At 35.0% G+C, this 144,179-nt stretch overlaps 2 protein-coding genes, 2 long non-coding RNA genes, 2 other non-coding genes and 1 pseudogene across 13 annotated transcripts; 4 read left to right on the top strand and 3 right to left on the bottom strand.

Moving 5' to 3' along the window:
* Positions 1-10,648: 10,648 nt before the first annotated feature.
* Positions 10,649-19,950, bottom strand: LOC119628673 (uncharacterized). The gene is made up of 4 exons (XR_005244830.2): positions 19,698-19,950; positions 16,297-16,411; positions 11,936-12,232; positions 10,649-11,284 (listed from the first exon to the last, which is right to left on the bottom strand). It is a non-coding gene; the product is annotated as an uncharacterized LOC119628673 (long non-coding RNA).
* On the bottom strand, positions 10,962-11,049 carry Miriab-4 (microRNA mir-iab-4). Its single transcript, NR_107276.1, has one exon. It is a non-coding gene; the product is annotated as a microRNA mir-iab-4 (primary transcript).
* Positions 10,962-11,049, top strand: Miriab-8 (microRNA mir-iab-8). Its single transcript, NR_107477.1, has one exon. It is a non-coding gene; the product is annotated as a microRNA mir-iab-8 (primary transcript).
* A 2,664-nt stretch (positions 19,951-22,614) lies between the features above and the next one.
* LOC119628672 (uncharacterized) lies at positions 22,615-25,110 on the top strand. 4 transcript variants are annotated; one of them, XR_009973370.1, is made up of 5 exons: positions 22,615-22,820; positions 23,262-23,451; positions 23,525-23,627; positions 24,571-24,648; positions 24,925-25,110. XR_009973370.1 is itself a non-coding variant. In XM_062668998.1 (5 exons), the coding sequence occupies exons 2-5, from the start codon at positions 23,374-23,376 to the stop codon at positions 24,931-24,933; spliced, it is 258 nt and encodes an 85-aa protein (XP_062524982.1). In that variant the 5' UTR covers positions 22,615-22,820; positions 23,262-23,373; the 3' UTR covers positions 24,934-25,110. The 4 variants fall into 4 exon arrangements, 2 of the variants coding, with proteins under 2 accessions (XP_062524982.1, XP_037867779.1); XM_062668998.1 differs by having other exon boundaries at positions 23,525-23,623; positions 24,931-25,110; XM_038011851.2 differs by having other exon boundaries at positions 23,525-23,623.
* Positions 25,111-27,672: 2,562 nt separating this feature from the next.
* Positions 27,673-30,807, bottom strand: LOC134198999 (uncharacterized; annotated as a pseudogene).
* Positions 30,808-33,722: 2,915 nt separating this feature from the next.
* LOC134198700 (uncharacterized) lies at positions 33,723-39,443 on the top strand. Of its 2 annotated transcripts, XR_009973374.1 has the most exons (3): positions 33,723-33,884; positions 34,703-34,828; positions 39,366-39,443. It is a non-coding gene; the product is annotated as an uncharacterized LOC134198700 (long non-coding RNA). The 2 variants fall into 2 exon arrangements; XR_005244827.2 differs by lacking the exon at positions 39,366-39,443 and having other exon boundaries at positions 34,703-34,906.
* A 36,899-nt stretch (positions 39,444-76,342) lies between these two features.
* abd-A (abdominal A) lies at positions 76,343-127,369 on the top strand. Of its 4 annotated transcripts, none has more exons than XM_012694100.4 (3): positions 76,343-77,135; positions 83,914-83,961; positions 123,682-127,369. In XM_012694100.4, exons 1-3 carry the CDS (start codon positions 76,535-76,537, stop codon positions 124,077-124,079), a joined length of 1,047 nt encoding a protein of 348 aa, XP_012549554.1. In that variant the 5' UTR covers positions 76,343-76,534; the 3' UTR covers positions 124,080-127,369.
* Positions 127,370-144,179: the final 16,810 nt, after the last annotated feature.

The raw sequence follows: 144,179 nt of genomic DNA, 5'->3' as shown, positions 1-144,179 counted from the left end.
ATATAAAAAATATACTTTTTGTATTAGTAGCACTCGAATTTCGAATTAATTTATAATTTGAAAACGGATTATGCGCAAAAGGAATACTATTATCGAGGGGGACGCAGATAAATCTAAGATTTAGTACAATAGCATGTCAAAATTTATTTAGTTAAAATATTTAAAAGTGTTACGTTATTAGCCTTAAACGAGTTTATATTTTTATTTAAATAAATTAAAAGCAAGAATTCAAATTTAATAATACTACTAATATTTATTTGTTAAATTCTCTAACTTAATTTAATTTTAAGCCAACGCGATGAGATCATTTTAATGAAATTGATCTCAAAGTCAGTTTTTCTTTGTTAAAATTCCAACTGAATTCATAGAGAGGTTTAGATTTTATCATTCGTATCTTACTTTTCTTGCGTATTTGTTTATTGCTATTTAGGTTGTTAACCACACGACGCCTGATATTGACTGTTCAGTCGATCATGGGCAAAAGCAATATTAGAGGTACAACTCCGCTGCCTAGCTTTTGTATGCAAAAGTATACTTAGAATTGGGTTAAGTATATATAAGTTAAGTATATAATAAAAATTAGCAGTACAATATTTTGTTATCTATAATCTATAATTAATATTATAAATAGGAAAGATTTGTTTGTTTGTTTTTATTAAATAGGCTCCGAAGCTACTGAATCGATTTGAAAAATTCTTTCACTGTTTGGAAGCTACACTATTCCCGAGTGACATGCGTTATAATCTTTTTTGAAAAAAATTAGGGATCCTTATTAAAACTCCAATAATGTAATCCAAGGTGTAAAAAAATTACCTAAAATATTCTTTAAATCGCATGCCCTGCGAAAACTATTGATGATAGAATAAAATAATGTACTACGACTTTATAGAACACATTATTGGTTACAAAAAGTGTCGCAACAGCATATGTCCAACTATTGTAGATATCCCGCAATAAATGCATTTTTTTTCACAAATAAAGCCATGTCAAATATCGTTGAAATTTTGTTAAAGACCCGAACGGAGCCGGAGCGGGCCGCTAGTTATTTTAATATAGAGATGAGTTATACTTTTACACTTCGGTACCAAGCCTTAACAAACTCTTCGACGCACAACTATATAGTTCCGAAATTCAATTACGCATCAAGGCGTTTTTTCCGTCGAAGCTCACGACATTAGGGCGTTTTTTGTTTCTGTTTCAACTACGACCTTTTGCTAGGGGCTTTGACCGAATGTATCGAACCGCAAACCCTGTCTAGACATTACAATGCCATACGGTAAATGCAGTCTGGTTGCTCAAAAAAGTATCATGGTAAGTATATTTTAATTTAAAGTCAAATATTTTAACGCGTTTACTGTTTAGTGTAGTAATAGTGATTTAAACGAAAATGAATCTAGCCATGAGATGATTTTGAAGTCGTCGTGGCCTAAAGGATAAGACGTCTGGGGTGCATTCGTATCTAGCGATGCAACGGTGTTCGAATCCCGCAGGCGGGTACCATTTTTCTAATTAAATATGTACTTGACAAATGTTCACGATTTACTTCCACCGTGAAGAAATAGCATCGTTTTACACTGTCGGTAGGACCTCTTGTGAGTCCGCACGGGTAGGTACCACCGCCCTGTCTATTTCTGCCGTGAAGCAGTAATGCGTTTCGGTTTGAAGGGTGAGGCAGCCATTGTAACTATACTGAGACCTTAGAACTTATATCTCAAGGTGGGTGGCGCATTTACGTTGTTGATGTCTATGGGCTCCAGTAACCACTTAACACCAGGTCGGCTGTGAGCTCGTCCACCCATCTAAGCAATAAAAAAAAGAAAAAAAAGTAATAAAAATCAAACCCGCAAAGTTATAATTTGCATAATTACTGGTGGTAGGACCTCTTGTGAGTCCGCACGGGTAGGTACCACCGCTTTGCCTATTTCTGCTGTGAAGCAGTAATGCCTTTCGGTTTGAAGGGTGGGTTATAACTATACTGAGACCTTAGAACATATATCTCAATATGGGCGGCGCATTTACGTTGTAGTTGTCTATGGGCTCCAGTAACAACTTAACACCAGGTGAGCTGTGAACTCTTCCACCCATTTAAGCAATAAAAAAAATGAATACGTCACCTTTGAAAATTGAGATTTGATTAGAAAAACATGCCATGCAATTTTGTAGTAAAATGTAAACAAGAAATCATGCGTATAGTGCCATTAATCAAAGTAATAAATGCGTAGGTATATTGCCGTAGTATGAATGGCATTATGAATAAATTATATATTTTCGAACCTAAGCAGAAATTGAAAAAAACAAAAATTAACTTTTAAGTTGATATTTTGTTTGACGGAAGTTATTCGGTACCGTCTGAGCCTCCACACTAATTTCCCGTCTATGTGTCGCCAGCCTTATCTAACCCTTCAATACGCGCCTGCGTCTCCCCACCACTTGATTCATTTAACGACCGAAAACATGTATAAAGATAGCCCTCGATGTGTAATACTGTCGTTATATTCAAAATATTGTCCATTTAGTCGGTGTTATATTCCCACGAAATCATTTGATACATACCTTACATGGCTTATCTATAAAGACATGTATTTTGATCAGATAATCCGTTAAACAATAAAGATTCGTAAACATTATCTATGCAAAATACTTTTTATAGGAATATTATTGACTAGCGACCCGCCCTCGCTTCGCTTCGGAAACATTAAAACACACATGAAACCAAAAAAATAAATATAAAAAAAATTTAAAAAAGTAGCCTATGTTCATCAGGGACAATGTCGGCTTCTAATGGAAAAAGAATTTTTCAAATCGGTCCAGTAGTTTCGGAGCCTATTCGAAACAAACAAACAAACAAATATTTCCTCTTTATAATATTAGTATAGAAAACAGCAAATCAAAGATATCATTAATTAGAACGAATAAGGATTATACAGGTTTTTGTACACGCGCGTAAACCAATCGATTTTTGTCCGTATAACGATTAAATATATTTTATAATTACTCGAAATTCTGAGATGGAAAAAAATGTTTGTCGAAAATACGGCGAGGCAGGTAGTGTAGTATCGCTTAATCGAGACGAGAGGCGCTGTCGGAGGATCGACATTAATCGGAGGTTTTACGAGGGGAATCTGAGCCGCAGACGAGCCTCTCTCATCTCGTTGAACAAGTATAAGCAAAAAATTCACATAAAACTTTGGTAGTTACGTACGATTCTCATGTACTTGAATAATTTTTTTTTTTTACAAAAATAATCTAGTATTTTTCTCTTATTGTAAGCTTAGCGTGCGTTGTGATTTGTAGTCATCATTAAATAATTTTGATATTACTAAATAAAAAATTACATTAAACTCGTCTTTAGGATTCCGTATATACCAAAAAAGCAATTTTTATTTATTTATTACGATTATCATTTACATTATTTTTAATAGAACACTGACAAAATTAGTGTTTTGTTCTGGGACATTTAATTTCTCCAAATCTACTTGATGGTAAAGAGAATAGGTATACCTAGGAACATAATAAAAGACCAATTTTCAGTTTTGCAAGGACATTTTTTTGTAAATATGTTCATTAAGAATATCATGTTATTGTGTGCATTATTTCTAATGAAATACTTATGATTATATTATGTAAAAAAAGGTCATCCCTGATAGGTAACTGATAGTAAAAATCTAAAGTATTAATTTTAGCATTTAATTTCAGCAAAAATTTTTGTAATAGCGTTTTTAAAATAAATACCCATACTTAGAAATATAACAAATTTCTGAATAATACCTGAAATTATGGAGATTTAATTTATTAAATACCATTACTCTGACTATATACCTATATCTTGCGTGCTATTTGTATCACTACAATAAAATTTACTTAGCCCTGGAAAATGAAAAAATAAAGGAACTAAAATTTTATTTCATACCCAAAAGTGATTTATCTCATCCCTCGCATAGCCTACACATTATCCTACATAGAAAGAAAAGTAGTACGGAATCGAAGGAGTTCGTCCAAACTGGAATATAATTTTAAAGATGGCTGCCGGTCTCGACCTTCCCTCACCCCCGCTCCCGTACCCGCACCCCGACGCAGCCTAAAATATTATGCACCGAAAATCCATTGTCTGTTACCATGACAACGGACCGCTCGATACCGACCGCTCACAGCCGCACAATCAATGTTACATTCATCTCGCTTACTCTTTAAGTAGCCAGATGCTGGATCCGCTTTCGGGTGATTGTTGTATTCGCGCAACGATGGCTGAATGCCAGTTTGTAGGGTTAGCATAAAACGTTACGTACAGCCGAGTATTGAGCCAGGTTCTTGTTGGAAGGTTATATTCGAACAAGAAAATATTAGTATACATACATAGATATAGCTAGCAAGTATATGGGAAGGCTCTGTAGTAGTACACAGGAAAATGGTGGCCTATTTACTTTTCACATAGAACAATGCCGAGGGTGCCATTTGCGACAAAGAAAAGATAGTGAGTAATTAAAAATGAAAATAATATTCTGCGGAGTTGAAACTCAAAAAATTACATAATGTATTGGCTACATACCAATGAAATTTAATGAATATATCCACAAAATAATACAATCCAAAAGCAATTTAAATTTAAAATAATTTGATACACCAACCTCACTTTATAATAAAAAATAACGAATGAAAAACTTAAAACTCACTTCCACTGATGCATTTCACTGAATTCTCTATAGTAAATGAAGCAATTAGTAAAATAAAAGAGAAATATACATTTCTCAATATTCATGTCACAAGAGTCACCGTGCAAATGGTAAGGACATGATCACAAATCCTAAGTAAATTTAGAAAGTAGTGCATTCCCTGCTACCATTGGCCGTTTGGATGATTTGTTTTTGGTACCTTTACGGCACTTTCTCTTTTTTTGTTACAGTTACCGTTCTTCCTGGTGTGTTCAGAATGCGGAAGGGTTTCGTAGCTTTCGCCCCTTAGACAATGGCTTTATGACATTTCTCTTTTACAGCCATGAGGTGATTGAATTGTTTTTTGTGAAGCAACGAAACATGGTTGAAGTCGGTGGAGGGTTGAAGAGAAAATGTCACTCGTAATGCTACTATGACTATGTGTTACTTATAAGGGTTTTTTAGCGATTCTTTTCCCTTTGCACATTTTATTTGATTTAGGATCTCCTTGTAAAACATATTTTCTTTCGAGAGATTGCTCTTAATTATATAATTACTAGTAGACTATTACGTTGCTGCTGATATCATTTTTGTCCATATTTTGGCTACCATGTAATGGACAGCTTACCTTTGTATCGCTTGGGATTGTGAAGAAATCGATTAATCCGATGGCTTCGCCTCTCCTCAAGATGACCATACCATCGTCGCAGACGCTCTGTCACGTTATTGAATATGGAAACAACTTAAATGGTCCTCATTTATGGTCATTTTAAACTTTACAAAACGATGGTACCTGTTTCTGTCCTTGACTTTTACATAAGCGTATTAAAATATAAAATAAATTCAGGCGCAATAAAAAAAATATTGATAAATCGAATTTTATAAATTGAAGAAATTAAATGAAACATTTATCCTACAAAAAACTTTAATTTTATTTACGAGTCATGCCGAGTAGACAAAATAATAACTACTTTTTACTCTGGGTAAAAGATTCATAATTATTTTTTTTAAACCCACTGGATTTCTCACCGGATCTTCTCAGTGGGTCGCGTTTCTGATCAGCCAGTAGATTCTGTGAAGCACTGCTATTGCTAGGGCCAATATTAGCACATTCTTTCAGGTAATAATGCCCTGTGAGCCCACCTTCCAATCACAGCGTGGCTGAAATAGCCTCTTAGGCTACTAGCGAATAGGCAAAAATAAATATTTTTTTAATTCCATTAATACAAAAATTCACAATTTTAAGATTAAGTGCATGATCACTTCTCCCACGTAGTTCCGTAATCTACCAGTAGATGGCGCTGTAATATATTTTAATAATAAAGCCATATTTGAAGAAAATCACATTTAAACGTCGAGATTAGTAAATCAAAACGTAGATACTAGGCGTTTGGTAAAAAAATTGACTTGAGGATTTTTCAGTCTTATGGCTTAAGAGTAAGTAGTTCATCTATATATAAATATACACACAGTAAAATGCACTTTTACGGTCTAATCTTGTTTTAAATACATAATTTCAATTCCAAGCGTAAAACTGTTATCTAGATGAACAAAGTTACTACGAAAATATAGTTCGTTTCCAGGATCTTACACAAAGAATAGACCAAGTATCCTTTTTTTTTTCCTGCCTAAGCTAATAGCCTTGAGAGGCTATATCAGCGTAATCTTAACTATTAGGTAAGCTCACGACGCTCAAGCCTGACGACGCTGCTAACACAAACCCTAGCAAGAGCCGTGCTTCGCAGAATCTACCACCGGATCGGAAACGCGACCCACTGAGAAGATCCGGCGAGAAACTCAGTGGGCTGTGTCTATGGGTTAATTTACTCGTCGAGCCCTTCGTCGCAAGCGCCGCGTTCGACGAGAATGATGACCGGTGCTTGAGGTACCTAAAAGCACCGTTAGTGGATCGGGAGGATCCGAAATGACGTGTTTTGGGCGACGTCGACTGCTTTCCATTCTGTCCGCAGCATCAGGAATGACCAAGTATCCAGTATACTAAAATAACTTTCCTACGAGAGTATGTATATAACCATTCGGCCTAGTACTTCCGTAAAATGGACACTCGTTTCTGTTTGATAAAAAAGACATTTTACAATACAATTGATATTTCGATTGCATGACTTAGAGTTTTTTTATTAATTGTTTTGCCCATGTAGGTAGACGAGCATACTGCCCCCCTGATGGTGAATGGTTACCGTCACTCATGGACATCAGCAATGCCAGGGGCAGAGCCAAGCTTCTGCCTACCGTATAAGAGTGTCAGTATTCATTTATTTTAAATAATTCTGGTAATCATTGCGTACTAAGCGTGGGTTTGTTATCTCAGCTAACTTGAACTAAGTGCCAACCTCATATTCCTATCTCATTTTTTGTCTTATTATAACGTTATAAACGTAAGATCGATCGCCGGCTACTTACATTATTAATATGTAGCTACATATAACACGCTGTTTAGTAAGGTCATAAAATACAGGCTGGATCTAAGCCGTTTCCATCTTGGCTCAGTTCCTCTAGTTTCTTCGCTAAACGCACTGGGTCACGAAATCTGAACTTCAAATATGAGCTTAATAAAACAATTGCGCCGCCGTAGTTTAAAGCATAGAATATACATACTCATATAGGTGCAATAGTGATTTGTTTCATTTCCCACAGGTACCTACAAACATTTTTTTTTCTTTTCATGGGAATACCTATAGGGTAAAACCTGGATAGATGCCGCAGCGGGATAGATGCCTCATGTTCTAAAAACCTAACTTCCCGCACTCATAACAAAAAAATTATTGAAGAAGTAGGAACCACAGTCACCATATACCTTATATACCATTTGAGAATCGCGTGGTGACGAAGTGTTTTCCTCGTGCATGTAATTTTCTCCGCGCGGAATTTCACGAACACGTCAAAGATTTAAAGGTTAATATTTAGCGTGGTATAACTTTATAATTAGTGTAAAATTCCATTATATTTTTTACTACGTGAATATATTGGTTCATTGAGTCTGCATCTAGGTGTAAATAAATGCTATTATGTTTATAATTTATTTACAAAAAATTTGGGTATCTATCCTTATCAAAAAGGATAGTTGCCCTGATTTTTTGGGGTATAGGTGCCTTTAGGGGCATCTATCCCTCTATACTCTGCCATTTCAGAATATAGCTGAAATATGGCACGAAAACATAAAACACAAATAAAATAATAATAATAAATGATTTACAGTTCAAGCAGCGAATATGAAGACAATCCACTTAACTATAAAATGAAAGGAAATAAAACAATAGATTTGCCCCTAAAGAAATCTAAGGGATAAACCTAAAACGCATGTAAATATATCTGCATTGAATGTTTTGAAAACTATAAAAATACGAAGTCGCAATCCGAAAATTGAAAGCACTATCCAGTTAAACTTCAATTTGACAAAATAATAAAGATATCTTTATTGTGTTAATTTAATTAAAAAAATATGATTTTGCAATGTACACATTGACACTTAATGTGAATATTTTATAAACAATTAAGAAGTTATATTTTTGTTAAATAAATATTTGTAAAATTTAATTTAATAAAAAAATAGGATAATGCATGTTGAAACTAAAAAAATTGTAGTTTAGCTTACGCTTACTTAACGCTTTAAAAATTTAATTATGATCATTTGTGTGATATGAGAATTATCTTTTAATTATAAACATTGAAAGACTTAAAAAATACAAAATATTTTTTATTATTATGACCCATGTTTCTTGGAGACAATTGCTCTGTTAGGAATAGAACTTCTTAATATTTGGATTGGTTTTTTCGTTTACACGGTATAAAGGGCATCTATCCTGCACTGCAGGCATCTATCCTACTCAGTATTTTCTTGATGGGGCAACTATCCATACAGGTAGGCATCTATCCTCCAAAAAAAGGTTCTACGAAAAACGAGTTTCTGCAAAATCTGTATTTGATAGGTTTAAAAAAATTAATACTAATTAAACATAAAGGATTGAGCTAACTATATTAATGGAAATTATTCGTATAAAATTAATATTTTCAAAATTACATGACTATTTCAAAAAGTGGGGCATCTATCTCGGCTTTACCCTATACCTATCTATATTTTGTTCACGAGCGACTTTCAATATTAAAATAACATCGTGTAATAAAAATCCAACTTCTAAAAATAATGTGTCATGTTATTCTTTTTGTTGCTTTTGTATACGGCCCACTTGATGGTGAGTGCTTATCGTCGCCCATGGACGTCAGCAATGCTAGGGACAGAGCTAAATCGCTACCCACCAAATGTATTCTAAAGTGCAATCAATTACTGGTGTACCTATTATTTCTCCCACGAAGCATATGACCGTTCCCGTTTGAAAGGAACAACATTGACACAATACAAGGGCCTACGATCCCACAAGGTGCGTGATGGTATGTAATTGCTAACTGTTTAAAGCCATTTGGACTATGAGCTTATCCAGTCCTCTAAAGCAAGGAAAAAATGCGTTTTTTTGCTTTCTTGGGTATACGAGCTCACAGCCCACGTGGTTGTTAAGTGGTTACTGGAGCCCATAGAGATCTACAACGTACATGCGCCACTCACCTTGAGATATAAGTTCTACGATTTCAGTATAGTTACAGAGGCTGCCTTGCCCTTCAAACCGAAACGCATTACTGCTTCACGGCAGAAATAGGAAGGGTGGTGGTACCTACCCGTGCGGACTCACAAGAGGTCCTACCATCAGTTGCGATACTTCACATCCTACGCAGTTCGGTATCATAACTACGATTTTTGCGCGAAAAAGGCACCTAACGCGAGCTGTCCACGATAGCTTGATTAAAATTAAGAACAAAATCTTTTCATTTTTTACGTTACGTTATTTTAGTTGACGGAGTATACCTATTCCTGCACTAATACCTGTGAAACCTTTCTCGTAAATTACCTATTTATAGCGGAAGCGAACGTCTCTTGCTTTTTAAATAACCCTACTTTATTTTGGTAAGATACGATATCATCACGCTGTTTCGGGGATAAACAGCGTCATTAAAGTGAAAGCTCTGGTAACACAAGTACACATTGTTGTACTATCATAGGTTTTGCCAGTGACAAGTATTAAATAATTAACATTCGTTTTAACCATGGGATATGTACCTATAGGTATATTACAACTATTTTTTTATAGAATTTGAGCATAACATTGTTCATCTTTTGTATCTTTTTTATTATTATAAATGTGCAAGTAGAAGTATCCAAGTCAGTAGCTGAAGTTTAACAGTAACGATGGTCACTTACCATCAGATGGGCCGTGTGCTCTTTTGCCCACATTGGCAATAAAGGGAAACATAAAGGCTGTTATATTTCGAAAATAAGAACTTATGAGACTAGTCATTCGTAGCCAATTTGATATTTTAAAATTTCGTTTGATTTCTGGATAGGTGTTATGAAAAAACTCTAAATTATTAATATCTCCTTGATAAATCCTGAGGTGGCTTAGGAATGTTGAAAAAAAAAATTGTCTACCTTCAAGTTGTATGATTATATAGATGCATCACACAAAACGTATGTAGGTACACACGTAGGTACCTACTTGGATAAAACTATATGGTAACCACAAAACTAAGTAACATTTGGGTGACCTCTGTACATTTAGTAGGTATTTGAGTCCTAGATTTTGTTCTGTATTATACTGTTCAAGACATAAAAGAAGTTTTAATTAAACTAAGTCCAGAGACGACTGTTGGGATGTAATAAACGCCTTTGTTCAACTAAAGAGGTTAAGTGAACAGAGTAACACGAGAATAGTTTTACTATTACGTGGAACATTTTTAGGTGTTTGATAGATTAGGTAATTGGACCAGTTTGTAGAAGCTACATTTCGTTCTTTGGATGATTTATTTATAAGTATTTAAAAATACATTTTCCATACCTAATTTCTGATTTTAGGAATTCTTAATTTTTTGAGGATATATTTTTTTCTATTTTTTTATTATTACATTTCACATGGTTATAAAGTACAAATAAATAACAAATCACCACACAATATTTATTGTTAAAAACATTATAAAATATGTATTTAATGATCATAGACGTATATTTTATAATATATTATTATATTATAGGGTAAAGTGTAACAACACATTCTTTTAAAGATGTCCTAACTTATGCCTTCTTACAATGAAAGACTGTGCTAGAACATAAATTAGATTTAAACAACATTACTGAATGTAAGGAAGAAAAACACGAAAAATATGTCGAAATCACGAAGAAAATCGCCGAAAGAATATGTGAGTTTTCTTTTCAGGAGCTCAAGAAAATTCCCGCATCATCGTAGGCAAGTGTCATCTTCTGTTACGTATACTGAAGGTATACCGGACAAGAATCGCGCACTCAGGATACATTCAGTATACGTACAGAAGGCGACGCGTTTTCATCTCTTCTATCTTCAACTTGTTACCTGAAACTCAGAAAACAGGGTAAGTTTCAATTTTGTTTCATCTTTGATATTAATAGTAATGAATTAGGAAGTCCACGTGCAAGTTGACGATTAGAATGTCAATATCTAACACCATATCGGGACCCTTGTAATATCTTAAAAGGATACCGACCGCGTATAATAATGTCCGTCCCGATAACCCCACTGCTCCACCGGGAACACCATCTATAAAATAAAGCAACCGATTTACAACACGCCAGGGTTTTCAACGTCGAAAGGGTAACACTGATAGCACATAAGATCCGGCGTACTGACTCCCCTACTAAAACATGAAAATTTATGTTTCTCTGCGAATAGGGAAAATTGTTTTGAACTAGCGAACATTTAAAATAACAACCCATTGTCTATCAAAGCCAATGGTGAAGCGTAAATATTTGCAAAACATCGGATTGGCTTGCAAAAATTATTTTCGCAAACCAACGAACCGGTAGCGAGAGAATTTTACGTATTTTTACTGCCCATCTTTCGAGACACACGACAATCGCCCGCCGTGCCTTTTGTTCATCGGCTATTGTCGCACATAAAGGATAAATTACAAAAGAGAAGTTTCGACCACCACTCGTAAAGATAACTAAAGAATTCTCTTGCTGTGTGTCACCCGGGGGAATGAATAGAGAAATGAAAGGGCGTAAGGGTGTATTATATTCATAATTTACGAGGCGAGCGAACATCACACCGGGTCTGCATTATTGATTCTAATGCACAAATGAAAATATCTCTGTATTATTTTCTGAACCAATATAAAATATAGACAGGAACACGGAACGCACAAAAACGCGTAGAAACAGTCGGAGCTGCAGAAAGCACGTGACTTACCGGCCGGTCGGTCAGCTGTTCGCGGCGAGTCCAATAAGTAAACATTGAAGGATGACGGATGGGTGGAGCGGCGGTCTGAGGAGCGTGTGATCAGGGTCGGCGTCTCCGGGCGTCTGCCGGTCTAGGCGTCGGGGCGCGCGTCCCGGCCCGCCATCGATTGCCGCCCTCGCGGTAACTCGGCGCGCGCCGCACCACACCACGCCAAATGCCGATGCAAGATTTTCATTACATACGCCATGATCGTTGTTATTTGCACCCCGTAATGTTTTTTGATAGTTTGCTCAGGTCCCACGTTAACTGTGCAAACATTTGTTTAAATATTTATAGACAGTCCTTTGACGCATGTTTTTTTTAAGGTATGTTGAGTTGTTGATAAAGTCGATAATAAGCTAGCTCCCGCACCACCTGTTCTTGTGCCGTCGCTGATAACCGTTCCGCCCTGTAGTTTTCCTCCTACACTTTATTACAAGTCTAAATTTTTTATACCTATCAACTTACTTAAGTAAAGGGTCGAAATTAGTTATGTTATCATACCTAAGTATAGGTAATATCTACGAATATTATTATCCTCAGACACTATTTAATGATTCATAGTTAATAATAGATGATTTAAATAAATATCTTTACATTTACAAAGGTTTTTTTTGCATTTTTAATTATTTAGATGCTCATTGCGGGTACCTAGACAATATTTTTTGGCTCGACCTCGCTCGTTAGGGGCGATTCTCTTTTAATTAATACCATACCTTATCTCACAGACTCCATATTTTAAAAGAAAATGCTATGCAACAACAAATATTTTGAAAGACCCCGAATTTTAATCTTACCTCACCCTAAAGTTACTTAAGTTACTTATATCACCTTAAGTTACTTAAATTTGATTGATTTATTTTTTTATTTCGCGAATTTTCTAATAATATATTTTTAATGAAAAAATTTCATCTCAGTCGTTCCAAAATTATGTACTTAAATCAAGATTTAATATTGAATTCCAACAATATCCAAGAGTCAAAATTTAAAGATGCTTTTGATTTGCGATCGTTTTACTATTATTTCACTTAACAATGTTATCTGTTTACAATTTCCTTGTTTTAACCTATGTACTTTAGATGAAGTATTAAGTTTCAAATTAGTTCTTTTTCGTGTGACTGGCATTGCATTGTAATCAGCGACAGCTAAACGCCATCGTTCAGTTAAATGAGTAACTAGCCCCTTTATTCATTACGATTCCAGATACGAAGGTACTGTAACCCTTAAATGTATTTAATTAATATATATTTATTTTTAATAAAAAATTTTTCTGGAATACTAACATCACGGTCTCGACTTAGACATTGGAAGATATAACATATAGTTTATCAGTTTTTTTCCTAACCTGATTTTGAGTAGGTATATATCTACTCTAAATACTTCCATGTAAATTTCCGTTAAACATTACTTCTCTCAATGAATTTTTCATTGCCTATCTGATGCGAAATACCTGGTGGGCGGTGAAGATAATCTCGGAAAGAGTGCAGACTGAATGAAATCAAACAAAATGATGAAGCACTTCGGATATCAGAAGATTTCCTTAAAAACTTGTTTATAAAATATTTTAAGGCATACGAACTACCAATGCGATGCTTCTCCAAGCTAATTCATTACAATAAATTAAGCATATCCAATCAGGTCCGTTATCAGGTGATTAGCCACGCCCACTAACGTGACCGAAAAATAGACAATTTTTTATTATACCTGTTTACTTGCAAGATAAATTTTAACTCATAAAACATTCACAGTAGACAGACACTTGACAGATTAATATAATTCAGCCATAAAAGATCTTAGATGCTAGATAAGCATCTACCATCTTCTGTGTAGAAATTTTGTTGTTATTAACGTCGATGGAAAGAAAGCAAGTGACATGCTTATATTAATAGTTTTTTAATTCGAAAAAAAAAAACCAGAAGCTTAATAATGTTTTAATAAGAATACCTAAGAGTAATTTTCTCCAACTTGTAATTCACTAACAGTCAAATTCATTTATTTGTCTAATCCGTATTTTGTTTTCTCGGCACGTCCAGAGAGAAGATTACTACTAAAACTTACTAATGAATTTTATTTAGTGAGAAACTCATTCTGTTAAGCAATTTACTTGATCCAATATAATTTAGTAAATTAGTAGTGATATAAGAGTTTTTTTAGTCTGCTACCTACGTGAGTTAAGACATAAACCAGATCTATGTTCATATAATATTTAAAAATGATCGCTTCGAAAATACTCTGTAATTATTATTTTTGTTTTAATAGAGTACTTACGATTCTAAGTAACTGTATTCCATTTCTTACTGTTAACAATTATAACGAAAATTATTCGAAAGGGCCCCAAATTATAAGCGCAAAATTGAACTGTCAAAGTAGTTTTCATTATATCTGCAACTCGCGAAAACCTAAGAAAGCAATTGAATTAATTCAAGCGTATACAAGATAAATGGTAAAAAATATCCCTAAAAACGCACTATGGATTCTTCCACATTGGTTTCAAGGAATGAGCTCTACTCTGGATAGCGCACGGGACATTTAGTAAATAATAGAAACATTATTTTTTGTTATTTGATTACATTTTAACATGAGAAGACCAAGATTTAGGTTTTCTTATTAATTACGAAAAATAATAATATTTGAATAAACGACTAGTCAACTGCATTGAGTTGCTTCACTGTTGACATTGAGCAAAAACAGAGGCAGTTCCATGTGAGCTGAAAGCGTATTCATGTTTAAAAATACTTCTTACACTTTGCGGAGCTATCGATGAAACTTTGTAATTAAATCAAGGTCCATTGTCATTATCAGGCCCACGATCCCATGACGTCACTATCTCTGAGAAATCAGTTGGTCACGGAAACGTTTGGGCAATTTTCCAATTAAAAATATTAAGTTGCACCGTATAGTCATGTCGAATTGTTTTTAAATTGGTTACGAATGTCTGTTCTCGCTCACTTGTCATTAGCCACTTCTGTTTCAAAATTGGTCTAGTTAGAGAATAATGCAGAATGTACCAAATGTAACATTTTTTTATCTGATTTGCCATAGCTATGAATGATCTTTTAACTTATTTTAGCATTTAGTTTGTTTACATGAGGATATAATGCAACGGCCTACCTGCTTTTAAGTACCTAGTCAGACAGCTTGAATGTTCACCTTGAGACAATTGTCATATCATTTAAGCTCTCATGATTATAACTGGATAGCCGCTTAATTAGTATTGTGGTAATTGTGGACATCCTACAGACAGTAACATTCACATTAATTGTTGACTTTGTAGCTTAGTGCTAATCAGAGCTCCACGGTGCTAACAGTGACCAAAACGTGGTAGCTAGTCTTCATGGCATCGGAATAAGAGTCATTTTACCATTAAACTTCCAACAAAAAGAAGTTATTGATGCTATAGTCATTTTTAACATAAACGTTTTTACTTATAATAGTTTGATTCGTTTAAATCACCTTATACCAATATACACTACCACATTTAAGAAAATACATATTAATCCTGTACACTATACATATGTTAACCTATCACTATTACTCTAAAAACCGTTTGGGTTATTACATGAATATTTAAAGTAAATTGATTGCATAGTAACAATGCGACTACATAGTTAAATCATTATTTAATCCTGTAGTCGCTTTGTTGATGGTATGCTAGACAGACAATGTTTTTTTTTAATTTACAAGCCTTTGCCTGGCAACTACTATATCGTTCAATCATCATGAGTGATAGTATGTAGTATCTTTATCTGTTTTGCATGGTAGTTATCTCGCTAACACATTTGACAATTAAATTCCTGTGATTCCAAAGGAGAGTGGACTTCAGACTGATCGTAAAAGTTTAAGCCAAACATCAAACTACAATATAATGTGCCGTCCCCTTAATGGGATTTGAACAACAACTATAAGAAGAGAATTACCAAGACTGTACTACACTCATCGACCGACATATATGTACCTACCATGGCTGTATGAACGGATGAGTCGTTCCGGTGCAAGTGAGTTTACCAAAAAACTACGACACATACTTCGTCTAACAACCATACATAAGGTTAATTATAACTATATTAATTCAGCTAGCTACTATATAATCAGTTATGCTTCACTTGTGAGTGACAGTGAATCAAATGGATCCCAAATCAAATTCTTCATTCTCATCATAATAGAAGGAGCGCATTGTTATAATTTTAGTATTGCTAAAATTAGACAAGACAGTAAAATTAATCGGATAAATTGTAATTACGTCATAAAATAAAACAACACACCTAAATATAAACAGCGTGAAATTAAACCTATTTTTTTTCATTCACCAAATTAATCACATCATTATTTACCTTTAACATGTCCATACGCTTCAACGGTCGACAGTTAAGTGTGCGATGTAAAACCAAAATGATTTTGAACGATGGGTGGGGATTGAAAAAATGGGGTGGCACCAATTCACAGCCCCTGTAACAAAAAAATAAGATTCATTTGTGCTATCCGGGTTTTGTAGTACTAATAATAGGTGTTTGATTGTGTGCGTGAAGAATTCTGGAATACTTGGATTCATTTTTTTATAACATACCCAACTGAAGCGAAACTTTCATAGCCACCTAGTTGAGAGGTCATCTAAGATCCGGGCACCGTGAATGCCACAAACTTTGAGACAAGAGGTCTAAGTTTCAATTGCATTCGAATTAATTTTATTAATTGTATATATACATATGTAGCGCAGTTTTGATACTGGACACAACCAAGTACTTATATACATGAAGTTTGTTCAATGTACACAAGTGTTCATTCTTCTTAGTTAAAAAAAAAACTAAAAAAAAAACTTGTTGGCAGCATACCTTTAACAAAATTGTATGTTGTTATCCGTGTATCATATAGATATATAAGGCTTAACAGCCTCTGACTCAAAGGTTTTTTATAGAATTTCGAGTACCATTATCATAACTATTAAATTATATATAGCTCGGAAAGATTTCGCATTAATTCTAACGACAACCTGAAGTCGTTAGAATTAATGGTAAAATAAATTGTGTTATGTTAAAATAAAACGTTAATCTGGATTTCAAATAGCTCCTTAACGCTGAATAATGTCGATGGTTCAAAATTGAATATGCAAAAAAGTCGCGATGATCATAATGACATTAGTCCAGCCGTCCTCCTTGAAAGACTTCCCACCTACTAAATATTTCTCTTTCATACATTCAAAGTAACTATTTTTTATTTCAATACAATGGTTGACGGATTCATATCGCTCTGGTTTTTAGCGGTTATCGGATCTGATAGACGTCAAAACGTGATTGCCATTTGAAATATTGTGGTGTCAATTTTATTGCATTATAAAAGCTCCATCTATATTTAGACGGATGGAGCTTTATATATATATGGAATATAAATATAAATATAAATGGAGCTCGCCTAAACCACCTAAGATTTGCCGATGATTTGGTGCTTCTTGAAGAGAATCCTGCGGCAATAGAACTAATGATGCAGAGCCTAGCCAATATAAGTAAGGAAGCTGGTCTGGAAATCAATGCCAGTAAAACAAAATTGATGACAAACTCAAGGGAAATAGACATTATGGTAGATGGCATCAAGATCGAATATGTCAAAGAATATAATTACTTAGGCCAGATTATATCCCCTTCAGATGTAATGACCAAGGAAATAACCAGGCGAATAGCCCAAGGTTGGAGAAAATACTGGTCACTGAAGGAAATAGTGAAAAGTAAGGATCTAGGCAATCACATCAAAAAGAAAACATTCGAGACCTGTATTCTACCAGTTCTTACTTATGGCTGCGAAACTTGGTCATTGACCCTTAACCACAGGGAAAAGCTAATAAAATGCCAACGTGCCATGCAAAAAAAGCATGCTAGGGTTAAAAATCAAAGATAGAGTCAGGAACGTAGACATAAGAACAAGAACGAAACTCACAGACATTCTCACCCGGATAGACGTCCAAAAATGGAGATGGGCTGGGCATATGCTACGCCACCCCACTAACAAATGGAGCAAGCAAGTCACCCTCTGGCAACCAAGAGACGGCAAACGAAGTAGGGGTCGTCAAATCAGGAGATGGGAAGATGACTTGAAGCAGACAGCGGGACCATTCTGGTTGAGAGTAGCAAGGGATAGGACCCATTGGAAGGAATTGGAGGAGGCCTATGCCAAAAGGCACACCGAACTTAGGGACCTCTTGTAACCCTATGTTTAGGAATAAAAAGGCTATTATTATTATTATTATTATTATAAAAGCTCCATCCTTAGAGCGCAAGGTTGCTTCACGATTGAGTAAGGCATGATTGTGATACCTTTTTCTTCTAACTTTCCTTCTTTTAGCTAGGCCGAACCTCCTATGGAGTTCACGCGCCTAGATTGCACGCGGTATATGTGGTACTCGGTGGCCGAAGATGTTAAAGGCTGCAGCCGAAAATAATTATGATACTTATGTGAGCGTAAAATACCGCTAATAAGTGTCGATTAGCAATCACAGTACGACGGCATAATACTCAGAGTATTTTTGCTAATTCACCAGCGTCTTAGTCGTATTTTACGACACCCATGAAAAAGAGGGGATGATGCTATTCTAGGTGGATACCACAAGTGTTCGGTTGCTTCTTTACGTAGTTTAGCATAGCGTAGCGTAGCATATCTGTCCTTAGGTACAGGTATATTTCCGCAGCGAAGCATACGTTCATGCTTATAGCAAAAGATAAGCTTTCTATGACAATTTATACTTTGAATTTTACATTGAGATCGGCAGCGGCATTCACAGTGTAAATTGTTTGACTTGTCGTCATCTCGTGAGCTGTGTACGTACTAATAGTTCATAATTTACAGGAACTAGCCATCTACCAATTTGACGTTTGGCTAGTACTTTTTTGATGTGAGCGTAATGGAAATACGCAAATAATTTCAGAGAAATCTGATGTAAAAAAATCCTTCGTAAGTTTACGAATGCGTTACGGTTCGCACACAAAGTCTTTGATGCCAAGTTTGATGTTGCTTGAGAGACGTTAAAACGATAAATTTGACCAATGTTATTGCCCTGCATACTTGCTATTTGTGTCATGTTTGACATAAAAATATGCTTCAATTTATTATGAAAGGTATTTCGAAATGATTTAATTACGAGCAAACAGATTCCTTGTGTCACGACTTTTAAAACAAACTGTGAAGTTGAATAATAAATATTTTATAATAGCGCTACTTAAATATAATGTTTCAAACATTATTCAAGATAATTTTGTTTTGGATTTCGTAAATATTATCGATCAATTGGATGGAAATTTAGGTTAATGGTGTAATAACAGGAGTACTTGTTAAGCGCGATATTCTACTATATCAAAACCAAATATTCTAATAGTAATTATTTGTTGTTAACATTGCACAATTAAACAAAATGTAAATGAATATATCTAGTACCGAAACCAATTGATGTATTCTAGCAAACAAGTATGAGTTAAACAAAGTTGATTTGTTTTGTTTTAAAATTATTTTAAATACATACTATATCACGTATACTTCTAAAATGTGTTTAAATATATTGTTATTAGAATAATGCATATGTTTGTTAGTATACATCGAATTACAAACGAAAAAATACAATTAAAAAGGCATCTAGGTTAGAAAAGAAGGTAATATATGAATATTATTTTCCACTTAACAAAATGTATTCGTTAAAGTATACAAATGTAAAGTATTTTGAAAATTTAGCATAAGTGTTATTTTAGGTACTTACCAATTAAAAGAAAAAAAACACTGGTTTACACAGTTTCCTAACAAAATCTAACAAAACTTATAACAGAAATATTAGAAATGATCTAAGTGCAATTTTGTTTATTCATAAAAACACAGTTTAATTCAGTTTTTTGTTTTTTTTTACAATACTTTTTGAAGTGTAGGCCTAAACAACAAAAGCGACGGAGGCCGGCCGACGGCGGCCATCTTGTGGCGCTGCCGTCGCGTCGCTCTACGCGCCTATTGGTCGAGTGACGTCAAACGCGCCATGACAGTCCACCATTGCTGAGGAGGCACAAACTTGGACTTAGTATTTTTAATGAAAAAATAGTTCTTATTTCGTAGACGTAGTGTTTACAACGACAGCATAATTTAGTTTGTGTCAGACAACTCGCCTATGCTCGTCGGTCCGCATTCTTGCATTGTGAATTATCGCTTTAGAAGCTTTTAGGATGCACCCTAATCTGGCGAGGGGAGCGTTTTAGGATACAAGCAAGTTAACAGTGACAGGTTGAGGGATTTTAATTGGCTGTCGACGTTTGATCCTATATTTAAACGAGTTGATAAGTCACTTCTTGATAAAGAAACTAAGTTACTAGAGATAGTAATAACCAAAAAGTACCTATAGTACCTATTTGATTGTACCCCACTGAACTGATATTATATCGTTATCAAAATCAAAATGAAGTTCTCGTGAGAGTTGTGCGGCGCTATCTTCTTTGATTAACTTAAAATGTAGAGCGCAATAAGGATACCTATATTAAAATTACATAGTACAGAATCCAGCTTCTTTCTTAGCTTCATTCTCACTTCAACTGCAAAGAAAACAATCCAAACAATATTGTTTTTGCAAATGCATATAAATGCTGTATAAAATATATTACGAGCAGATAATAATGTTAAGTTTTTCAAGGCTTCAACGCAAACGTATGCATAGATAATGAGCCGGCAACATTGTAAGTGGGTCTTAGGTACTTTCGGAATAAGTACGCCCTTTATAACGGGGTTTTCAGTGAATAGAATTTACGCGAGTGCCCCGCTGAAACGGCTCTACCTCCGCTCTGTATGTTGGCATTTACGTATGAACGCCGGTTTAACGTGTAAATTATGAGACCTTCTTTATTCGAAGCGATATCACGTCTAGTGAACAATGCAATGTTGTTTACTTTTATGTTAAGGGAACAATCGAAAATTAACTTTTACGTTAACATATAACTATTTTTAGTGCTCTCGAGTGATTACCGTGGAGATTTTAAAGGGACGTTAAATTTATCTTTCTTATTTCAAAATATAAATAAAACTGCGCACGACGCACGACGTGACGACACCATTGTATTTGTTTTTGTAGTAAAGAAAGAAGTTAGTATTCAAATAGTGATCTTGGAAATATTAAATAGGATGACGCACCATAGTTTTATGCTACGTATGTCCATATCTACGTATCTGTATAGTATAAATAGGTTTTTTTTTTTTTACAAAGAGCCCTAAGGTGTAGGCATATTTCGTTATCTCAATCAATATAAAAGCGTTGTTGGATATTATTTATTACAAATGAAACTACCTTCGCTGTACTAATGAAGTACTATCATATATTCATCTTAAATAATTAAGGACCACCTGACTGACTCGAATTAACAACTATATCATGCCTTTGTAACGCCGACGATTCTTTCTTTTTTTTTAATTTCTACAATTTATTGTTGTAAAACGAAATTGGAAGGGCGCGCTGGACTGTGGAACGCACCATCTGTTGTTCCCTTTATTTATGTGATTACTTCGAATTGGCCCGTGGTATAATTTTTATTTCAAATCGCCAATTTATGATTATAATCGCGTTCCGCTACAGTCGTTGAAAGTTCTCGAAAGATTTATCGCGGTGCTTTCATATAAATCCACGTAGCATGCAGATCTAAAATTTAAGTTTAAAAACACATTTAGTTTCGTCGCTGGCGGCTGAGCATAAAATGCCTTTTAATGAATTAACATCTAATGATTTTTATTGGTTTCTAATTTAAATTTCAAACGGTATTAGTCTTTTAAGCTCGAAGCTGACATGGAATAACGCTGCTGTATCGCTAAAAGATAATGCTGCGGATAGGATAAATTTTGTTAAGCTGTTACGTTTAAATCGAAAGGTCAGACGTGAAACAAACACATTCGATGTTACAGATTAAAGAGTAGGCACATACATACCATGTGTGAGAGATAAGGGTCGCCAATCGCATGGGCTGTCGTTCAGCCTCGAGTGGATGAACCGGGGTGTAATATAGTTGGTAAAATATAGGTGTTACGAGGGTTTGAATAAAGAATTTAGTGTTCGTGTAATGAAATTGATAGCTCTCAGAAAAGGGAGCGAGAGTGGAAACGTTGATTGGAGTACCTATTTCTATCGTTTATATTAAACACGTTTGTTAGATAATTTTTTGCTGACTTTTAGGTAAAAATAATAATTATGTACCTTCTAGCGTTTTTTGTTTGTAGATTTAAATCATTATACAGTTAAATCTAATGAAACGAAAATGCCGTTTTTAATAAATAACTTCTAGGTTTATTTTAGTTCAATATCTCATACCAAATTTATTCGAACTAGCGGTCCAGCAGTAGTCGAAATTCGACTATAATTAATTAGAATTGTAAGTTTGTACACTATTATTATTGTATTTTATACTTCTATAATCACAAATTTCGCCAAGACTACACTATAAATATTAACAAAGACAAACAATATTTAATCTATTCTCAATTTGACAACAGACGTGAAGAACAAAAGTTTGACAATAAATAGTATGCATGCGTGTGTGCGTCAAATACATGGTATGTAGTGTGTGCAATGTTTTCTTTATTGATTTAATGTATCTTTTATGCATTATTTAAAAAAAATATTAACATAGTATACTTCTTCTCTATGTTCTCTATAAGTGTGGAAAATTTCATACTCCTCCGTCCACGCAATTTTCGTAAAAAGGGATACAATGTTTTTGCTTCACGTATTAATATATAGAAATGTCAATAAAATTTCAGTGATTTCCGTGAAAAAATCTTAAAACACACTTTCGTAAATTTAATGTGTATTCATTCGGCCAGGTAACAAGCTAAATTTCCTTGACGGAATACTCGTACTAAAGTAAGTTTATCTGACCAATGAATCATGAACACATTTTAAACGCTAACACCACTACTGTAAAAACCGTGAATTTCAAAACATTTGCCTCTCTGCAAATGAATTAGCACAGTATAAATCGAAGCTTAGTTTATTTTATTAAAACTACATTCAAACACACGTAAAGACAGAGCGGCACAATTCGTACGAATTTATTTTGCTACAATAATTCAAAACAAAAATAAAAATAGAATTCTAACGTAGATCTTGTCTTTGCCGAGGCCAAAAAACCAAGGCCAAAAAAATATAGGAGAGCGAGGTAATTGAATTTACGCCTAATTCGGCAAACATTCGTCAGAACACACGAACGAAAAAAATACCAATGAAAGTAACATCTTGAAAGCAACCAGTACCCAGAAAGAAGGTCGTTGCACCGTCTATTTTTACGCTGCCTTATTCCGACAGGATAAGGTTCGCGTTCCAAAGGAATGCACGATATCAATGTAGACGATCACAGATGCAGATATCCGTGTGACGTGTGACTGAGTTGACGAGTCGAGGTGACCTTGACCTCCGAATGACGGATTCCGGCCTTGCGGGGTCGGCGCACTCTAACTCGCTTTGCTATCTAGCCAACATCTATGCAGCAAGTAAGGTTAGGTATGAAGCGTGGTCGCGTACTAAAATTACGTGAGAACATGTGCATTACATAATTCTTACTCGAACAGGTTTTTGGTGATACAAAACGAAAGATAACATACATAGTTTTGTCGCTTTCATTGCGAGCGGAAGATTCGAAAGATCGAAAAGAAAAATTGTTTGGATGTGTAGGTATATGTATTTTAATAGTAACGTCATGAATATGTGAGATGGTATTGTAAATCGTCGGAAAGTGAGTGTTGAGGAGCTTATAAAGTTAATCTGATCCATATCGATATCACCTCATTACATTAATGCATCTAATCGTACATAAATGTATTATTTACCTCTTGTGATTGTTTTAAAGTATTTGTTTTGAAAAGCCTTCTATCATAGTAGCAATGAGTGTACTTCGTCGCGATCGTGGGAGGTTTCCTCGCATACGAAAATTATGCTAAAACGCACTCGTCCCTAATTGAATGTGCCTTTTTACATTGAATTTTAAATGTAATACACTCTTTGTTTTCTTTAGTCATCCATATAAAGGTATTTCAAATTATTCTTTTGTAATGATACAAATGTTATTGGTATTTTTGTTTAAAATTTAACACATTATTGTGTACACGTACGGATACGACTGGAAGCATCTGAATTCAACGTTTTACAATAGCCGGGTCTTTTTACGGAACGTTAATTGTGTTCTCGTCATAATATAGCATCATGAATCATGTGAAACTCATTGAGTTCAGCGTAAGTATATATCAGTAGCCGCTGTTTAAAATCGTATTGTCATTTCATTCTAAATTATTTAACAGACTCGACAAAAGAATCATTTTCGGTCAACAAAACGCTCTTAAATACATTGTCTTTGATTTAAATACAGGTATTTGACCGAGTTGCCACTTGAACAGAATAATGAACGTATTTACGACAATAGGCAGAGCAGACTGCGTTTCATTGACATGATTAGTGAGGCTCCACAATTGATCGAGCAAATTTTAAGTGCCTAACAAACGAGATGTAGCTTTGAAGCCATTGTTATTGTTATTGTGTGCAATATCTTTTATTAATTTGACTACTTTATAGACCTACTGCGTTGTCGACAGTTGTAATAAAACACTGCTTTTTTTTCCAGAATTTATCAGAGGCACTCAAAATACTTCGATGCTGTTATTTTTGGATCGAGAGCTCCGGCACTGATTCCTTGCATAATGTACGTCGCTAATTGCATTATAAATTAGTCGCGCAGTCAGCTACCAGTTGACGCCGCGATGCATCTGTGCCTCAGCGTTCTCAGCGTCTGACGGTGCTTCAGTCAGTACTTGTCCCCCTGCCAAATGTCACAGCTGCGGACAGAAACGGCGCGTTCTGAATACTGATCGGATCTGCGTTATTGTTTTCGCTTTTTTTATTTTCTTTCTGAAAACGCTGAAAATATCGCATGTTTTTATTCCCCGTGGCTTTGTTCTTAATTGAAACTTCGCCTTAGTTGCAGTGATAACTGGTGGAAATATTTATGTATGAAGTCAACCCATAATAAAAAGGAAGTTTCGTCAATTATGCCAACTCGGTGGCGGCATTAGCATACATTTCGCATCCAATCCAACGATCCTTTATGGACGTTTGAATCGCTTTTATTCGGTAAATAAAAATAAATGAGCCTATATTCAGTGAATCATTGACTTTATTTGGGGAAGCTATGGCGAAAATAAAATTTTATTTTAGCTGCCTAGAAGTATTATAATCTCTACCTGTATTTGAAGACAATATGTTAAACTTTTGATTTCACTTACGCTTTACTTCAGGGATTGTTAAATCATAAAATGTTCTGACATGCTGGATGTTTTATGGTCTTGTCAAATAAACGTGTGCTCAATATGAAAATATATAGATAAGGAGTCACGTTAAGCCAATACAATGGAATCGGCAAAAGGCACTAAATACGTCAATTAATAGAAAATTTCAAGCGTTGTGACTGTTGTCGTATCGCCTTTAAAATACGTGTCAGCGCAACCTGTAGGTAGACTTCACGGAATGTGTCCGTCTCTTTCTCTCTAATACAAAACCTGTGAATGTTGAAAAGAATGAGAATGTTTGAGTATTCAAGAGCATTTTAGTAGTAAATTGAACTATTTTATGTAGTTTGATTGCACTTTTTTTTATTGAATTAACAATACCTTTGTGAGAAAACAAAATTATTCTGAAATAATTTTAGAATCATTTAACTTGACTAATTTTCGTACTTTCACATTTAGGCTAAAGGTGACACGTTTTTTATTATGTTATTGAAATTGTCTGGATTGTCTTCAAGAGTGGGATTTAAGATAATGTAAACATTTACAGTTAAAAAGAAAATTCTTGTTATTCTTTTTTTTTATTGCTTTAATGGATGGACGAGCTTACAGCCCACCTGGTGTTAAGTGGTTACTGGAGCCCATAAGCATCTACAACGTAAATGCGCCACCCACCTCGAGATATAAGTTCTAAGATCTCAGTATAGTTACAACGGCTACCCCACCCTTCGAACCGAAACGCATTACTGCTTCACGGCGGAAATAGGCGGGTTGGTGGTACCTACCCGTGCGGACTCCCAAGAGGTCCTAGTGAGTATTCTGGAAAATGCTTAACAAAAGCGTTTACCCATTTTATATTTATAGGTTTCGCCAACTTTTTTTATTAATAATAAAAGATGTTCTGCAATTCAAGCTTTCAGTAAAATTGTCAGGCTTTTAAATCACATTTTAGGGAAAGAATTACCCGTATTTACTGATATACGTATGCTACAGGAATGTAAGTTCAGTTGTTGAATGGTTTAAAACGTCTTTTATTGAGGTTGAATTATGTTCGAAAATATGTCGTATATCTTTCAGTTTGTGATTTCTTTTCGTTCACCACATATAACACAGTTAAGCCAGTTTTCCAGGTGAAGGCAACTGATGTAGGACGTGCAAATAAACACAGTATTTTTATCGCCGCAAACCTTTATATAGTTGCGGTCGATTTCTCCTCTTTATCTCGGAGCGGCGTTTGCTTTATCTTGAATAAAAGGAAAGAACATGTCGCTTGTCAGAAGGTTTTAAAGAAATGGACAGGAATACACCGATTGTGGGTCATGCTGAAATTACTGCCGCTCGTCACGTGCATTAGAACATAACTAAAAATATTTTCTCTCTGTCTAATTTTATTGATTCCTTGTAACAGACATGTATCTTTACTAGTGGTCGAAATTCGACTATAATTAGGTAATTGAAATTATAAGTTTAAACATTATTATGGTTTTATTGTCAAACACTATTATAATTCGATAATATAATCACAGTATTCGCCAAAACTGCACAATAACTGATCAATAATATTAAAGACAAAAAATATTAATCTATTTTCAATTCGACCATAGACTTTAATCAATAACAAAAGAAGAGTATATTTTTATGTATGTGTTGTGTCACGGTCGTGTGTGTAATGTTTTCTTTATAGATTTAAAGTATCTTTTATGCATTAATTAAAAAAAATATTAGCATCGTGCACTCCTTCTCTATATTCTCTATAAGTGTCAGAAATTTCATACTCCTCCGTCCGCGCAATTTTCGTAAAAAGGGGTACAAAGTTTTTGCTTCACGTATTAATATATAGATTTACACGTAATTGTTAACGTAATAACAATGGATACGTCCGAAAAATGAAGAGAACGTAGATCATATCGTAATGGGGTTGTAATTCAAATTGGGTCCTTACACGAGCTCCGCGTTTGTTTGTTCTGCGGAAAGTTTTCGATTCGATAAGAGATCGTAAAACACCGCCCTCCGAATCATAAAATCGGTTCGGGCTTGTCATGCGAATATAGCTTTAAAATCCAGGTGCTATGTAAGTTAAGATAATTTTTTTCGCATGACCCGGTGCTGCATTATTTTACTGCCGCTGAAGGGTTACCGGGTTACGTAACCTTACAATAAACTGTTCGAGGACAATAAATTTTAATAGAGCAGAAGTTTATGGTCAATTTGTGGGGACATTTACAGCTGATGAACAAAAAACATTTTTCTCTTTCCTCCTTGTTTGCCAAAGCATAAATCATTTATCGAACTTTATTGCGTGTTCTTTTTGTTTTTATATCGTAGCATCGGTCGTAAAATTAATTGTGACAAAGCTCTGAGAAGAATATCAGAGGAGGAGGTTGGATGTGTATACAAGATTAGAACTTTGAAATGTATTATCGCTTGCTATTTTTATAGTCATCATCATCATCATCATTTCAGCCTATCGCCGTCCACTGCTGAACATAGGCCTCTCCAATAGATTTCCAGTGCGACCGGTCCATTGCCACCTGCATCCAACGAGACCCAGCACTTTTTACTAGGTCGTCGGTCCATCTAGTAGGTGGCCGTCCCACACTGCGCTTGCCAGTACGTGGTCGCCACTCCAGGATCTTTCTGCCCCATCGACCGTCCTCTCTTCGTGCTATGTGGCCGGCCCATTGCCACTTCAGTTCACTAATTCTACGGGCTATGTCAGCAACCTTCGTTCTTCTACGGATCTCCTCATTTCGGATTCGATCACGTAGAGAAATGCCGAGCATAGCCCTCTCCATAGCTCGCTGCGCGACTTTGAGCCTTCTAAAAAGATCCCTAGTGAAGCACCACGTCTCCGAGCCGTAAGTCATCACTGGTAACACACATTGGTTGTACACCTTTGTCTTAAGGCACTGAGGTATTTTGGACGAGAAGACGTTGTGCAGTTTACCGAACGCTGCCCAGCCGAGTTGGATCCGTCTACTGACCTCTCTCTCAAAGTTGGACCTACCTAATCGGACTGCCTGTCCTAGGTATATATATTCGTCAACAACTTCAAGAGTAGAGCTCCCAACAGTAACTATGGTGGGTGCAACATAGACATTGTACATGATTTTTGTTTTGTCCATGTTCATTTTAAGACCCACTTGTTGAGAAACCCTACTGAGGTCACCGAGCATACGCCCTAAATCTTCCAGCGACTCTGCCATGACCACGATGTCATCGGCAAACCGAAGATGAGTGATGTATTCGCCGTTAATATTGATGCCAAGTCCTTGCCATTCCAGAAGTTTGAAGGAATCCTCCAGAGCAGTGATAAACAGTTTCGGAGATATCACATCTCCCTGTCTCACTCCTCTCTTTACAGGGATTTCCTTCGTGCAATGCTCCTGTACTCGGACTGACATGGTGGCGTTATTATACAAACACTTCAATACTTCGATGTACCGGTGGTCAATACGGCACCGCTGGAGAGATCTAAGGACCGCCCATGTTTCGACGGAATCAAAGGCTTTCTCATAGTCCACAAACGCTAAGCATAATGGCCGATTGTACTCTTCGGTCTTCTGTACAATCTGCCGCAGCGTATGTATGTGGTCTATGGTACTGTAGCCTTTTCGGAAACCGGCTTGTTCGGTAGGCTGGAAGTCATCAAACCTGCGTTCGAGACGCTTCGTGATGACTCTCGAGAACAGCTTGTAGACATGGCTCAGCAGTGCTATGGGCCTATAGTTCTTCAATAAGGTTTTGTCACCTTTTTTGAAGAACAGGATCACAACACCCCTGTTCCATGCCTGTGGCGGTTTTCCATCGAGCAAAGAGGAATTGAAGAGCTTCTGAAGGACTTTCAGTACCGGCGTCCCGCCCGCTTTCAGAAGCTCCGTAGTAATTCCATCCTCGCCCGGTGCCTTGTTATTCTTAAGCTGTTTGAGAGCCATCCTAATCTCGTACAGGCTGATGTCCGGGATGTCTTCGGTGTAGTGTCGGGTTAGCTTGGCTCTAGGGTCTGCAGCTAAACCTTGCGGTTCAGCTGAGACCGAGGTAAACAGCTGCCCGTAGAACCTCTCTATCTCCCGCAGGACCTCTGACTTATTCGACGTTACACGTCCATCTTCGGTCTTCAGCTTCGTCAGCTGGCTTTGCCCAATAGAAGCGTCTCTTGCGAACACTTTAGAGCCTTGGTTTCGCTCAATCGTCTCTTTGATACGCTGAGTATTAAAGGAGCGTAGGTCGTGTCGCAAGGACTTCATGATATGTCTATTGAGTTGCCTATATGACTCAGCGTCCTCCGAAGTTTGGAGCGTCATCAAACGTCGACTAGCCATGAGGTTTCGGGTGCGGTCGGATAGTTTCTGAGGTCTATTCTTACGGTGGGTTTTGAAAAATTTGGACCCTACCGTACGGACAGTCTCTACCAGCCTGCTGTTTACATCGTCCACTGATGCGCAGCTGTTTAGCCATTCGAAGCGATTAGCCAATTCGAGTTGAAAGCTCTCCGGGTTTTGGATTTGTGCATTCGACGGTCGAAGCGTTGACTTCATCAGACGCGATCTTTCCAGTCTGACATTGATATTCAACATGCCTCTGACGATTCGGTGATCACTTCCTGTTTTAACACTGTTGATCACAGAGACATCGTTGAATATCTGTCTGTTGGTGCTCATGATGAAGTCAATTTCATTTCTTGTTACACCGTCGGGACTCAACCAGGTCCATTTCCGTTGTGGCGGCTTCTTGAAGAAAGAATTCATCATAAAGAGTCCTTCCTTCTCCATAAAGTCCGCCAGCATCTGTCCTCTGGGATTCCGCTGCCCAAATCCAAATGGCCCCACTTTCAACTCATCATCGCCTCTACGGCCCAGTTTTGCATTGAAATCTCCCATAACAATGTTAAAATGTGATTGGGAGTTACGTATGGCCCTACTAATGTCCTCATACGTAGCTTCCACTTCATCGTCTGGATGTGACGTCGATGGGGCGTATACCTGTACAATCTTCAGCGAATACCGCTTTGAGATTTTGAGGACAAGGTATACTACCCTACTCGACACACTTTCGATGGCCACAATGTTGTTTATGAGAGATTTGTGGACGATAAACCCAACACCACCTTGGGACTTCTGTTCTCCCTCCCGGTAGTAGAACAAGTGGCCGGACTGTAAGGTTTTCGTATCCTCCCCCTCTCTTCGGATCTCCGATAAACCAATAACGTCCCAGCGCAACTTGTTCATTTCTTCTTCCAGCTCTATTAGCTTCTCGTCCAACCTCAAAGTGCGCACGTTGTATGTCACCAGGGCCAGTTGTCGTTGTGAAGGGGGGTGGTAGCCGGATCTCTGCCGGGGATTCTTAGCACCCCTTGCCCCGCCGTTACCATGGCCGCTACCGTAACCAGGAATAGCGGGGCCGCCGGGGACTAGGGGCCTGGTTCTGCGGTGTGCAATCATTTTGGAGGTTTATTAGCCTACTGGTACCACGCTGGCTAGACGGGTTGGTACAGGGTTTAATTTCGAGTTTTCCTTCTCTCACACTAGTAAATATTGTGTGTTATGCTTTCCCTTTTGTCGCCTCTTACGACTCCCCTGGGATGGTACTGGGGGTGGTGACAAAAGTATTCTAATGCCGTCACCACACGGCAGCATTTTTATAGTAAGATTTCTTTAATAATGCAGTGGAAAATTATCATATAGTTGAGTTGGTTGAGACGCAAAAAAGATATAAAAAATAAACACGTATTCGCCTTAAGGCGATTTTAGTAAAAACTGGATAGATTGATTTTATCATTACAAGAGGTCCGGTCCGTATAAATTTGCTTTTCAGAAGTTTCCGATGTTCAATAATTACTAAAATTACTTACATAATTATGTATGGGTATATTAACATATGAGTGCATAAACATTATAATGCTTCTCTAATCTTTGATTCTACACTAAGTAACATTTTGATTTCATACAATCTGCTTATTAAAAATTATATGTCTAATAAATCTTACACAGACTTTTCCTTCTCGTAGTCTTTATTAGCAAATGTACGAAAATTCCCATTATACCTACTTGAACCAATTTCATTGAAGTAATCATTGATATTTTAATATTGTTAAGGATATTTTGATGATATTTGAATTAATTTTGAGAAAAATTAAAGGAAACTGTCAATTTAAGTGCATAATATGAATCCCGTGTATATGATCATATCTAATAAACGATGACACGGTTTTACAACTAAATTGTAAGGTGCAGCTCTAGTTATGCTAAGTAACATTCTAAGTATAATTTAGACACAATATTCAATGTAATCCACTTATAAGCCAGTTATGAAATAATTATTAATTAACTAATTATTTACTAGTATATTATGAGATGATATTCTTTTTTTATTGCTTAGATTGTTGGACGAGCTCACAGCCCACCTGTTGTTAAGTGGTTACTGGAGCCCATAGACATCTACGACGTAAATGCGCCACCCACCTTGAGATATAAGTTCTAAGGTCTCAAGTATAGCTACAACGGCTGCCTCGCCCTTCAAACCGAAACGTATTACTGCTTCACAGCAGAAATAGGCGGGGTGGTGGTACCTACATGCGCGGACTCACAAGAGGTCCTACCACCAGTACTAAATGAAATCCTTTTATTTGTAGTACACAGAAACGACATTTCAGCATAGAAGCAATTTAAATGATATGTTTTTTGTAAGTAATAACTCTTGTATTTGTTCTACCAAACCAAAATCACAATCAACTAGGTTATAGAATGCGAAAAAGTAAAAAGAAAAATTCTCGGGAATGTAAATTCTTCAAACTAGATTCTCAAGACATCTCTTGTAATTCAAGCGTTTTGACATATTTTGAATTCATCTTACTACATATTTGATCATATCTACGCCACAACAGTTCATATTATTATATAAATAAATTTGATAAACTCTTTCGAGGTATTTATTTCAACCTAATTATTGTGTACTCATAGCGACATGTTAAAGCGTTATTAGTTTTTAATTTAAAATTTGACGGATCAAAATTGTACAAAAATGCCGCTACCTCAATGCTACTTAGGCAATATGCTGAATTTTTCGATAGAGACGCGGCAACTTCTTTCATTAGGGATGGAAAATAAAAACAATACGAATGAAAAGGGTTGCCAGTGTCGTGCGCATATTCGAAAAGGGAAAAAATCCTATTATATGATCCCTTCGTAACGCTACAACTACGCGCTGAGACAAGATTGCCGTACAATCAGATTCCGGAGTTAATGAAAAAAATCTTTAAGCATTTGTTGAAATTTTATCTTGTTTCTTCTTTCAAAATGGTGCATTTGAAAATGTAGAAGAATTTTTATATGAATTGATTTCAAAATGTTAGTTTAATTATCATGATAATTAAAACAAAATTTAAGTTCAACATTAAGTTCTCTTAGAATAGATTCAGACGATCATTTGGTCCACCTGATAGGAAGCAGTTACTGTCGCTAATGAACGTCTGCAATGCTAGGAGCTCAGCTAAGCCACTACCTACTACCGCTAAAAACTTTCCGCGTACCTCTTGAGCAAAACCTTCTCCATTAAACTGTTTCCAAAGTTCAAAGTTAAAACGTGAATATTGCGGTCTAGCTGAGTACAAACTGAGTCAGCTCAAACAATACCCAACACCAATATTAAATAATAAGTGGGTACTGTAGGTAGAGAACGTTTTTTTGAATTTTTTTTATTGCCTTTGTAGGCAGACGAGCATACGGCCCATCTGATGGTAAGTAGTCACCGTCGCTCATAGACGTCAGCAATGCCAGGGGCAGAACCAAGCTGCTGCCTACCATTAAGTACTCTCCGCAAGCCTCGTTTGAAGAAAGACATGTCATAGCGCTCGGAAAACACCGTGGCGGGGAGTTCATTCCAAGCCCGGTTGGTACGTGACAAAAAAGATCTTTGGAAACGCACTGTCGATGAACGCAGCGGTTCCAGATAATATGGATGTACTCTGCTCCGATGGCGGGAGGGGCAATAGATAGGAGAAAAGGGTAAATGCAAAATTTGTCATTAACTCGTAGGCACTATCTAATTAATAGCTTGACAGATCATCACGTGAGCTTCTATGACATCATTGTCAAAGGTTCAGAAAATCATAAAAGTTAAAGGAGGGCACATTATTTAAAAAATACATAATAGGTAAAATTATATTTCAATGCTTAATAGATATAAAAGTTAAATTTGAGCATGAAAATACTGGACCTGAGTATTAAAACGTATTCAACAGTCGTAATGAATAAAAGCTTGAAGCTTTGCTTGCATTATGTTTTCATTTAAAAGTAAGTAAGTAAACTGCATTAATTCTTAAAATTGTGTTGATTGTAAACAAAAATTTATGTATATTATTCATCGTCCCTTATCGATGAAATATCTGGTAACAGTAGACTGCTTTTAAAGAACGATATGTAAATTTGAATTAAGATAAAAATATCGATTTTTTTGACAATAGACAAAGTAGACCTTTTTTTAAAAAGCAACTCACATTTATAAATAAATATCAGTCACCAACACGAATTTTCAAGTTGTTAATTCTTAAAAATCAACATTAAGATGATGCTTTCAAAATCTTTTTTTTTTATAAGATCAGTTCAAAACATCTCAGTTTTATAAATGTCAACGAGTTCAATGCGTCCTCTCTTTATAAGTAAGTGTGTATAAATGAATACCTATTATGCAATTAATTTGAATACCAAACCATCGTGTTTTCTTTGAATGTTAATCAAAATTCTCCAGACGTATTTTAAGAGTAATCTACATTTCTTACAATTTAGAAATCGCTATAAATCGAATTATGCGGGGCTATGCTACGGATAATTTAATAGCTAGTGAATATTAATTAAAATCTGTAATGGACTGAAGTTATTCAACTATGAACACGAACTATATTTTAATTAATATTAAATCTATTTATTTTTAACTGCCGCGCATTGGCCCTTTTTATTGTCTTCAAAGGAAGACGAGCATGTGTGATGATGAATTGTCACCCTCGTTCAAAAAATTAGTAACGGGAAAAGTATATTCCCTGTCTACCTATCAGAATTCCTTTCAAATTCCGTTTGAGAAAGGACAATTTCAATATTCCCAAAATGAGTAGTTACAGCCATTCTGGCGCGGATTAGTTATGTTTTCTAATTGTCTAATGTCTAATTGAGACTTTGATCTCATGTCTCAATGTTGGTAGCTGTATTCACGTTTTGATGTCTATGGGCTTCGGTTAACGATGTACTCCAGTCGAGCTGTAATCCCGTCACGCAACTGTGCAATATTAAAACAATCTGCATATTGTGTCGAAGATATCTCGTAGAGTAAGAAAGAGAAATATTTACAAGAGGAATAAACGTTCAAAACATTTCCGCGTTAGAGCAAGACAATGTTGTATAAAAGTTAAGGTGCGCGTTTTCCTTACATCCACAGTATCATTCGTGGCCAGAAATTTCAATAAAAATGCAAATTTTTTTCCAGAGCAATTTCCTTCTCACTACCTACCGCTCGGTTATTGGGTTTCACCGCATTACGTCGGGGCTGCTTCACTTACAAACGTGCTCTATAACGGGATTACATGTATTATAATATTATGCTAATACAATGGTATGTTATGATGGTTATTTGTTGCTTCAATAAATCTACCATATTTACTTAATAGTTATACGTTACGATGAATAAAAATATCGTGTTTCATTCGAATGTCAAAGGACAACCATTGACCTTGTTCGCTTCATTGCTTTAATGAAGCGTTAGATAGATGTCTGTGTTCGTGTTTACTATTTTGTATGTTAACCAACGGCACACGGTTGAATCGCTGTTGCTACGGAACCCATGGATGTCATAAGGAGAATATCTCAACCCATCTTGGTACAAGTTGCCAGTCTCAATTGTATTGTATAGACGCTGTCCCATCCTTAATACCGGAATGCAGGACTGCATCGCTTTAGGAACAAGCAGTGTAGTGGCACCTACCGTTGCAAGCTTATAATACGCCTCACCTTTAATTATTAATATTTCGGGTTTATTTTTTACTACACGATGTTATTCCTCAGTCCTGTGTGCTAAGTGCAAGTTTTTTAACGTTCTCTATAGCATAAAGTTGACTCAAATTGGTATGGAGCTGGAACGTTTGCCTACGTTTGCCGTTGTTCTAACTGCATACAAATTTGAGTTAACTTTTACGCTATCGAGAACGTTAACAAACTTGCACTTAGCATACAGAAGTCATTTATAAATATGTCTTACTAGCGACCCGCCCTCGCTTCGCTTCGGAAACATTAAAACAGACATGAAACAAAAAAAAAAAAAAAAATTAAAAAAAGTAGCCTATGTTCATCAGGGACAATGTCGGCTTCTAATGGAAAAATAATTTTTCTAATCGGTTCAGTAGTTTCGGAGCCTATTCGAAACAAACAAACAAACAAATCTTTCCTCTTTATAATATTAGTATTGATATTAAGTACGTATTTCATCTGAAAAAATAAACATGCCTGCGGGGCTTTCGATGCGAGTACACCATTGTCTGAATCTTTAAGCCACGACTGCTTAAAAGTTCTATTCGATTATGGTCTTCTCAAATAAAGACCCCGAAAACACGGGAGAATCTCTTCATAGGGACTATTGAATATAGACCGTAAGTACAAGAATAAACTTTAAAAAAATTTAACGTCTTTAACGTTTGTTCGAATAAAACTCATTAACGAGTTCAGTTACCCTTTTTGTTTATATTATTTTATATCAAATGTACAACAACAATAAATATATTTGCAGACGGTTCGCGCGGTATGGACACGTGATGCGTAGAGAGAAGATGCATGTATCTAGGAGATGTATGGAAATGGTAGTGCAAGGTAGAGGGGGAAGAGGTCGACCGAACAAGATATAGATGTAGTATGTGAATGACGATATGAGAGAAAGGAGTTAGTGTTCAGATGACGGCTGATAGAAGAGAATGGAATAGAAAAATTCGCTGTCCCGCCCCCCACCTAATGGGATAAGGTGGAGAAAAAGAAGAGAACAGATACATAGGTATATAGCTAATCACTCATTTGTGTATTCAAGGAAAACATGAATTAGTTTTCCTCGTGAAGGTATGACTAGGATATTGATATTCAGAAATAGACGAGAACAATGCAATCGTTAATCTGTATGTTGTAGATACAAATTGTTTAGTTGAAGTTGTTATCTTCTGTTTAGTTTGGACTGTATTTAAAATGTGAAAATCCATTTAAGTACATTCCGAAAGTTAAACAACTATCAACGATTTAAAAGAAAACCACATTTTTTGCACTCTCAATTCATACTCAATGTATAATTTAGATATTGAAATTGACCTAGTGAAATTTAGAACAACACATACTCTTTTTAATATATTATTATGTATATATATATATATATATATTTTTTTTTATTGCCTTTGTAGGCAGACGGGCATACGGCCCACCTGATGGTGAGTGGTTATATATGTATGATGAGATCGGGGTGAAGACTGCGGACATAACCTGGACTGAAGTCAAGGAGCAAGCGCAAGACAGGGTCAAGTGGAGACAACTTGTGAGGGCCCTATGTACCAGCGGGGTACCCTAGGACTACAACAACAGCAACAACAACCAGTGTACCTAGAGCTCGAATATTGATTAAATGAGCTGGAACAAAATTGTAATTTTACGTTGTGAGAGATCGTAATCACATTGTCTTCTTAATTCGCGTAGCAAATTGCATAAAATCTGCATAAATACAGCGTTTTAATACTTTCCGCTTAGTTGGCGCGCCACCACGGGGTGGTGTAAGGGTGGGGACAAACGGCCAGATTAAGGACGGCGGGAGCGAGGAAAGAATACACAATTAGCTCCCAGCTACCTGCTAGAGATAACGTATCCAGTTATTAAAGACCCGTCATCCTGTTCGTCTGCCTTTATGCCGGGTTCTAATTTTATTTTGGGCAGCCCGATGGGTGGGTCCCAAACGCTGGCCGGTTTAAGTTGGGGATTTTTAAAACGCTCGCGGAGTTTTAGCTTCGACCGGAACTGAGGGACGGATCGATGAGCGGAACTTAGATGCTCGTTGGCTTTGTTCAAAAATCAAAATTAGGTACTTAGTATTCACGTGAGGCGAAACATAGCCTGTTCGCGAGTTAGGGGAATTTTCGAGAATCAGTAATGGCTGTTTATGTGGGTGTCTTCTGTTAAAACTAGATGACTCTCCCCTTGCATTTTCGGCTTCACGATTACATTTAAAGTTCTTTATAAAATAGGTTATCGATTATATAGGTTATCTGATTATGCGCTCTAAAATAGTTTTTGAAGCGTTTTCACATTATTCTAGACCTACCTATACCTTTATAAATATAATAATGCACTAAACCAATATTTGAAGAACGAAACTACCTTTATACCCGTCTATTATGATTGTGGTTCTTTAATAACAATAAAATCACAAAATGCATTGAAAGATGAAATGGAAGATCGACAAACAAACTCATTCGAGCATCACAAACGCAGACCGAAAAATTCTATCATGATATGTTGGTATAGGCATCTGTAAATAGTGGGTCGGGGAGTTATCTAATATTTTACCAGTAAAAAATCATTTGGCTCGAGAAAAAAAGCCTGCGAAATATGATAGACGCTAAACAAAACGCCGCAACTGGCATTTCCTCATAAAACTGCGAGCTCGTACACAACATTACACACTGCGGGACCCTATGTTTGCCTGTAATACTTTACAACAATCCTCTACCAATGCCAAGATAAGTAAAAGCGAACCGTTCCTCTTCTGTCTCTGGAATAAAGTTGAAAATAGCGTAAATAAAAAGACCCAAGAATGCAAATAGAATGTAAATATATCGTGTTTATTTTCAGCGTTGAAGCAACGAGATAAAATTCGCGGCCGTAAAATAATACTAAGGGAAGAAAGAGTTTATTGTTTGAACTATCATAATGTAGTTATGTGCGTTTCGCACGATAGTTAGTCGGTGGTAAACTCTGTTGCTTTGTATTGAAAATCATTAAAATTGATTAGACAAGAATCGTGAATGCGCTACTCAAAGGCTACACAATCGAAAATTACTAAGTTCATATTATAAATAGATATTAGGTACGAAGATAAAATGAACGTTAATAAAATATAGGCCGATGTAAACATTTCATTCGGTTTTTGTTTAGACTGGCCATCTACGTAGAACATGTTGTACAGACACCATTTTAGAAATAAAAAGTGTGGATAACAAGATGGTTTTTAACTTGTTTATCGATTAATATATTAAACAGCACATACATATGCATGTGTGTGTCCAAAAATAAAATGATCTTGATAAATTGAAGAATCCACGCTATTATACATTATATGTAGACACATTGGTTTTTTTTAAAGAAATAATCATAAATTCTGTTCTTCTGTTCTTAAATTGTAATATCAAACTTGATTTTTCGCTGTCGATTTAAAGTATACGATTTATATAATTTTTTGTAGATTTACATTAATTAAAAACATGTTCATATATATTTTTTTAATATAAATATTTCAAGGCAAACAGAAGTAGGTATTCCACAATATAGTACAATGAGAGATTTCCGTCACAGGCGATTCAACCTTGCGTTACAGTGGTTTCCGCGTTTGAAGTTGAAGAATTTATTGCTGTTTTTAATATAGCTTCACGATTTCAACTCTGCGTAATAAATCACTGTGAGGGCCTACAAAAATCATTATTAAAATCTGTTTAGATAAATTTACGAACAAACTATTGTGAATCATCACACATTTGAGTCTGAATTACAAATCATATTACAAACACTAATAGTTACGCACACACACATATTAAAATATCTTATGGATGAATTCTGCTAAATTGCAAGCATATATTCATTGAGAAGATAATAATATATAAGAGCTACCTTTTGTAATCAGCCGGTGCAGATCCGTAGGGGGAGTCTGCAAGAGATTTAAAGCGATTGTCAGTTAATGACCCTCCGTCGTTCACAAGTTTAGCCCTTCATCGCTTCCGACCGGCCTAATGGTGATTTTAAATCAAGTAGCATCTTAAAATCACAAGACAAACGCTACCTATACTAAAGCCGAAAGTACAAAATGAAGTTACCTTTTAGCTTAATAATGTTATTATAAAAACTAACTCCCTTTTAAGGTAATTTACGGGTTCGCTTTTTACTGACCACAGCCGATCCGATAACGAGCATTGCGTTTGTCTCATATTTTCAAACTGGTAAGTATTTAATTATTGAATTCTGCTATGCACGAAATAAACTTTCATTTTACTTAGAGATGTAGCTGTAAATTAAAGCTGTAAATAATACAAAAATGAAAGACATTCGATTTCATTTAAAATTGCTTTAAGAGGGAAATAAAAATAAATGCTATCTCTACAGAGCATCGTGTTGTATTAAATTACTTATGTACGGGTAAGAGCAAAATATAAAATTACTATGATAATCCACGAGTTGACTGCAAATTAAACTACAAAAGTAATTACCCATTCAACATAGAATATTCAGAGTTTTATTCGTTTAAATAGTGGTCGATGTATGGCATCTACATAACTGGTTCTCTTTTCTACGCTTTCCGTAGGGTTTATGCGTTGGTTAAACGAGATCAAATCGGCGGTCGGCCCGTGTCTTCCATACAATTTATCCGTGTTCGTTCGACTGAAGCGTTTTATTCGGCAATCTTCCCACACCTTTACCTGTATCCAATATCTGTGTCATAACAAAAAGTAAACATCGACTTAAATATTTCGGCCCGCGGCACAGGGATAAAGTAATACAATCAAAACGTTCTTTATGAACATTGATGGCCCTTACCATATATATTAATAATGTCATAATTGCAGTCGTATCGTATAAAATAAATCGATATGACGTGCTTATATAATACCTCCCGCAGCTTGTCTATTGACCGATCAGGGACCATTTAAATTTGGCCCCCAATCCCAGAGAACAGCGTAAGTATGCCACACAGCGGTTATTGTCAGCATGTGAGAAAAACAAATTTATTTGTTAGACGAGAAACACTATAATTATCGTCGATGTTAAATTAAAGTGAACTTTGTTGTATACACGAAATATCTATTTAAAGTACTCATCCTTGGTATCGAAGTTTTTATGGCAAATACATATATCGGTCGACTTTATATGCCAGACTATCAATTGAATACGAGCATAAGAAAGAGTTCAATTTAAATATACATTATAAATACATTAGCGGAAGTTTAAGCTTCTAGAGAGTATTTCAATTCAGTTTCTGTCTGTGTAGTTATTTCCGTCTGGTAAGACTTGGCTATTGAGTTGGGATCTTTTAAATCTTTTATATCCTTCAGTTTTACCACGAGAGCGGTGGTTCTTCGTAGTTTGGTCGGGTGCACGGATACAGCGAATAGACAAAGGTAGGTTTGTTTCGTATTTTGTGAAATTGCGAAGAAGCTGCGAACAATTTCTGTCTTAGCCCAAGGGAGGTTGTCTGGACTAAGCACCTTGTTGTATACGTTTCCTTACATATATAGTAATTGCAATTTAACTATACGGACTAGTAAAATGTTCAAGTTAATTAACTTATTAAAATAAATTTTACCTAATATTTTTAGATAGAGAGATATGTTTAGTCTTAATTGCTTAGGTACTACATGGATTGTGTTGTGTTAGCTTAAGTTAACGTTTATTGCTCATTAATATTTGTCGTACCTAAATGTTAAATTACATAGATATACATTAAAAGTGTAGAAGGTTTTACATTATTGTAATTACCAGGACACCTGGTACTAAAACTAGTTATTAAATAGTAACGAGATTTTGTTGTATTGGAAAGTTCGCATTAGATACGGACATTTAGTTCACAATTTACAACGACACTGTGTATAATAAGGGCTCATATGAAATGTTCTATACAAAATGGGAAAAGCCAGTTTTAATTCATTATATACATACCTGCTTGGATTTTTGTGAATTATTGACGATGTGACTACTACTTTACATTTTCGTGTCACTGACTTTATTTACATTTAAAGTGTTTTGCCAATGCCTTTTTAAAAACTAGTTAGTTAACGTTGTTTTGTTTAATTTATTGAAAATTACTATATTTTGTATTTCGACGTAACTTAGCAGAATAATGATCATATCAATAATGATATCTTCGAAAATTTGACGAAAAAATATAAAGAAAAAAAAATCACGATAAAAATCTAGAGATAGATCTTCTTTGACAACGCATGATTTTCTTAATGGCTAAAGTGGGCGTAGGTAGTCGCTGGCGTTCAACATGCTTTGTGATTAGTACACAGCACAGGAACTAGGGGGCGACTTAGGTACGAACATAATTTAGGAAGAAGCGAGAAAATAAACTATGGACCGATAATGAGCTGTGGCGGTCTCTTTTTTTATTCAATAGACGGGAATCGACCTTAGGCCCCCCTGGTGTTAATTGGTTACCGTGGTCCGTAGGAATTACAATATGAATGTCGTTCGCTTTGATACATGATGCCGAAGTCTTAATCACGAAAGCTGTCTCACTCCTTAAGCCGGAACGCATGATTGCTTCGTAGCAGAAATGGTAAATAAATAGTGGCTATTTCCTTAAATAAATTAGTATGTGTCTGCAGAGTTTCAACACTGGCATAGGCGGATCGGATACGACGACTTCGAAAAGTTTTCATAATATATTTATGTCTTCCTTTAGGTTTCACAAAAAACCTTCCCAAAATATTTTATAAATAGCCGAATTTCATTAAACATTAGAAAAAAGGGGATTTAAGCCATGTATAATATGCTTGTTCTTGGGTCAAATTCAATGACGTCTTTCATAACCCCTCAAAAAAAAATGTCTGCGCATCAAGAGCCAACCGAAACCATAAACGAAATCGTAAGATATTATCCGAGTGCCATCACGACTCGCCTCAACGCCGCGCATTACCCTTAATTATTGTCCACACAATTGCAACGCCATTTCTCTACTCCATACCACCGCATTAGTAACTCTCATAACACTATATCTACTATGAAATATGCCTTAATTCTCCTGCAAACGATTAAGTCGTTTATCAACGATTGAATTGAGGCGAGAATCGCATGCGTCCTAGGTTTATTAAAGGACAGTGTGGGGTCGAATTTATTTTAAAGGGAGGGTTCTAATGTCTGGTCATTGGTCGACTCTGGCTTGACCGAAGGGATAATTTGAAGGCAGACAGCGGACGCATTTGCATCACAATGAGAATCGGATCTCAGAAGTCGGAGGGGGCTTCCGTCAGATGGATAAGCTAACGTTTTGTATGTACAAATGTGTGTATCTTCGTCTGGTGGCTTGCTGAATATTTGAATATTAATTGTTCCTGGTAATTTTTCTTGTAGTAGCTATATTCAGTTGAATATAATTTGATTATAGATTCATTAATATTCATGTGCTAGCAGACAGTTGGGTTCGTGTTTTCTGAACAATCGAATACGTGGATATTGTAGTCGTGTTAAATTTATTAAATTGTCTCGACAAGCCTCAATGGGTTTGGTCGAATCAATTTTTTTTATTATGTGTGTTAGGAGTCGATTCTGAGTACTTGTTCATTTCATTAGGCGAGTTTGTTCAAAAACCTTTGTTTCATTGTGGTTTCATATTACTGTTCTCAAAAGTCTAAACAATTGGCGACCTACAAGAGAACAAGACAACGCTTATACTTGTAAGTAATTTACGGCTCCAGTTTTTATAACTAAAGTATCATAAACAGTCAGTAGCTTAGTTTTAGATAAATGAGGTTACGGAAAATATTTATTTTTACATGAAACGATATCCAAGCACATATGTAGGTATAGTTTAGATCGGTTCCAAGTGTTAATCAAGAATTTTAGTTTAGTTAGTTAGTTTTTAATTTTTATTCATGACGGCGCACATGATACCTCTTATTGCCAACATTTTACTGTATGAGAACTCGAGACGACTTATCAATAAAATATAACTAGTAGGAATGATTACGTCAAAATTGACGATTCTCAAAGGCGCCAGCTCGTAGAATGCGATAGAAATAACAATTTAGTGCATGCAAAATGCAGGCATCTACGTGGGGTGCATTCGTTAGTCAATTTATGTATGTACATCAATGAGACATCAATCAGGGTTATTACATATAACATAAAAGTAACGATGTTGAAGTGAAATGATTATTTGACGACTATCTGATTACGCATCTTGTTTTAAGATTATGAAGAATTACATTTCAATATTACGTAGATTTACCTATAGATTCGAAATAAAGAACTTATAACGTTTATATTACTATCAATTTTATATCGAACAGACAGCGGTGGGAGTGCGAAACCCACGTTAATTTGCAAGAGACGCATCAATTTGCATCCACGCTAGCATAAATTGCATCCGCATTGTGCATTGCATACTACGTTAATGCCATACATCAGTCCATTATAGTTGATTGTCGACGCAGCGAGCATTGATTGAGGAAGGTCGTACAGTACACGTACATTGTTGAATGAATTTCTTCTTTAATATAGTAATTTATGTGGACTGAAGTTGATGTTTTACTGAGAGCATTTTGTAAGCCGATACCTGTACCCTTATTTTCATTCAACCTCTGCGTGAGGAGTGTTTTGAGGAATTGTTTGAGATAATTCCATCATCTCGTTTTTACCATCGCACCGTCCGCCGCCGGAGTAGAGTTCATCCATACTACCTAGAACCACTGCGTTCATCCACAGTGCACTTCCAGAGATCTGTTTTGCCACGTACCATCCGCTTTGGAATGAACTTCCCTCTACCGTGTTTCCCGAGCGCTATGACATGTCCTTCTTCAAACGAGGCTTGTAGAGAGTATTAGCGATAGGCAGCGGCTTGGCTCTGCCCCTGGCATTGCTGACGTTCATGAGCGACGGTAACCAATGACCATCGGGTGAACGGTATGCTCATCTACCTACAAGGGCAATAAAAAAAACTCGAAGCATTCGCAGTTTTCCGAAATAAAAAAAACAATGACTGTGACTTCCTCTTAATGTATTCGAAGAATTCATTTTATTATGAGTATGGGCACATTTAATTCTACGACAAAGCGGTAGAGTATTAGAAAATATGTAAACTATGAATGAATGTACGAGGATCAGCTAGACGTATTTTACGAGCACAGAATAAAACAACGATGTAAGCATTAACAATCTTCTTTACACGTACGCAATAATAGCATCCTACTTCAAAATATTATAAAAACAAATACAAATACAAAATTGTATTGAACAACAATGGGCCGTGTGACATTAACAGACAAACATTAACATGAACTACAAAAAAATATATAAAAAAAAGAACCAAAACAATCGTACAATAAAACATTTAACCCTTTCGTCAAAAAATGTCTCGTATTGACACTTCCTTATTGGCTCGTAAATTTGACGACATTCAAATGTTTTGAGACAATAACTTCGTTTTTTACTAGAAATATGTATTCAAAGACTCTTTGTACGGTGTACGTGTCCGTAATAATTTTTAGAGTCATGCTGCATTTTACTTTATACTTGTGATGTGTACGTTCTCCTAGCAGGAAGTAACGCAGTGGACGTCGAATGTTATTTAGTCCTCAATAACCGCATTTTTATTAAAAGTAAGTGCATCAATTTTATCGTTTTTGAAGTAAAACAAAATATATTTAAATTTGTATTATTGGTTTTCGTGTAGTTGTTATTTTGAATGTTACATTTAAATCGTTTGAATCTCACAAAATGCTTGAAGTCTGTTCCATAGTTATAATATATGGAGTTTCATTATAAAGCCACACTACGAGGACGGTTCAATTGACAATTGAAATTAACGCCTACAGCATACGAGGACTATGATTCACATTATTTTATATGAGGGCAGAAAATTCTTGTAAAATTGTGTAAGATAATTTTATAGCGAAAATAAATTGTTTAAAGTGTCCATAATTTATGTGAATTTGAAATACAACACTAATTTATTTTATGAGAAATCGAGAAAAAGAGTTGTTTATTCGCATAAAACACAAAATACCATTAAATCCAAGTACGAACACAACCGAAGCGACCCCGTTTCGAAGCTCTGTTTATTTTTTAAATATTAATATTCAGTCCGGCTGTCTTGAAAAATTTATATCTCCTACAAAGTAGCATGAAGTGTAATAACAAAAGCTGCTCTTGGCGTATCGTGGGCATATTTTAAACTGTCAGAACAACATGACGCCGGGCGTAATCCCGACTCGTACAGTTCCAAACTTGGTAGAGAACTTAAATTAGGGGTGACTCCGCCGATGTAAGCGTATTGCCTCAAAACTATTATGTGCTATAATTAAAAATGTTTTATAACGTTACAAGGTAGGATTAAAACGGTTATTTTCATACATGGCATTTTTGAAGTCGATTTATATTCAAGGATTGTTCTCGAATATATTTTTGACGGTATCCACGAATAGACCTTCATAAATAAATTCTAATTTAAAAAAAACTTTTTTTACGTAGAAACTACTTTTTCGTAGTCAATTTACATAATGTGTGTCATCTAAAATCTGTTGACCTTATAATTTGTGTAAAAATCTAAGATGGAGATGATAAGAAATTCTATTATAATCTTTCCTCTATAAAACAGCGTATGTTATGTCTATCAAGATACTTATTGTGAATTACTTTAATACCTTTAAGTAACTGGAGAGTGTTGAGCGCATAGTAAAAATGAAATTTCATTATCTTCATACTTTTCGTACTAAAGTGACCATATTACAACTGAATTTACAAACCGACTGTAAATCGTTAATCTTCACGTACAATTATTAAAAATATAGTGGCTATATTTGATAATATATACATTAATTAAGTTATAAATATTAAACAAAAATAACGTGTTCTATTATTATTGGTCGATACTTATGTTTAAAAAATGATTTCCAAAGCGAAGAGTTTTGTTTATTCACCTTCGTATTAAATATTCACGGAGTGATGATAATTCATTCTATGCTAATTAAACTAATTTATACAGAAAACGTCTTGTTTCAAAAAATCTTTTTCGAATGCCTTGAAACGGAACATACATAAGTGTGAAAGGAAATCAAGTTGAGAAAATTCATGTTGTTCACAATAACATAGAATTAAGTATACGATAGTTTTAAAGCAGTACCTACACTTAAGAATATGGTAGTTTTTCTAAAAAAAACTTTATTCAAACGAGAACACATTTGGAATAAGTGGTCATGGATAAAGCTGTACGGCATCCGAGAATTTGGAAATAGCATTTTTTTTTATTGCTTAGACGGATGGACGAGCTCACAGCCCACCTGGTGAAAGTGGTTACTGGAGCCCATAGACATCTACAACGTAAATGCGCCACCCACCTTGAAATATAAGTTCTATGGTCTCAGTATAGTTACAACGGCTGCTCCACCCTTCAAATCGAAACGCATTACTGCTTCACGGCAGAAATATGCAAGGTGGTGGTACCTGCCCGCGAGGACTCACAAGAGGTCCTACCACCAGTAATTACGCAAAGTATAATTTTGCGGGTTTGATTTTTATTACACGATGCTATTCCTTCACCGTGGAAGTCAATCCTGAACGTTTGTTGAGTACGTATTTCATTAGGTAAAAATTGGTACACGCCTGCGGGATTCGAATACCGCTGCATCGCTCAACACGAATGCACCGGACGTCTTATCCTTTAGGCCACGACACTTTCAATAATTGCCTTATAATTACAATAAAAAACGCAAGAACAAGCCGTACAAGTATTAATTATGTCTATGACGCACGAAAAGCGACGAAAACATTACATTTGTAGACTTTCTTTATTATCCTTAATAATAATATAAATAATATAATAAATCTTTTGGTAGGCAATGGCTTGGCTCTGCTCCTGGCATTTGCGACGGTAACCTCTTACCATCAGGTGGGCCGTATACTCATCTGTCTACAAGAGTAATAAAAAAATCCTTTAATAACCTGACCTTTATTTGAGAAAGTATAACATATCAAAATAATTAAATCGTCTGAAGTAATCTACTTCGAGAACAAAATCATACTGTTTATCAAATAAATGTATTATGTAATAAAAATCGTAAACTTTTCTGTTTCTATGTGCGTTTGTGTACATCATTAGAACCATATTTTCTATGGTTTTCAGTAACTTATTGATTTCAGCTTCAGTTATCTTTTATTAACTTGCATATAAACATGCTTACACGTGTAAAGAATGCTTTAAAATGTTAATTACATAGTACGACGGGTGCGACATCTTTTCCTCAAAACTGATTTTTTTAGGTTGAAATTATTACTTGTTTAGGGAAATTTAGACTTGTTAAACCAATCGACTTGCTATTTTAGTTTTTATTATTAAGCTTTCGTTTGGTTTGTTCTGGTTTTCTATGTGTAGCTTAGAGACTTGGAATATGGAAAAGATAGGCACACACATATCTATATATTAATACATGAAGCAAAAACTTTGTACCCCTTTTTACGAAAATTGCGCGGACGGAGAAGTATGAAATTTCCCACACTTATAGAGAATATAGAGAAGGAGTGCACAATGCTAATATTTTTTTTAAATAATGCATAAACAATAAAGAAGACATTACATACACTGCCATGTATTTGACACACACACATATGTATATATACTCTCGGTTTATTGTCAAACTTTAGTTTGTCAAAAACTGTGGTCAAATTGAAAATAGGTTAATATTGTTTATCTTTCATATTATTTGTCTATAGTGTAGTCTTGGCGAAATCTGTGATTGTAGAAGTATAATAGACTTTGACAATATAACCATAATAATGTTCAAGCTTATAATTTCAATTAATTATAGTCGAATTTCGACTACTGCGGGACCACTAGTATTGTTAAATATACTCTAAGTTCTTATTGCTTAAAAATATCAATATACCTAGTCGAATATCAGTTTATTTTTTATAATAATAACAAGTTATCCAAAAAAAACCTCTACTTGAATGTAAAAGCCATTATAAATTAATCCAAATAGGGAAATTAAAGTTTTAATGGGGAAACATTAAAGCGGTTCGAATTACATTAAGACACCTACAAACTACTAAGCTCATCTCCAAAAACTAGGACCGTTTATCACAAAATCGCAAATAAAAACTTTTTACGACATATTTACGATCGTGTTCATAGCGATTCATAGCATTAGCATCCGTTATATAATAAACTTACGGCCTTACACAATAAACAATCAATAAACGTAATAAATTTACCAATAAATGACATAAAACTGTCGTCAACTCGCTCGAGTAACGACCATTAACAATGATAACCTGCGACATTCTATAATCAATTGTTGATTACCGTTTGACAAAAGCAGAGCCATTTATTAAACAATCTATAGATAATTATCAGTACGTTTTTTTGTTTTGAAATACGCTTAATAATTGTGTATGTAATTGTTCTCATTTTGCATTATGCAGCTAGAGATACCGTGTTTTTCCGTAGACAAACAGTTCCTAAAGTCGGCGCCTTGTATTGATTCTTTCAATACAAATATTGCAACCAACTAATAACAAAGTCCAATAATATTTCAGTAAGGAAATTAACGTAGAACTTTCACGCGACAAGACACCCGCCTTCCATAATACAAGGCGTTAATTATAAAACTTTTCAAGCCAATATTATACAACACCGCTTTCAAAGTTGTATTATTTCATTGGCGATGCTCGACCCGATTCCTATTTCCAGAGGAATGACATCGAGAAAGTTGGCGTACTCGTTAATTTGGGGTCGAAACCGTTTCTAATTGTTGTTTGGAAGTGCACGATCCGCGCTCTAAACCTTCTGATTAACATTGCCGAGCGACGTCCACGCTTACGTGACGATTGCGTCCTGTCAATTTTAAACTTTTCTAATTTCTTTTAATCACCCCCGTGCTCCAACAGTTGAAGCACTGAATACTCAATGTGAAGTATCGTGCAGTTGCCTGCAAACCTATCCCGTTTTCAAATAAATAATATTGTATCGAAAAATGTTTTGTAATTGTAAAATACAACAAAGATTGGTTATAACTCATACGCGTTTATATAACAAAGGGCAAATAATAAATGATCGCGAAATGTACCTCGCCTTTAGCATCATGGCGGAGGATCGTAAAACCCCAAGTTGTAAAATAAGTAAAAATAAAGAACTCGCCGCCGGCACTACGGGTAAGTTCAAAGAGAACTTTTGCTTTTTAACCAGTCGGTCGCCAAGTTTAAATTGGTTTCCATAGCTAACCCTCCGCGGGCAGAATGAGAAAACTAGTAATGAGGAATCCGGCCCATTCTGTAGTCGCTATGTAGAGTACGTAATATATAGAATAGACATTCGACGTTTCTTTGGATATTGATTGCCTTGGTTTTCTTCGAATGATGCTTGGTACGTATGGAACAACTATTAAATGCAACGGGAGGTTTATAAAGTATTTCATGGAAAACTGAGACTTATTATTAAAATTTATTTTCACTTCTATTTAAAATATAATGAAACTAGATTTTTGTCACAAAACCGTCAATACAAAATGAAAACTAGTGCCCGTATTTTACACAGATGATACCATAGCCCATAGCAATGAAATACAAACGTATTAGATTACAGTTAAATTTATGGCGCGTATTGTACATAGCTCAGCAAATAAATACTTAATTTTATCGACAAACTATATTATTATTGCTTTATTAGCTAAGCGTGTATTTAAGATGAGAAATAACCCTTTTATACAAAAAAGTTCTTGGGCATAATTTTATTTCCGATTATTTTATGAACCCAGCATTTACTGAAATGTCAAGTGGCTCTTATCGTACTGCTGGGTACAATACAAGCTGATAATATATTATCTCAGAGAGGCGCCATTTCAAAAATACACAAATCACTCATTCATTACTAAATTTATTAGAGCCCCCAGATAACAACATTGTAAGAGTGTGCGCCTTGATTTGAAATTCAGAGGAAACTTAAATCAATCCTAACGTAATATGATTCATCGTCTCAATAAAATTCGCTTGAGACAATTTCAAGGTCGTTAAATGTCATAAAATTATTTATTTAGACAAACCCTTGCCGCGTTTGTTTATAACGCATATTTATCGTGATTTATTGATGTACATATCTGTTTAATGTGTGTACATATGGGTCATAAACGTTTTATGGGACGTTTTAGTGCTGCGCAACCTCGGAAAGTGCTTTTATTGGTATCTAAGCACCATACAGAATTGATATTATTGTAGGTGAGAGAATCAGTGATGCGGTATAGTGTAGAAACGTTTAGATGGCAATAACGCTGATTATTTGAGCCTTTTTGAAGCCGGAACGAATAGATAACAGGATAAAAATGTTTCTGTGGCGCCATGAAATAAGGATATCTCATTTTGAGAATAGAAATAGAGTTTCATTAGGACACGTTATTTTTTAATTAAGGATGTTTTCAATTATTGTTTGGCCTCCTATATGATGTTGATCATGTTCCTATATGATGTTAAGCAGTGAACGAAAATGGACAAGTCGCTTGAAGTACTAATGAAGTACATATTTTATTTATCATTTTTATAATCAGACGCATATACGGTCGAACTGATGGTAAGTGGTCACTGTAGTTCATGGACATCAGCAATGCTATGGGCAGAGTCAAGCCGCTCTCTACTGCTAGTTGTGAATTTTAGTACAAAACAGAGCTTTGAATTAAATTAGAAATGCTTAAAGTTAAAAAGTATTTCAATAACGTTTTTTAAGTATTTTATCGCACTAACCGTTAATAGAAAATATAAGAACACTCACCAATTCTAGGTAAATAATTGAAGATAAAAAAAATACTATAATTATTATCTTGTAGCACTGTTCAAATGAAAATCACACATTCTAAACTAAAAGACCAGGCAACTTAACGACTCGACAAATACTGACCAAAATCCGCGTTTCAAACCTTGATACCTGTAATTATTGCCTTTAACTAAACTTCTTTGTTAACTAATTACTTTCACAGTTATGTTACCCGTACCGTATGAAATTATAAACATACAAATTTCAAACTTAGCTCGTCGCTATAAAGTCGACATCTCATTTTGTCATAGAGCAATGACGGAATTAATTTATTACACCTGAAAGGGTTGGGTAATAGTTTGATGGTTTTATGGTTTTCCGTTGTGCAATTTTCATCTATTGTATCCCAGAGAGAAGTATAGTGTGACAGCGAAATCATGTAGTTTTGATACTTTAGTAAAATTAGAGACACGGCGCTTAAGTATTATGTAAAAAATAGATAGGAGGTCATTCAGGGTCAAAACTGAAACAAAAGGATATCGTGAAGTCAACCACGAGACCGATTTTAATAATTCAACCATAGATGATTACAGTGTTCCTAGTAAGGATCTAATTTTAAAATTTATAAATCTGCACTAATATATTATTATGTATTTCAAATTACTTTAAATTTAGGTATGTAATTATAGAAACATAAATCATAGTATTTGTAAAATTCGGAACAATTTGTTAATTACAATTCATGTTACGTATGTTTTTTATGTTACCCGAAACAAGTAAATCAATAATTCGAAGCTTTTTTCCAAAATTCTCTCAGTACGTCCCCGAAAATTTCACCTAAATTGGTTCAGTCATTGTATAGATTGAAGTGCGCGATTCATGAAAATGAAAAAAATCTATTTACGATTTTAAATGCATACCCAAACTAGTTTATAGAAACTACTAGAACTAGACAAAAGTTAGGTATAGTAAATTTCTAGGGTCGTTCTAGGTTCTAGCAAGACTTAGGTAAGCGATTGAATTTAGTGCTAACACCGAAATGCTCATTATAGTTAACGTCATTGTTCAATACTTATATGTCATTAAAGAAATGTGTGTGGTGTTAATTTATAAATTTATATAAAGAGATAAAGATAAATAGATGAGTACCATTTTTTCTTTTGTTTTTCAATTCATTTCTTTTCATGGTAGGTATTGACGAAAAAATTTAAATGTGTATAAAAAAGCGTAGAGTTTTATCGATGAATAAAATTTAGTATGTTGAAATACTTAATACATGTTCACTATCCGCAGTGAAGGAATAACATCGCATTTTTATAATGTCCACAAAAATTATAAATTTGCATAGATACGCAGTGCGTATTGCTAGTGTACATAGCTACCATCACCCTGCGTTCTACTGCAACAGAATTGTGCTTCCTGGCTAGCAAGGCGCCACAGATATAGGTACAATATAAAATACGCACCAAACCTACAAGATTTTGTCCTCATGTATCAAGGTTGCTGTTTTGTCCTCATGTTTGCGCGTTCACTGCGAAGAAGGACCCCTTTGTCATGGCGCCGCAATTCCAAGGAGTATCCCTGCAACCTTCCGAGAGTATTGGGATACTTGGGGTCGACATTTCGAGCGATGTCCAGTTTCGGAGTCATTTGGAAGGCAAAGCCAAGTTGGCGTCCAAAATGCTGGGAGTCCTCAACAGAGCGAAGCGGTACTTCACGCCTGGACAAAGGCTTTTGCTTTATAAGGCACAAGTCCGGCCTCGCGTGGAGTACTGCTCCCATCTCTGGGCCGGGGCTCCCAAATACCAGCTTCTTCCATTTGACTCCATACAGAGGAGGGCCGTTCGGATTGTCGATAATCCCGGTCTCACGGATCGTTTGGAACCTCTGGGTCTGCGGAGGGACTTCGGTTCCCTCTGTATTTTGTACCGTATGTTCCATGAGGAGTGCTCTGAGGAATTGTTCGAGATGATACCGGCATCTCGTTTTTACCATCACACCGCCCGCCACCGGAGTAGAGTTCATCCATACTACCTGGAGCCACTGCGGTCATCCACAGTGCGTTTCCAGAGGTCTTTTTTGCCACGTGCCATCCGGCTATGGAATGAGCTCCCCTCCACGGTGTTTCCCGAGCGCTATGACATGTCCTTCTTCAAACGAGGCTTGTGGAGAGTATTAAGCGGTAGGCAGCGGCTTGGCTCTGCCCCTGGCACTGCTGAAGTCCATGGGCGACGGTAACCACTCACCATCAGGTAGTCCGTATGCTCGTCTGCCTACAAGGGCAATAAAAAAAATAAAAAAAAATGTATCAAGGTGAGTGGCATCAATGACGTTTAATGATTACTATTCGTTAAATCTGAAGTTTGATGAAATTATTTCCAATGTGCGTGTCAGGATTCTTTCGAGTTATTTCAATGGAATTAAGAAATAGACGAGGTTACAATTGACAACAATAACTAACAGATTGTCGACTCTTTTAATTTTACATTCGTAATCTATTTATATACAATGATAAACTACCTACGGATTATTAAAATTTTAATAATTATTTTGAAACTGATTACATTGTTTCAATGTAACGACGACAATGTAAAGTATTGATTTACGGAGTTCGTTACTGAGATGTTAATTAAAGGCTTGCCTTTTATGCGCTTAACACTCATTCGTCGGATGTTGCTGCAATAATATGCAGTATTATAAATTATAATGAATTGATAGTTACCGTTTTACTGTTATAACTATTATTAACTCTGCCGTTAAAATGAGCGTTCGTCTATTAAATGTGACCATAAAGTTATGAATAAACAGTAATGATATGTAATGATGTTTAATGAACAATACGGACTTATATTATTTTAATAATTAATTTTAAGGTATATAGTGTAATTTAATCATATGTTATTATGTTGTATTAATATTATGTAATTAAAGTATCAAACCTGTTAGGCAGCCGCTAAATGGTCAAACAAACCCGCGAAGACACGTACCTAAAACAAATGGCTTTGTAGCATTGAACAACCCTTTCTGTATGACAATTTTGGGAAAATGTCACACTAAAAGATAAGCGATAAATAGTAAAAAAAGTCTACTATATTTAACGTGCATACTATAAAACAAAATCACAAATCACGTTTATCTGTCCGATATTTTTTTTCTTATAAACTGCTCAACGGATTTTTGTTCATTTATTACAATAAAGAAGTGAATAAAAGTGCCGGGAAATCCCTAAATCGTTAAAGTAATTGTGAAGCGGACACAGGTCGCTTGTTTTATTTAGAAAATTCTTCAAGTTTTGACCAAGACCGTTTGAAGTTATCAAGAAGGGTAACATTTTTTCAACAAAAATAGAATTCCTCAAAAACAAATGTAAAAAAATTGTATCGTTTCGAAGCTAATTCTCGGCAGATGATAATCAATTTTCGACCTTACCTTCAACAAGATACAGAAGACTTTATCTATTTAATCTTTTTTTATTTAAAAAAAAAAGTATTACTTCGCGCCTTTATCTATACATACTTTCTCATGGATAATATTTGATTGAACAGATGATTAGCTATTGCTTTCGCGAGCCCTAAATCGCAAATCATAGCTATTGCTTTTACTTTAACACCAACTTTAAACACCAATACTTCACGCCTCTTCAGTTTTACCGACGAATCGGTTATTTTAACAAAAGTGACCATAGCACCAGTACCTGTACTAATGATTGAAAATAAATTCAATAGAAAAATTTGACAGCACATAAAACTGTTTTAAACGTTGTTGTAAACAATTGCATGCCGTTTTATAAACGCGACTTGGACATTACGACATTCCCGATCCTGCGGACAGAATGGAAAGCAGTCGACGTCGCCCAAAACACGTCATCTCGGATCCTCCTGATCCACTAACGGTGCTTTTAGGTACTTCAAGCACCGGTCACCGTTCTCGTCGAACCCGTCGCTTGCAACGAAGGGCTCGACGAGTAAATTAACTCTCAGACACAGCCCACTGAGTTTCTCGCCGGATCTTCTCAGTGGGTCGCGTTTCCGATCCGGTGGTAGATTCTGCGAAGCACGGCTCTTGCTAGTAGCTTGCACGGTTCGTGTTAGCAACGTCTTCAGGTTTTCAGGTTTGAGCCCCGTGAGCTCACCTACTAGCCACGGTTACGCAAAAATTGGCCTCTAAGGCTATTAGCTTAGGTAGGAAAAAAAAAAAGAAGGACATTACGTAGTTGAATTTTCTAGCGACATTTAAATGAAGTTAAAATTGACTTTAGCGTGGATTACTAACTTGAAACTTAATAAATTAATAAAAAAAGGCGCCGCACTAAATAATTAGTAACTAAATTAAATTTACACTCATTTTAACGTGAAATGATCCTGCGAACTAATAATAAATACGTTCAGTGAAATTTTCTCGACAGTAACAATGTGATGTATATCGATGTGATGATATAAAACTTATAATGATAACCAACATATTTCAACACCATCTATCTATCAAAACACAAACTAAGTTGTAGACTGCAAAATACAGTAGCACCATCTTTGGGGAGAGTATGTTTTTGCAATACAATGCGCCACCCCTGTCTGCAACCCCTAGTCTGCAACGAGCGGGGTGACAAATATAAAGCGAGACAGCGATCAATTACGTGACACAATCTATAGTAATCCAATTGCTATTGATATAAATATTAAACTTTCTTGACGACTTCTTGTAATCGTATAAGTTATTCATTTAATGATATTAAAAATAAACAAAAGAAGAAATCATTAAGTTACCACGTTAATGGTTGTATTAGATAAAATTTGCTCCGCCTTTCTTTCAGCTAGTCAGAAGATGTGAAGATGTGACTTAGATCTCCTTATGCTATTGTATTATTATCTCATTGTTTGTCTGTAATAGAAAAACAGTATTATCTAAATAGCACCTGATTACAGATCGTTACAGATCGTAAACCTGCATAATTTGCCGCCACTGTTCTGTCAAGATCTTCTTTTTTGTGTTGCCGAGATGGTTGGACATGCCCACGATCTGTACAACGTAAATGCCACCTCTCATTTTGAGACATAAGTTCTATACGTCACAGTTCGATATTAGATCGTTGCCCAACCCTTCAAACCGGAGTGTATTTCCGCGTCACGGCAGAAATAAGCAGAGTGGTAGTGCCTATCAATGGAGACATGCAACGCGATATCTGTAGCAAACGCTCGTAAAACATTTGTTTTCAATTGTCAGGTATTCGATATGTCAAATAATATTAACTTCAACGAAGTTGTGACCAATTTTATTAATACCAGATTCAACCATTAATAATAATATGATATTTTACAATAACGTACTTGCTTTAACTGAAATATATACTTATATATTCTGACACAATTTTTTTCTCCCTGAAATAAATAAATTACAACTCAATGTGGTAGTAATCACATGGTGTCTATCGACTATGCTTAAGACTTAGTAAATTTTTAGTTCGCGTGACCATCTAGAAAACCCGATTTTGAAAAAATATTTCTCGAAGTAAAAGAGTGGAAAAGAGAAAAGTGATATAGTAAAATGAACTGCAAAGTGAGTAGCAGTGTTTTTGAATCCAAAACAAGTCCGTCTTCAGAGATATTTAAAAAAAAGTCCTCAGCAATATAGAGGATAAATTTTTTTCACACTGTGTCATCATCATCATTAAGAGCCAATAGTTGTCCACTGTTGGACATCGGTCTCTCCCAGTTTACTCTACCCAGCCCGTTCTTCGGCTCTTTTCAACCATTTCTTGCCGGCCACCATTCGAGAGTTATCACACCGCTTGGTGGGCGACCCGTATTATACAGGAGGTCTCACTATGTACCTAATAAAAATCAGTGTATTTTTTTTCACAGCTTAACTTCTAATGGTGAGTCTGATGTCAATATGAATCTAATAATTGTAAGCTTTAGTGTCATATCACAATATTGTAAAAAGTTGTAAAATATTCACACTTATTTAACTTATTACGTACAAATATTTGTTTTTATAATAATTTTGCAAAGCACCAACACTTTAAAAATATGCTAATCCGTAGTGTAGTGTATTTTACGACAATTTGAGTACGGAATTCTACATAAAATACAGCGTTTATGATCATAAGATTGCAACTGTGTTGCTGTATTTGCGCAAAACAGTGGTGCCTTTAAGAATGTTAATCTGATAAAAAGCAGTTTATGAAAAATTTTCCGAAAAATTCGACCTGGGACGAAACGTAAAAGTAATTAACTCAGAACTACATTATGATAGGAGAAAGATTTAATCGGTATTGAAACAATCTCAAAATTACGTAAAAATTACATAAACAATTATTTATATAAACTATTCACAAGCGTTAATATAAATGTGGTGGTTTTATTAGTGAACTCTTCTGGCTTCGTATTCATATCTGAACACTCATAACGAATTATAAATATAAATTGCGATTTTCCATTCTATAATGACATTAAGTAAATTCTGTACAACTTAAAAAAGAATCAAACGTGTTTCAAAAAAAGCTCTTATTTCGAATTCATCACGACGTATCGTAAGATTTATTGTTGCAATGACCTCAATGCTGTATAAATTATTCACGAATTTCTGTGATTTTAATAGCAATAGAAATCGCTATAGCGACACATGTTAAGACCATAGATCTGTATTATAACGTGCCGTACTTATGAATACAGGTATATCTTATGTCAACTAATGTCCGGGTATTGGGTTGATTGATCTTAATAACTTTAAAATAGGTCTTCTCTTTAATTTTCAACAGAAACGTGTTTGGGCTATGTAACAGAAAAAAGTAGGCTCCTATTATTATTTTTATTCCTTAGGTGGATGGATGATCTCACAGCCCACCTGGTGTTAAGTAGTTACTGGAGCCCATAGACATCTACTACGTAAATGCGCCACCCACCTTGAAATATGTTCTAAGGTCTCAAGTATAGTTACAACGGCTGCCCCACCCTTCAAACCGAAACGCATTACTGCTTCACGACAGAAATAGGCAGGGCGGTGGTACCTACCCGCGTGGACTCACAAGAGGTCCTACCACCGAATCACAAGATGTCCTATCACCATACTAATAAAATGTTTGTTATTTTTTATTATTTCAATTTATTTTAAAACGGGTCTGAAGTATTTCAGAACAGAGCAGCGTGCGTAATTACGATAAAGTTAGTTAAATTATCGAGCTGTTTATGTAACTCTTATTACTGAATGTTATCTAAACGATAGGATCATTGCTTTAAAGTTTTACTGAATATGAAATTATCCTTCAAATAAATCGAGCAAATTCGAATGAAAAGACAAAAAGATTGAACGTAACTTATATAAATGCTGTTATTATTTAAAATGTGTTATTACTTATATAATTGACTTAAAGTACTATTTCAGATGAAATTACTTTTACTCTTTTTGTCTAAATCTCCATCGGAGTTTATAATGTGATTATTTACTCGTAATCACAGGCTAGTTTGAAATATTTTACATACCTAATTCAGTGCTCGTTAAAATACTAAAGATATCGTGTGTACTTTGAGAATTTAATCAGTATTTTCTTAATAAAACGGTTGCTGCAACATTCTAGGGGTCCGTTAATTGATTTTTAGTGTTAAAAGTTGATACCTAGGGAACTTTAATATCACATTTAATTGTTTCGGTCTGAAATATTATCACCAGTTTACGATGCTGTATACTGTTAATCATTTAACTTACTTGTTTCACAAATTAAATCCCGGACTATTAATTAAATAGCAACGGCTATATTGTTTATAATGGTTTTGAAATTTAGGTTAATTACTGATAATTGCTAATATAATATTAATGGTAGAAAATGTTTGAAAATCATTATGCTGCGTCGGTGCGGCCTATAGCTTTATCCCATCTCTGAAGATAAAATCATCGATAAATGATATATCATCGATAAATATATAACTTGGTGCGGCTGGTATATTTGCCAAGATTTCATACAAGATACTAATAATAATAATACAATTACAGTTAATAAGTTTTCTTGGTCGTCATGTAATTTAGTTAAGGATCGGTTTTCTTAATAATAAACTCTAGAATCTGAGTTATTACCAAATTTTATATCTTATCTATATTCTCTAAAACAGAAAAGGCAAAATAATTTTCATATTTTTCTGATTTATTGCGTAGAAGTTCGAACGACCTCATGGTCCATCTGGTGTATGGTGCCCCTCTCTGGAAGTCTAAGGTTGAAGTCTCAATTATATTATGTAACGCCTGTCTCACCCTTCAAAGAGGACCACAATATGACTGCTTCATATCAAAACTAAGCAGGACAGTGTAACCTACTCGTGAAGGCTTACAATTATACCCTTCCATCACTAAATGCGAGTTGACAGCCACACTACGATAATATAATCCAGGAATAGCTACCCACTCTCTGGTGATTTTTTTAGTTTCTTTTAACGCTCCTAGAGGAATATAATTGGTGATACTTTTTAATCCAACAACATATACCCAAAACTTCCTATCTTTTAGTACACTAATGGCTAGCACAATAACGTCATATCCATAGCTTTGGCTTTGGAGAGTCAGGTTTAAATTAATGGGATATTCAGGTTAATAAAGAAACATACCTAGCTTAAAAATAATAAAAGCTCGCTTGGATTGCAAGCTGAACTAACTTAAGTCAAAGTGATCATTATTGATAGGCATACAAAGTTTATAGTTTATCATCGTAAAGCTAAGTAAAAATAAGGTTGGATTATTACATGGACAGCTAAATACAGCTTACAGCTAAGAAAAGCGTATTATAAATAAAATATAAATTTTATACAGGTAGACATGTCTGACTCCTTTTTAATTTTTATAATTAAACCTTCAAAATGGAATCTAATTTCAGTTAAGTCTATCAATCTTTTTAGTGTACAGGTACGTAAAAACCGACTGTTCGGTACCACCCTTAAACAACCATTAGTGCCCTTATTGTATACGCCGACCTGCACGCCCACATTAAAAATAAATCAAGGCTATCAAACTACCAACTTGTAACGTGCCGCCGCCCAATAAATTCGGTTTAATTGAGTCACTATCGGTTTTCCGACGCGTCCCTACAAAACAAAAGACCAAACTATGAAAATTCAGAATTCAACGAAACGAAATTGCGTGACAGAAATAAATGCTTCTCTCTCTACATATATATTACTAAATATATTCAAACACGTGTTCGTGAGGAAACCGGCTCTGCGTACGGAATGACAATACGGATTTCCCTTTCAAGCGGAAAATTTACGTGATAAAAATTCGGAATCGTTGCGTGTGAAAAAAATTGTATAAAGGTCCAAAAAATAAAGTGACTGTGGTAGGTGTGATTATGTAGTCTTATGGCGGTTTTCGGTGGCGCAGTAAATCAGGGGAGAACGTGAGAATGGATTCATTATTTTGACGGTGTATATACGCGTTTACGTGTTACTTACGTGGCATCTAACGTATGAGATGATCCACGTACGATTTTGTTGAAAACGCTTTCATAAAATATGAAACGCTTTCATATTTTTTAAGCTATTTGTTATTTTACTTTTCTAATTTGAAAAGAAATTTTATAATTTCTTCAATTCTACTAGGTAACTACATTAATAAAGTAATAAAAAGTAATTAAGCAATTAAATCAATTAATTTTATTAGTTCAGTGTTCTTAAATACGTACGTACCAATAAAACTGATAAAATTAATTTTAGTATTGAATTAGTGAAGAATCAGTCAACTATCGTGTCTACTGATGCTAGTATCTGAGTTTTCGTGTCAAGTCTAATATTTATATTGTATTGAAATGACATGTTTAATGTATAGGTCTTTTAATCTAAAATAATATGTTCACCGTGATAAAAGCTCGTATTGACCTATGCGGACCATTTAGGAAGTGCGTTAAGAAAACTGGCATTATTTCACCCGGTCCGTCCAAATTGCTTTCTGAATCTTAAAACTAAACATAAATCTAAAAACGTATTTAATTGCACCTAAGAGTGCTCGCCTTCTATGTGTAGCTGTGGTTAATTTAATCATATGACACATTAAAATAAAGTTGCTCTTTTATTGAATTCTAAAGTATTTGAAGTTGATGTGGTCTAATGGATGCACTGTGTAATACAATCAAGCGAATATGACACTGAAGCCCATACGTAGCTACGTATTTTTCTGAAAAAAATTGTACGTAGCATATTCACAATCGACTTTCACGAAAAAGAAGTAAAATCTTCAAATGAAAATTTATCAATTGGTGCTATTACTAATAATATTAAAAGGTGTATTGTGTGTCTGTACGTACGTACCAGTACTCCAACTATTTTAACTGCAAAGCAGTACTGGGTTCTAATTTAAATCAGATGAGAGCCGGTACAGTCCACCGTTTCGCCTGAGACTGAACCTAGATTTTAAGGGAGTTACCGATTAAGTGACGTCGATGGGTCCCATTAATCATATTAGTCATATGGTATCCCGTGACCTCGTTTGACTGTCTACTGCACGAAGAGAAAAAACGAGACACAGTTCATCACTGGAGCTATGTAGTTATCGTTGTGGATGCCTAGACATTCGTCCCAAAAGATTCGCCACGTACCCGTGTAGGTATAAGAAAGACCACACTGGGTGAAAACACTGCGATTAAGTACCCAAATTTAACCGAGCTAGACCATTACTTTAGGTGACTGTGATATTAATTTCCCATAAATAAATACTAATCGTAATTAGCCAAAGAAAAAAATTACCATATGACCATTCCCTTTGCGGTTTCGAAACTGCTACCCGACTTTACGTTTACCGTCAACAGAGGGTGCAAAATGCATTTCAGTATTGCACTCTCAACCCTTTAGGGTTTGCAGTACCTCCACCCTATAATAGATGGCGCTGTCAGTAGATTTAAAACCAGTCAACGCCAACGAATAAGAACCATTTATAGCCACAAAAAATATATATTTTTAAAATACAATCATAATTTTTATATTTCATATATATTTTATATCGTATAATACAATAATTTATGTTGTTCCAATCCAGTTAGTTCAAGATGTGAAACAGAGATGTCGGTGTTACGAGTTCAAACTCCTTTGGTTATTTTACGTGGATTTTACATCTTATTTCGCTAATAAGCAAAATGTTTGTTAGTAAATAACCAAATAAACGTCAAACGTTTTGTATTTATTCAAAATATTATCTGTAACGGTCTGCAATATGTAATACCTATGTAAGCACAGCTTAATAGCAAGAGCTGAGATAGGCGGAATTATGTCCAATCAAATTTTACGATAGCGTTCGTTGATGCTGTGGAAATACACATACTTGTGTTATATAGCATTATATTCGTGTGTAGTCTAAGTTGAGTACATAGGAATATACCATTTATGGGAAACTCAGTCCTTTGGCTACTGCAGATAGAAACTGTTTCCAAATGACAAGTATTCGATTGTAACGATTTATTATTGAAACATCGTTGACTTTTGAACAGATTCACTAAATATTTTACCTAGGTGTTATTATCTACTAATACATCCAAACCCTAACTAAAACATATAATACTTATTTGTTTTTTGAGGACTATAAATAAGCATTAAGCTAGGTAACTAACATAAGTTGTTGATATTATAAATGAAAGTTTTTATGCTTCACTCTTTTCAATTATATTAACAGATATCTTTTGTTTTGTGAGTTTTACATAACTAATATTTACTATGAAGTTTTTAATGAGCCCTAGAAGCTTTACTGGAGCAATCCAACCCTTCGAAACATTACGACAGAAGATTCCGCTGTAAATTAACCTCAGAAAGCTATAACAATTTTAAATGAGAAACGAAAACGCTTAGAACCGCTGCATACCATCCCTGAGTAAGAAATACCTCTGCCGTTGTATCTGCCATCTATGAGAATACACAACGTTCAAGGCGTCTATCAAAAACTATAATTCTCGCCTTCATGGCACGTACGAAAAAATACCGTACATGCTTCTTAACCGCCTAAATGTCGCGTAAAAGTGTTGAGAGCGAAAAGTCGCTAAATTTGAGGCGTTCTAGGAGGCTTTTTGAGGAAAGCTCGACGTTGGTGTTATGGGCAATGAGAGGGGCTGGGAGCAAAGGCTCTATAGGCACTTTACACGCTCTACCGCAGCTAACCTCCGCCCAAATGTAATAAACGCCGCCTGCTCTCTGTTTCAATTTGGGAACAAATTGAAATTGTTTTTATTTGAATAATATTGCAGTGAAGAGTCCGTGTAGTGGAGAGCTCGGACGGTCGGCTCGGAGATTATTGTTTTCGAAATTATTATTTATATTAGGTGAATATAGCTTTATTACATGTTCTTGTAATAAAACATAAGTCGAACGAGTACAATTTCCCTACGGAAAAACTAATTCTGAAAAGTCCTGGTATGCAATTTGCGTATCTCGCTATCAAAGAAAAGTACTTCCATCTTTGGGACTTGTATACATGTGAAGGATTTATTGAATTCCAGCTACTTTTATGAGTACACTGTAAAATATTATAATTAATTTCATTAAAGTATTTGTATATGCTTTCATTTATAGCTATGTATTTCTTCGCTCCACTGTATATCTAAAAAGTCGAACTTACTAGAGATTGAAAGATCAAAAAGTAGAAAGAGATTTTTTATATCAATAAAAGGGAATTGTATTTTTATTATTTTGGCTTTAGTTTGTTTTGATAATCTAGGTAAGCATTTTTGATCGCTTTTCAAGCTTCAAGCAAACTTTTTTGTAAAACAGGATTAATATTTAGGTACCTAATATTTATCGGCCAAATTAGATTCGCAAAATATATTACCTAGTAAGATTAAATGCAGTTATCGTAAATATTGGGAAATCAAATGCTCTGGTATTTTAGTAAATAAAGGCAAACTTATTTAGTTAAAAAAAATTAAGTAATATTGTCTAACAAAACATAAAGTTTGGTATTTTTTAGTAAAATTATTATAAATGGCTCGAATTGTTACGCAATTTCAGCGTGTTTCGGCGAGGGTAGAATTTCGCGAGCTGCATCCTTTATCACTGGCTGAGGGGGTGGTACGACCCGCCGGGGGGTGAGGGGTAACTGGAAAAATTGCACATAAATATTGAAGCTGCCACTTACACGTGCGCCCACCGCTTGCCGATAGTCATATGTGGACATTCCTAAATGAAACATTAATTATTTATATTTATTTAAATTGAGTATACCTTCCTGGTATATACTTCACTGGTGGTAGGACCTCTTGTGAGTCCGCGCGGGTAGGTACCACCACCCTGCCTATTTCTGCCGTGAAGCAGTAATGCGTTTCGGTTTGAAGGGTGGGGCAGCCGTTGTAACTATACTGAGACCTTAGGAACTTATATCTCAAGGTTGGTGGTGAATTTACGTTGTAGATGTCCATGCGCTCCAGTAACTACTTAACACCTTCAGATTAACTACCAATCATACTGATTCTATATTGCAGCTTAACTATTAAGCACTTGATTAAATTTAATAGTAAACCTCATGCTCAACCTAAGTATTCTAAGCCTGTATACAGTCTAGCCGTTAGAATATGGAAAGTCATATTATTAAGATATAAAGTTGAAAAATTAATTATTGAAATTACTCTAAGAATTATGTATTTTCCTATTGAAACTGAAGTCGCAGTAAGCATAGGCTGTAAGGTTTTACTGATCCCTATGGGCTCACAAGAGGCTCTATTATTGAGGCTGTTATTGAGGAAGCTCGAATAAATACAGAATCATAGAAATATTTTGTTTTACCAATGTTTTTTCCTACAAATCGTTGAAAATGTGATGAGCGAACTCGAGGTAAAAAGTGTGCCTCTTAAAACTTCTAAATAGTCTTCTCTTCTATTAGAAGAAATGGGCTTGTAATCCGGCCACTTTAAGGTAGCTAATATGAATACTACTAAGTATGTTTCTTCATAATCTGTGTGTAGTGGTAGCATTGTGACATCGTTTTTTTAGCCAACACTCTCTTGTATTGAAATCTTGTGGTAGGTTATATAACAATATTGCATAGGTGTCACCGTTCTGCCAAGAGTGGCGGCAAAGCAACCATGAATTCCGATTTCAGATCGTTCTAATTTATTTATTATTATTTATAATTTACTATTTATAATTTTATTTTAATTATTTATACATATTTATAATTTATTTATAATCGATCTTATTTTTAGAACAAATATATATGTGGATATCAAAATATTAATATTGTAGTAATTTTAATAAAACCATATCCATGTAATCCTGACGATGTAGCGAAGCGAGCCCTCGTTCTTTTTCTTGTAGCAAATTTCGCAACAATCTCACTTATTATGCCACACAAATTTCCGCTCCCCGCCAGCCCTCTAGACGTGAAATTAAAATTTCCTACTTACCCCCGTTTTTATACAGTACCGTTGGAATAGCTAAATAAATATTGCTACTTAAGAACCTTTACTAAATAAATACATTATTTCGTATCTTTATTTTTAAATTTCGATTTTTATTTTATTTTACTTTGTGAGATTTATTCAAATAAACTAGTTCTGTGAAACGAGATATGCCATTATCGATAGCAATCATTGCAAATCTGGATATAAAAATTAAGATTTCGTTTTTTATTTGGTATGTGGTGAAGTGAGCACACGACATACCTTCCGCAGTCCTAAAGCCCACATTGAAATTGAAGTTGTAATTAAATTATTATAATTCTAACTTTATTAATAAAGTTAAAGCATCTATGAGCATCTAATCTTGCAGCGATTTACCCATTGGCCCATTGGCTATACTCGTATCGAGTGATGCGAGTTGGTTCTAATTAGTACGAGCATTTTTATGTTTGTTTTTTTAATCTCATAGGCGTGAGAACGATTTTTGGTCACTTAATGTTATGTGGTGATCGAAGACTAGCACATCGACCATAAACATTAAACCATGAATAATTACTGATGGTAGGACCTCTTGTGAATCCGCGCGGATGGGTACCACCACCCTGCCTATTTCTGCCGTGAAACAGTAATGCGTTTCGGTTTGAAGGGCGGGGCAGCCGTTGTAACTATACTGAGACCTTAGGAACTTATATCTCAAGGTGGGTGGTGCATTTACGTTGTAGATGTCCATGGGCTCCAGTAACTACTTAACACCAGGTGGGCTGTGAGCTCGTCCACCTATCTAAGCAACAAAATAAAATTTTACCAGCCACCTTGAGACAAGAGCTTCAAAAGCTGTCTCGCTCGTCAAACTGAAAGGTATAACTGGTTCGTAGCAGCAATAGGCAAGATAATGCTTATAGGTAGGTATATAGGCTTATAGATGCGCTGGCTTATATGTAGTTTATATACACATAAGTTAAAATACTAATTTATAAATTTTGCGGATATGATCTTATATGTTCATCACGGAATTCGTTCGTGAACACAAATCGAGAAAGCGTATCATTAACAAATGGTAAAGCACTCGCCAGTAGCATTATATAAAATTCGTATTTCTATGTACAAGTAAACTCATTTTACTACATATGTACAGTATGTTTATTCAGCAAATACCTCCCATCATTAATTTACCCCAAAGTAATTAATAATTTGCGTAATAACGCATTATATTGTAAGACAGCAAGGGTTAGGTACAATTACGCAGTCAATAGGTTCTATTTCATTCTATTCTTTTTATAGCAAAGCAGTCATGCAACACAACTGAAACTTTCACCTTATAAGCTCCGATAATCATTTAAGCACTAATAGGACTATGAGTTCATTTTTCCATTTGTAGTAACATAAGTTTTTTCACACACTGTTTACGTTTGCTACTAAGCCTAAACATACTTAGGAGAACGTTTTTCATGATACGGCTCCGACTTAACCGAATTGCCGTCAATTGTTAAGGTCTCATCTGCTTTTAGATGACCATGGGTCCACCTATGGTTAGTAGTTCTAATATTGTTTTGAAGAAAGCCCTATTAGAAAATTTACTTGGAAATATCTATTTACGTTTCTAATAAGTTTGATGTTATTCGTCTTATGAGAGAGTTGAAATTTCATTCAATAATCTGAAGATAAGCGTAATGACAACTATGCAATTACATACAGATTTATATTAGATCTAGAAAACATCATATGTAGTTTAATATTATACCAATAACGTGTTCATACACAAGTGCACGTATTTACTTTACGAGACTAATTGAAGCTTGTTTTGTTTCAGATGGTAAAAGAGAAATTCAAGACGGTAAGTTACAAGAACACATAAAAATGGCGATATTTCTTTGCTTCGAGCTTTCTAATCTATCTTAAATTTCAGGGTGGTGGACTTAACGCTCATCTAAAGATCAAATATAATAAGAATCATTAGGTATATCTTTTTCATCATATTCACTTACACCATTTATTACTTTTACATAGTATTGTACATTATATCATTGAACGTAATTGTATTGTTTTGTTGTTGAATTTAAGGAATATTTGTAACATCAACACTTGTGATGTAATTGAAACAAAATTATAAATCGATCTAGTCTATAATCTTGGTGGGTGGCGCATTTACGTTGTAGATATCTATGGGCTCCAGTAACCACTTAACACCAGGTGGGCTGTGAGATCGTCCACCCATCTAGGCAATAAAAAAAAAAAAAAAATCTAAAATACTTTTACAAATATTAAGCAAATAATTTAGTAGAGTAAATTTAGTCCTATTAATTTAAAAAACTTAACCGCTACTTGTAATGAATTCGGTCGGTAGGTTTGTAGTTGAACAGGTGCAAAACTAATCAATCGAATCTCTGGCACGTTTTCTAACGCAGAAACCAGTCGGATAACGCAATAAATCGTCGCAATTACGCAATAATTCCGCCTAACTGCTGCAAATGTCACAATGATGGTCGTTTCATTGAGACAAAGCATGTTTACATCGAATTTAAAAGCGTCGGATCTATAAACTGATCGTTAAATCTCGCAGGCGATAGTTGTAAATTTTCCGAAGAGTGTGGTTTTTTACGATAGACGTCCACTCCGCCCACCGAAGACTTGCGGCCTCGTGATATTCGCTGTATAAGTCGAGTCCTCGTAAAAGGGGCGATATGCCGCTCTGTTCCGATATGCGCCGGCGTCTTTGTGTGAGAATTTTCGAAAGCTTTGCTTTAAGCTTTTTTTTTGTTAACGATTAAATTAATTAATTGACGTTTTTAGGTTACTTATACGATTTACGATCTAAAACCAGGAACGAATAGAAATACTTTACATACCTATATTTCAGCAGATATCTGTTAAATATTGAGTAATTTGCGTGTTTGGAGATACATAACGGTACGAGTTGGCGTTACTCTCACTGATGAATTTGACGTTGCGATTAGACTCAGGCACGCTTTGTCATCAATGCTGTACAATTTGGCACTTGAACACGTCATACGGAGTGAACACATTTAATGGCGGAGTGTGGCTCAATGGACAGCATAAGGTGATAGGGTGGGTATACCGATGACCTTTCTCTACTAAGAGAAAGAAAGCAGCACTTTATAGACGCATTCAACTGCCTCCAACAAGAAGCCTCTCGGATTAACCTTCGTGTGAGCCACGAGAAGACAGGATATCCTTACGTGCGTCGATAAAAAAACATAAGACAGAAGCGAGAAGACCTAGTTGTGAGAAATACGAGGTATAAAGGAGTGGCCAAATTCCGGTACCTTGGCTGCACTGTAACAGACACCAATGACAGGGAAGAAAAGATCGAAATACGTGTACAAAATACCCTACGATGCAGTGCAGCCCTACATCCGGTTCTCTCTTTGAAGTTAATAAGCAGGCGCACCAAGATTCGGATATAAAAGACTATAGTCAGACCGATCTTACTGTATAGATGCGAAGTATGGATGCTTAAACAGAAAGAAGAGACAAAACTTCTCGTAACTGAGCGAAAGGTACTGAGAAAGATATTACGACCAGTTCAGAAAGATGACAGTTCTTGGCATGTCCGGAATAACAAGGATGTGGAGAGGGATTTTGGTGAGCCAAATTTTCTGGGGGAGATGAAAGCGTAGAGGCTCGGATGGCTCGGGTATGTAGTGGGTTTGGAGCAGGATCGGACTGTGAAACGGGTATACGTGAGTGTATCAAAGGGACGCCACCCCATAGGGAGGCCCAAGTACCGCTGGTCTGACGCTGCAGAAGAAAATTTACGCGAGCTCCAAGTATCGGACTGACAAGGTGTTGCATAGCGCCGGTATAAATGGCGACGCTTTTTGTCGGATGCCAAGACTCAATTTGGAGTCATAGCGCCAACGCAGTAGTAGTAATAGTTGGTCATACCTATATTATGCCTTGGACAGCCCACATTACCAATGCGTAACTTCAAGATAAAGAAGATTTAAAATAATTTAAAATTTTAAAAAATTACGTAAACCCTCAACTATTTGACGGAGAAACAGTTCCTCAATCTTTAGAACTTCGATTATCGGACTCAAATGGAAAATAGCATTGTTTAAACGGAAAGTAATTATGAAATAAGAAATGGCTAACAATGAATGAATGCGTGCTCGTGACGAGCAATTATTAATTTTATTTTATTTATTTATACTTTATTTCAGTTTTTTTTAGAAAAAAAAAACATTACATTTTGTCAATAAGAATTACTTAAAAATGTATGTTAGTAACTTAAAAATCTAACACATCAGACATACATTATATATCATTCCATTTTTTCTTAATGTATTGTAATATAATAAATAATGTAATTGTTTTCTAATACTAAGTAATTTCTCACACCTGTATTTACGTGTATTTATTATGAATTTGAAGATCTGGGATATTTGAGTGTACACTGCTTAATTTTATTTCTATGATTAGGCCAACTAGTGCGAACGTTTCATTTTGCTTAGTTATTGGATTATTTTCTTGATGTTTTGGTGTTCATAATTTTTTTTAAAACAACGTTCAAGTAAAGAATTCCAATACGAAATGATCGTCTCTAATTTAAGAGACTACTTTTCTGTGATATATTTTTTATTTATAATTTAAATTCTGACTCCCTATCGGTATGCTGATAGCAGTGGTTTACAAATTAAATAAAATCAAAATGAAAGAAAATAAAAATGGGTATTAATTTATATTGTTGTTTCTTAAACATTCTGATTTCAAATGTTGCGTATGCATCCAAAACTTGTAGCTAAAGAAATCATTTTTTTTAGTATTGCCAATGTCCAGTTATTATAAATTAATTTAATCAAATATTAACAATGAATGATATACTAAAAATCATTTTGACGTTTATACGCGCTAGAGTTTCACGTAGACTGTGTTAATTAAATTCTAAGTAATAAAATGAAACAAGTTTTCACTGGAAATTTACGATGTCCTCGGATGTGTTATTGTAAATCATTTTGTTTGTTCAAGGAAATACATGTAACTAATACGTCCATCTCCAAATAAATGGAAATTGGCCAACATTGGATCGAAGTTTTGGATAGAATTGGCGAACGTAACAAATAATATTGGTGAAATACTTTGATTTTGTTTGTAATAAAACTTGTACACTTTTTAAATGTGAAAGTTATCAAAATAATTATGTCTATAAAATAATGTACGCAATTTTATTATGTTACGCTTTAGTGTCCTTGTAAACTTTTATTTATATCATAGTACTTAATATTAAGCATAATAGTGAAAATAAGATTTAATATAAAATAATTGATTTTCGTAAATTAATTTTTTAAGTGTCATTGCTAATGAATAAAGTCGCTTAAATAAATTTACTGAATCTGAGTACAAAGGAATTTGAACATCACTTTTTTTTATGTTTAAATTTATAAATAAACATGCACCCAATTGAATTTGTTGGGTTTTACTGATATACAATGAAGTTTCAATTGGATATCTACCTACTTTATGAAAACAAAATAATGTTGATTACTATGAACTTTTTTTTTATTTGAACTAATATTAATTTAAAAAATCACCGGTTAATTTTACGTTAATTTTTAAGTTTAAGTTTAAAATAAATTTTTTCTTACCTTGTTGCTCGGGATATTAGAGCGAAGTTCAAAAATATTTTTTCTATTCTTTTTTTTTATTGATTAGATGGGTGGACCAGCTGACAGCCCACCTGGTGTTCAGTGGTTATTAGAGTCCATAGACATCGACAGACATAGGCAGGGTGGTGCTACCTAGCCGTGCGGACTCAGAAGATGTCCTACCACCTGTAAAAGTCAGTCCTTGATGCGCATGGAAATTTTCGAGTTAATCAAACGTCCTCCGGTCCGTGAATTTTATCCAAAGATTTCGTTAAATACAAACAAATACATACTTAGCAAGTTAATAAAAGCTTATTAAATAGTAGCTTATGACACTCATCCCTAAATAAATATGGTGGAAACAAATGTGTAAATTACACTTTCCACTAAGAACTTATTCCACTTCAGAAGTTTATCTTATAAGTGAGCTATTGGGTTGTTTTCAATGGAAAACGTCTTAAGCGCCATTGTAAGATGAAATTCAATGAAACGAAAGCAGCAACACCAAAAAGGGATAAACATACACATCTGCAGGACTTAGCTCGCGAAAGAATGAGACAGAATAGTAAGTACCAAGGGTTTCAGTACTAACGCGTACTCAAATTTTTTTTGTACATGTTTACGTAAATATTAGCAATCTCGTTGCATCATGGATATTCTAATTTGATTATTTTGTGATTGTCAATTTTGAAGTTTCGTGAATTTTCGTGGTAACGGTTTCGTATACCTAATAATCTATATATTAATACGTGAAGCAAAAACTTTGTATCTCTTTTTAAGAAAATTGCGCGGACGGAGGAGGATCAAATTTTTCACACTTATCTATACTAATATTATAAAGAGGAAAGATTTGTTTGTTTGTTTGTTTCGAATAGGCTCCGAAACTACTGGACCGATTTGAAAAATTCTTTTTCCATTAGAAGCCGACATTGTCCCTGATGAACATAGGCTATTTTTTTTTTTTTTTTTTTTTTGTTTCATGTGTGTTTTAATGTTTCCGAAGCGAAGCGAGGGCGGGTCGCTAGTAGAGAATATAGAGAAGAAGTGCACAATGCTAATATTTTTTTTAAATAATGCATAAAAGATACATTAAATTAATAAAGAAAACATTACACACACTACATACCATGTATTTGACGCACACGCATGCATACTATTTATTGTCAAACTTTTGTTCTTGACGTGTGTTGTCAAATTGAGAATAGAATATGGTTTGTCTTTGTTAATATTTTTTATAGTGTAGTCTTGGCGAAATTTGTGATTATAGAAGTATAAAATACAATCATAATACTGTACAAACTTACAATTCCAATTAATTATAGTCGAATTTCGACTACTGCGGGACCTCTAGTATACCTAAGTACCTATCGTTCGATTTATAAAATTTTAAAACAGCTTTACACTACAAACAAGTTTTTAACAGTTTCGATTTAATTATAGTGTAAGAACTTATGTATTTCCCTTTAACGTATTTTCCTTCAAAGGATCCATACAGAGCACTTTGACCGACAATTGACAAAGAGGAGTGCATAGTTCTGTTAACAATTGATTTTCTTGAAAAATATTAGATTAAGAACTACGTAGGTACAAAACAAAACAAACATTAATTTAAGCTTAGTCGAACTTAATTATCTTTTATATTATCTACTAGTGAAGAATGGTCATTTTATTCGATGCTTTAAACAAAACAAAAAAAAACGGAAATTTAAAAAATCTGAAGGAAAAATTTACCAGTCTAATACAGAATACTGTTTTAAATAACAGGTAACGTACACACCTATTATTATGTTCATTCAGTGTCGATAATGACCTCAATAAGCATTTTATCGCCATTTAAATAATTAATTAAGTATCTCATGGTATTCGGTTCGCAAATTAATTCTAAAATATTTTCAACACCAAAATACATTTATCGTCTAATAACCTAATAGTTTTATTACGAAAACAAGAATGCTGTGCTCTACAATATTCTTTATTGAATTAAGCACATATGACTGACCGTATCACGTATTCCATACGTTTACTACAAAAACATCACAATAACAACATAAAATCTATACTTATGCAATACTCTACTGCCACACCGTCATACCACCGACCTGATAAAGCTGAAAAGGCAACTTAAGCCTATAAAAACCATGCACTAAACATGCGTAACAATCTAAAGTGTTATAAATAAATAAACTTCTCAGGCAATAAACTGTTTTATTGTAATGGTTGTAAAGATTGTTATTGCACATGTGTTCGGTGCGGTTACGACTCGTGATGCTGAATGAAAAGTGAGACAGAGAAAGCAGTAGTGGATCGAGTGAGACAGAAAGTATCCGCTTACCACGTGGCCGGTGTAATGCAATCATGAGCAATTCTTTTTTTTACTTTCATAATTTGGAATTTATATTTTTTTTTCTCGGTACGCGAACGGTTTGGGGCCTGCCATTTATCATCCACGCCGGTGCAGTAGGTGTCCATCGCGCGCCTAAAGCACGTGGCACATTCATTTATGACTTCTAAATTTAGAGAAACAAACATCTGCTTTAGACACCGTTGCACAAGAGAAATTTGCAGGTCGGCATGTATAGGAAACAGCGGGCTAAAACAATAATTACTTAAATCTACCATGTCCATTTCAAGGCGATGCTAACGAGTTGACTAATGCCATTAATCTGTACAGTTGAGGGTTCAAACTCAGTCCTCAAGGTGGGTGCCAGCATTAACGTTGTGATCTCTTTGAGCTCCGGTAATTACTGAACACTACCGCCCTGCTCTTTAGATATAAACGGGATATTGATTGCTCTACGGCGGAGACAATCGGCATGATAGAAAACCCTTATGTGCATACAGCACCCTCTTAAAAGCATTTCTGAAAAATTCAACATTCTTCTTGGAAGCAACACTTCTGTGTAGCCACCGCCACGTGACACCCATTCAAGATCATAGACCGTACCAGTAAGTATTGTAATGTGTGTGTTGAGATTAGTTTGCAAGTCCCAATGCTGCTCGAAGTCTAGAGTGAGTCGAGACTATGCTATGCTGCACATAATGTAGATCTACTAAGTCGGGAATGATAATTATTTAAGCCCTGACGCCGCTTGTTTGACATGGCAGTGTGCAATGAAGCAAGGCAGGGTGGTAGTGAGCTGCAGCGATACCATAAGGTAGTGAAGGCGTGTTGTTGGATCCGAAATCATGATTAGTCGGCTGTAATAAACTTGTTATGACTGCGATGGTTCCTGGCTGCAAGATGGCTGCTGTTACTGGCTTTTTAGTGCTCTGCAAATGCAAGAGTTGCGGAAATAGATGTTATATAGCTTAGATAGTGGAGTATAAAATCAGCAACTAGTGGGTCGCTTGTCGTTAGCTTATAAAAAAAGACAAAGGTAAGAATTCTGCATAACGAGTGTTTTCGGTTTACCTATAGCTGAAATTACAGATGTTGTTGTTTCGAAACTGATGTGTTTATGAATAATTACAATATTAACTCTGTACAGTACCATTATAATTCCTGTCCTATGAAAACTAATAATTTTCTCAAAATAATAGTCAAATTGTTTTTTTTAAATATCCTGTCTAATTACATAAATTTCATTTCAAAATTTGCTAGACTTTATACATCTTATGTGATTGTTAGAGTAAAATTGTATCATTGTGAAATTACTATATAAATGAAATAATCTTGACAAAAATGTTAAAATATCAAAGAGGGTGTCTAAAATTCAATAACATTAGATGAAAAGGAGGTGATGAGTGCATATTTCTACATAGTAAATTAATGGTTTGGGTGGCGGCATTTATTTGATCTACTTAGGTACACATGTATGTACCACCGCTGCCTACAGAAAACTAAATTTCTTTGGCGTTGCTTGTAAAAAAATAGTACTGCACAGATGAACTACCTCGACCCACCTGGCGCTAAAAAGCTACTGGATGGGAATATACATCATAGCGTGAATGCAGCTACGTATCTTGAGATACGATGTTGGATTTTTAATTACAGCAGCTATTTTTCCATTTCAAGCGAAACTGGCAGATTAGTGCTACCCAACATTGTGAACTAACAACGATATACCCGTTTACCACCGTTTACAATATACGATTACCACCCGTAAGCACAAAACATATCATAACGTTCTGAAAATATCACAAACCAATCTATTCCAGAGCCCTAGTATTCCAGCCACAATTGGTAGAAAATATTAGATACATCAATTTTTTTTACAAACCACAAAAGTTTGTGAATTTACTAATTGATTGGTTGGGCCTGCTTACGAAATTAGAACTCCAGCACAGTCACATCTCTTGATACGTATGCACCAGGCGTCCTAACTTTTAAGCAACGAGGAGTTAGTACATATGCAAATGACATTTGCTTGGGTAGCCTGTGACCTACCACCTACCTACTCTACGTTATTGGAAATGGGAAAACAATATATTTATATATATATTTATACATATATACCTACAGATAGTACAAAATACAGGTTGTATTAATATTAATACTGCCTGAATTTTGTGCCGTTAATTCCACAGGCATTGTGAGTAATTAATTAAATGATAATATTCAGTGATTTTCCATATAATTGCATTGTTTGCATTATATGCTGCGTGTTGCATTGTTTAATTGCGAGAACAAAAACTTAATCAATTGAATTTGTACATAATGTATGTAACATTTTTTTTAAAGTTACATAATTTAAAAATAATATTTCCTTTTGGGCCATGTATGTACTGTTCTCCTTATTTTGTAAAGTCGTTTGACTGACGGTGATTAATTACCATTAAGTGGGCAGCAAGTTCATTTATTTTTGGCAAAATTAAAAGTACATACTAACGAATAATTAGTAAATGAGCAGTACCTACATTTTAAATAGACAACAACGCCAAACTAATATTATTATATTATCTTGTATTTTCTTTTGAGAATCGCAACCTTTCCTTATCAACAACCTTATTTCTTTATGAAAAACTAAAAATATTTTTAATGACTTCAAATAAAAAATATTTAGTTTTAAATTTGTCTATGATTCGAAACTAAATAAGATACCGTGTTTTTTAATATATTTGTGTTAATATAAAACCGGTATAGGCGGAATAAAAAAAAAGATAAAAATTAAATCAATTACCTTTATATAAATTAAAGTGATTCGGCAATAATGCATAAAGCCGTTCAGTTTGACAACTGGAAGTGCCGGAATGGTTTGTGATTGGCGGTGAATGTTCTGCACCGGATCACTATTGGCGTAGACTACGTCAGCGCGGGGGAGCGCGGGGTCAGGCGCCATTACGAACAATGGCCGTCGAAATAGTCGTTAGCGAATAGCTTTTATCTCTTTCTAATATAAGCCACGCAGGTAGGAATTAATGAGACGGAGAGGGTTTCGGCGGGTACACCGCCTTCATCATTGCATCTCGCTCACACGCACGTGACCGGTTTTGCCGTCTCGAGTGGCGCGCTCGGCAGCGGTAAACGCTCGCTACGACGGGAATTCAGAGTCGTAGAGCCTCATACGCGGGTCATAAACGATCCGCGGCCATAGTAGAGGTGCACGCGCGAGAATCGATCCGAATCGCCGGCGATAAACGCATCTCCCGCGAGGCGATCGTCGCGCGCCGCGTCGCCGCCGAGCGATGAGTTCCAAGTTCATCATCGATAGCATGCTCCCAAAATACCACCAGCAATTCCACCACCAGAATTTATTTGCCGGTGCCGGAGCGTCGCCTATAGAGGCGTCGCTGTCGTCTTCGCTGTCATCGTCGCTGTCTACCTCGCTGTCTAGTTCGCTGTCTGGCGGACTGGGTGCGGCAGCGCTGGGAGCAGGCTCACCGGGTGCCGGGAGCCCGCAGAGGTCTTCATCTTCATCGTCGGCGTCGCCGGGGGCGCCGGCGAGAATGTATCCGTACGTGTCGCATCACCAGCAGTTCGGAGGCTCAGTGCCGTTCTCGGCGGGCGGGGGACTGTCAGCAGCAGATGACAAGAGTTGTCGATACCCGACCGCCGTGGGTCCTGATCCGATGGTGAATTACGCTCTGGGTCAGCACAATGGGGGCGCAGCCGTGTCTGCTGCGTCGGCGAGCATGGCAGCAGCGGCTCAGTTTTACCACCAGGCAGCAGCTTCGGCGGCCTCCGCAGCTAACGCAGCTACCGCGGACGCCATGGGGGTGGCCTGCGCTCAGCCCTCAGCACAGACGCTCCCTGAAATCCCCAGATACCCGTGGATGTCCATCACTGGTAAATGCTTTACTTCTTGACTGCATGTTCAGTTGCGGTGTTATCCTATTTATTTACCTGGAAATTTATTTCACGTATTATTTAATTAATTATTTACTTTTAACAAAAAACTCGCTAAAGCACTGTTTGTTTCATTTTTAGCATTTGTTATCAATTTATTTATGAGTATCGCTTGTTTAAGATTCAAAAACGTTCAAATGTTACTATTTAGTATTTCGCTTTTTACGACAGTTTTTCTAAGCAAATTAAACGTGTGAATTAATTACAATTAACATTAATGTGCCATAACCAATGTACCTACTTCAACTGTGAGAACGAAAAAACTTGGTTTAAATGTACCCATGATGATATTTTATATTATTTATTTATTCATTTCGTATTTTTATCTTTCTAATAAGAATAAAAAAGTAATTGAACATTCAACAATTTTTATAATAAGATATAATAATATATAAAAACGATAAAAAATTTTAGGTACTATCAAAAAAATTCGCACCTGCTAACGTATTTCAGGCCTGACGTTTACGGAAATTTAATTTAGAACAGATGACAAATGAACAATTATAATACAATTATAAAAAATCGTTTTATGGTTTTATGAAAAGGGCATTATTTCTTTTAAAATATATGCTATTTCAGCTAAAATAACGTTGATTTAAACTAGACGGCGACGGCCGACGGAGAGTAGAATTCTCTTTTAGAGATGATAAAAATCAATTAGGATTTCAAACGACAATGAATTAGTTATAAACATATTAATTAACAATAAAATAACAGCAATGTATTGAATTACATTAAAAAATATTAATAACAATAAGAATTAAATTCAATTGTTGCATAAACTTAATTTTCATTGCAATATAAAAACTGCAAAAGGAGGCCTTTGAATTAATAGCTAATAAAGTTTTGCGGCTCATTAATACTATTGATGATTGAGTGATAAAATTTTAATTAAAAAACAATAAATAAATATTATCGGTAATCATAAAATAACTAATCGTTTTTTTTTTCTTTCAAATGATTAAGCAGTTATTGAAATGAAGGAATAATATTTACCATTAATTTCATTATAATTATTCTCGTTATAGTTAAATTATATCTGGTTTGTAACTAAAATTCAGTAAGTCGGTCTCGATTTTCTCCGGCATGGTATTCAAATATAATACATAATATGTACATGCCCAATGCCACTGAACCCATTATATGGAAATTATACGATATTAAGAGTAACATAGAAAAAACGTGTTTTTATTTATCAAAATCGCAAACCGTTAACTTCTATCTAAATTGATCAGAGAATATTCAGAATGGTTATAATAACGACAGAGATGCTTTTTTATTACACTTTGTTAATGCCTACGTATTTGCGGGCCTTCTGTGAGGTCCACTTAGTACTCCAAATGGCGACCCATTACATTCTCGAATTGCCTGTGCGTTTTGCATACAATGGTACAATTATTTTTATTTGCACTTTTATTATCTAGCAATCATTCTTCCGTAGATAAAAACGCACAATCAGTCGCGCTGTTAATACTAGAATACCGTTGCGTGTACTCTAAATATAATTTAAGAAACTTAATAATTATATAATTTAACTATAAAATAAACGTAAGATCCTCATTTATGTCCTTCTTTTCGGTTTTTGCTTCGATTATAGCTCTTTGTTTTATAGTTCGAGATTCACACGAGAATGATTTTGTATTCAATCGAAAATGGCGTATCGAATGAAATTAGCAGGAGATGATAGATTTAAACATTTTGCAACTCAATTTTCGTAATATATGTTCTGGTAAATAAAATAAAAACGTTTTCATTATAATTCAACAGGTGCTTAATATAATAAAACAGCAAAGTGTGTATATGAATAATGTTGTCCGTATCACGAATTAACATTAGCAGAAGGACGGAAAATATCATAGGTAGATAAATAGGTTGCTTGATGAATATTTTCGCCGTGAAATTAAATTCGATACTCTATGGTTTTGATAAAATTAGATTGCAGTAGCTAGAAATGGAACTTTGATGGAAAGACTGAATTGATATTAAGAAACAATTTGCTTAAGCATAAATTGGAAAATAACTTTGCAAGACCATCTAATTTACTTTAATGCGGGCAAATAAACACATTAACCTTTATAGACAAAGAAGTATCTGATTATCATCTACTTTTAAAAAAATAAATTATACAAAGTTTTTAGTATAAATAAGTCATTAATAAGATTAAGAGTTTCAAATAAGACTATGGAAACGATTAATACAAGTTGAATTTCTTAAAAATCATGCCGTATTAGTATAATTAGAATGTTTCTAATGGCGTTCACATTCAAATGTTTTTTTCTAAGTCATAATTTATATAACTGCTTTAATTACGTAATGTATTTCTGTCGATACTGTCAAGAAAACACCTCTTTGTTGTCAGTTTTTATTTATTTATTTGAGAAATGAACCGATCGATACATCGATCGATATCTTAAACATAAGGCTCAGTAGCTTAACAGATGTCCATTAGGCGAGTAAAAATTAATTAACGAATAACTATATATAAAATCCACTGACTACTCACAGGTTAAAAAATCTCTCTAAAAAAAATTGACTTCTAAATTCATGGTTTGTTATTTTCGACTAATGTATTTTTTTGTAGAAAAAAAAAAAACATCTAGACGAAATCGCTTATTGCGTAAGATCATCGTTTTATATCGGATTGTTAGCGGATAAATCAAACCAACAGTCCTGATATAACATTATAGTCTTAATATTTAACAATATTCGTTTTCACAGTAATTTATAAAGCACTTTCTCACACAGCTTTGAGCTTCTGAAGCGATTCGAGACCTTTTTTTTTGTCATGCAGAAGCTATAATGTATTCGGATTTGTTGTGTAAATTAAAAATAAAAATAAAATTAATTATTATTAAAATCGTAATTTACTCAAAATGTTCAATCATTGTAGTATGTGCCTAGTTTTTAAATTACATAAAAACAAATGTAGCTCCAAATGTCAAGGTGGGGATAATTCAGCATTCATTAATTTTAGATGTATTCAAAATGCCGGTAATTTCAAATGATCAGAGGCAAGCATATATTTATTATATATGATCGAGAAAAAAAAAACGCATAAAGATTGTTTTTATGAAAATATCTACAAAGACACGCGTTAAGAACTGTCAACCCTGTTGGCACATATTTACAGCTAGAGCGGATGACACGCTGCAAAGAACGTAGTTTCAAAGCCAACTCGCCGTCAAGAACGCGTTGTAGATCACTAAAATTACATAAAACGGCCTATAATCGTTTTTTGTTGTTTGGGAATGGCCTATTTTCGTGATTTAGCGCCGATGCTGGCTTGTAAAAATGTCCGGGGCGATGGAGCCGAGGATCTGTCTTGAAGTGGCCGAAAATAACGCGCCGGCCACTACGGAGCCAGGTGGAGCGGCGCGTACTCCAAATTATTTTACAGAGTTGTCAGCGCACAGACAGTCGTTCGCCGTAATCGCTAAATTGTGGTGTCGTTTAAAATTTTCATATGAATGAAACGGAATGCAGTAATGGATTTCTTTATGACGAGTAAATTTCATATCGTAGTGTTTAGACTTTTGGTCGACTCAAAAGCGGCATTTATCTTCACATTAAATAATGAAGAGTGTATTGAATCTGAAAAATAATCTTTTGAATTAATTTTGAAGTCGTAAATAAAAAACGAAACGTATGTGAGTTAATTGCGTTAATAAAAAAGGTAATTACAATTCAAAGACAATAAAAACATTATTGATAAAATAACTCGATTATTTTCAAGCGTCATTATCCTGGTCACACCGTCACACAAACATAGAGTGCGGCGGGAAGATGAGCACCAGTCACATGTGAGCGTCCTAACGAACGCATGCGCGGATCAAATATGGCCGTCAGTCGTAGCCAATCGCAGGGCGCCGTGTGCAAACGGAACCCACATGCCATCAAAAGCCCTTAACACTATTGATTGCTATTTGCAGCGCACAATTAATTAAACTATCCATTAAATTTATCTCGTACGTTGTGTATCACACTTGTGATAGTACTGTATTTAAGATCAACTATCGTTAATAGCGCATTTGGATAGTCCTACCTTTAAACGGTTATTACAACACCCACAACAATGCAATTAATGTATTAATTACATAGACAGACATTTTAGTCACTGCATTGCAATTAGTTTTATACTGTAATAGTACGCATAAGGGATATTTTTTAATTATTACATGGGTGTGTATAAGCAAATCTGCCTTTTAAAATTTGCTATACGAGTATAAGTATAATAATAATAATAATAGCCTTTATTCAGACAGTATTTCATTTACATATCTTAATTTTCTTTTTGTTAACAATTTTATTTTTATATACTTTATATATATTAAAGTCTTAACTCTATCCTTAACTATTTAGCATCGGTAACCCCGTCTGTATGTCATTTATTGACAAAGGCCTCCTCCAACCTTTTCCATTCCTCTTTGGCAGTTCTTGTCCATAAACCTCCGTACGAGTATAAGTACTTACATAAATTATTCAGTGCGTTATAATACTTTTTACCTTTCCATATCCCATGAATCAGCTCGCTGAGTTTCTCGCCGGCTCTTCTCAGCGGGTCGCGATTCCGATCCGGTAGTAGATTCATTCGCGAAGCAGCTACTCTTGAGCTGTTAGGTCTCCTTCGGAGGCGCTCGGGTAGCTGTTAGCAAATCCCACCCCTCCTGGCTGAGCCTTTGCTCGCCCACCTGTCCTGATGAAACTGGAAAGGCCTCCGGGCCACCAGTAATCCTTCAATCATAAAAAAAAACCTTTCCATTTAAAAAATAAAACCGTCCTATATTTTGTCACGATTCCAATTTGTACGAATTGTAACGGAAACTTTATTTTATTTTCATTATAATCGCGTTCTTTTCGCTTAATTAAACCAATCGTTCACGACGAAATTAATGTTTCCGATCAAAAGAACTCGATCGTTTTATTTCACGTAATGCCAGTTCTTAATTAGCACCTATTAAAATATGTTACATCGAATTTGACAATGAATTATATTACATTGTTTATTAATTTTATTAATCCACAAAACGATTCAAAAGAAATAAAGCGTTAAAAACTACTACGTTTCACATACATACATCGTAAAACCAGATCTAATTGATTGAAAGCAATTAAAAATGTTTTTACTCGTAAAATCGTCTATAGAACAACGATAAAAGGTAATTAATAGGCAATTGTTACCATAATTGTTCGCCTATTTACATCTGTAGAAATCTTCAACTCTATAGCTTCTTTATTCGTTTTTAATTGCAATCTTTTTTTAGATACAACTGTTGATATTAAGAAAAAAAAAAATACAAGCAGCCACTTTTTTGACTACCCACCTTTACATGTACTGTTTCCGCTCCGTATTTTAATTTGTGTGTTCTCAGATACTAATAAAAATACTACCTTTTTGTTGCATTTAAATTTCCAAGCTAGATTTATTAATTGAACTCACAAACATTATAAAATATGTGGTCGATTTATTTATTAACTTGTTTCTTTGCTCTTTTTAAATTCATCGAAGACCAAAGTCATCTAATGATAAATTATTACAGAACCAACGTTCGTAGATTGCTTAAAGATTTTTTTTCTAAAAAGCCAATAATAGCTATGAGTGCATCTATATTTTTTAAATCAATGTATATAGAATTTGAGCTGCATCTAAAATTGTAAAATTACTTTTATGGCTTAATTTCGAGTTTGTTATTTTCATTAGAGTCCATTTAGAATTGCAATAAAAAATACCCAAACTTTAGTAAGGAAGGTGATTGGTGTTTATCAAACATCTGGTATTTTCTCATTGTGATGATGAAAATACAAGTCCTCACAAAATACTAGATCTCAAGATACTACTAGTTCATAATGTGTGATAAAAAAAAATCATTATTTTTTTTTTAAATCGGCGCTATATTATTATTTCCAGGATTGATACCTTAGTATTCCGTTACCACGAAAACTGTAAAGTATTCCAAACGTCGGATATAATTAAATGAAAGTGGTAAAAGCGAGATTAAGCCGTAGGCATACCTAGTTGTTTATATGAACTAAAAAAACTCAAAATGCGAGTCTTAAATATAATTATAATATGTTTTAGACACACGAAAATCGAAGAAAACTACTGTACTAAAATTATCATAATCGAATACCTAACTTTTATTATTTAACACCACACATACACCTATTTACATCTGTTGATAATAGTAGTAGCATAGTTTTCATTATAACTTTTTCATCCTATGTTCTACATCCTATACCTTTTGAATACGTAAATTAATCCGTAGTTAGTGGGGTAAAAGCCACAGTAAAGTCCCTAAAATATTTACTTCTCTTAATGGGTATGCATACATTTTTTCTTTTTACATAAAGGTAGTGAACTACATATATGTTCGCATTGTGGTACTTACTAATTGCTTTGCTTCTTCTGGTGTTAGATTGCTTTTTAAATAGATGAATACGTTTTTTTCATTAGGTATTCCTAATTTGAAAAATCTTGCATTGGCAACTCTAAAATAAAACAATACTTGTGAACTTAGTATATCTACGAATATACCAAATCAATATCAGAACCGAATGTAATTTTATTTTCGATTTGCAGAAAATATTTTAAGTCAATGCTGTTTTTTTGGTTGTAGAAAGTTGCCTTAAGATTGTAAATTATGGCTCGCCTGTATCCGGCTTTATCTGTTGTGCATGCTATCCTACCAGTATAAAGGACTTTCAATACGATTGATAATAGATTTTCCATTTCCAGATTGGATGAACCCCTTCGACCGCGTGGTCTGCGGTGAGTTCAATGGTATTTATCGTTTCAAATTTATTTTTCTTTAGTTTTTAAATACAAATTTTGTTTAGATTCTAGTTGACTATGAAACACTGCGATTTGAAGAGTGATTAATTTCGAAAATTGTTATTATCATTTGTTATTTTTTTTTGTTTGTTTTTGTACTGTCATTATGTAATTCTATTCATTTGTGTATATCGGAAATCGCACGTGTACATAATCATCTAAACGTTCCATTTAAAAAAGACAAAGCCTTCCGTACGATTTCGTTGCAATTAATTATTTGATATAGCTTTTTCTTCGATCAATAATACTACTAGATTAGGGATCAGGAACAAAAATAAGACGCTCGAGTGGCCACGTTTTCAGACCCGAAAACATCTTCATTTCTTAGAAAAAAGGTTAATAATGTTAACGACTTCAGTTTATTATAAACCTTAATGCTTAAACATAAAGTTTAATTACCATTGCAAAATATATTTATTTAGGTCCTTTCGTCAGAGAAAGAATATTGTGGCATAAATTTAAAATGTCACTTGAACATAAAAAGTCATCAGTACAAAAATATTTATTCTAAAATGATACATAAAGACTAATCAATAAGGTTAAAAATATTTGTTTAAAATTTCGTGCTTATTGTATTGTGGAACTAGATGTAGTTCTTGGTATTACATTTCAATGCTCAGAACACAGTAAGTATTGAAAGACGTAGAGTTGCAGAATATATTTGTTTTAGGTTTGTTTTGTATGGTCGCAACTATTTTTGACCGATTCAAAAAAGTTGTACATAATATTTTACATTGCCGCTATTACAACAAATAGGTAATAAATAATAAAATTGAATAAAGTAAAAAAAATATGAAAGGAAACAAGGGAACAACAACGTTTTCCACGTATTCTTTATACAGAAGTAAATATAACAATTTTTTTGTTTGTTTAATTACCTTTAAACAGATTCAGCTTGTTATAAAGCTGTCATTATAAGTCATTTTTATATGAGCGGTTTCTTTTTTACAAAATATATAATGTAATCTTATATCAATGAATTTTTCTATAATCAGTTTAATTTAGGCTTATTTTATGGCTGTGTTCGTTTCCCCCAGAAAACAAATCCTTTTCAGCATATACGCTTAAAATATTTACACATACATATAAAGTTTTTATAATACTTTTTTGCATTGATTTGCCACCACCATTGAACAATTCTAGAATTTTTATAAGGGTTCTATATTTCTTATCCTCCTTCTTTCGCGACAATATATATCCATTGTGCACAGCGAAAAGGGGCTACTAGGAAATCTACAAACAAAAATAACATTATAAAATAACAAAACTACTCTATGCATTCCCTGTTCAAGAATAGGTGATGTTTGTTACAATAGTTGGTGCCTTGTTGCAAACATTGGCCAAACAATTACAATATTCGTAAATTGAATTTTATTTAGTATATAATTCTGTTTATTATTTTATGAAATTTACTTAATAATATAAACTTACCAAAAAAATATATTCCTTCCAAAACCTTGGTGTTACGGTGGTTTTTACTCCGTTTTTGAACGCGCAGTGCAGCGGTTTGACGTCTTAGTGTTGGCTATGATTGGACCATACTAATTTGAAATAAGACCACAAATTTATTTGTGGTCTTATTTTTCGGGCCGTTTTTGAAGCGCTAATCGGAAATCTAGTAGTATTATTGATCGAAGAGCTTTTTCGAAATAAGTGGCTACCTTTTTTAATTGGATGCCAAAATGTATTTTTATTCCATATTTTATGTTGAAATTTACCTACAAATACTACTGTAGGAAATAATCACTATGGTCTTTTAACCATTTGCCAACTATGGTATACCTACATGATTTCTAAATATATAAAAAATAAAATAATAAAAATCCATTTTTTTTTGTCTTTTAAATGCTAGTGACTTTTGATGTCACATATAAATATTTGATTTTACTATGGAATATTAACATATTTCGGGTGTTTTTATTTGATAGGCTTAGTGTAATTTTACGACTTTGTGTCCACTTTTGTTTGTAGTGTCTGCATCATATATCACTAGTGTTTTTTAGGAAGCTCGGATATTCTGTGCGAATTCTTTAAGAGAAACGCGTTATTGTTTTGTGTCAGAAAGTAATAGAAGGGGTTTAAAATGTATAGAATACAAACTTTCTCCACAGACAAAGGACGATTGTAGGTCAGAGCAACGCAAACCATCATTAAGGTAAAAAGTTTTGCGCAAACTTTACAATTTTATTGCGCGCAAGACTCACTCACTACCTGCAACATTTCTGGAGAAGCATCGTTCTATTTTTATCTGTTAAGTGATGAATAGTTGAGTAAAAACTTCAGTATTTTTAAAGAAAGATTATTTTCTTTCAATAAACTCATGAAAAAACAAATTTCTACCAAAGTATTACATTTTAATCCAATAAAATAATTGGTATTCCCCAAAATTTATATGCTGAACTGTAAATTCGCTTCGTAAGCTTTCGACATATAATTTTTCAGTAAAAAATAAACCTACTGTAATTAAATTTCATTGAACGTTCAAATGTTTCATATAAATACTGTGAGATGCTCCAAATACTTACCAAACGGATATTTCAGATGTTTCCTCCAATATATTATTATTTCATTTATTTTAGCAATGGAAATAGTTTTATTTTTGTGGGATTAAATTTTAATAAAATAAATATCATCGGTGTACGTTCCTTAACGAATATTTTAACAAATCAATTACTTACAAAATCATTCAATCTTGGAGCACTTGGAAGAACAAAACAAAAAGTGTAACTTTCACCGGACTTGCGAAATAACAATAACCAAACAAAAGGGTTCACGGCAATGGGGTTGTGCAATTTTTTTTCTTCTAAAAACAGCAATCCTTTGTGCTTGGGTGATGTTTACAAATAAGGTGTAACTCAAAGGGTTTTAAATCAAGGCGTCGAAAGCTTTTAAAATAACCTTAGAAAGGGACCATTGTTTTGTTGGCATGCCGGCAAATTGCTTTATTACGATCAGTGTGATTGTTATTCGAAAATCGATATAGCCGAAATTGCAGTCAAAACATCGTTTGTTATCATATAGTGTGTTGAACACGAGAGAACTCCGGTTTCTAAATTTATTACACATGTGCCCATTCAGTAGCTCCTGCACGGTTCGAAGACTCGAATCTAATTAACAACATATATTTTCTTCCATAAATCTATTGTAATAAGACTCATTTCAATCGAAATTGTTTTAATCGTACTACAAAAACACATTAAAACACGATTTTATCATCACTATAATAATATGATTCATTGAGAATCACGCTCGATGAGTGTGTTAAGAAAAAACACAAACGTCACAACAATTGTGTGTTAATCACTGTGAATGTTTAACCGTTATAAAATGATCAACACTAGTGCTTTAAAAAGTTCGTCCGCGAACAATAACTGTTGAGAATTGACCATAAACTGGCGACCTTGTGGTAATAAAAATTTAACGAGCAACGCCCGCGGCGTAGTGTAGTACGAGCACATTGTCAGATTCGTGAACGTGACTGTCATAGAAACAGCTGGCCGGACATCTGCGGAGTGCCTTAGCGACAGACGAACGTTTCGAACCTCATTAAAAAGAAAGAGTTGAGAAAACTGACGCTTGATTTACGATAGTCTCTTCGTATTTTATTCCGTAAAACTAATTTATTTAGTCGCAAACTGTGATTTATAATACAAAAATATATATATTCTATACTGTTATTTCGTTGCGTTCGATTCAGCTGTGAATGGTTTGTTTTATTATTTATAGTCGATCGATGATTATCGTAAGAGTTCTATATGCGTATTTAAGGGCAATTCAAAAATGATACAACTCATTTTTATGTATACTGAAACAGTCTCGTGGACATTTACGTATGTTTATAAGCGTCAAAGTGCTTTAGACGGAAATCAATTTCCATAATGGCGCGCCCGACCGACCGCCGTCGCGTCGCGCGTCGCTGGCCAACGCTGTTTTGTCAAGCTTTATGCACCTTATAAGTTACTGTACATGAAAACGACGAGACCTAACCTAACATAGCTGTCGTGTGATCCCGTGATTGCATATTCCCAAGTTATAATGTTGAAACTCGTAACACGAAATGTTGTTTTGCACAGAACATTGTAGTTTGTTTGTGTGCGTAGTTTTGCAACAAACACCTAAGAAATGAACATTGTATTATTGAATAATAAACAAATATACTGCGTATAAACGAAAGCTAAATAAAATATAATTGTAGTTGTATTCAAATATCAATGATAGATCATGTGGGTTTGTATCTATATATTTTTTCAAAACTTAGTTTAGATATCAAAATAAAAATTGTTATTGCTAAATATAGAAAAATAGTAAACTATGTATTTATCCGAATGAAATAATTTAAAAAATAGATTGCAGGCTGGAGAGTGAAATAGTCTAGTTATTATACACGATTTAAACGTGCTTCAATATTGAAAAATTGTAAAACTAACGCAGTTTTACTGATAGTAGGACCTCTTGTGAGTCCGTACGGGTAGGTACTACCACCCCGTCTATTTCTGCCGTTAAGTAGTAATGCGTTTCGGTTTGAAGGGTAGGGCAGCCGCTGTAGCTATACTGAGAACTTAGAACTTATATCTCAAGGTGGGTGGCGCATTTACGTTGTAGATGTCTATGGGCTTTTTCTATCGCCCTTTTAGGCAGACGAGCACACGGCCCACCTGATGGTGAGTCGTTACCGTCACCCATGGACTTCAGCAATGCCAGGGGCAGAACCAAGCCGCTGCCTACAAGCTGCTCCAGTAACCACTTAACACCGGGTGGGCTGTGAGCTCGTCCACCCATATAAGCAAAAAAAAAGTTGCAACCGCATGAACGGCTTCTATAAATAATTACCTTAAATTCGGCAGTTATGTAACTCGTTTGTCGGTTAAGGTTTCTACAGATGTGCTTAATTGAATGTCAGTGTCATTTTCATTCGCACGCCGTCTGTGGGCGCACTATCTCTTGCCTATTCATTACGCCCGGCGCACAAGACAATTGAGTACACGCATGTCCGCCAGCATTATGCCATCCAAGGTTCTATTTGTTGTCGCTGTTTCGCTGGTTACGTAATACTCTATTTTTAGTCGAACTTCAAAACTATACTAAAGTTTGTTGACCTTTTTTGTGACGATTAAACTCTAACGTTATTAATCTTGACCTCGCAGTTGTTATAAGCGATTAGGTTATATCACTAATAGGGCAATACATTTGACTGGTATAAAGGAAAAATAATTGGTTTCATTAAAGCTCAAATGTACTTTTACTAGATCGAATATATATTTTTAATCAAAATTACTGGAAATAAGTGTGCGCGCAAAAAATCTTTAAAATATTCAAGATGCCAATATCTGAATCAGAAAAGAAATTAATTAGATCGATCCAGATTTATAACATCCGATACGAACGCGAATCCATTTAATACTGAAAATATGCTTTACGTAATCAAGCTATTTTTTTATTGCCCTCTATGAATGAAACTTGTTTTTGAAGTACAAACATCACAGAGGCTACGTTACGAGGCTCACATTTATAAAACTGCTTCTGGGAAAACACGGTATATTTTTTTTGTTTAATATCACAGCCACGTTATTAAATATTCGTAGAATTTTAGTCATAGAGAAACTTTTGGATTTCAATATTGTGGTATGCTTTAATGAACATACATAAGTAATTTTGTTATATTATGTATATATTGAAAGGTCAGATGGCCACAGTATTGTTGTTTGTTGGTATTTATAGCCGAATAAAAGACTGCAAAAATTATATTAAAAGTGAGTTAATAAGCATTGATATTGTTGAATTGACCGGTGTCCGATTCCCGCAGGTGGGTACCAATTTTTTTAATGAAATACGTACTTAACAAATGTTCACGATTGAGTTCCACGGTAAAATAACATTGTGTAATAAAATCAAACCCGAAAAATTATAATTTGCGTAATTACTGGTGGTAGGACATCTTGTGGGTCCGCACGGGTAGGTTATTTTTTTATTTTTTATAACAACTAAGAGGCAAACGAGCCAGACGGGTCACCTGATGGCAAGTGATTCACCGCCGCCCACGGTCACCAGCGTTTACGCCAGTGCGTTGCCTACCCTACCTATTACTATCACTATACACATACACTATCGTATCACCACCCTACCTATTACTGATCTGAAGCAGCAATGCATTTCGGTTTGAAGGGTGGGGCAGCCATTGTAACTATACTTGGGACCTTAGAAATGATCTCAAGGTGGGTGGCAGTACTAGCATTGTAGATTTCTATGGGTTCCAGTAACTACTTAACACCAGTTGGGCTATGAGCTCGTCCATCCATCTAAGCCATAAAAAAACCATAGTAGGGTTATATACCATTCTACTGCTGCTGGGTAGGTGAGCTAGCGGCTCGCCTAATGCTAAATGATTACTGAAAATCATTGATATCACAACGTCAATGATGCCACCCTTGATACATGATATAGAAATCTAGCCTGATAGTATAATTCACGTCTCCACGCGCGTTCTGATCTCAAAATGCTATTCGACTTGCTATTTTAATTTTAAAGATGATTGCCGATTAACTTATATTGTTGAAGCTTAAAAAGAAAGCATTAAACATAATCTATAGCTGTTAATCATAACTAAACAACTAATAAAAAATAAGCACCCTAAGCTAAAGTCCCCGAGATGGAATTTTGTCCTGTGTTATATGTGCAATGCCACGTGAAATACCTATACATTAGTCCACCCAAAATCGAATAATAAAAAATTTGAAATGAAATCGGATCCACCTGTACCTATATGGTCAAGGTCATTAATGAAGTGATCAAAACAATCGACACGTAATGTACGTGAATCTTAACTTCATTAATTTTATTTCATATACATAATATGCCATAGAGCACAAGAAAGGCTGCGGTACGCGAGGAATGGCGACGTCTGGTGAAGCGCACCACCACCCGAAATGGTGACCACGACCACTCTGTCAAGAGTGCATACGACTGAGAAAAAATATACCCCTATACAGTACTTTTTGTCACAAGCAGTCACGAGTTATATGAACAATAGAGTTGAGATTACAAGCTCACGTATTAGATGGGTGGTAGCATCAATGTTGTGATATATTTGTGTAATATGGGATCTAGGTACCATTTTACATTAAGTGAGCCATGATAAAGGGCTATCGTACAGCGTTACTGTTATAAAGTAACGGTCTGACTCGGACTATATATATTTACAGTTGTGCTCGATATATGTAGGTATGTATATGGTCGTGAGCCTGCAAAAGCTGAACGGGGCCCGATAGCGAACTGGATTTACGTGAGTACGAAATATCACGGAACTATCCCGGATAACTCCCAGATACTTGACCTGTCTAGCCCAGGGTAGGGTTTTCGTAGTGTTAACTTCGGTACACCACTAAAGGAATAACTGTTTTTATACTGAATTCTTCGTAATATACTACGTGGTTCTAATTGAGTAGTAAGCTGTCGTAGCATCATCAGAGAGAGCTCACGTGGTCGGCGATGACCTAGCCAGGTGGTAGAGAGTGTCTTCACACCTGCTCAGTCTATAATTTATTAAAATCCGGTGATTGGACGGAAATGCTCGTCACTGGTACTCAAAAACATATTAATTAAAAATTATAGTATTTTTACTGTGACAATTAATCTTATACTATAATCGCTACGAACATGGTGTACCTATCTAGGTTTATCTGTTCATCAGTAAATTTTATTTAATCAAGACTACATTGACCTATGGAAGTTAGTGCACAGTATTTTACAATGTATTTTGAAAACTGACCTGGCTGCAGACTTTGTTGGGGAAACACTGTTTTGCAATTTTAATTTGTATCCTGTTCGCATAAAACTGTATTTTTATTGTTTGCCTATCGATCAACGTGAAGTTGCATCTAAATATTACGTTTTAAGCTGCCTGCGTTACTAGTACCTACTGAATTCTAACTACTATCTCACAGTTGTACAGCTGTGTTTAAAATGTTGAAATCCGTAATAAATTTAGTTTTTCCAAACTTAATTTAAAAAGTACTTTAATTTAGATACTATTGTATTTTAGAATGGTTTCATTCTTTTTTTCTTTCTGGTGAGTCTTAATTAATCCGTTCCACAAATTGCATCGAGCAAAAAAGTCATACAAATCGTTTATTTGGCCATTACTTCGTTTCTTTTTAATCCAAATGGGCTTAATGCCAAATAGTACAATACCTCAGCTGTCAACTTTGACGTATTACTGACAGTTAAATTGCGTTATTCTTGCAGTCTCGAAGCTGACGCATATTTTTTTTTGGCACTTAGCCCGTTCTCTGCATCTTTGTTTTCGCGATTGCACTAACAACATCTCAAAGAATATTGAACTATTCAGTGCTGTTTTTCAATAAATGAACTCATCTATTGTATCTGTCAAGATGTAATGAGAAGTTGAAATTGCCAAAAATTAATAAATCTTCTACAGAATTATTGTGGCTCCTTCTTTGGTATTAATGAAATTAGACTCTGAAAGACCGGGTCGTGTATAAAATCGATGTTCATTTTACTTGAGGGTCGTTTGAAAAATCGTTCTATTTCAAATATATTGGATAGTCGGGATCCATTACTGTTTCACACTGCTAAGAAAAACTCATATTTTCTGTTTACATATAAAATAGATGTGGCAAGTAAAAGTAAACTAAAGATTTCAAGCATTAATTCAACTTAAGCTAAGTGCAGGATAATCATTTCGCCGTTAATTAATAATGCTGTACGATTGTAAGACTAATTGAATAATTGATGTCGAGTTCGTTCGTCCTTAAGAATAATTTATCAGAAGTTGCGTATTAAATATGTATGGTGAAGGGAACTTTTGATCCTTGGACTCGATTTTTCTTGTAAAGTAACCGCTCTGAATAAATCCGTAGGTACTAGAACAAAACGTTGTGAATCGTCTGCAATATGAACAACATAATATCGTTTACATAAATTTATTTAATAAAAACAATCACTTAAATAACGTAGTCAGCTTTCGTTAGATTCTCAAACACATTGAAGCTTATTTTAATTCCACAAAAAACATAATACTGAGTTTGTCATTGGTTCAAAACAACGACACATACGTGGCTCGATAGCAGAGAGAATTCCACACGCATCGTTCAGACCGTCGAACTTTCAGAAATCTTCGCTTCGAACCAGAGCGCGCCAAACGTTATGCTAATATTGATACCATGTCGTCTGCCAGTTCGCTACTTTGAATTCATTTTATTTGTCTGCTATTTCAAATTTAGGTACCGACTAATGCTAATGCTACATTCGAGACAGTTTATCGATCTACATCAATGCTTAGGCTTCGTCCATCATGTTGCTAAAGCATTTATCGGATTATAGTCACTTTGAATCTCGTTCATTCAGAACTCGAGTTTAGCTGAGGCTTTAGTAGTAAATACAGTGTCATATGTAACGAAGGAAAAATGTGTTCCACGCGATAACAAGTTTCATAACGTATTCGATTGCTCTCAAAGGGATTAAATGAAATGCTCACAATTTATATCTCTATTAACGTTGAGTATTGTTTACACACGTCTGACCACGGCCTCGGAGTCCAAACGTAGACGCTTGTGAAAACATTGACTTCGAGATTAAAGGTGGACCTAGCCACCTCCGCCAGCTCAACTTGATCCGCTCGTTTAAGCTTTCGTCACAGAGCAAACGCGCGATACGTGTTCCTAGAGGTCTACGGGTACTGGTCCTGTTTAAGTTTGTTTACAGCGGGCTCAGCGTTTCCTACCAGTTTGCATAACTCGGGGGTAGTCTCAATAAAAACAAATTGGCTCGCTGACCAAAGCCGCGCATTACACACGTACGAGGAAACCAAACGACACGCTTGAAGGTGATTTACTGACATTTTCAAGCAGCGCACTGAGTTGTTATGGTTATAAAACGAGAACTATTTATTTTGTTACCTAATTTTACAGTAAATAATTTGATGATTTTTTGATCCTTCACTTTGCATGAGACGTCTTGAACCAATAAAACTCAAGCTTCAAAAGATGGACATTCAGATCAACTGTCGCTAAATTGTCATAGAACGGTTGTTATCTGATATAAAAAAAATGAAGAATGGAGAATAAAAGAACCATACTCAAATAGAACTATTTCCGTAAATTTGAGAGGACTGTTGGCTATGTTTCTTATTTCGGATGCTCATGAGCGACGGAGACTACTTATCATCAGATAGGCCAAATGCCATCATTCATAATAGTAAAAGAAAACTTTTTTTAGAACCACTAATGTCTAATCTAATCATGTCTAATCTAATTTTGCCAGTCTAATATTGAAAATAATTCGATCATTGATTAATATTATATAGAAGATTCAAATAAACGTTGTAGAGAGAACAGGTATAGTCAAGTTTCCCTCGTGCAGTTAGGCTCTAAGATGGTCGTGCACATTAATCTGAGAGATACGATCGTCATAAGACCGCGCCGCATAAATCTAAGATAATGATCTAAAATACAGCCTTCGAGGACAGGAGGAGGGATTATGTGGCCTCCATACGATACGACACCTCGATCATGTACTGTTTCTTCCAATAGGATATTAAATGTTTTTGTAACTTATATTTTTGGGTAGATCGAGATTACGAATCGAGATATTTCTGGCAATAAAACAGTGTGGTCCGCTTCTGGAGTTAAATGTACGTTAGTGATTTTATAGGTAGAGCAACAATAAAATAAAATAAAAACTATAGATTATTTTTTTAATAAATAATAAAAACTTTCTTATCTGAGAGCTTTATGCTGTTGTTTGGTTAAAGAATTTAAATTTTAAAAATAAACAAACTTATCACTAAATTGACAAAAAAAACACTCTTATCATATAAAGCGACATCGTACTTCTCGATAACTTAATAATGATTTGAATTTACTGAATGAAAATGGTTTCTGCTTTAAACATATATGGGACATGGACCGAGCGACTCTCCAATTACGGTGACGTTTAAAGTAATTTAATTACCACTAATATGTGATTAAGACGCGAGTTTATTTTAGTCATGGTGAGGATATCTGTTTTCCTTTGCGGAAAGCCGACTATGTCATGCCCTTTACAAAACACTTCTGAAATAATTATTCAGTTATTTTAATGGCTTCATCTAGATATGTTATTTTATAAGTATTTTATGTGAATCACATGTATATATAGAATTCATTAAAAAAAAAAAGATTTTAAGATTTTTTTCTGTAATATTCGAATTTAGTCAACACACGACATGCGAGTGAAAAGATTGGGTTTTTTGTATAGCTGTTTTTTTAATTACCCTTGTAGGCGGACGAGCATACAGCCCATCTGAGGGTGAGTGGTTACCGTCGCCCATGGACTTCAGCAATGCCAGGGGCAGAGCCAAGCCGCTGCCTACAAAATAGCGGTAGATAGGTTAACGTGCTTACGGCCGTCCTGTTGATAAATAGTTACCTAAGTTCGTAGAGGTTGCGATTATTCGTCGAATTAAATTATTAGTTCATTAAATTGTTTTTATAATGATTCTTATTCAAATAAAACAAAATTTTATACCAAAAGTAACTAACAATTAATTGCGTAATTCTCAAGTTGCAAACGTGAATAATGAATTTAATCTTGTACGAACTCAATACGACTGACTGCTCTTTATGGAAATAATCTTTAGAAAACTGTAATCAAGGATTGTTAATTATATACTGTGGCTACCACCCACGAGGCACTGCTCGATTGGAATTATTATTTATGTGAAAGGGAATTAAATTTATGCCGTTCGGATGTACGGAGTCCGGTCTCTACTATTAACTGATAAACATGTAAATAATTAGCAAATGAAAAGTGAAAATGATATAAATGAAGTAATTTTCAAATAAAATACGGAGTTAGCTTTCTAAAATCTACGTGAAATAAGATTTTTTTTATTGCTTAAATGGGTGGACGGGCTCACAGCCCACCTGGTGTTAAGTGGTTACTGGGGCCTATAGACATCTACAACGTAAATGCGTCACCCACCTTGAGATATAAGTTCTAAGGTCTCAGTATAGTTACAACGGCTGCCCCACCCTTCAAACCGAAACGCATTACTGCTTCACGGCAGAAATAGGCAGGGTAGTGGTACCTATCCGCGCGGGCTCACAAGAGGTCCTACCACCAGTAAATGTGGCTGTGAGCTCGTCCACCCATTTAAGCAATAAAAAAAAAATCTTCGTTAAACTTAACATTTTATATTCCAACCGAAGCTATCAATCTTAAAATCGGATTTCGTTTTTTCTTGAAAGTTTCGCAAACGTTATCATCACCATTAGCTACCCACACGTAAATTATTTTATTTTATCAAAATCAAATAACAACGTTTATTTTATTAATGGAATCGAATGAAGAATTTAGGGTACACTTCATTACAAAAATAATAATGACGTTACAGGCTATTAATTTCCCAATTAATAGACTAACTGTGTAAATAACCACCTACTGGATATCGTTGAATGAGTTTCGTAAGCTAAAATGTTAAAGAATTTTCTGGTCATACATTATTTTGTCTATATTATGTTTATGCTGTTTATTTTTATAGAGAGTATTTAAACATCATGATACACATGTTACAGTTCAATCGTCCAATATAAATAGTAGGTAATGCTTACGTCCGTAATCTTAAAATACGTACTGTTTGATAATCGATAAGGTAAACAATTTTATACAGGTCCCGGAATGGCAGCCCTTCGTAGTAATTAAAACGCCGCATCCATGTTATTTTTTTCAAAAGGCACCGATAGCTTTGCATATTTCTTAGTATCCTTCGACCGGATGCTCAATCGCGATAAATTCTTTGTTTACATTATGATATGAATCTGCTGTGGACAAACTCAATGATTTAGGTAGGCGTGCAACATAGTAGAACGGGAGCCGGTGCGGATTACCTCAACGTCCCTTCGAAGAGCGAACGACAAACGAGGTGTCACATCTGAAAATTGTAATTTGACAATAAAATCCATGCAATTGATATAATTTTATATAGCCCTAAGCGTTCGAGTGGTGTTGCGTAATGCGTGTCGGAGGGTTACGGAGGGACATCGGTGGGGCTCAGAGGATCGGGGGACAGCACAGGGTGCGACTGACATTGAAGAAGTGCCAATAACGGAGCTGTATAAATAGCGGGGGCCAGAGGCAGAGGGTGTTAGTTCGGTACGAGATCAGAATATTTTGCCAGTACAAGTACTTTGAGTTTAGCGTCCTAAGCAACGGATTACAATGCGGGAAGGCAACTGCCCGACGATACGGATCGGCATCTACTTGATAAATAGTTAAGTTCATGGAAATTTATGGGCTTTACGTGTCACTCGACACCTAACGTGAGGTATCAGTAAAATTTAACTTTACTGGAAACATACTTTTATTTGAGCGTATCACTTAAGATTCCATGGGTGAATTTTAAATGAATAAACTACGTATAATATAGTTATCTTTTGTTTTAATGTTTTTGAAAACACAGCGTAGCAGAATAAATACGTTATTTCAAATCTGTGAATATAAACAGCTTTCTAGAAAACATTTGCCTATTGTTATTATTCGTAAAAGTTTGACAAGCGCAAACTTAAAATTTATTTTAACTTTGCGCTTATTATTACAAATTATATCTCTCATAAAACCAGCAATATAAACGCGTAGTCCGAAGATAGTATTAACACCAGAAATGTCATAATAAGGCTCATAAATTCTCCCCTAAAAACTGGTCACCCTCGGGCATACAAAAATGACCAGAATAAATTGGGATGGCAGTGGCAGCCTATAAAACATTCAGTTTATGGGGTGTCATATTTACATTCGAGAAGACATCAACGTGGGAACTGATAAGCATTCATTCAGTAAAACACAAAACACATTACCGCTATTTCCTACAAATTCGTATTATTACAAGCATGAAATGTCTGCCTGAAGTTTCATCCAAGTTGAAGAGTTGTTATGCATTCCCACTTGTAGTTTATTTACTCACTAGAATTTCGATTTTCTATATTATTAACTTACGAAAAGCTCATAATTCAATTGTAGACGCTAAGTTTTAACTTAATTCAAATTAAAAAAGGATTAACTAAAGTTAAGTTAAATTTTTTTTGTAAACCGAAATATAGCGAAAACTAAAAGGAGAAAGTGAACATAGAACAGTAGCTATTTATTTAGGTTTTATGTTTTCGATTCATTACTCAGAAAAGTAATGGAAGGGGGCTTACAGGGTTCGTTAATCCAATCATGGCAGCGCTTCGATTAAACAAAGCTATCCGGCTGTTACTAATCGAATCGCAGTAAATTTTGATTCTGTAGGATTTAGAAAATACCGCCATCCTAAGTCCATGAATCGTGTTAACCTTAATTGCAATTATTTTATTTATTTATTTATTTATTACACTTCATGTAAAATTTACATTGGCGGTCTTAATGCCTAAGACATTCTCTACCAGTCAACCAAAGGTAGTGCAGAGTGAATAGTGGTAGGTGCAATGAAATTTACATTAATTTACAAATACATACACGCAAAAAGAAAGTATATACATACATATATATACAATTACATATACATACATACATACACAAATACTTATTAATTATTAATACCATAGTAAGTTGTTTTAATTAGCTAATTTCTTGACGTTTTATTAGTAAATTAGTAACAAAATAAGACTATATATTCTGTATAAATGCTATACAAGAGACGAGCTATTTTCACGTATTAAAATTATATATTTGTTGTTTTCTCTATATGCAGGCATTCAAATACAAAACTATCCTTTTTTTTATATTGGAAACAAATTCATTTAATATGGAAATGGTCATGTGAAATCCTTAATATCAATCAATCCATTGCAAATAAACGCACCGAAACATGAGTGAAGGCGGCATTCTTCGAAGCCTTCGTACATACGTGTGTAATCTCCGGTAGAATTTATACGAAAAGGCGCAAAAACACCCTCTAAATGGAAGCTCAAGATTAGTCTACGCAATTCCAGCACGTTACGTGAATAGCGATGCCACCAAATAAAATGTTTAGGGTCATTCTGACCGGCAACGAGCTCGGCTAGCTCTCCCAAATGCCAATAGGTCTATTTTACCCCCACGCCTCCGAGGGGAGTTATATGGCCATCATAAATTGTCTGCCGCAAATTTGCAATCCTATCTTTTTGGCCCGGTGAGGGAGGTCCAACATTAACATAACTGTATGTTGGGCAATCCACCGTGTTGCTTTATGAATATAAAAGGTTAGCTTTATGTGTGTGTGCTTGCTCGAAATTTGCGTTAAGTGTCCTTTTGAGTACTTCAACGTTTTAAGCTATGGTCGCAGCGGGTCTATGTTTTAATTTAAAGAAAATCTTGGTTATTAACACGATCTCACAGCTTACTCGATTTTCGGTGTACCTAGTCACAATAATGCCATCGATCCACATTGAAGTATATGATCGAAATTCGTTCACCTAATTACGTAAAAGTTACGGATAGGTGCGACGAAGATCTCGACGAGCGAATTAACCCATAGACACAGCCCACTGAGTTTCTCGCCGGATCTTCTCAGTGGGTCGCGTTTCCGATCCGGTGGTAGATTCTGCGAAGTACTGCTCTTGCTAGGGTCAGTGTCAGCATCACTTCGGTTTGAGCCCCGCAAGCTCACCTATTAGTTAAGGGCACGCTGAAATAGCCTCTCAAGGCTATCAGCTTAGTTAAGAAAATAATAATACGGATAGGATATTTTTCATACCGGAATGCATTATCACTCCGTAGGAGTAGAATTACGCAGGATCACTATTCTGAAAGCTTCCCTACACTACGGCACCTTTCAAAATCCCTTAGCACTTAAGACGGGGATTAGGAATTAGGTAGCTATAAAATAAATTAGGTGATGATGTTGATAGCAAAAGCCAAATTGATCGTACTCATATCTTTAGACAACCAGGATAGCAAAATCACTAATTATTAACACGTTATTGTTACAGTAAAATATTTCATTATCAATAAAAGTTACAGCACTTTGAGATATGGGTACGGGTGAGAGTACGGATGAATCTTAAGTCTAACGATATCAAAACACGAACGTTGCCTGTTAAGCCCCTGATTTAGATATAAAAATTAACCATGAAAAATGTTAATTAAACTTTTTAGATCTCGGATTAATTTTTAATTATAATTGCGGCGTAGGAGATGACGATCATTCAAAGAAGTCGTTTTTAGAATGCGAGCGAGGCGCGATTTAATCACTCGAATTATAGGAGGGCTGTGGGGGAGAGGGGTATATTAAGAGCATTCCAGAATTATAACAACCCCTTAATTGCTCTCAGACATTTTCTGCTTTATTAAATGCGTAATTACATCAAGCTTTTCATATGAAACACACTGTATTTACTTTACTCTCCTATATGACAATTACATTATATGATTTCTTGTAATTGTTTGAAAATAATTCTAAACGTGCCTATTCCGAAGACTCTTGATATATCGTTTCTATCCTTTATCAGAGATCAGAGGAAAACCTGACCAATTGCTACCACTTTTACTGTTGCATAATAAAATTTAAGTAAAATTTTCAACTCCGTTGATGTATTGGCTATCGTAATTCGACCACATAACTGAGAATTGATATGAGAACGGTGCTACTAATGCCCGTCGAATCATTAGGTTACTACTAACAGTACTTAGGGATACTAAAAGGTAACGAAGATAAGGCATTATTTGTAAGTAAGCAAACATCCTCCCGTGTCAGCTAATATGTAGTGGTTACCGGACACTTAGACTCACCTTGAGACATGGTGTTCGATGTTTGACCAGCCTTTCAATGAATACATAGCTGCTTCGTGACTCAAATGGGCGGAGTAGTAATACCTACTAATGTGAACCTACAATACGCACTACCAGTTAATTTTGGTTGATAGAATTTTAATACTCAGTTCATATTTCAGTAAATCTCTTAACGCCATTTGGATACCCAAGGAAAGAGATTTATCGATATTATTCTAGAATAGAATGGCTTAATCTAGGCCTGGGACTAGAAGGTAGCTGGCATCTTATATTCATCTTAAATTTGTTTTAATCTATTTTCGAGACAGCCGGTTATTAAATATAACACATTTACAAAACAAAGCAAAACAAAGTTGTACAATGAATACTCTTAAACGTAAACCTAGTTAATTACAATACAGAGCACAATGTATTGCAGTAACATGCGTAATACATACGAAGGAACATGTAAATACGTAAACATACCTACATATATCCTAAAACTACACTACAAATAAAGTTAAACAAGAAAGTACCAGTAAAAGAAAATACGCAATAGAATCATATGTAGTTGCAGAAAGTATGTAAGCAAGTTTCACTATTTTAATAATAGTTTTAAGACCTCTTTTTGAATTCCCTAATCTTTTTTTTTTCGATTATTATACTATTTTCGCATCTCTTTGATTAATATCCAGACTAATTAATTATTATCATGTGAGATCCTCTAGCTCCAATGGAATCAGTGGTTAAAAATTTCTAAACATCGTTTATGAAGCAGCATTTCAGGTAGCGTTCAATGCTATGAATACAACTATAACAATTTGATGGCTTAGCACTTCCAAGCCTTCTAATTTTAGTTTACCTTCATTTATTTTCAAACTAGGTACGAAGTTGACCCTTAAAATAAAGTACTCCGTTAGTTTATTATAATTCCTCAAAACTGTTTAACGCCATATCAACAATATAACTAGGCATTTTAAGTATCAACATGCGTGGTTAGCTGAGCCCTATCATAGTTTACAAGCCCACGAGAGCCCGCCCTGGGCCGTTCGGAACTTAAGAGCGCATTACACCCTCGGAATAGGGCCTCCGTAATTAAAACGCTTTAAACTGGCTATTATGAAGCACCTATGAACGTTCACCGAGTCGTGAGAAGTTTAAACGAGAACATCTTTATAGAATTATAATATTAAATTCGTAATTGAGTTATATTATTTTGTCAACTGAATTTTTCTTCCAAAATAATCTTTACGACTTAAATTTATTATCCTAATTTTTCGAGTCTATCGAATTTTCTTCCAAATAAATCTTTATGACTTAAATTGTTATCCTAATCAGCGTATGCTACAGTCAATAGCAGTGCCAATTATACAATGATACACGAACAACTAATTTCAAATGTAACTTCGTACGCAACCCGCATTAACTTTCAATTAAAACAATTTATGCAGCCACGACGCACAATGCTCACTCGTTAAAAATGGTATTCCCATAAATTACATAGTTGAATAATAAGTGCACAACAGTGGGATTAACGAGCACGGCCGGCGGTGGTCGCCTGCATAGGAGCAAATTAAATTTGCATGTTTGCAACCCCATGACTCCCTTCGTCCCGCCCCTTACTCGGGCGGCGGCCGCCATTTTTGTTTGACCAGGATCTTTGTAGATTACAAAACCGCAGTCAGTTCAGGACGCTCGTTTGCATAGAAATTCTGAATTTAATTACAATACGCCAGTTTTATTTTATGTTCCCGTTAAAATTAATGACATAACTCTACTTGTCTACCATTTAGGTACCTATACACTTATATTTGCAAAGTAAATTCCGTAAGCAGCCTGGAAAGAAGTACTTACTACACGTCAATGCTTTTTAAATTGAAATGTTACGGAAGGCAGCTCTGATTTTTTGCAGAAAAACCCGCGTATATTTCAGGAAAAGCTCTCTGTCTAGATGCTGTCATACATTAAGGGGTCTATTTTAAAAAAACATCGTGCGCATCTGAGTGCTTAGGGGGGAACAAAATTATAAAATATAACAACGAGGCTGCTCCCTTTGTTTTTCAAAGGTATCGAATAGGGCGCGAGCATTCCCGTATACAAATTTCTACGCGGCAGGGGTAGCAGCTAATTCGTTTTAAATTACGTTACGATATTACGTTTTGAGTTAAAATATTGCGGATAGATACGAGAGGGTTCAAATGAAATATTATAAGGTAGTCGATTTCTCCTTATTAGATTACCCGTTAGATGGGCGTTTATATCTCGTATCTTATGGAGATACATATTTAATTATTAATGCCATGATATATTTCCACTGCATTAACGATTATGCGAAATTCATATTTGTTGCTCCGTAGTCATATTTATGAAGCTGGTACTTCAGCCAGCATACTCGTAATTACTGTGAGGCATATAGTAATTACCGCTTCAACGTGTTGATAATATTTTGAACATTAATTATTTTCATCCGGTAATGCCATCAAAAGTCTAATCCTGTGCAATTTTTTTAACATGAATACTTTTTCTAATGTTGACGAAATTAAATCTAATTAATTTGATATAAAACTAATGTAAACTTTATGACTAAACTACCTCTTCAAAGCAATGTTGGCCGCGTTAATTTTTGAGAGACGTTTCTGAAGATTCAAAATCAAGCTAAATTTAATCACTACGATTTTGTAGCGTGTTCGTGTTAATTTTATGGCCAATTAATGACAGTTTGATTGGTTTATGTATTTTTTCTCTTTTATATACAAATAGAAAGTAAATATTTATATACGGACGTACGACTTTCGCCGTCCCTTTTTATAGTGACTCGCATTAAGTTTTTAATGCTTTTTTTTTAAAATGCCACCTCAATCCGCCCACTAACAAAATTTATAGCACGAAAATACACGGACGTGTTATCGCAGCATGTCTGCACTGCAATTTATTACACAGGTGCATATTTTATTAGCTTTTGAATGTGAAGAACTCATAAAAACTATCACTTCAGATTCACGCCCGACATGCACGGGACACAAATCTTATTTGCAATAAACCGACGTAACGAAAACGAAACGGGAACGTTAATAAAGATATAATAATAAATATCCCGAGGAAAACCTTTCGGGATTCGAATTAAACTAAGGGTAGGAAAATTGCGAGAGTCCCTGAGGACAAAGCGAGCGACAGCTGCGAAGCCTAATGCCCTTTCTATTTATCCGCTATCCAAGAATGTTGTTTGGTAGATATGTATGTGTCATAACAGATATTGTCGATACGATTTCGTTTCTCTATCATTAAGATTGAAAGCGCGACAGATGGTTGGATATAACTAAATCGAATTGTACCCGAAAAACCAACACGATTACTTGTTAGGACGTATTTTAAGACCAACAGTTCCGCGGAGTATTAAAAGGGAGAGGGGTAATTTACATGTCATATTTGACTTTGGGCTTTAAGAGCCATTAGATAAATACCATTGCACTATAGGTTCATCTAATCTAGAGAGAGAAAAAATTGAAATTCATAATCAAAACACGGAGCGACTGTGATTATGAAATCTTAACGCATGTGTAGTGCGTGCCAATTCTAAAGGCTATTTAGAACGTATGGGAACACATATCCGGTAATCATAATTTACAAGCAATAAAACCTATTCAACTTACAAAACGAATTAATAGGAATCGCCCAAACAAATTCTTAAAATAATATTGCGTAAGACGATGACAATCTCTGTTTTATGGTACGGACGTCGTAAATGTCTATTAATATGAATGGGCTCCAATTACTTTTATGATTCGCGTTTTGTCGAGAGAAGTTCTAAAAAATTTTACGATCCTCCGGGCCCCTGGTCTGTTTGACTTTATATCAGCTGGGGGTGTGAGCCGGCTCAGGGCTGATCGAAGCGTGGACAATCACGTTACCGAACAGATGGTCCCCGCGCACACCACCTGTCTATTAAAACTCATCAACTTCGAATATAATAACGTATCTAAATACGCAAAACTGAACATCCGACGATTGCTATTTATTATACAGAACAGAACGGATATCGGGCGACATTAAAGCACGTGAACATTTATATACGTGTAAATTCACAAACGCGACGATGAAGCAGTTACGATGCAACATGCACCCCGTGTAGTGCTGAACGATTTTATAGCGATTTAAATTTCATGTTTATTTACATAAATGAATTACATTAAGTTCGGGATTAATTCATTTTTATTATCACAATTTGTATAATATTTCAGCTGCTCGTCACTTACAGTGGGTGCAGTAAAATAATAATAATACCTATATAATTTGGCTGAAGAACCGAAGCTGGGAGTTACGGTTCCATAATCGCGTTTATAGTTCGTCTCAATTACCTACGAATGTCAAAACTGCACTTATGACTCGCAAAATAAATAAAACTGACATCAGAAGCATCTGAAACGTAAAATAAGATCCATTGAGTGGATTGGAACACGTCGAACTGAATGAATATAGTTCAATAAAGTAGTGCCAACTTCCTCGTGAGTGTGCCAGCGGGACTGTCTATCACATCACATGACCCGTTGAATGCGTCTTATTACACTTTTATCGGCTGTATCAGTCATAAAATGCTAATGAATGAGCGTCTCGGACCAAACATCCGAGCTTGAGATTCAAATGACGGTATAAAACGTAACTCGAAGTCGGCACTTCGTCGGAAACGTAATCGTAATCGGTCTATGCGCTTTCAAAACAACGCGTAACACGACCGGCGGTGCGAGTGCGCCGACACCAAACGATATTTTAAAAAAGCTTTTTTTTTATTGTGTGTCCGATATAAATAGTAGGATGTGAAAGGCTTTAATAGATCAACGGTGTGTCGTGCTCATCCGCAAAACAAGCTCCGCTGTGATGTCGCACGAAATGGAGCTGAAATGTTTTGATTTAGCGCCGACAATTTAATTTTAAATTAGAATCAAGCAACTCCAATGTTTGCTTCGAAAAACGTTTCTTTTAGTTTCATTCAATTATACATTATATAGAAAATAAAGTAGCTAAATTTCCTAACGTCAATTTATTTTGTTAAATATAGAGCAAACGCTGTTGGAGCTATTTTTAAAATTTTGAAGTTATGGAGAGCTACTTCGAAACTAATTTGAAACGAGCATTGACACATGTTGCAGCAATACATTTATTTTTGTTAATTATTTTACTTTATTATTTTTATTCTAAGAAACGACATTTAGCAAGATTCATTCCCAGCTCAAAAGCTAAATAGCTGACAGGTTCGTCTGGTATAATTAGATTCAAAAGACAGGGAATGAAAACTTTTCAAACGTTAATTGGAAGTTTCTGTTGGGTACATAAATCAATTATCCCCTTCACGTCACTTTGGTAGTGGCGATAACATCACTGAAATATCTACGAAGTCGTCTGAACAATATTTAGTTACTTCAGAATCGTACGTGACACATAACACCGGCCGTAATAGTTTTTTTGTGTGACGCCCCGAACGCGTTATCGGTGACTGATGGAGTCATTTTCTAAAATAAAACGGCCCTCTCATCTTGTGATGAGAATATACGACCACTTCACATTAATATATTATCAAAATAACGCTTAGAGGTTGAAAATGTGCTCAACCGAAACTGGCTTATCTACAAACACGAAAACTCACAAATAATATATTATTATTATAGGAAATGAAGTGTGTACTTAGCAAAGCAATACTGTTGTTTCAAACATCCTGTCGTAGTGTTAACACGTGGTTCTCTAGTATAAATAATGACGACTAAAAAAATCAAGCCGCGTAAGCTAATCGTTTCCGGGACTAAACAACAGTGGCTTGAGCAAGTATTTTGTAATCTGATATCTAATATTAATTTATCTCGGCAAGAATAAAAATCCCAATTCGCAAGCTACTAACGTTTATGATTATACTGTGTCTTTAATAAACTTGAGTCAGACAATGAAGAATGCAAAAAGTTCCTAATTAAAACATCAGGAGGCAAAGCGCATTATTCCCACTGCGGTGGGCGGCGGACTACACTTATTTTATTTGTGTCGCTACCATATATTTCAGACTTAGCTCAAAGGGGGAAATCTCTACTGAAATTTTGCTATTGTAAAACGAGAATAGAGAAAGGAACCTTATGCTTTTAGAAATAACAGTGACAACGCTGTGTTTGTTTTGTAAGTTGTATCGTTTGTCAATTGCAAAGTAAATGTACATCCTGTGCAGACTTTGTATAATTGTTCTCTGTTCGGAGTGTTGGGTTGAAAATCTCAAAGTAATTATAACTTTAACCGTATGTGTTTGTGTTTATTTAAAGTCTATTGTCGAAGCAATAACAATGTAGTAAATAAAACTAATTGATATGTATTACATGCAAATGTATGTACCTATGTATAATTAATTACTTTTAACTATTCTTGAATTAGTCGTGATTTTGATTTAAATCTAATTTGTTCAATTACTATTGAGCTATTCGTTGTAATGTTTATTGAAAGGGTGAATATTTGTAAAACTGGTTTTTCTTTCTATTCGCATTTAATAAAAAATTAAGTAAGTAATTATCTAGCACTAAATTAGCACAGGGCATAAAAATAATTGAATTTTTAAATATTATGGGCAAATCAAAACATGTGTGAACTTTAACCTATAGAAATTCTTGTTGAGTACCTACACTTTAGAGAAAAATTCACTTGGCTTTGAAACAAAAATAAGAACTTATAATATAAAATAAATAACAACTTACGCAATACCTTACCTTATTAAACTTACTTGAAAATACATAAAGTAATTTGGTTCCACATTGTGAAACACACATAAATAATATTTTATCTTATATATACATGATAATACAGGGAAGATTTAACGAAAATATACGTTTTAAAATATTAATATTAAAAAATTGCATTAGGTAGATGATTGATTAAATTTATTTGGTGGATTAATTTCAAATTACGTAAGAAATAACATTTATTTACTTAAAAAAAATTTAGAAACTGAATTGAGAAACCCAACTGATAATACATTTTTTGTAGTCGTCGTGGCCTAACGGATAAGACGTCCGGTGCATTCGTGTTGAGCGATGCACCGGTGTTCGAATCCCGCAGGCGGGTACCAATTTTTCAAATGAAATACGTACTCAACAAATGTTCACGATTGACTTCCACGGTGAAGGAATAACATCGTGTAATAAAAATGAAACCCGCAAAATTATAATTTGCGTAATTACTGGTTGTAGGACCTCTTGTGAGTCTGCGCGGGTGGGTACCACCACCCTGCCTATTTCGGCCGTGAAGCAGTAATGCGTTTCGGTTTGAAGGGTGAGGCAGCCGTCGTTACTATACTTGAGACCTTAGAACTTGTATCTCAAGGTGGGTGGCGCACTTACGTTGTGGATGTCTATGGGCTCCAGTAACCACTTAACATCAGGTGGGCTGTGAGCTCGTCCACCTATCTAAGCAAAAAAATAATAAAAAAACTGGTGAAAAACAAAATCATGAAAATCAAAATATCAACAACGAAATGTGTTTAACTTTTAAATGCACATTTCATATACAATAAAACAAACACGAATCGCCTAATAAACATAGAATTGTCATAAAATCAGATGTGACATGCGTACAAGCACCGATAGATACATCAATGCATACAAATATCAGTTCATTTCATCGTCCACTCTACATACGTTGGTATTCTATATACGTTCATACAGAACTCGTTTTCTGAGCTACCGAGAACGCTTTTATTGCTCACGACAGTGATCTATGTTTTTTGAGATAAATCTCAAAGGAAATGCTTTTAGCGTGCTCCCTTTGCCAACGAATGTACTCACAAGCAAGTTGGCAAACGTATGTTATGATACAGCAATGTATTCATGAGATCAGTAAATGGTTTCGGTTATTTCAAGATGTACGATATCACCAGAAGCTATCTGTACGTTGTTAGGTTAAGCTTAGCTTGAGTACTTAGCGGTACACAGCGACTTGTGTGTTGCTCCTGACATTACTGTCAGCTAAAAATGGCGGAAGCCCCTCCTCAAGTGATCCGTATGTCCGTATATTTGTCTGCCTACAAAGTTAACAAAAAAAAAATAGTTGTCACATAAAACATGTTACAGACAGCGCTTCTTACAAGTGCAGACTATACGTCCTACCAGTAAGTATATTAGATAAGAATTAAATCGAAATTCAGTATCTATGATACGTTCGACATGCACGTTTAATGACATTCATTAAAATAAATTATTATAAATAATACATATACAAATCATAACATTAATACCATAAATCTTGTATCCATGCAAAATGAGGTTTATCAATCGAAATAAGTAATAAAATGATAAACTTTGAGGCCGTTACGATCTTGATATGTGTAGTTAAAGTATAATGAAAACATTCAGACTAATTAAATCGAATGTTATTATGTCGTTAAAGATATGAAATGACCTATTTATCTTGCATAAAGTCATCCATTTCAATAATATTAGCTATAATGAACACATTGTGTAATTCATTTTTACAAGTAACGCTTTGTGTAATTATAAACTACAATCTTAGTAGAAAATATTAACAAATAGTTCAAAGGGCTTATTCTGTCAATTCTTACATTTCGAATTCGAAGTTCATAAATGATATTTTGAAATTCACATTGCTGATTTATTCAAAGAAATTTATTACAATCAGCGGATATGAAATCACATTTAAAATCAAATTGCATAGGTTAATTGTATGCGCATTTAAAATAAATATTTTGCATTCGATTTTGAGACCTTATTAAAGAAAATTCATTGAATTTATTTGTATAAAATGTTTGGAGAGCCTTAAGCAATAGGTAAAAATTTGAAAATAATAAAATATGAGAAACAAATTGATTACAGCTAGTAATCTAAGTCAAATCGGATGTTATTGCAGTCTACGTTTTAATCTCTAGTTACTGGTGCGGTTTTGCGTAAGATTTTTACTAAGGAGGGGTAATGAAATGGAGACCGACATAGACGCGCCCGGGACCCCTTTTTTTTCATGGCTGAACAAAAGATATTTAATGGTTAGCATAAGTATGTTTTTGTATGTGGCTGATCGTATAATTTAAGCCAATAGCCAAAGCCAATGTTAGCAGGCCCTTACATTTTACCTGCAAAACTACATTTGTAATTTATGCAAAATATATACTCGAGGAAATGTTCAAACCCATAAAAGATGAAACACCCGTTATAGGAAATATATTTGACATCTAAATGCATTAAAAATTGTCGGACTTGCTTCTAAAAAGGCCAATTACATATTAATTCCAAAAATGTTCATAATTAATCAGCTTTATACTGAAGATCAAAGCTAAAAAAGATACTATGTAGGTGCAGTTAAGCAGAATATTGTTATTCAATTTAAAAAATTGTTTACTTGAAATAATAACAACAAACCATCGTCGCTTTATTCTGTAGAATTCATTAATGAAAATTATTTACCTTTTTTTTCTACAATAATCTTTATTGTAGGTATTTAAGGCTTAGATTCGGTTAAGAGATTTGCACATTTGACTATGTAAGGCATCTGTTAGCATCAATACTTTGTGTCCATTTGTATGCGGCTCATATGATAATGCTATGTTAATGCGCAGTCGGCTAAATTATTTAGGTAAAGAACAAAGTAATTACCAGTTACTGAACAGCGCAAATAAATGTCTTATTGCGTTATGTTTAACAGTAATTTTCGATATTTATATAACTTAAATCTGATTTTCTGATTACTTATCATAGTGTATAATTATACTTATATTTTACAGGGTTGACAGTTAGATACATGCTCAGTTTTTTTAGATCAAAACTTCCAAACTGCAGTTTCATAATATATAATTCGTAAGTAAATAATTAATTAAAAGTTATTGTTTGAGACGACTCCATCATCTTCTTTTTACCATCGTACTGCTCGCAAAGCTTATCATACCATACCATCCAGAACAAGGTTACTCGACCCAATACGCCCCGGGATAACTTTAAATACGTGTACTCCATGTAATCTCCTTCTAATATAGTGACGTTTTAGCTAGACACCATATATAAATTTTAAGAGTGTGATCAAATACGCAACAGATATAAGAAATGGTGCTTATTGAACCTAATAGTTGTAAGGGAATCAGGACGTTGAACTCAGGTTTTAAATCTATTAGTCCGCGGTTGTTAGTTCGTCGTGGCCTCATACATCAATTCAAACACCTTGACGCATAGGACGAAGAATTATTCGATTATGATTTGGATTGTGAAATTTTCATTATTTCATTATACGACTAGTTGACTAGCCGGCTATTTCATATTGTTTAAACTTAGGTATGCACATGTGACATGTTCGTTCTGAAAAAAAGCTTATACAGTTTTCACAGAAATCAGTTTTTAGATTACCTCGTAAATTTAGGTAGGTATATATTGATAGTTTGTTGCTTGATGAAAGGGAGTACAATATATGTAAATAGTTTACGGAAGCCTTTTGGAATACACTTTTTACTGGTGGTAGGACCTTTTGTGAGTCCGCGCGGGTGGGTACCACCACCCTGCCTATTTCTGCCGTGAAGCAGTAATACGTTTCGGTTTGAAGGGTGGGGCAGCCGTTGTAACTTACTTGAGACCTTAGAACTTATATCTCAAGGTGGGTGGCGCATTTACGTTGTGGATGTCATGTGCTCCAGTATCCATTTAACACCAGGTGGGCTGTGAGCTCGTTGACCCATTTAAGTAATAAAAAAAAAAAAAAAAATACACATCTTCTTTCGTTTCTACCACCTGTTGATAGATATATTTGTATTTATTTGTTAAATCCAGAAGTAGTTTCTACTACATTTTTTTTCTAAAACAGTATACAAACAACTTAAACTTCCAAATTAACAGCAATTTTGATGAGTAATAATAATACGATAGAATATACATAGTAATGAGTATAACTTTCCGACCTGCATAGTAATATAGATAATATACTAAGCATTTGAAATATTTAAAAGCAAAGTCGAAATATATACTCATGGAATAAATGTTATTTGATTGATCAAATTATTTTTTGCCCAAAAACATTGTGCCTACAAAGGCGAACTTAACGCCATGCAGGCATTCTCTTTCAATTGACCCTCGTTGATGAAGTGAAAGATTCACGAAGTGCGTAGCTGTGATAAAGTTAAGATATATGGCAATAATTTAAAGAATTATAGTAGACATGAGTGAAAATAAACACTGGGATAACCCAAATTATAAAATTACATTACCAAAATTTTTATTTTTTATTTATTGCTTAGGTAGGTGGACGAGCTCACAGCCCACCTGATGTTAAGTGGTTACTGGAACCCATAGACATCCACGACGTAAATGCGCCACCCACCTTGAGATATAAGTTCTAAGGTCTCAAGTATAGTTACAACGGCTGCCCCACCCTTCAAACCGAAACGCATTACTGCTTCACGGCAGAAATACGCAGGGCGGTGGTACCTACCCGCGCGGACGGTGGTAGGACAAGAGGTCCTACCACCAGTAATTACGCAAATTATAATTTTGCGGGTTTCATTTTTATTACACGATGTTATTCCTTCACCGTGGAAGTCAATCGTGAACATTTGTTGAGTACGTATTTCATTAGAAAAATTGGTACCCGCCTGCGGGATTCCAACACCGGTGCATCGCTCAACACGAATGCAGCGGACGTCTTATCCCTTAGGCCACGATGACTTAAATATATATATAATACATAGATTATTTAAATTGAAGCTTTCTCCACTGCCGAATGTGAATTTTAAAAATTCCAAAAATTGCGAGTGCGAAAAATTGCAAAATAAAAAATAAACGAAAAACATGAATATTATAAATTCATAATTAGTAAGTTTATTGTGAAAAAAATAAATATGGTTAGACAGCCAGGTACCGCAATCCTATTTTTTTCTCGTGAAACAGTCATAGTAGTCATTCGAGTGGGATGGGCGTTATACAATACTATTGAAATTTCGACATCAGATCTCAGAGTGGGTGGTGGATCTCATGTTCATGTTAATGGACTAGGGTAACCACTTAATGACAGACTTGCCGTAAGTTCGTAAAGCATACATTTTTTTTAATGTATTTGCATGCAATATAACCTCCTCAGCTTTCATAATTTCATAGAAAATTAAGTCAGTCAACCTCACGATTGATATACGCGACAAATATGATATACATGGCTGAAACAGTGGCTGGTCGCAGCACTAATTCGGGAACGTGGTAAAGGTCAACGGCAGTAGATCGATCGATGTCTTATTGTTCAGTCAGCCGCTACGTGAATGACAAAGCCGCGTGGCTTTGAAATTGTAGTCTATACAGCAATAGTACTGAACTTTTTTTTTTCAAATATAAGTAATACAGAGCTGTTTTCTCCTACTTCATTATAGTAAAATGTTTAGTAAAGAGTTTAAATATAATCTGTTTTGTACATTAATCAATCAACATATAATAAATTTTACATCTCATTAAATATTTCTGTTAAACCTTTTTGGCAGGATACAGTCGATTTTTGATAATACCTACCCCATATATTTGATTATTCAAAAAATGCCTAATGAAATAATTTAATAGAAAAATATTTATTGAAACGATGAGCCAACGAGCTTGTACTCTACAAATGAAGTAATTCTTTGAGAAAATCCTTAATTTGCACAAAATCTGCTGGAGGATAAAGACGCACGGTGCATTCGTGTTGAGCTATGCACCGTATTGTGTTCGAATCTCAGGCGGGTACCGATTTGTCTAATGAAATACGTACTCAACAAATGTTCACGATTGACTTCCACGGTGAAGGAATAACATCGTGTAATAAAAATGAAACCCGCAAAATTATAATTTGCGTAATTACTGGTGATAGGACCTCTTGTGAGTCCGCGCGCGTAGGTACCACCACCCTGCCTATTTCTGCCTTGAAGCAGTAATGCGTTTCGGTTTGAAGGACGGGGCAGTCGTTGTAACTATACTGAGACCTTAGAACTGATATCTCAAGGTGGATAACGCATTTACGTCGTAGATTTCTATGGACTCCAGTAACCAATTAACACCAGGAACAACGCCTTTGAGTTTTTTAATTTATACATAACACGATCTAAAGATAAAACGAATTTAAACCGCAATCACAATTGCATTAAAAGATAAACAATTTAATTAACATAAAATTTTACAACACCAGGTAGCTTATCTAAAATCTTTTGCATTCTGCGTAGCCGGCGTTAATGCATTAACCTAAATTTTAATTGCACCGAGTACTTGCGATTTACGATAATTCAACTAATAAAATGTTCCTTTTAACAATTCAGTTGAAAAAGTTTATGTTTCAATTACTTATTTTCCATTAAATGTAACAATATTTGGAGCTGTGATATTTTGGCATTAATCGACTGATCGAAATAAAAAAATGGTACTGTTTTAGTTCTTACGATTATAAGCCGCGAATTGATTAATTTTAATTAAGTAATTATATTAACTTTTACAAAGTCATTCTGCACTTACTTTTGTTCGAAACGTTCCAAACTAACATCTTTTATTCAGTTTATAAAACTCTAGGCACACCAGTTCTTAGTCGCCGTGGCCTAAAAGATAAGACGTCTGGTACATTCGTATCTAGCGATGCACCGGTGTTCGAATCCCGCAGGCGGGTACCTACCTACCAATTTTTCTAATGAAATACGTACTTTACAAATGTTGACGATCGGCTTCCATGGTGAAGGAATAACATCGTGTAATATAAAATCAAACCCGCAAAATTATAATTTGCGTAATTACTGGTAGTAGGACCTCATGTGAGTCCTTACGGGTAGGTACCACCACCCCGCCTATTTCTGCCGTGAAGCAGTAATGCGTTTCGGCTTGAAAGGTGGGGCAGTCGTTGTAACTATACTGAGACCTTAGAACTTATATCTCAAGGTGGGTGGCGCATTTGCGTTGTAAATGTCTATGGGCTCCAGTAACCATTTAACACCGGGTGGGCTGTGAGCTCGTCCACCCATTTAAGCAATAAAAAAAAACCAAAAAAATCTAATTAAATAAATGACTGTAAGTATTCCTGTAAATATAATCCTCTTTAGAATATAATTCCAAAGCAATTAAATGATTGTATTGTAATCGGTTCTTGATGCTTGTCTTTTTCAAGTTAAAGTTGGCTGAAATTACCTTGAATGATTCCGTTGCATAGATAAACATAAAGCTGATAAAAGCGTATTAAGCATTCCAAGCTACACTGTACTTGAATGCTTACGGACGTTTCGAAAAATTTCCATTCAGCACTATAGGTAAACTTACACTAGCACAACATTACCAATATACTTACCTACATATTTTAATCATTCGTTTTACACACACCATTGCAGATGATAGGTCACGTGTGACTCGTTTCTAAGCATATACTATGTGTACCACACTAATTAAGCGATAATCACACCGATGTATGGAAATGAGGTTTGCCTAATAATTACTGTTTATTTCATTCAATTGGTTGGCAATTAAAAATGTATGATGTCAAATTTATAGCATGCATTGAAAGGTTAAATGCTTGTACTAATAAATAGATAGAAATAATTCAATTTCTCGTTCGAGCCGGTTCTTCATTTTGGTTTGATATTAAATTACTTGAAATACACTTTCATGAGACTAATCGCATGAAAATTTCGGGTTGGGCTGTTGAGATTGAATTATAGGCGATTTTTTACTTTTTGCGAGTCTACCATCTCGCAGAAGGAGGCGGCGGAACGGGAGCGGGGGAGCTCTTCTTCCCTCTCGGCGCCGTACCGCCGCCGCCGAGCCGGGGTTCGGAGGAGTGCGTTCGTCCAGCTCTGGCCCCTTTAAAGAGGAATTTCCTCCCGGTGATGGTCACGGGGTGACCTGAGGAGGTTGAGTCTGCGCCGCACGCTACCATCACTCTAGCGCGGTGGCACCAGGAAGATGGGACGACGCGTCAGTGGTTGCAGCCTGCGATGCGGTCCGCGTCGTCGCTGTCGTCGCCGAATATACTGTGGAAGAGCAACACGGTCGGCGGTGTATCGCGTTACGATCCGGCATGCTGGTTCTCAGCCAGCGGGGTATCCCGAAACACCAGCCGCATCGCCCGGGTGGCCTGCTAGGGCCGCCGTACCGCAGAGACCGGCGTAGTAGGTTGTCGACTATCATCTCAGCGACCCGTCAGCTGGGCGTCCATGGGGTGGCGCCGCGAGTCTGGTTTTAGTGTTGAAGGCGGGAACCCCCTTACTCCGACCGGTTCTGACCCCGGGCGGAGATCGGACTTCGGGTGTAAGAATGCAGTGGAGTTGTTTGGTGCGGTAGGGCCCTAAAACGTCCTTGGGCCCGTGGTCTGCTCCCAACATCTGCGGATCGTCAAGTCCCACATACCCCGCGCACCCCTTATACGCGGGGACCTCGTAGGAGGTTCGCCCCCCCTGTTGATCCTACAGAAATCATCTCAAACCTACAATTATTACGAATTATTACGAAATTATTACGAAAGTGATCCTTAAGTATTATGAAAAAAGCCTGTTTATAAAAATAAAACAGTATGACACGATAACAATAAAAATTGGTAAACAGTCATAATAATAACACCTTATATAAAATTGCTCTATAAGATAAATAAATGCTTTTCACCGAAGCCACACTAAGCACAATATCTTTTCTTACATACGATCTTCATACGATCATAACGGAAGATTGTCAGGCTTCTTTTGAAATTATATAAATATACATATATTTAAACCTACGAAGACATTCAATATGGTAATATTTCTGATGTGTGAATTGCTGAATAGTTTTTTATCTTAATAATTAACATTAATACCCAATGAATTATGTTTCAATGTAACTCCAAAATTATTATTACAATCCATTTTCTTTCTCTTCTTTAGAAGAAATAAAACAAAGAATAGTTATTTAGTTATTTATTATTTAAAGATAATTAATAAACCACTCAGAAAGATACGTTATTTATTAAGGAAATAACGTATTCTCTCAATGAATAATGTTCATTATATAGTCATGGTGATGTCATTAAGTTATAACTAACTGCATTTATGAAGTTAAGGTTCGCCCACATACCTAATAAGTAGCTTACTTTAAGTTCTAAGAGTGAAACTTACAGTATCAACTTACTAAGCATGCTAAGAAATTTTGATTGGTATTTTTTTTGGTATTGCTATAGTGTGAAACGTCCAGATACTTTTCATATAATGAAACGGAATTGATGTCATTTTTTTTACAACAGTATACAATCACGATATTCTGGAATTTATACAACTGTTTGTTTCCCAGCCGTCGTGCTTAATAACAAATTTGTGACATCGCTGAATCCTGTACTAAGAAGAACGATTTTGTTGACATTAGAATATCACTGTTTTAAAAAATATCCCAAACGATTCCTTTTCTATCGCTTTTCGATTTTTGAAGCGAAGCAGTCAATTGTTTCGGTTTGAAGAACAGCCGCTTTCATAAAACCATTGGGACTTCAATCTCACGATTCAAGTTGGGTGGCGGTGTTGCGGTAATTATATGTATATGGGCCCCGTTAGTACCAGGTTTTTCGTGAACTCGTCTGCCCAAGGTTATAAGCTTGTCAGCGCCAATTAAAATATAAGTACCCACATAATTATGTAAATTGTAAATTAACGAAAACAAGCCCCGGTATCGTGGGCTTATCTACATTTTTTTATATAAGACAAATTAGAATAAAACGTACCTTAAAATGTTGACTTTGAAATAGCTTGCATCGTCTATTCTGTAATCAATTCCATATTTATTTGGGACCACCGTGAAGGGTCGTTGTAGCACTAAACAAAAACCGAATCATTGTAAGAGATATCTTGTGACACACTTCGACAAATGATAAAATATTAATGAAGTATGTAACACGCGTATTCTGTAAATCACGTAATTTAAAATTTAAGTACATCGACATTTTTTTAACTCTCTCTCTGTCGCAATTGAAAGTTATTTTATAGACTTATGGATGAACATTATAAAAACGAATTTATAATTTATACGTGAAATTTGGCATTTATTTTAAAATCCAAAAATTACTTATCATTGGCTTTTGTGCGTTTGAATAATTTTCGACTAGGTAAATAAATTTCCAAAGCATCTCAGGATAAGGGTAAATGTAGTCGCGTAAGATAAGAAAGATTTCTGGACTATTTATTTATTTATTTATAATTATACTTACCAGTATAAAGGCGGGCTTAGTAGTAAATTTAGTTACCAGTAGTAACTACGTTATAGACAGTAGTAAAGACGTGAATATTCTGTTTAAGTAATACAATATCACTAGTGGACAATACGAACATATTGTACACAAATGGGAGTAATCGACAATCTGGTCACGGTCCGGTCCAATGGTCGAAAATCGTCATTCTCGCTCTAACAACTGCAACATTGCATACATCGGTCTCTGTCTACGGGACCAGTGTTAAAACAATTACTACGAATCCACTGATATCTTGTTCAAGAATCAATATTCCATAATTAATTCTAATAAATCTATTGGCTTACTAACGAAATGATCGTTTATGTGTATATTTCAAAATCGGTCCTAAATTGGATTGTGTAGGTAGATAATATTAGCAATATACCTACATAAATGCGGTAGTAACCATTATGTCGGTATTATTATTGATTTATCGCGAGTCGTATACATAATTTAAAAAAAAAAAGTAGGTACTAACGTCGCCCGCAATTGTGGAGACTAAAATAGCTATTCAAAACGTTGGAAAAAATAAAATGAAAAATAATAAACCCAAGATCAAATTGTACTAAATATTAATCAAATTACACTAAATATTAATTCACTTTGCTCAAGCACTCTTGCTGATTGTATTTTCAGCTGTTCCTTCATCATTAGGCATTTACTTATGATAGGTACCTATACAGGTTACTAATGATTGATATTAAAACACATAGTTTTTAACTTTTTTCGAACTAACAGAATTCTCATTACACACATTTTTTTAGTATTGAATTGATAGACAACATACATTTAATCCTATGGTTTTTTTTAAATTACAAAATTTACTAATAATAGCTTTTTTTGATTCAATAAATAATATATTAATTTCAAATAATAATCACAAAGTCTTCTACAATGTGAACTATACATGCCACATACCATATATATATGTATGTATGTATAACTATAGTTCATATATTAATCTATGACGTAATTATAACACAGTAACAGAAACTCATTTATAAAATAATGAAACGTAAAAAAAATCCTCATTGTACACCTGCTCCCTTAGGCGTCAAACCGTAAATCGCTGATTGTCAAACAGGTTTTATTTTTCCATGAAAGTTTTTCTTTCAAAGCCTATAACTAGTATTGTTGTTTTCGTTAATGAGCGCCGTGATGATTGATGACGTCAAGCTATGGCTATAGTTCATAGACATCGCAAAATGTATCACGCGAACCTCTGAGGCCTGACGAATCTGAATTAGAACGAAGCTTTATATTATAGCGTATTTATTTAGTATATTTTTTTATTGTTACAATTAAGCTGAGGCCAAATTTAATGCGAATGTTTCTTAATGTTTTTTGCATACGGCCCACTTTATAGTGAACGGTCACAAATCCAAACAATTATCTCCTGCTGAGATTTCTTCACAAAACTCGCACAACCGATATGATAAGTTGAGAGTGCTTGATAGCACTGTGGCGGGAAACTAACTTACTTACTGGTGGTAGGACCTCTTGAGAGTCCGCACGGGTAGGTACCACCGCCCCGCCTATTTCTGCCGTGAAGCAGTAATGCGTTTCGGTTTGAAGGGCGGGGCAGCCGTTCTAAGTATACTGAGATCTTAGAACTTATATCTCGTGGTGGGTGGCGCATTCACGTTGTAGATGTCTATGGGTTCCAGTAACCACTTAACACCAGGTGGGCTGTGAGATCGTCCACACATCTAGGCAATAAAAAAAAAACATTCCAAAGCCGGATGGTACGCTGGATGCATCTAGCATGTTATAATAGAGTATCAAGTGTAACAAGTCTGTAAAAGAGGATGAATAAATCGCGTCGTCACGAGGCAAAATATCCCTAGATCAAAGTTCGTTTCGCTCCAACACACTACAAGGCGCGACGTTGTGCTGCGGAAATAGGGCTGTTAATGTTATTATATCATTTATATAATTCACTTTTTTATGCGAATCAAAGAAACGGTGACGTAAAACTAATATTCAGAAGGAAGCCGTCGGAGCTCGAGGAAAACGCGTTTCTTAACTAACTCAAAATATATCATACGTTTTATTAAAAAAATTAATATTAGGATATTTTTATTCTGATAATAATCAATAAAGTTAATATTCTTAGTATTATATTTTCATCGAGCGCTGTAATATATTTGAAACATCGGAAATAGTATAATGTTAAAAACGCGAGATTAACTGTAAAAGTTGTTTTAATTAATTTCCTTAGCTAGTCAAATGCTAAATATACTAACAAACCGGAAGACCCAAATACTACGTATATTTTTTTCTTAGAATGTGTGAAAGCACACACAATATAAACATTATGATAAAACATGGATGTGCAATAATAATAAATTGAACTTACGAGCAGCCCTGATGAAGGCAATGTCCTTCGAAGCGGAGTACAGAACAACATTGTGATGATTTAACTGACTCTCACAATGAGCAAAAATAGTCCTTTCCGACACGCACAAGCTTGAAATATTAGTTTTGTACTTGAGTGCACTCGTTAATAAATAAAGTTGTATTCCTATAGTGTGTGCCTACAAATTACTTGTATTGTGTGGCGTTTGACGTGCTTTATTGTTTTACTAACGGCTACGTATTTAACCAAGAACCATAGAGAATAATTTGTTGAAACACACACTTCAGTGATGACTGATAAAACTCAAAAAGGGCGTAAGAGTTTCAATGCTAAATGAAAAATAAATCGTAATTATGAGCCCATAAAAGTTTTTAAAGTACTTAAGAAATTAACTCCCGAAATCCGAGTACTAACACTTTTACGTATAAATAATTGCCTGTAAAGCCACGGGACTCCGTGACGTTGAGCAATTACCGGAGTGTGTTCCAAATTAATTTACACCGAAACAAAACAATTTTAATATGAGCATTAGAATTTTTGTCTCTATTTCGAGCGCGTGCGTGCCTCTTCATAATTCCCTAGAATCATTGCCTTACGCTGATTATGTGAAAAATTATATTTTCCATGCTGACGAACCGCAGTTTCATTGTGTTCGTTTTATTCATGTTCTCCACTACCATGACGTATTTTTCGGAGGATTTGCATATCTTAACATTCTCATGTGAAATATAATATAAAAACAACTAATCAAATCAAAATTAGAACACCGGAAATGCTTACTCAAAATTCCATGTCGAATCACGACGTTAAATAATTTTTTCGCTCATAGCAGGACATTTCCCAGGTTTCATAATGTTAAATAGAACAACTCTAGTGTGTAAAATGAAGTCAAAGTCCTTTACAATACATTTACATGTCTGCTCAGAGACACCGTTCCCCGTGAAACGATTGCAAATCCCCATAGATGATAATAATATCAGTTATACCACCAAACTGAATCCAAGCACAAATCACCGCTGACCAGCTCTAACTCGTTCTATAAATAACGATAACGCTGGACAAAATTCTGTTATAATTCACAAGCAGACCTTTAATATAACAGCCATGCGGCCGGGCATTAATCAAATACATGGAACGGGTTTATACAAAGGCAGGCGAGTTAAATAAAATAATAAATAAGCCTCAGCATTCCATGAGATTTATTTCGGAGAAAAAACCGTGGCCGGGTAAGAGCCGGGTCTTGTCGCAGTATGTTTATTGTCGTACCGGTGTCGCCTCACAATGTACGACTTTAATTAATGCTGTGCCCCTTACTCTCTGAGATATATTGTATTTCGAGCCTGTGTCTTTTAAAGTCGTTCTTTTTCTAACGAGATACGAGACCACTTAAAACATTGACGCTATAATATACAAAACGGACTTTATCAGATTAAACACCAATTACGAATAAAACAATGTAAATGAAGGTGATGTATTGTATCCTGTGTAAGTTTCAATCTGATTATAATCTGAGCATGGGAAACGGGCGGTTCTTCCCGTCAAAAATACTACAGGTACACTGCACAGTCAGACATCAGGGTAACAATACTGCAGATAATAATGGACGCCAGCTGACGGGAGGTGTCTCATCGGCCGTTGTCATAGCAACCGTGCGAAGGGTGGCTAACCTGTCACGACAACATATCACCAGTCTTAACGAAAACAGCCATAGTCGTCCCTTTCCAGCGCACGGATTTTGAACTCTCGGTCGTAAACCTGAGAGGCCTATTTGTCGCACCATCAAACTTCTCTTACGGCCTTTCTCCTTGATGACATTATTGAGTTGCGTGTATTGTACTTTCGGGTTCCATCTTTGCTTTTTAAATTTAGAATGGATATGACTATCTCTCTCTAATGCATCGACACAATATCTCTGATCTTCACTAACCGCACTTGTTTAATTATTCTATTCTCTTTTTATGACATTTTAAACAGTTTTTAAGTTTTTGTTGAAATAACTGCACCATTAATGTTATTGCGGCAGTAAAAACGCAGTTCGGAAAATTTATGGTTCATGTTAATGTAGCCTCTGAGTTTCATTTGAGTCACACATCAACTTTGCATATTTTTTTATTTGTTCAGATTTGCTTAAGTTTTTGTACGTACATTTAAAAATTTTATTGTGTTATTAATTAAGTAATATATCTTTAATATGATAGGTAGTTGATGATCCATAATTTTATTGAATTATCTATTTATTGGACAATCGGTATTGCCGTTCAATGTAGAGAATAAAATATTTCAATGAAGTTGTTAATGTAATTAATTTAAAAAGTTCTTTGATGTAAAATCAAACACCGAATTATGCGAGCTCCAACTGATAGCTCATTACAAATTATTCTTTGAATTTTCTAATTGAAAAGTGAATATTAAACAGAATTTGTAATAGTTTTTAAGTAGACTACATCCATTAAAAGCTTAACTTATTTCTCTACTTAGATTTTGGCTGTAACACTTAGCTTAAAACACCGAACTTAAAACATACCTATATGTATACACATCAATTAAAATAATCCATTAGCCATATCTACACGTTCTAAAGCCGATCAGGTAACTTAGGCCCATCCTACACATTCCGAGTCATTCGGCTGGCCCACTATCAATTTTATACGCGATGGGAAGGCTATTTATCTTGCCTTATTTATTATCGAAAACGAGTTTCGAGATGCGACTGCTTTGTGGAACATTTACCTCCCTATATATACGAGTATATCGGGCTTGTATTGTGTGTATGTGAGAAATCTTCGCACTTAAACTCAACGCTCGAGTTAGATGAGGCATTAAAAATATGAACAGTATCTAGTGTAAAGGGTTGACTTTCACAAATTCCAAGAATATATCTCGATATTGACAAGAATAAGGTATAGCCTTACAAAGAATTAGAAAGTTGCGCAACCCTTCTTTACGCATCCCTGACTTTTTGTAGCGATTTCTTTTTTCAAAGGAGTCTATTGTTCGCGGACCGTTTGCTGCTAACCCTTTCCGTTACTTTTCAAAGATATTGTTTTACTTTATTTTTATTGTGAAAATAGCATTGAGTACACGAGGTGGTGCACCTAACAAGATTTTTATTCATTGTCGGAGCGCCGTTTCATGTGACTCGTAGCTCGTATCAAAAATATGATTAAGGTTGGTCGGTAGCGATTAATTCTGAAATTAACTTTAGTGGATGCAGTAAAACTTAACGTGCTATTAAAATCTAAAACGGAATAAAAGTGAAATTTAATGGTTCTCTCCCGGAGCGCGTTGCGAATTCGAACCGTGATATATGATGCAGTAATTCGATTTGTAAAACATTACCTGAGTCATACTTATTTTGTTCGTCGTGTTTAATTCGTTTTCATTTTTGTTTCCAGGTCCAAACGGATGTCCGCGAAGGCGAGGACGACAAACTTACACTAGGTTCCAGACTCTAGAACTAGAAAAGGAATTCCACTTCAATCATTATCTGACGCGCCGCCGCAGGATAGAAATAGCACACGCGCTATGCCTCACCGAGAGACAGATCAAAATATGGTTTCAAAATCGACGCATGAAACTAAAGAAAGAACTCCGAGCCGTGAAAGAGATAAACGAACAGGCTCGCCGCGAAAGAGAGGAACAGGACAGAATGAAGCAGCAGCAACAAGAGAAGCAGGCCAAGCTGGAAGGCCAGCATCACGGACACCACGTCACACATCATCACGACCCGATGAAGATGCCTATCGATAAGGGCTCCAATGACCTACTCAAAGTGAACAAGGTCCCCACGTAAGGTGTCCCCGACACCGAATAGAAAATCTTGACTGATTCTGTATCATATAGTGTGAAATGTATGGAAGTGTTGCGTCCAAAGGGACCCGGCGGTGTTAGTCGATTCGTATCCACTAGTTTTATATTTTGCGGCTGATTCGGAAGTGTCGTCTTGTTGTGAAGGTGTGTCGTGACTATTGTTTTGTAATGTTCCTTTAGTGCAGAGGACTCGCCTCGATGTCGGTCGCTGGGTGGACAGGCTGGTGATGTGCTTTAAGCATTTATTTTGTTGCCATAACCACACCTTGTATTGCAATAATATTTTACTAAAATTTACAAAAGCGTTAGAATCGCTCTATGATTTACTTAGGAAGCCCGAGTGAACTTCGGTGTTGTTAGTTAAGATTTAAAATCTGTGAATCTCATAGTATTTATTGCTACCACTTACTCTAATCCATTTAGTTATTTTTTTATTAATAGAAATTATATTATGTACATTTTGATGTATATTTTATTATTTGTCCGCTGTTAGCGGGCTGGTTATGTTTTGGTCGAATTTTTTTATGATTGTAAAATTTTGTTGTATTTTATCAGTTGATTTCAAAAGAGTTACTTTTATTTGACCAGATTGTGATTCATTTTCTGATAGTTAAGTCCGTGAATTGTTATATTATTATCATTTGATTCTTTAATTTTTGTAGTATAAATATTATCAGAATAAATACCTGCATAGTTATTACTATTAGGAATTAAATTTAAAAACAAAATACGTATGGAAGTACAATCTCTTTAGGTCTTCGTCGAGTGAAATATTTCTTTTTAAAATTTCCGTCTTCAGGAACGATAGGTATTTAAAAATTAGATCGTATTTTTTGATGATTCTAGTATGTAAAATGTCTCGTTCGTAAATAAAACTGGTCGATCAAAATGAACAAAAAGAGATCGTTATTTCGATCGTCATAACGACGTTGTCCAAGTTCTTTGAAGTCATCCGATGTTCAAAAATTATATACGTAACAATGATACATATAATAAATTACAATAATGTGACGTTAATATAAATTTTACACGTATAATTAAAAGTTGAGTAGTTTAAGTGTATTATATAAGCATATAGGTTCTACTTTGTATGAAGTATTGCTAAGTCTAGGTACCTAAAACGTAACTAACTTGGATTTCGCATTGGTCGAGCGCTATTCGTAATTTAGTTCAAAAATAGCAAGTTCCTCTTTCAACGAATAAAAGGGAAGTATCTAAGTGTTTTGCTAAATATAGGTACTTCAGTTTCTTAAAAATAATCAAAATGAATATCTAAAATTGCAGTAACAATGCAAAAGTTTCAGCGTAAGCTTTTGATTTAATACGAAAATTACTAGTACCATAATGATCGCTTTTCATTCGTATTGTGCCAAAATATTATGTAAATTAACATAATTGCAGCACGATTCTCGCAGAAACCTCAGCGCTTAGTTCATGTTTCATTTAAATATTCCCTCTATACGTAATTACAAAGCAAATATTAGAAATTAAATGAAATTTAGTCTTGTTAGTCACCATTATACGTAAATTAACGCCAGGGTAGAATTAATAAAGTTAATGATATCTGTATTTAAGTAAATCGTGTTTGGGCTTCATTTTTATATGTCACACTACTCTTTCTGTCCATTATCCGTGAAATAATTAATCTGATAGCATTTAAAGTGAATGTCGTGAAATCATTAGTGAATGATAAGTCGATAAGATTAATCGCTTCTTGTTTAGGACATCATAACTTCTAGGAGACAAAAAGGGCAATATCGGTTGGCAAGAATCGCTAAACTACACAAGCTTATGACGTCATAACATAGTGAAAGCTATTCGGAAAGTAATTATGGAATCACTCCAAAAAACTAAAAGTAAATTAATCAACATAGTTAAGATAATATAGTGCAGTATTGTCTCTTTGAGATAAACATATTTTCCCATATTAAGGTGTGCAATAATTAAAAAACACACATTTCATTAAAGCCATATTCTTTAATCTAAGATTAATTACAATTTAAGGTTGTCGTTAGTAATAACTCTATCCCATCTTATTTAAATTAAATAACATGGTTTTATTCGAACAAAATGTACTTAAGTAACTTCGATTTAAGTAGGCTTTATAAATTATATAAAAAAAATATCGCGTATAGTCTCTAAATTAATCGCAGATACTTGTACTAAACGTTAAGTTAACGTGGTTCAGACGGTTAGCATTTCAATTAACGTAAACAAAAACGCTTAACATTATTTAGTATCGTTCGTAGCGAAAAACTGTACAAAGTGAAAATTTGATGTAGTTACAAAAGGGCGTATGTACACCGGCGCATTGCACATGGTACGGTACGTAATATGAAGTTGTTGTGCTTACTTTTGAATTTACAATCGTTATTCGTTTGCATTTAAATAATCTGTCAACGAAAACTATGGAAACATTCGAAATAACTAACAACAGGCTTCGTCCAAATTTTCCCTTTCAATCAAATGTAACCTTCGTAACATACACACTAGTTATATTTAGGTATGTACGTCCATTGATTTATGTCAGGTACACTTTATTGTTTCTGAGTCGTAAAGAATTGTAATTTACGTGAAACAATGAGCAATTTTCTTAAAGATTAGATACGTCCTCCATCTGTAATGCTGTCTTGCCATATTGTAAGTTTCTTAGTCGGTACCTAACTGATATTTTTCATGCTATTGAAATTATTATCGAATTATTTTATTGCGTCCTCCGTTTTTTTTTTTTTTTTTATAATTATATCTCTAAATTTATTCTGTTATATTAAGTTTAATTGTTGTAAACGTTATAGTATTTTCTTTTGATGTTTTTTTATTTAGGGATAGCAAAACTTTTGTGATTGCCTATCATTAATAAAATCGATCAATTCTATCTTTAATATTAAATGTAGTTATGTATCTATGTACCTATATCTATATTTTTGAGTATAGTAACTAAAATCGTCTAAAATTAAGTAAATGTACATAGTCGTGAAAGTTTTATGTGGCGCATTTTTTTTTTTTGGTTATGTTATGTATTTTTATTGTGTCGTTCACCCATTGGATTGAACACGTTCATTAGAGATTGTATGAATGTGGTATCCACAGTACATGAAAGTTTCAGTATCGAAACATTATTGAACGTGGTCAAACAGTATGTAATAGGCGACGATACAACGTGAGTGTCGCGGTACGTAAGCAAATAGTTGGGTTATTGTATATGAAGCCCACATTCAATATTGTAATATTAATTTCAAAAATTCAAGAGAATAAAGAGTTAATAAAAACGTATGTCTATTCTATTTATTTCGACTCACAACTTGAACCTTATTTCACCTGCTTTAAAATTGCATCTATGTGACGCGACGATTTTTTTAAATTTTTCGTAACCTAATTTTGTGTATGGCTCTAATAAAGAATAAAAAAAATGCTCAGAACTTTTCTATGTATCGAACATATGATTCGGGACAGCCCGAACAGCCTCCTGGTCGCGATAGGGAGTCACTATTGCTGCCCTATACTGAGGCACTGGAATGAAGTCCATGTTGGCTCAAGACCAGCCATGGTCAATGTAAAATAAATAAAATGTACTTTTTTTCGTATTACTAACACTTCATATGGAATTTAATTCTGAAATAAAAATTTATTAATATTATTATAAACAACAAATTAAACATCAGCAAAATGTAAACAATAATAAGAATTTACAAGAACGTCAAAATTGTATTTTAACAAAATAAATATGGACTTATACTTGAAAAGAGAAATATTATAAATAAAACATAATATTAAACATTAAATATAGGTACATGCTATTTAAACAGATTTGTTTATATTTTTGTTGATTTTCAGACTCAAATATTGGATTTACAATCATTCGATTTCAATCTAGATTCACAGACGATTTCAAATAATAATGTTAAAATAAATAAAAAATTAGGGACAATACGGCCATCTGTCCCTGGACTTTCCTTTCCTAAATACAATTTACTTTTTTACTTTTTTGTGTTTTATGTATGTTTTATTACGAGTTGAGTCGAGAGTAGTCTAAAACACGTTTAAAATTTTAATAATTAAAATGTTATAATAAATAAAATACATAAGTTAATATAAATAATACCTAAACAAAATTTAGAAGTAATAATTTACCGTCTATGTAAAAATAAATCTATTGCATCTACAACACTACCATTATCACCCTCAGGATTTTAGAATTCTTACTTGACTTCTAGTTTAAAAATCCAAAATGTGTGTAAAATTTGTTACATATGCTAAATTATAAAAATTTGAGTTAAACTTTCATAAATGCCCCGTCCAACCACCGGTCCGCTGATTTAAGACGATAACATGCTGTGACTTTTTTTTTTATTGCTTCGGTGCGTGGACGAGCAGCCCACCTAGTGTTAAGTGGTTACTGGAGCCCATAGACATCTACAACGTAAGTGATTGAAATATAAGTTCTAAGGTCTCAAGTATGGTTACAACGGCTGCCCCACCCTTTAAACCGAAACGCATTACTACTTCACGGCAGAAATAGGCGGGGTGGTTGTACCTGCCCGTGCGGACTCACAAGAGGTCCTACCACCAGTAAAATTATTATTTTGGATATGAAATTCGTAAATTTCTAGAGGTTCTGTGTCTCCGGGTAAAGTAGCTTACAAAGGGAGCTTTAATTGTTAGGCCACGGACGCGTTTTTATTTTTAAACTGTCACTATATTATCCATTGAGCTTATTGACTAATAAGGTAAACTTTAAAATTTGACAACAACATGATATTACTTGTTTTTTATTTTTCCTAAGCATTTTAGTTTCTAACGATTTTTTTGATTTTCACAAGTCGTTGATTTCATTATTTTACTCATTAATATGCAAATTCTAGTTTACAAAGAGGAACTTATAATTTCAATTAGTATATATACTGTAAAAACCTGTTTACAAATAAAATTATATTTATCACACGTAGGTATCGCGTCGGAAATATACATTTGTGAAAGTAGAATGTGGGTAATATATAAATCTACTGACGGAATATAAATATTGATTTAAATGAGTTTCCAAAAACTAAAATAAATATAAGCTGTTTCAAAACAGGTGTCACTCGTAAGCTGTGAGCTCGTTCACACGTCATAAGTAAAACAAAAAAAATCATCATTTTGGACTCCGAGTAAGTACAGAACATTTTTTTTATTGCTTAGATGGGTGGACGAGCTCACGGCCCACCTGGTGTTAAGCAGTTACCGGAGCCCATAGACATATACAACGTAAAAGCCGCCACCCACCTTGAGATATAATATATGTTCTAAGGTATCAGTATAGTTACAACAGCTACCCCACCCTTCAAACCGAAACGCATCACTGCTTCACGGCAGAAATAGGTGGTGGTACCTACCCGTGCGGACTCACCAGTAATTAGGTACGCTAATTATCGTTTTGCGGATTAGAATTTTACTACACGATGTTATTCCTCCACCGTGGAAGTCAATCGTGAACATTTGTTAAGTGCGTATTTCATTAGAAAGATTTGTACTTGCCAGCGGGATTCGAACCCCGGTGTATCGCTGGATACGAATGCATCGGACGTCTTATCCTTTAGGCCACGCTGACTTTGAGTAACTAACCTAACAAAACGTATTTTGTGGCGACGAATACGGGACTGTTTTGAGTAGCATTTTAAGCATAATTAAAACTACTTTGACGATTCAACGTTACATTTTCTATTGTAATTACATTATTGTATTTTAGACATTTCGAATAATTTACAGATTTCATGGTCACGGAGGACTCTACAGTATAAAAAATAGTCTTAATTATGTCTACGACTCGTGAAAACTAGAGAGAATATCTAATTTAATTTATCTTAAATTTTATTTGCTTCGCTGAACTGACCAAAATTTAACATCAAATCATCATGAAAATAAAATAATTGAGTGTGACCAGAAAACATTGAAACCTTTAATATAAGTGATTTAAGAATTAAAGGATGCTTTACGCGACCAGACGATTCAATCGGAACTGTTTGAAGAATTGAAACACGAGGCCTAAAAGTGGAAATTAAAACTGCAAAGTAAGTAAGATTTTAGCTGTAAGTATTTTCTTTTCAAAATTCATGTTATCCAAAAATGGTAACTCCGCAGACGCCCGGCAAAAGGATTGAGGAAAATTTAACGATTGCTCAGTCAGACTGGAATGCGATTGAGAAAAAAAAAAATAATAATATTTTAACTGACTCAGGGGTGCAGTAGGTTATATTTATATATATTTGTTTTCATATATTCGGTTTCGAACCCGATGAAGTTATGGTTTGTAAAAGAAGAACAATTGTGGTATCAAAGAAAACAATACCTACTTATGATAGTACAGAAAAAAATAAAAAAATTAATAAAATTATTGACAGACATATTGTAAAGGAAAAGAACGCGATAGTTTGCGTCAGTGAATATTTGCTGAGATAATGATTAGATCCGCAAAGAACGCAATGAACTTATGGGTTAAATAAAAGGAGAATATAATTGATAACAACAACGTCATCAACCAACTTATTAGCAACACCACTTTATAGTTTTGTGGAATCTGTGAGATAGATAGAGGACTATTCCATATTTTTTTAACAGGAAATATTTTAACTGTGAAAGCCTAAAAACAGATACAAACGCTGACTACGCAATGCCTTGCAATATTTTTTCCCTGGCTTAGTTCACACATAAGAAAGTGAATAAATGTTAGTCGCGTATTTGAATTAATAGTAACTTGAATGATTTGTGTTCTTCCTGTCTCACTCTCAACAATCTAGCAAGCTAGCAACTAGATACAAATGCATTTTACATATATAGGTATCTAGTATCGATATCGATATCGAGTATCGAGTTTTTATCACACTTTTTGTACAGGCTGGGCTTAACAACGATAACGCGATCACCGAGCCTTCGTTATAAAAATAATAAATTTACATGAGCTTTACTTTTGTACTCTCTACCTTTTGTGACGTCACTGTCGGTAACTCATTCTAGTGACATATAATATCCGATAATTAATTCGAAAAAGACAAAAAACAACCATTGTGTCTAATAGTTAAATACCAATAACGTTTGTCGGACCCCCGCCAAAAACAAACCATGAGTTATTTCCATAATGTATTCTGCTATTCCGCCATTTTCCATTCTCCACAGACACTATGCTGTCAAATAAATTTCAGACCTACGGAATTCACAATAGGTGGGATCGCAACCCACTGAACCGAAAATCGCTCGGCAAACCACTGTTTAGACAGAACGAAACGTTCTAAAAAAGATAAAAATTGTACAAGCAATTTTGTTCTTTAAGCAAAAATTTTTTTCGGGTCCGACCTTTCCGATATTTCGCCTTTATAGTTTTTGTTGATAGTTTTTTCGAGTGGTATCTTTTGACATCGCCTTTATGGCGTTTGTAATCTTTGGGAGCGATCATAGCAAATTATAATGGCTGTTGAAAGTCGCTTAGAGACTTGTTACTGCCAAAACAAATTTAGTTGCTATAAAATTAACTGTTATGAGTATTATCATCTTTATCTGTGTAATAAACGTATAAATATAATTTAGTGATCATAGAAAATTGCTTAGTGCATGATTGCTTTGTTACAACATTGTAGACATCTGAGGCTTGAAAGGCGCAAATGGAATTACGGTTGCGTAAGATGCTCTGCTGCTACAGAATGATTTAGACCTAAATCTAGAACTTAATTTTAATAGAATTTACAAGAACATTAATGACTGAAATATTGAGATGATCCCGCTTCAACACAACAGAAGAACGTTTCCTTTTGGCACAGAATACAGAAAACGAAATTAAAATATTCATTAAATTAAAATAGTCTCCTGTGCTGTGAACAAAAGGCTCCGTATTTTCATTAAGCGCTTTAGATACTTAAATAGTTATCAAGTTGAGTTTATTTATGAAAATAGCTGAAATCCTATCTGTTCGACGGCCATTAAGCGCCGATGCGTTGCCCTGATGGCATAGACTGGGCCAATTTCATGGTCTGACGCTCCCTCTCTGCATCTGAATCGCTTATTACGTTTGCCTAAGCCCTATTGCTATTAAATATGCAAGTCACGAATTACGAGTAATCTCATTTGATAGTTATCATTATTATTGTTTTTTTATTGCCATCGTAGGCATCGTAGGATACCTTATGGTGGGTGATCACTGTTACCTATGGACTGCTAGGAACACAGTCAGGGCGTTCGTTATCTATTGCTAAGAACTGCCCTCATATCCCGTTTCAACAACGACACACACTTTGAAACCACCTTGAAAGGGAGTTCATTCCAAAGTCAAATGATAATTTCCAAAAAAGAATATCTTGAATACAACTATAAATGAACACAGCGGTTCTAATTTCATAGGCGAGTTCTGCTCCTCTGACGAGCCAAGCAATCGTACTGACTGAAATCCAAAGGACACAATTAAATAGAAATACATTATTATTATTATGTTTGATAATTATTCTTTAGAGGTTAAAGTATAGTTTACAACATGGATTGACGATTGTAATAGCAAACCACTCATCTAACGCTTCCTATCCCTGTCTATATCTCGTAAATTATAGCACTCATACCACTTGCAGACCTTGATTTATAAATCAGGATACTAATCAGTGAATTTACTTTAATAAGAATCTAAGCACAATATGATTGTATTGTGTACCTGCGAGCAATAATCAATTAGCAATTTCCGCAGCGAAGCAGTCGTGTGTAAAATTTGAAATATAGGTCAGTAATAATGTTTATAAAATTCCCATTTGACAATAATTCATTAACATTACCTTTGTAATATTCACGAGCTACGGTAGATATTTATACCAGCTGATGCGTAAACTCAGTTATCAGTTAAGAACATGTCGAAAAATTTTTTTTGGCAAACTTAATGACGTACACTCTCTTGCTACAGCGAAACGTAATAAGGTCCCACCTGATTGAACATGGCGACTGCGATTCGCTTGCAAACTATTGCGGATGCCATAGAAAAATCCACTCTTTTATTTACTCTTCAACTTTAACTATTTTGTTTGGGAAACAGTTTTACTCGATTCGTCTAAATCTATCAAAACTATTGCACAACTTCACCGAATAAGTATACTACATACTCGTATATATGGATGAGTTTATATTTTTTACCATACATATCAACGTATATACCTACGCATTAGGTTTGTTCACATTGCGTAATAGGTGTACAGGGCCGGCCACGTTTTAAGTAGTAACCGAAACTTTGAGACACGCGGTGAAAGTCGCGATGTTATGGTACAACTGTTGTTCCGCCCTTCAAATCGTAATGAATGATTGCTTCGTGGCAGACATCGGCAAGATTTTGGTACCTACCGATGCAGGCTTATAGTACGTCCTATCAACAATAAATAGCGGTTGGCTATCGTAATACGCTAGCAAAATATTCAAAAAGTGATGCTGTCTATTCTCTGATGGATCCCTCAGTCGCCTTTACGATACTCCTGGGAACAGAAGGATACCACAATATTTTTCTAAAATCAAAGATTGTATTTTTTTATATCATAGCGCAATAAAAAATAGAATGCTATATTTATTTTATTATTATTATTATTATATTGAACACTTTATTATACACGAATATAAAATAAACCCAATTCAAAACATTAAATAATAAAATACAATGGACGGTCTTATCGCTAAGAGCGATCTCTTTCAGATAGAATATTTAATGTTTTCGAAATATCAAAACTTCTAAACAAACATATCTAAATCTATCTATCTCTATCTTTTTAAATTATTTAGTGTAAAAAGACACATTAATCGTGAAGGATTCAATACGTGAAAACGATCCTAGGTCCCAGTGAACACAAGACAAATCGATTTAATCCTTTCACATATTGGGAATAGGTAATTTTACTACAGATTACCTAAAAGATGTTAGTGAGTGACCATAAAAATCGACTAGGAAACGGATTATTCAAAAAAATATTTAAATGTACTATTTCTAACAATAAATGTAAACACCTAAAGTAATTATTCTAGTTCTTTTTGACTTGTTTACCTAAATTAACACCTTTCTATCTTAGACGTTGCAACAAAGTAGTTTCCAATGAGTCATTCGCGTTTGAGATAGTATATTCAAATCAGATATCTGCATGCTTAACTGGCTATGTCACGTTTGTGTCGAGACGAAATTCATAGAAACGAGCTATTGTAAAATATTAAATGCGTCTAACTTATTCCTAAGCTCTTACTGTACGTTCCACATTAGTTATATGATTTCAGAATCATACAGAATGCTAACGCAAATCATTTTTCGACGAGTAAATTAAACCATAATCACAGCCTACTAAGTTTCTCGCCGGATCTTCTCAGTGGGTCGCGTTTCCAATCCGGTGGTAGATTCAGTGAAGCACTACTCTTATTAGGGCCAGTGTTAGCGACACTTCCTTCTAAGACATCTGATGTAGGTACTCGTATCAAGCAATACGACTAAGTATATCAGTATTTAAATCCTGCAGATTTTCTAAAAAAATATAATACATATTTAATTCACGAATGACTTTCATCTATCTACAAGTATGTGAGTATGTGTATAAAAAGGAATTGCTGTTCGTTAGTCTCGCCAAAACTCGAGAGCGGCTGGACGGATTTGGCTAATTTTGGTCTTGAATTATTTGTGGAAGTCCAGAAAAGGTTTAAAAGGTAGATAAATATGAAAATGCTCGGAATTAAATAAAAATAACAATTTTGTTTTCCCTTTCATGTGTCCCCGGTCGAACAGATTACTTTTGTTCGTTTTAAGTTTATTTTATACAAAAGCTTAGGTCTTTTATTAATCGATTGAGGCACTACGAAGTCTGCCGGGTCAGCTAGTTATAAATAAATAACGTCATGTGATAAAAATCGAACCCGCAAAAAATATTGCTTAATTACTATACACTTGAGATGTAGACCTCGATTCTTAAAGTGAGTAGTGGCATTCATGTTGTGATATCTATAGGCTCTTGTACGCACTTCATTTATTTCAGAGAAGATGCTCCTAAAACACTCAATAATTAAGATAACATTAAAAAGGCAACGAAAAATATATTAAGCGCAATAAACCATGTGATTATAAAAATATTTTAATATTATTCATATACCAGCGATGTGACATCACAGATTAGCAATTTTAATACAGCAAGCATAAATATGCAACAATGAAAACTTTGTCCCCAATTTTGCCACTTACTTGCTCTCCAGGTTCAGGGACGCAAAGCTAGCCCCTGAAATGAAATATATTCATTCCTCCCACTCTTGCCAGTTATTGGCTTGTAGTTTGCATATTGAATTTGATTATTCAAGTATGATAAGCGTTTAGAGATATATTTTAAAACATAAGCTAAAAAAAATTCATCAAAGGAATAAGGGAATCTCGTACGAAAATGAATAGGTAGAAACTGCGTAAAAACTTATCTATATATTAATACGTGAAGCAAAAACTTTGTATCCCTTTTTACGAAAACTGCGCGGACGGAGGAGTATGAAATTTTCCACACTTATAGAGAATATAGAGAAGAAGTGCACAATGCTAATATATTTTTAAATAATGCATAAAGGATACATTAAATCAACAAAGAAACCATTACACACACTACGATATGTTTGACGCACACACGCATGCACACTATTTGTTTATTGTCAAACTTTTGTTCTTGACGTATGTGGTCAAATTTAGAATAGATTAAATATTGTTTGTCTTTATAAATTTTTTTTTTTTTAAATTGTAGTCTTGGCGAAATTTATTATTATAGAAGTATAAAATACAATCATAATAGTGTACAAACTTACAATTCTAATTAATTATAGTCGAATTTCGATTACTGTGGGACCTTTAGTTATCTATTATAACTAGACAAATAAAATTAAAATAAAAAACGCACATTCTGGTTATAGAAATTTTAAATTATATTTACGCTAACATTTATCGCAAAATCATAGATCCTTACATCTTCGTTTTACCTACATATCATTCAGTGACTAGATAAAGGTTTGAATTCAAACAGTTTCCTGAATACAGTACGATTTTGCGAAAAGTAAAAACTAGTTTGACTGAGTAAGAGTGATTCAGTTCGTAAAGTTTCTTATGAAAAACGAAATACAATGAAACTGAAATAGCGATACAAAATAATCCGTTGCGGAGGTAGTCGGGAAGAGCCTTGCAATATCGATTTAAACTACCTTTATTCGGGATATATCCCTCTCATTCATACACTACAGGTTTATGTATGTGTAACAAGACTGAGCAAAGGAAGATGTGCCCTGTATAGATAAAATCGGTATCTGTTTTCAAGGATACAGCTGCGCGTATGACTTTTACGATGCCGGTTTAAGCAATGCTCGTTCAAACTTTGAATAATATTTTCCAGATAAAACCAATTTGAATCGTTTATGAGACTGTTTTGTTTATTTCGTAAATAGTCAATTTTTCATATAAAATTTGTTTTGTCCAAGTAAATTGTGGATCGTTGGTTGGATACGCAGTTGAGCTCAAGATTTCTGTGAGCAGTTAACAAATCTTATTGACATCTTATCTGGTCCTTAAAATCAAAGTAAGAGGATACCTCGTGGCAGAATAAGTGAAACGGTAATAGTAACTCGTGTGAGACCACAGCGCTCCTTACCAATCGATTTATTGAAGAACTAACTAGCTTAAAGAAAATCCTGTGCTTCTTTGTCAATGTTACCACTTCTAACATTGCTAATCATTTGTTTTAGTTTTTGTGGATGAAAGCACCTTCTTATGCAAAGTTACAATTCAAGCACGTAATACGAACGAACAAAAAAACCTACAGTAATTGTTTACATAGATAAAAGTTCCGATACTATTCTAATCCAGTATAAAATTGCAACTCAATCATAAACAAAGAAAACGTCACAATGACACCATGTCGTCGTGAAGTCGTCGGGGTTTAAATCAGATAGATGCCCGGTACTCACGTAAACAAGAAATACCGCTGTGCTAAGACTCAAATTCGGCAGCTATTGTAACTAACTGTACTATTTTTCTGAAAAAATACGTATATTCTCCACGTTTACGATTTACTTCCACGATAAAATAATAATAATACCGTGTAGTAAAGATTAAATCCGCGTAACTAACTTATAAATTTGGTTAATAATTTACATAATTACAGCATACGCACGAGTCAGAAGCACTGTCCTGCCTATTTTTACCGCGAAATCGTCAATCGTTCTGTTTTGAACGGTATTGCTTTAAAATTACAGTTAAAACTGTTCGGGAAATAAAAATATTTTAATTTCACAGATACAGCACACATTTTATATTTTTATCTTAGCATTCCTTAATTTTCTATTGTTTCCTTATCACTAAATACCTGTCCACTTGAATAATGCTTTAGTTTGTATTGAATTTTACATTGTCGTAATGTTCAGTAGAGAAATCATACTTCAAAAGAACAAAAAGAAACTGCCGATTACAAAGTAATTGAATCTGACAGGCTTCTTAATAATAAAAAAACACTTCAGGTTTGAAAAACCTGTATAATAAAGCATAGAATGTCTAGTGTTCGAAAGTACAACATTTGTTATGGAAATTTAAAATGTATAAACTACAAACAGTTTCAACTGTTTTTCTTTTTCTTTTCTAAATAGACGTACCTAATATCAACATGCGTTCAGAAATAAATAATATGGTTCATTATTACGCTAAATAAAGAACGCACTATTTGAAATAAGAAAACTTAAATGGTAGGTACTTTAAGCGCTTACTTCCGTTAAGTCAGGATAACCCGGTCGGCGGTGTATCGCGTTCCGACCCGGCAGGCTGGTTCTGGCCCAGCGGGGTATCCCGGAACACCAGCGGCATCGCCCAGGCGGCCTGGTAGGGTCACCGTACCGCGGAGACCGACGTCGTTGGTCGTCGACTATCGGGGTGGCACCGCGTGTCTGGTTGTAGTGTTGACCGCGGGAACCCCCCTACTCTGACCGGGTTTTGAACCTGGACGGAGATCGGACGTCGGGTGTAAGAGTGCAGGGGAGTCGTTTAGTGGATGGGCCCTAAAATCCTTGGGCCCGCGGTCTGCTCACAACACCTGCAGATCGTTGAGTCTCACATACCCCGCGCGCCTCCTAGGCGCGGGGACCTCGTAGGGGGTTCGGCACCCGGCCCAAAAAAAAAAAAAAGGTTTAAAAAGCTCATAATTTAACTACCCAATTAACGAATTCTAATATGATACCTATAGGACGTATCCCTGAATGATTCCCGATGGAATCGCTACTAACGGACAAGTGTATAATATTAAATGAATGAGTTGGTCCAGTGTGAGCCAAACCCGCCTGGGTTTCGTACTTAAGACCCAAAAGTTTTGCTTAGACTTTCCGTATCGTTTGAAATACTGTTATTTTGTCATCACTACTACTACCCGATTGCCAGTAATTCGAAATTTGCCAGGAATGCATGGTATGTACAAATTAAAATATACAATATCAACAACTCATTTATACATAAGGAAAACGCAATGTGCACAAGTACTGTTAGGATCCAACGGACCTGTAATGACACAGCACAAATAACTTTCACAAAACATACACCGATCAAACAATATGCAAAAGTAAGATAAGTATAATATCACGCGAGCATAACAAACAAGAGAATTGAGACGCGAGAAATTTGCGCATCCACTGTATTATCATATTTATTGACAAAAACAATGTGTCTGCCACAGGGCGTGCTATTATTATGGTTCTGTTCGTACCGTTTCATTCTAATTAGGCAGAAAATCAACTAAGACTTCATATAAAAGTAATTATTATATTACTAAGCATATTAACAGCTTTGACTGTTTCTGCCTCAGGGTATATTCAAGTCTGACGAGTTTATTATTAGAAGAGTTCAATGAGAGTGACAAAACAAGTTGTTTCTTTTTTATTAAGGTGAACAGAGAGTCCACTATACGGTGAACTGTTAATGAAACCAACACATGAATATCATCTTCATTATAATAAGGAATAACAGCAGTCCTGCCTTCAAGCTAGAAACAGGGAAGATAATTATTCTCTGCGCATTGAAAACATGTCCTACGACTAGTATAAAGCACATTGAAATATCAAGACAGAAATATTTTGACATTCTTATATCATGAGTATTTCGAGATCATTTTTTTTTTGCTTAGTTTTGGTGGACGAGCTCACAGCCCACCTGGCGTTGAGTGGTTACTGGAGCCCATAGACATCTACAACAATGCGCCACCCACCTTGAGACATAAGTTCTAAGGTCTCAGTATCGTTACAACGGCTGCCCCACCCTTCAAACCGAAATGCATTACAGCTTCACGGCAGAAATAGGCAGGGCGGTGGTACCTATCCGCGCGCACTCACAAGAGGTCCTACCACCAGTAATTTTGGCATTCAGTCTGCGAGTAGACGCTCTTGTCTCGTGTGACTTTCAGGCCCCACTGCATTGATGTACCAAAGCCACTGTTGAATGTAGATGCCGAAAAGTCACGAGGCGCACTATGTCGAAGAAGAAGACCTCAAAATGACCACGACAAAAAAGAGGTATCATCATAGTACAACATATTCGCTTGGGGTACTTGAGTGTGGATAGTTCAATTATATACATATATTTTTGTTATCGAACGAATAAAAGAAGCCGCTGTCGTGATTTTAGCTATAAACTTCATTTTTCTAATTGCTAAAACGTCTACAAAGTTGTTCAGATCTAATTTTCAGCACTGCTATCGTAAATTACAATCTGACCTAATAAGCGGCACTGTAGTCGTTCATTACATAAAAGTGTCGTTCAGAAATGAAGACATATTTCAACGGCTTAAGGCAGAAATTCACTTATCTACACATAGCCTATTTTATCTATCAGTTACAGTAAAACCGATAATCTTGTTCAATAAACGTCGCATCTGCATAGAAATTCTCATCTGAAAGCCAGTAACTTCTGACCGGTAGCGTTCCGGCGACGTTTTGCGACTGCGCGAAAACTTGCTAATGGCCACATTGATTTTGCAGATAGAAGCCAGGTCGGAACGCACGAACCTACCTCCCTTTCCTTGAACACACCACTTGAACGACGCATAGCTGCAATGAACACCCATTGAACTCCTACTTGGTAATTTAATCGGGGCTGTTCGTCTCGCGCACGCAATGTAAGTCGTAAAACTTCGAACGCTCGCACGTTCCACGATTCCAGCGCGGGGTTAGGTTAAGGGTAGATATAACAATAACTATATTATTATTACCTATGTTCGTTTCAACTGAAGCCACCGTTCGTTCTTACTTTACGTCCAATAACGACGAATTGCTATTGGGAAGGAAAATCGTTATTATATAACAAAACGTAATATTACTGTCCTCGGTCGATTACGTTTTCCGAGGGAAATACAGGAATATTGAAAGAAACGGTCGAATTGTCCTTTTCCTATTGAGATGGTGGCAATAATTCGACGACCGTAGTGGTTTTTTGCAATGTCGAGTGAATTGGTTAAGCTGGCGTACCGTAGCGTAGCTCTAGTCTTATTGGACTAATTTCAATTAGTACAGCTGAAGCACTTTAAAATTAGAATAAATTGTGGCTCGGTGTACTTCTATTGAGTACAACGACCATACTGTGGTTCGAATATCTGACGCAGTTACCATTTTTTGTAAGTCGATACATACTTAATGGTGGGCTTACATTACTGGTTGTAGGGCCTCTTGTGAGTCCGCACGGGTAGGTACCACCGCCCTGCCTATTGCTACCGTGAAGCAGTAATGCGTTTCGGTTTGAAGGGCGGGGCAGCCGTTGTAACTACACTGAGACCTTCGAACTTATATCTCAAGGTGAGTGACGCATTTATGTCATAGATATCTATGGACTCCAGTAACCACTTAACAGCAGGTGGGCTGTGAGTCGTCCACACATCTAAGCAATAAAAAATAAAAAAAAGTATTAACTTAGGTAATTATTATGAGTTTATGCTGATCCTACTATGTATTTTGATGCTTTATTTATTTATTTTTTATTGCCTATATGGGTGGACGAGCTCACAGCCCACCTGATGTTAAGTGGTTACTGGAGCCCATGGACATCTACAATGTAAATGCACCACCCACCTTGAGATATAAGTTTTAAGATCTCAGTATAGTTACAACGGCTGCCCCATCCTTCAAACCGAAACGCATCACTGCTTCACGGCAGAAATAGGCAGGGCGGTGGTACCTACTCGCGCGGACTCACAAGCGGTCCTACCACCAGTAAACGCAGATAAGCACTACAATACTGTTGGAAGCAACGGTAATGAAGTTAACGGTTTATGAAATAGGACAGTTCTTGTTTTAATGCAAATGAAAGTTAGGTTTCGTGTCTCATGGTATGAACCGGTAGACTCTTAACAATATTTGAGTTCTGAACTCATTGACCTATTAACATCAATTAATTCTTCATTGTTAGTTCGAAAGATTTTCTTTATGTTATTTTTCGATTCTTTTCATCGATATTAATACAAAAGTATATTCCAGGGATCCATCCCATTTCGTATATTATTTATCTGATATCTTACAGCTCAATATACTGAAAATTCTTGCCAAATCCAATACCTATAGATTTTCAGCTGACGATATCAAGCGGAATTGAAACAAGTATTTAAATTTACTAATGTCTACTACGTTTTTTATTATTCCTTAAATGGGTAAACGAGCTCACTGCCCAACTTGTTTTAAGTGACACCGCAACGTGAATGCCGCCATTAACTTTAAAACATCAGGCCTAAGTCTCTGATGTATAGTAAGTATTAAGGGTGCTACTTCGTGGTACATATATTTAGTAGTGGTACCTATCCATGCGGGGCTCACAAGAAACCCCACCAGCATGATGTGATCATAAAGTCTTGCCAATTTAATTGAGCAATATAACGTGGCAGAGAAAGGCAGCGTGCTGCGGGCGCAATATCAGTCTCCATCCCCGCGGGTAACAACCCCGGGGTGAGTTGCGATTAACCGCCGAGCTTGTTGCACTGAAACGGGATGAGCCGTTTCTCTCATAACCTCAATTCAATATCTCCGTATCTATAGTTACATAACAGTAATTTCTAAAACAACAAAAAAACAACAGGAAAGTGACTGTCTGTAAATTGGAAGCAAACACAATTTTAAATTTTACTGGTGGTAGGACTTCTTATGAGTCCGCAAGGGTAGGTACCACCACCCTGCCTATTTCAGCCGTGAAGCAGTAATGCGTTTCGGTTTCAAGGGTGGGACAGCCGTTGTAACTATACTGAGACCTTACAACTCATATCTCAAGGTGGGTGGCGGCATTTACGTTGTAGATGCTATAGGCTCCGGTAACCACTTAATACCAGATGGGCTGTGAGCTCGTCCACCACAATAAAAAAATGCTCTAAAAATTTAGTTTCGTTTGTTATTTACTTTATAATAAACTAGCTGACCCGGCAAACGTTGTCTTGCCATATATAATAGAATAATTGCTTGCCATAAATAATAGGGATAGAAAATGATAAAATTATGAAAATGACTATTAAAAAGCAAGGATTGGTGATAAAAAAGTGCAAATTTAGAGTTGTACGTATTTTTTGATGCCATATAATAAATAAATAAAACATCAAAAAACTAAAAAAAAAAATTTGGGGTGAACACCCCTTATCACTTAAAGGTTAGAAAAATAGATAGTAGCCGATTCTCAGGCTTACTGAATATGCATAAAAAATTTCATGAGAATCGGTCAAGCGGTTTCGGAGGAGTATGGGAACGAACATTGTGACACGAGAATTTTATATATTAGATAACACATGTACTCTATGTGTCGGTATGTGTTTTCCAAACGATTGCCCAATTTTGGCAGAATTTTTATTGGCAGGTTAAAAACTTCTCAGAAAATTAAGCTGCTTTAGGTCTAAAATATTTCGGGGCTCGCCGTGAAAATTGAATAACTGTAAAAGGGGTTAACATAAAACCTTATTCTGTTTGAAATGGCGACGGCCTTTCTTGAGAAGGAAAAGTATTTATAGATAATAATGTGGGTAAATTTTTCGACTAAAACATTTCCGACTTAAAACATTTTTCCAAACTAAAACTCAAAAAAATTCAGAACGCTATTTTTCAACATAATCCACTCAACGTTGAAACTTCGTAGATTACTTTGACAGAATAAAAGAAGAATGAATTGACGTCTTGATGTTCGATATTTTGAATCCCGATACTGCAGAAAAATATAATATATTATTATGTGATATGTGCCTATCAGTTTAAACAATATAGAACCAATCAATCTGATGTAAGGTTTGCTAGCAGCAATTTGGTAATACGCGAGCATACTCGTGGTTGATGTCTCCGACTTTACTGTTTTATCAAAAAATAGACTCTTATTGAGTAGTAGATCATCAATGTAATCAATATAGCCATTCCAGCACGAAGAGTTTTGAAAATCACAAGAACACGAGTGGAGCTTTTTGAAAATTGGTAAATTGGAAAATAGTAAAAATAGTAAAATGATTAAAACAAAAGCACTTTATTCCATATTTTTATTCAATATTGCTCATTGGAAAATCGATTTGTATGTGAGATTGTTAAAAAATTTAATGTCAATCGTCGAGATCTTCATCTAGCATAGAACACTGAAAATAAAGTTGTTTATTCAATACACACTCGTTTTTTCGGAGTCCAAGCCAATTAGTAATGCGGTAATTGGAAACAGATTTTGATGTGCTACCAAAAATATAATGCTAATCACGAGCGATTAAACCATTCATAGATTATTAATATATTTTTTTAATATTTCGAAATATTAGTCGGTATATCGCAACAAAAGTTTAAAAATAATTGTTAACAGTCAATACTAAAAATTTAAATGAGCTCAGTAAGCCTAACATAAAAAATATAAAAAATATTATTCATTTAAAGCAGTGGAAGTTATATACTATTTCGGTCTCACCTGTGCTTACATTTTATCTGCTATTTTCTCAATACCTTACTTGAAAGAATTCCTACGGAATACAATACAGGATACTTTTCGTCGCGATTGTACTCGGCGAGAGGGTCCGTTCATCGAACGATGCAAGGCACCAGAACTGAAAAGTCCTAAAACAATGCCAACCAGAATAAACCA

Source organism: Bombyx mori, chromosome 6 (genome assembly GCF_030269925.1).
Source record: "Bombyx mori chromosome 6, ASM3026992v2".
Classification (NCBI taxonomy): domain Eukaryota; kingdom Metazoa; phylum Arthropoda; class Insecta; order Lepidoptera; family Bombycidae; genus Bombyx; species Bombyx mori.
The sequence above is the reverse complement of the archived record's forward strand: the minus strand, read 5'-3'. Positions and strand labels throughout refer to the sequence as shown.

Excerpts from the sequence above, each read along its gene's own strand:
- LOC119628672 (XM_038011851.2), top strand. The coding sequence starts at position 23,374 with ATGACGGATTCCGGCCTTGCGGGGTCGGCGCACTCTAACTCGCTTTGC. Across the intron at positions 23,452-23,524 it reads ACATCTATGCAGCAAGTAAG|GTTTTTGGTGATACAAAACG; the intron begins GTTAGGTATGAA and ends TTACTCGAACAG. Across the intron at positions 23,624-24,570 it reads AAGAAAAATTGTTTGGATGT|AATTTATCAGAGGCACTCAA; the intron begins GTAGGTATATGT and ends TTTTTTTTCCAG.
- abd-A (XM_012694100.4), top strand. The coding sequence starts at position 76,535 with ATGAGTTCCAAGTTCATCATCGATAGCATGCTCCCAAAATACCACCAG. Across the intron at positions 77,136-83,913 it reads CCCGTGGATGTCCATCACTG|ATTTTCCATTTCCAGATTGG; the intron begins GTAAATGCTTTA and ends GATTGATAATAG. Across the intron at positions 83,962-123,681 it reads CTTCGACCGCGTGGTCTGCG|GTCCAAACGGATGTCCGCGA; the intron begins GTGAGTTCAATG and ends TTTTGTTTCCAG.